Consider the following 137,029-nt stretch of genomic DNA (forward strand, 5'->3'; position numbering starts at 1 on the left):
AGGGTGCACTGGCTTGTAGTGCTAATCCCTGTGATCGCTAGCAGGAGGTGGCGCTGTGATGAGTGTACCCTGTTACAATGATGATCTCGAAAAAGGGAGCAAACTTTGCAGATGACAAAATGATTTAGGAAATTTAAGATTAGATAAAACATGAGGAACTCCAGAAACCTAGGTGAATAGGAAACACAAAAGCAGCTGACTTTCAAAATTAACCAATGCATGGTAACATGAATTGGAAGGAATAATTTAAACTCTTTATACATATGGCTAGGTTCTAACGTAATTGTAACCTCTCAGCAAAAAGACCTAGGCACCACTGCAGAAGAGCAGAGGTTTTTCATTACCTGCATTCCAGCACTGTAAAAAATACAGACATATAATGTTAATATATACAAAGAATGGGGCAGAGAATTATACAGAATAAATGACACCATTCTGTCACATACAGAATTGTGGGTTTACTTTTTTTTTTTTTAAACGAAACTTTTCTTTCCTCTTTCTGAGGTTACATTTATTAGGCTCAAATAGGGATACAAGACAAGGTATCAGTCTCCAAAGTCACATACTCTTCCTCAATAGCTCACCAATATATAACAAATCAAGTGAAAGCAAACTAAATTAAAAGAAAACTAACCCCAATTATTACTACTGTCTGTAAATTCTTCTGTTTCTTTTTATAATTCTTAGAGGGCATCCCATGGGAATTAGGCATCACAGTATCTTTGGGGGCCTGGGCCTTTAGTCCTTTTATACCTCCCAGCAGAATAACAAAGTTCACCTGCTCTGAATGATTGAGATTGAGGCACAGCTGTCTCATTTTCACAGTGAATGGGAGTTTTCCCTTAAAGAAACAACAGAAGCAGAATTGTGCAGCAGAGAAGGTTCCCCCCATGAAAGACAAGCAGAACTGGTTACTATGTTTAACACATACACATAACTGTGAGCTGCTAAATCAGTGAGGTTGATTCTACCTGACTATGAAAAATCAGGAATACATTCTGTTGTGTATATAACACAATAAGTATGTTTATAGCATCCATTGAAGCTTTTTGACTTTTTAAACAAATTAAATACTAAAATATATTTTTTGCTAATCTAATGAAGCTCATGTAAGCCAGGACATTCAAACCAAAAGGCTGATGCTGTTATTAAATTAAATATATTATGCCTTTCTTTTGCCATACAAGGGTATAAATTACAGGTTAGCTTTCACTTTTAATTTCCTGTCTTATAACATATAATGCATGCAGACTAAATTAATAACTATATATGGTTATTTGTTTGGGAAACCAAATATATAATTTAGAGAGAAGCTTGACCACAGAATGTGGATCCATATGCCAGACCTCTGAACTATGGAATGGAAAGACTTCTGTATGAAAATAATGGGACTGTTCAGATAAGAAAGGAGACTATTAAAAAAGGGACTATATACAGATACACAAAACAATGAATGGTACAGAAAAGGGAAATTGGGAACTCCTGTTTATCCTTTTCCTTAATACAAAAAGGCAACACATTTAAAATAAAATACTTGTGTACATATTACATAATTAGCCTATCGAATTTACTGCCACATCACTGAGATCATAAGCAAAGCAGGATTAAAAAAGGATTTAATTTATTTTGATTTCATTTATCTGGAAAATGAGAACATCCAGTTACATCAGATAGAAATATTTCTAAGAATAAAAAGAAGATATATAAATCTTCTTGCTCCAGGTCATATGCTAGCCACTAACTATGGTAGTTAGGATGAGACTTCCTCTGAAGAGGTTAGTCCATAATTGTTCACCTTCAAATGGCTGGTATGGGCTACTATCTAAACTAAGAAGAGAAGGAAGGATGTGGTCTGGTGTCTAGGTTATTAGCCTGCTACTTAGAAGTCCTGGCTGCAGTTCCTTATTCTGCCATAGATTTCCTGAATAACCTTGGGCAAGTTATTTAGGCCCAAATCCTCAAAGGTATTTAAGCACAACTCCTACTGATTTCAATGGAAATTAGGTTAGGACTCTGTGAGACTCTGGGTCTTAGTCTCTTTGGGCCAGATCTCAAATCCCTGATTTCAATGGGAGTTAGGTGTCCAAGTTCCTTTGAGGATCTGGGCCTCTGTGCTGCTGGTCCCCATCTGTAAAATGGGAATAATAGCCCTTCCCTATCTCACAAGGGTAGGAAAAGTGAAAGATTAAAGATAGTGAGGTATTCAGCTACTACGGTAATGAGGGATATATATGTACATACAGAGGTGTACTATTTGTAACCCGGGAAGTGGGTGGACACAAGCCCGCCCACTGCTAAAGGCCCCTCTCCCTGAAGGGGAGGAGTCACTGGACACAGGACACAGCTAAGTGCATGGGACAACTAATGAAAAAAGGAGCGGGCATGGGGGTCACAGGTTTAAACAAAGGGAACCAGAAAGGGACACTGAGCAGAGAACCTTGGACAGCACCCACTGTTCCCGGAAGGTGTCAAGGGAGCAAGCAGATGCTGCCCAGAGGAACTCTGCCCGGATGCGTGAACGGACAGAGGAATGGAAGCAGGCCGCACAATCGCAGAGCGCCCCCCCACCCAACCTCCTCTCCCTGGTCTTGTAGATGGCCACTTTGGCCAGGGCTAGGAGGTGGTTGATGAGGAGGTCCCGCGACTTCGTGGGGCCACGGATGGGGTATGCGTAGATGAACAGGTGCGGGGAGAAGTGCAGCCAGAACCTGAGCAGGAGGTTCTGGAGGAGCCGGAAGAGGGGCTACAGTCTGGAACACTCCAGATACACGTGCGCCAGCGTCTCCCTCATGCCGCAGAAGGGGCAGGTGTTGGGGAGAGGGGTGAACTGCACCAAGTACACGCCCATGCTCACGGCTCCGTGAAGAAGCCACCAACTGATGTCCCCGGCAGGTGAAGAAGACACTGGCCCACCGGGGGTCCTCACCCGCCGCAGGTGGTAGCAGGTCCTGCCATTTGGTGTCAGGGCGGGACACGAGGGCGAGGAAATGGAGGGTGTGGAGCATGAGCATGTACAGATGATCCCTCAGTGCAGTTTGGAAAAGGACTGGCTGCAAGTCGTCCAGCCAGCCCAGTGCGTGGGGAGAGGGTGGCTGGGGGGCCTTGCGGGGCCGGGGCCCGATGGAAAGCGCCGGAGAGCTGGGACTGAAGGGAGGGTGCCGTCTCACAAGACCCGCCTGAGGTAGGCCCGAGCAGCGGGGGGCAAGGATGCCCTCACCTCCTGGAGTACGCACCATGGGGTTCGAAAGGTGGAGAGCCCCATGCGCTGAGCCAGAACGTGGGGATCCACCCAGTCCCCCTGGTCGTAGTCCAGGAGATCTCTGACCCTGGTGACTCCTGCCAGGACTAATCTTCATTGCAACGAGGGGCCTCCACCACCCGCCACCTGCACACAGATTTGCGGGTTGTGTAGCAGGGGCTCCGCGAGGAGGTCCTCCCCCTCCGTGGCCGCAAGGGGCCTGGAGGCCGAGACCAGCCTCCAGGCCCGGAGGAGGTCCTGGTAGAAGACTGGCAGCTTGGAAGACCTCTCAGATGGAGATAAAGGAGCTGCTGTGGCCCATCCTGTCAAACACCTGGTCCAGGGACAGGAAGGCGAATGACAGATGATCCCTACACCTGAGCTCCAAGAGGTCCTGGACCAGGTAGAGATTATCGAAGATGGTACGGCCCAGGACGGTATAGGTCTGGTCGGAGTGGACCATGTCCTGCAGCACGGACCCCAGCCTCAGTGAGATGGCCTTGGCCACGGTTTCACGGTTTTATAGTCCGTGCCGAGGAGCGAGACGTGACACCAGTTCTGAAGGTTGCGGAGGTCCCCCTTCTTGGGCAGCAGGGTGAGCACGGCCCGCCTGCATGAGAGGGGGAACTAGACAGCGGCTAGGTCCGGGCCGAGGACGTCCCAGAACGCGTGGTAGAACTCCATGGTCAGCCAGTCCATGCCCAGGGATTTGTTCGTGGGCATGAGGCGGAGGGCTTCCGAGAACTCTGCTAGAGTGAGAGGCAGCTCCAGTCAGTCCTGGTCGCCCACACTGACTGTGGGAAGTTCATTCGAGAGCACCCTGCAGGCGGCAGCTTCGGTCGGATCCGGGGAGAAGAAGGTAGCGTAGAAGGCCCTGGCCCTTCCGCACATCTCTGCCGGATCCGTGAGGGGAGCGCCAGCCTCCACCAGAAGGCAGGTCACGTGCTTCCGGGCCCCCTTGTTTCTCCAGGGCATAGAAGCAAGGGGGAGGGGGTGCCGGGCTCCAGACTTGCGCTTGCCACGCTTGCCCTGCACGAGCACCCAGCCCTCCGACTTGTGGGCCAGGGACTGCAAACTGCTTGCCTGCCCTGCCCTGCCCTGCCTGATGGCCGGGGACACCAGTCTGCTGTACCAGGCTCACCTGTGGGAAAGCCAGGAGCTATAGGCTGCTTGCCTGCCCTGCCCCGCCCCACCCTGCCTGAGGGCCAGGGGCACCAGATCGCTTGCTAGCCTGCCTGTTGGAAGGCCGGGGCAACAGACCCCATATCAGCCCTGCCCAAATTTTGCAGATTTTGGCTGACATTTTTCAGATTTTGGGTGTTCATCTTTTTGATAAGCTGGAAGCAGAAACCAGGCGATTTTCATGAAAAATTTTGTTTAGTTGACAACCCAATTTTCCACTGAAAAACGGTTTTGAGGGAAATTGTTCAATCAACCCTATTCCTGTTCTGTCATTTACAGATAAGAGTAACACATTGTCTGAGAAATCAGGATCTCCTAAAAGATCCACAAGGTAGTTCACACCCTTTGATTCCAGAAGGAAATCTAAAAATAAGATGCTTGGATTCCCTAGTACCCTTGAAAATTCTTTTTTTATATTAAGAAACTTTTGGCTGTTAGCCCGAGAAAGACAAAGAAAATTCTGGTCTGCTTGGTGTGATGGTGTGTGCAAAGAGGAAAAGATTTCCCCTCCCCCCACTTTCAAATAAACTAATTACCAAAATATTTATATTTGTACAAACAAGTTACAGAACACCATCAATGTTCAGGTGTGCAATTTCAGGCAGCCATTAGCCAACAGAAAATTGTTTTGTCAACACCGCCTTTGTGGGTTAATAATAAAAGCTGCAATTATCTAAACAATTATCTCAACCTAAAAATTGTAATAAAGGATATTATATAGTATTTTTGAAAGTTTAAAAGTTCTAAAGCATTTGTTAGATATTTTGGCTGAAGCTAAATGTAATTCATCACTATTTATCTGAGTGACTTTAAGATATGGCTCTATTCTTAAAAGTGACTATGTAAAAACTTCTTTAGCAGATCTGTCCCTTGTGTATAAAGTAACAAACTACAATCACAGAAGTTTCTAAAAGTTTCTGTGGAATCAGTGCCTCTAAGACAGTGGTCTGGATTATATTCCTTTTTGTACATAAATGCTATGTATTTGTATTTTTATTGGGTATCAACAGAATTGTTCACTAGGTTCCAGCAACTTAAATCAGTGTAAGTCCTTTGTCAGCAGTGGGGTTACACTGGTATCAAGGAGTGTAGGATTTAGTCAGCAGCCTCTACTGGTGATAATACATGGGAAGGAAAGAATACAGCTACTGCTCTGATTCCAGGTCAAAACCCCAGTCCTACAGACACTTATGCATAACAATAATCACACTCATTTCAAGTAGTCGACTCAGGCAAATAAAATTACTCACCTTTATAATGATCTGCAGAACCAGGGCTTAATTAATTTATTTAGTTTCAGTCAAATTTGCTTTTGTGTTCTTTTAAGAAGTGGATTAAACACCATCTTCCTGTCTCCTCTGTGAGCACTGCTTGCTGCCTGTGCTGGATTTTCACTGAAAAGAACAAATAGTTTGGTATCTAGATTATGGGGACCATAACTCTAAATTTTCTGACTATTTGTGATGTTCAAAATCATCTAGAAGATGTCCTATTGCACCTCGGCTTCTCAAAAGTGCCTATCCTAAAATCCCAGACTTAAAGGTATGTCTTCACTGGCAAATTTGCCGCCGTCAGATCGATTTATCCGGAAAAACTGAGTGGAAGTGAAGACCAACTCAATTGATCCAGAAGTTGATTCAATAAAACCACATCCAAAAAAAGTGTAGTGCTGTGTCGACGGGTATGCATTTCCCATCGGCGCAGTGTAGTGGAGACAGCGCACAGAAAAGAATTTAGGAAGTCAACATAAGTTACGCAAGCTACTCTATATAGCTTGTGTAATTCCCACCGACTGCCGCCAAATTTGCCAGTAAGGATAGACCAGGCCTTAATGTGGTATGTATTAGAATAGGTTTTAAGAAAGCTAAATATTAACTTTTTTTCTTTTTAATACCAACCTTTTCCCCTGAGGAGGACCACTGCTTAAAGTTGGAAAGAGTAAGCAGCACATTCTGTCTAGAGGAAGAGTCCCTTAGTGGGAATTATTATTAAGGTATTGTGCATTACAGTATCTTCCTCTGGGAGAGAAGGGAATATTTGCTATAAGTAAGCATCTCTCCTCTGAGACGGTAGGAAGAGAATATTGCTGTGCTTCTGTTAGTCTGTTCCTCTAAGTATGAAGGTATAGTACCCCATTAGTGGAAAAGAGAGCACACTGAGAAACTATACTAGCTATTTTATTTATTGCTATAGTCTCTCATAAGGAACAAAGCCACATGGTACTGGCCACCATACAGAGTACAAAGCTGCCCTGAGGAGTTGTTAAAGTAATGAGGCAGCTGGGTTTTAGCCTAAATTGTCAGGCCATGACCAAAATGTAAAAAGGATACCTGTAATTCTCCACTAATACAACTGCCCTGTGCTCGCAAAGGTGGAGGCTGTAGCATAGCAAGGCTCAAGTGTTTTTATAACTGAGCAGGGTTAGATTGGAGAGCCCCCCCAACCATGCCTGTCTACATTAAATTCCCACAGGTGGAGCTGCACCCATGGAGAACTAGAGGTCCCCTTTCTGCCAGTGTAGGCTTTGTGATTGGCAAGCTCCATGGGACCAGGTGCAAGGAGAGGGGCATGATGGACATAGAGTTGCTACCAAGTTGGGCAGGTTGCCAACTCTGGTTGGACATTTCTGGGAGGTTTCATCACATAACATAGTGGTTGTAAGGGCTGGGCTGCATCATTTACTATGGAGTGAGCTGTTTGCCCTCAGTGGAAAATAAGGACCAGCATATGTCAGATTTTTCATGTGCATGCAAAGTTCATGCTCATTACATAAATAAACAATACTGAAAAATCACTGGTTGTATTGTGAAACTTATTTTTAAAAGAGGGATGGGATATAGGCTAATTCATTTTTAATGCATGTTTAAACAGTTTGTGTGTATATGCTAATTCTGTTTAAAAATAACCAAAGGAAAATAGTAAATCATCACCAAATGACTGATACAGCAAATAGGCATTCATTAGACTTAATAAATAATTTTTTTTTATTGCATTTTCTATATAAAAGTTGGGTCTCCTGTACTTAAGTGCCTTTACTCGTGGTTTCTTTCTTCTTAAACTTGTAATTTCTTGCTGCTTTCAGCAACTCTGGAGACTTTTGACATTCATTAATGTCAGCACAAGACATACTGTAGTGTAACTCTACCTAGCTCTGCTTTCACAATATGTTCACTAATTGGTTCTTTTCTTTCCTCTCAAGTTGAGTCACTAACATGACATTTTTTTCTGCAGTATGCATTTGAGTCTGGAATTGAAAGCATTAAAGATACAAGTTTTAAAATGTGTGGTATTTATTTTTAAACTTCCAGCATCTTTGATCAGTTTTTTGCTCCTTTTGAAATTATTTGTTGTAAAATGCTGTAATCATCATATATCTTATCAAAATCAATCTCAAGGTGAAGAACTTCAGCCAGCTTCTCAGTAGCAAACCATTGCACTTCTTTGTACAGTGAGAGGATTGACATATGTTTGGAAACAAATGTCTTGAAATCATACCATTTCTCAAGGTATGCACTGCATCTAGACAATGCTTTATCTGCTTCCTCCTCAAATTTTCTCCTGTTCTATAGAGATATTATGCAAAATAGCCTGAACTGATGGTCCACAGAAGTTGTCCTCTTTCCTTCTCTTTAGTTTAGAATGAAGACCTTCCGTGACACAATCTAGTTCTATACAGTTGGTATTGTTGTATTCAAACTTCTTGAGTACTTCAAAAAATACTCTCCTCAAGTAAATCTAACAAAGAGATTCCTGATCATTCTCACTGAATACTTCCCATATAATCTTGGCACATTTTTCCCCCTCTGAAATTAAATATGCTTTTAATTTAATTTAAATCAAGGTGACTTAAAAGCCTCCATTTAAATAATTTTTTTAAATAAACATTTATATTTGTATGTCAATTATTTTTAAAGAAAGGTGCATTCTCATTGGTTGATATAAACATTACAACATATTGATTTACAACTAAAAAAAAGGTTTTACACTAGATTTGGTTAATCTTTTTGCTACTATGACATTACCCAGGGTTCAATCTGGACTGTTGCACAGCTGTGTTCCCTCAGTTCTCCAACTTGGGGTGTCTTACACTGCTTTGTTTTGGGAGCAGCCACTCCAGCATGTAAATTACTCCCAGTTATATTGCAGGAGTGATACAGTTAGCCTTTACTGAATTATATTATAGACTGACACCAGCAAATTCCCCATCCTAGATTTGTCCCCAGAAATGTGCATCTTGTACTGCCCAATACCTCCTGGACAATACAAGTTCACAGAGAGTCTGTCATTTCATTAATAGAAAATGATATGCACAAAACTTGTTATCCCAAATTAAGTTTCCCAAACACTTCAGTCCAAACACACACAGTGGTTTAGATAAAACAAGTTTATTAACTAAAAAAAGATAGATTTTAATAATTACAAGTAATGAGGCATAAAAGTCAGAATTGGAAATAAAAGATAAAATGCAACTAATATCTAACTTAACAAGTAAAGTGAATTTAAAGCAAAAGGGTCTCTCTCACCACATGCTTACAGCAGTCTGGCTGGATTCCTTTCAGTTGGGACCCTTCCTCCAGTTCAATTATGCTCCCCTTTCCTCCTCCCCCCCAAACGTTGTTGATGAGATGAGGGGAGAGAGGGGATTTGGGGCCTCTATTTCTCATTTTTATCCTTTTCCTCTTGAGACACATCTCCAGCTGGGCTTCAAGAGAAAAAGTCTGCAGATGGGAACTTCCAGCTCTTTCTTTGCCAACATGTCAGTTTCTCACTCACATCCTTTCCTGCCAAAAAGTGGCTCCTTAACCAGGTGATAGTCCATTTGATTATGTTGACAGCTGGCTGAAGCATCATTTGCCTTTTGACTCTGAGGAACTGGTCTGTGTCTGCTTTTCTGAATTTGGAATATGTTTCAGTAATTTTATACAGCAGAATTTTATAACTGTACACACAATGTAGCCACACATATTTTACCAGGACAATGATGACCAACACATTATGAGTTTTCAAATACCTTACAAGACATGCTTTGTACAAAATCCATTATAGTTTTGTAAAAAGGGTGGACGCTGAGATACAGACTGTCTGCTATCTAGCAGAATACACTGTAATTATATACAATTATTTACACAATTATATAGCTTAATATTTTCAGATTCCTATTAACTAATTGTACATTTCAGTATGTTAGAAAATGGCAAATGATATATTGCTTATTGACTAGATAATTAACTTTTCGTCCACAATTTGTGTCAAGCTGCATTACGATGGTAACTGCAATTTAATTAAACATACGCAGCAAATAAAATTTATTTTTATTAAACAAAACCAGCCTTTAATATAGTGAATGACCTAGTGGGCCATATTTAGAAAGCTTGACCTCAAAAGTTAGGGGGGAAAATCTTTCTTTATATAGAAAAGCAGCCTTTAACTCAAGGTTTTTTGTACATGCTCATGGATGCAGCATATTTTTTATTTAAATATTATAAGAGACTAATAAACTTAGGTCTTAACAAATTTTGTATTAAATTAAAATGAAATCTGAAACAGGTTTATTTTTAAAAAGAAAAAAATATAATTTAAATAACAATTAAAACCCTATTTAAATAAAGAAATATTTTAAAAATTTTATTTTCAAAAAAACATGCATTTTTATCCATGCTGCTTTAATGCAGGCCAGCACTGTAGGACTCATTCTGTTGCAGGCAGAAGGACAGCAATCTTGCTGGCACATGATGTTCCTTATACTCATAAGAACTACCATACTAGGTCAGATCAATGGTCTATCTAGCCAGTACCCTATCTCCCAGAGTAGCCAATACCAGAGCTCCAGGGAAGGGCAGTTTTGGAGAGATCCTGCCCTGTCTTTCCCTCCTGGCATCTGGCAATCAGAGGTCTAGCGTTACCCCAGAGCATGCGGTTGCATCCCTGATCATCTTGACTAATAGGCATTGGTGGACCTATCCTCCATGAATTCATCTAGTTCTCTTTTGAACCCAGTTATACTGTTGGCCTTCACAATATCCCATGGCAATGAGTTTCACAGGTTAACTGTGCATTGTGTGAAAAAGTAATTCCTCTTGTTTATATTAAACCTGCTGCCTATTAATTTCTGTGGGTTTTTGTACTGTGAGGGTAAATAACACTTCTCTGTTCACTTTTTCCAGACCTCCATCATATCCTCCTTTGTAAGATGAACAGCCCCATGGGTGGAGTTTGAGGGGACTTGGGGGGGGGGATTTCTCCCCCCCCCAAATTTATGATGGCTGGGAGCAGGGACCAGCCATGAGGTGGGTGGCTGCAGCCCACCTCCCAGCTGCGTGCCAGGACCAGGCGAGAGAGGGCTGCTGCCACCAGGTTCCCAGCTTTGTGCTGGGACCGGCTGGGAGGTGGCTGGCTGGCTGGGGCAGCCTGGCCAGCCTGGGGCCGGAGTGGGTCGGCAGGCCGGCTGACTACAGGCCAGCCTGAGGGTGCGGAGAACTCACTATACACTTTCCGAATCAGACATCCAGTGTCGGAACTCAAAGTTTTAATAGTTATGAATTACACTGCACTTGCATCCAATCTGACTCAGTCTGTCATTTATTTTATGACTGTCTTTTTCAAAGTTAGAGGCATTATTAGCTACACAGGACCACACACAGTTTATACTAAGGTCACTTTCTTCTCTCATGTTTGAAACATATGCAACAATAACGTCACTTGCCTTGTAGTTGTGGTAAAAATCAAGTAAACCATTTTTAATCCCTTCCATCTTTGAAAAATAAAAGTAATTGGGAAAAACTTCTCATTTCCCCTATTTGAGGCATCTGTTCTGGTTGAGGGGGGAAAAGCGCTAATTTGAGATCATTTAAAGAAAAGTTCCTGTGATTTCAGTGCCAAAACATTCTCAGTAATGCTAGGTGCTTTTGTGTGTTCACAAGACTTGGGATTGTTTGCTTTTCTGCACAATTTCTGAATCTGATAGATGCTTTGGAAGCCATTTGTTACCACAATCTTGATTAAATTAATTTAAATGATTAATCACGCCACGGCGAATTTCTTGTATTTCTATTGCTGTCACTAGACTTTCCTGAAGTGTGTCCTTTTTCGGTTTAAAAAAAAAGGGATGAAATTTGAGGTGTTTGTTTATGATTTTTCACAGCATCTTTGTGTTTTGTACATTCCACAGGAATGGCAATGGCTCTTCTTCCTTCATATTTAATGGAAAATGCTTGATGACACAAAATACATTAAGCCATAAATGCATCAATTTTGCATATCCTGTTTTTATACCCAGACTCCTTACACCAGTTGTCACTGTAAGTACAATAGTACTTTTTCCTTCTCACAAATTGGAACCACAATGTTTTGAAGAGCCATCACCGAATCACCCATTTTGAAAAATGGATCTGTTCCTTTTTAAAGTACAAAATACTGTTACTGCTCACAAACCAGAATTGTTTGATTGCTGTAAGACAGCATTGATTTTACAATAATTACCTAATATAATTCACAGCAGCAGTACAACAATCACTAGGAGGGTGGTGAAGCACTGGAATGGGTTGCCTAGGGAGGTGGTGGAGGTTTTTAAGGTGTGGCTTGACAAAGTTCTTGCTGGCATGATTTAGTTGGGGTTTGTTCTGTTTTGAGCAGCCAGCTGGACTAAATGACCTTCTGAGGTCCATTCCAGCCCTAATAGTCTATGATTTCAAACACCAGCTGGACTACCAATAGGCTTGGCAGAGTTCAATTTTTATTTTTTAATCATTTCCACTTATTTACTTTGAAGCTTTTTATTTTATTTTTAACAATAGAATTGTGGACAGGTGTGGGCAAGGGGGAAGATCAGCCACTATCTAGGACAATGGCTGTTGAGAGTAAAAAAGTTAGAGCTTTGTGACTGTCAAACTACAACTTCTCAGCACCCCGTCAAACGATACAAATTGAACAGCCTTAAATTAAACTGTGATAGGGTCTCAAGCAGCCTTTTTCTTACTTTGCCTAGCTGTGCATGTCCATGACGGAAGGAAACAGATTGTCACCGGGGACGGTGGAAACCCAGACCAACCAAAGGCGGCCAGCTGCAGCCAAGGCGTTTCTCCAGGAACGGAGCACACAAAGGGGACGCTGACCCTGCCCAATCTGGGGCACCCCCGTGGAGCGGGCCCTGGGGCGCGTCTCTGGAGCGCTCGCAGCAGCCTCCCGGAGACCCATCTTGGTGGCTGCGACTCCAGGACCCGGCTGGCGGGCGGCACAGCCAGGATCCCCGCTGCGCGGCTGCCCCGTGTGCGCGCGCGGGTGGGAGCCAGAGCGCGTCATCACAGGGGAGCAAAACCGCCCGGATGCTGCGCGCGCGCTTCCTCCCCGTTTCCTAGCAAGCTCGCGCGGAGCCGGACCTGGGCCAAAAGCACCAACAACGGCTGGCGGCGGACAAAGGGGGGACAAAGGGCGGGGCCGCGGGAAGGGCCAGCGCGCGCGCGGGGAGGTTCCCCCCCCGGCCAACCGCTAGCCCGAGGGCTCCCCCCGCCCCGCGCGCTGCCCGCCCCGCCCACGTCGCTCGGGGAGGAGCCGCGCGCACGACCGACCGAGCGCCCGCCCCGCCCCGTTCTTTGTGCTCTCGGAGTCGGGAGCGCGTCTCGGCTCGGGTCGGTAGCAGCAGCAGCAGCCTCGAGCCTCCGTCGCCCCCGGTCACCATGTCGCTGGGAGTCGGCCCGGAGGCGGGATTCTCCAGCGAGGAGCTGCTGACCCTGCGCTTCCCCCTGCACCGCGCCTGCCGCGACGGCGACCTGCCGGCTCTGTGCGCGCTGCTGCAGCGCTCGCCCCGCTCCGACCTGGCGGCCGAGGACTCCTTCTACGGCTGGACGCCCATCCACTGGGCCGCGCACTTCGGCAAGGTGCGGTGCGGCCCGGCCCGCGGAGGGGGGCGCTGCCCCGCGGGACCCGCACGCTCACGCGGCGCCATCTTGCCGTGCTGGGGGGGCGGGAGGACGGGGGCGCGCCCGGCTCGGCGGGAGTCTCGGTACCGTCCGCAGCCCACCCCTCCCCCGGAGAGAGTAAGGGGCCGGGCTGCGGGAGGCGTTCCCCTCGGCCCCGCGGGGGAAGGTGGGAGGCGGCGGGCTCTCAGGGGGCGGGGCTGGCCCCGTCCCCGGGGGAGAGCCCGCGGTCGCTGTAGCAGGCATCCCCTTCCTTCGCACGGGGCCGGGGAAGGTGACCCGGCAGCCGGCTCTTGCTGAGGGGGTGGGGAAGCGCTGCAGCTCCGGCCGGGCCCGAGCCGCCCCCTCCCCGGAGCTTTTATTGACAGGGGCGGACCCGATTCCGTGGTCCTCGGCCGAGCTTTCGAAAGGTGCCGGGGTCACCGGCAGCTGCTGCGGGAGCCAATAGGGGAAGGGAAAGGAGGGGGGGGGGCAGGTGCTCCTCCCCCTGCGCGCGGGGGCGGGGCGGGGTATTGAGTTACCCGGGAGAACCCGCGGAGCGCCCCCGCCCCGCCCCGCCCCGTAACGGTCCTTCTGGCGCGCGCAGGCTCCACCTGGAGACTTTGTTTTGGTGCCCGAGTTATGACGACCGGCCTTGTGCGTGTCGGCAAGGAGGCGATCCTTGCGTCTGTGCCCGCCCCGGACACTTCTTCCCTACAGCCCTGCCGGGGAGGTGAAAGGAGGCGGTGCCACGGGGTCGAGCCTGGGTCTCCTGGGCCGGTTTCCTATTGTAATTGAGGGCAGAACTTGGCCCCCCACGTGGAGGAAGTGTGGTGGCCCCGAGGGGGTTACAGCTGAAGGTCAACGCTTTTCCTGTCGCCCATCCCTGTTAAGGTTCCATTTTCCCATCTTTTGTGACTTTTCTGTCGGCAGGCCTCATTCTGGCTCTTGTCTTTCTGGTGTTGGAGGGGGAGGGGGAGGGCGAGGGGAGAAGCGTGTGCTTTTAACCATTGCTTTTTATGTCAGGCTATATAAGGTTCTTGTGTGTGTGCACGCATTCTCATTCTCCTGTCAAAGGCGCTCGTAGAGGGAACAACCATACCTTCAAGCTAATGCTAGATACGATAAACAAAGTGCCCATTTTGTGGCCTGTGGCCAGATGTCTTTCTTTAATGAAAATACTAAAGGGAATGCACAAGATTTTCTGATAACTGCAAATATTTGTATACAGTTTTGCATATAGATACGTTTGGATATATCCTGTCAATAACATTTTAGTTCTCATAGATTGCTGCACTTCTAGCAGTGTTGTGTAACAGATCAGAGCCATTAGTCCAATTAAAGCAGGCTAAGCCTTTGAGGGGAGAGGCAAGAGGACAAGCCTACAAAGGGGATAAGCAGGATACCAGTAAAGAAAGAGCCTCAATTTACTTCTCCAAGGGTAGGGGCAGAGTTGGCTCCTTCAGCTTCAGTGAACTGCTTTGCTGTAGCAGAGCCTTGCTGCATCTGATTTATGAAGAGCTTCTGTACAAATTGATGTAGTATATTTCAGTTACAAACCTTTTCTCATATTTGTGCTAGGGGACAATAAAACATGAGGGACACTAAAGAGTAGTTAGTTCCCAAATTTGTGATCTGGTACAAAAGTACCTTGAACACCTTTCATTAGATAAAAATGAATACAGCATGCTGTTGAGAAATTAAACAGCCACTTCCATTGAACTTACAAAACACACACTTATTTTCCTAACCTTCTGTCTTCTTTAGTGGAACATAATCCTAGTTCATAACTGGAGGCTAAAGTAATTGCATTTCTAAACATTGTGGATTTTAAAAATACTAGTTTCTGAAAAAATTAATATACTAGGCCTGACTTTTTTTTCCTATTCCAGCCCCTTTCTGCTTCTCTAGTAGAGCAAAGGCCATACAAGTGACAGATCTTCCCCATGCCAGCTACTGATTTTCCTGACATGGGGCAGTCATGAAGTGGTGCAGATCCAGCTCCTAGGCTACCCTCATCCCTGTGTAGGGGGTGTAGCAGGAATATTATTGTGCTCTGGTCCTCCCTGCCTGGTCGAAGACCCCCTTATGGGTGCCAAAGCTAGTAAGACAAGCTTAGAACAGCTTCCTATGCTGGGATTTGCATAGAAACGTTCCCAGGATTGTTGAGCCCCAGCTTGCTCCTTTGTAGACACACTCTCCCTCCTTCTGCACCAAGCAGGTACTGGGCACAAAAGAGAATCTGCCCCAGTATCTTCATAGACCATAAAAAACCCAACAACAGTAGGTGTTCTCACTAATATCAGTAAACAAGAACTGCCCCCCGCCCCCAAGGAAGCAAACTGAAAAAGCCAGCTTTATTAGAAAGAGATTACATTTTTGGAGGGTTGGGGAGGTAAAGAAACTATGACAAGAATCAGTGTTTATAAATGGAAAATAAAGCCAGTAGGAAGAGAAGTACAGTATTATAGTTTCTAAGAAAGTATTACAAATAAAGAATGAGAAAATCAGAATGGTAAGAAATGTATGATTAGTTGTAATAGTAGGTAACTGTGTCCTGGCATTCATAAGGTCCTCCAGGGCTTATTTGCCAGTATGGCCCTCCATTGGTAGGAGGCTTGGTGTTGAGGTATGTTTGTGAATATAAACCACAATCAATCCCAAGCTGTTCCTTATAACCTTGGATACCTCTGGAACAGTCATTATTTTTTGTATCTTCCCTGAAAACTGAGATATGCTTGTCTCCTGGAATGCTAATGGATTCCTATAAAAACAGCTACATTCAAATTATGGTTAGTATTCAAGAAAATTCTGTCTGGTTCGTTATATCGTGCCCTGAATTATGCTGGGTGCTTTACAGACCTATCAGAAAGGTTAGTATATAAAATAATTTATTATCTAAATAGCCAGCATGCAGATAAGGGTATTTAGGGCAGAAATATATCCCCAAGATAGTGGGTTTTTTAATGCTTTCCTTCTATATTTGCAGGGTTTTTTAATCCTTGACTAATTGGCCACATTTTTTTTCTATGACCGTATCAGCTTGCCTCTTGCTTTTGTAATCCTTGCCTATTTTCTCTAGCTGTTGTTTGACTGTTTTACTTTTCTTGTTTATGATGTAAGGTAAGTAAATTCTGTTCCTCTTTGGGCTGTTACTTAAAAAAATACATAATTCATTCTCCCCTTCCCCTATCTTGTCAGAGAACAGGAGCCCTGGGGCCCTCCCCATCTTCCTCCGATTAACCCTGATTCCCAATCCGTACTGTAGCTATATCGTGCACTTGAAAAATCTTTTATTTTTATTTTTTTAAAGAAACCAAAAAGATGATGACCAAAACCAGTGCTCAGTGTTCGAGTCCATGGGACAAGAATAAGGGAACCTGGTGTTCTGGCCTGTTCCTGACTAGCAGCTACTTCCATTTTCTGATGGCGTTGGGACTCGGAGAAGCAGGTCTCTCAGTCCATGAGGCAGAAGGCCTTGTGTTCTGATTTTTAATGAAGTGCAGCAACTTATCCTCTCTATTAGACTTCTTAAAATTAAAGAAAAGAAATACATTTAAAAAAAAAGAGAACAATTTTAAAATAACCTTGTTTAGTTACAGACTATGAAACCATTCTAGTGTGGGTTACAAATTCACCTTAAATGCTAAAAGGGCACTGGTTCTCCAATTCTATTGCTGTTCTGTGGAGTTGACATTGAGGTTTCCCTGCCTCTTTTCAGACCAGCAATCTATATATAATATGCCAAAAAAAGAAAAATGCTTTGCACTTGGCAGAATAAAGAATTAACATTTTCACAGTAACCTTTAGACATCTTAATCCTTACGTTGCAAAATCTCCTAGTTACTAATGCTGGTTCAACTTCACCTTTGTTTGTAACTTTGGTAGGTAGGCCGCTGGCCGTCACTGGTGTCTTAAGCATCACGTCATTTAACCTTGCTTGGTTATGGTAACCATCAGTGACATTGGGGACCTTGGTGTGTAAATACCAGTATTGGGTAATGGTGGGGAAGTTTTGTAGAGTTCACAAAAAGCATATACAGGTAACTCACCACTACAACTGTATCTCTATTACAGCATCTTTTAAGTTTGTTATCCTTTGATATAACTATCTTAATTATTATTGCAGTTGTTTAAGCACCTATCATTCATTTATTTTTTATCTTTTTGAAGGATACCGTCTCCCATGATGAATGTTAGGGTTTGTGGGAGCTAGGTTCATTAGCACTATAATTATTTGCTCACCCCAAGATACTTTTATTCATAGATTCCAAGGCCAGAAGGGACCATTTTGATCCTCTAGCCTGACCTCCCATAAAACACAGGCTATAGAACTTCCCCAAAATAATTCCTGAGTATATCTTTTAGAAAAACATCCAATCTTGATTTTAAAATTTGTCAGTGATGGAGAATCCACCGTGACCCTCGGTAAATTGTTCCAATGGTTAATTACCTTCATTTAAAAATGTATGTCTTATTTCCACTCTGAATTTGTTTAGTTTCAACTTCTAGCCATTGGATTGTGTTATACCTTTCTCTGCTAGATTGAAGAGCCCATTATTAAATATTTGCTTCTCATGTAGATACTGTAATCATTTCTCCCCTAAACCTTCTCCTTGTTAAACTAAATAGATTGAACTGTTTGAGTCTGTCATTATAAGGCATATTTTTTAATCCTTTAATCATTCTCATGGCTCTTCTCTGAACCCTCTCTGTTGCATGGTGAGTTACCATATTTCCTTTATATCCAATCTTAAATCCACTCTGACTTTTTAAATGCATTTTATTTTCTGTATGCTGTTCATACATTTTCTCAGAAGAGAATGCAGTTAGTTGTCAAAGTCCTCTTAAAATTAAACATATGAGTTCATAAATTACACATTGACTATTGTATTTTAACTTTTTTATTAAACTGGTAGGGACAGTCACTAATGCTACAGCATATTTGCCCAATTACAGTTGAGGGTTAAAAACATTTGGAGTGGTCATATATTTGTTAAAATTTTCAAACTAAGATGTCTAATTTTAGTCATTTGACTTGAAAACTTTGATCTACATACTCTAAACTCTTTAGAGTAAAATTAGCCATACTACAGTGAAGCCTAGTATAAAACAAATGTATGTTTGTACATAAGCTAATTTCCTGGTGATTCCTGTTCCTGAAGGCCAGAAGGTTGGTGCCATTGCATGACACAATTTTCCAACCACTTTTCTCTAAACCAAGATCATCACCTTTGCAATTCTTCCAGCCCCTAATAATCTGACATCTTTTCAAAGCATTCTCAAAATTATTTTACTGTTGAAATATTAAAAATTTCAGCATAGTATGATATGAAAGTGAATGTCAGAATAAAGAGAAAATGCCAAAGAGGTCATATTTGACAGGGCAACCGAAAAACCCAAACCCTTTTGCTATGTTACCAATGACTGCAGTACAGAGATTTTAAATAGAAAGAATTGTAATAATATTTTTCAGCATTTTTTTAAAAAGCTAATAAGCATTTTACTTTCTTTTTATAGTTTGGGTTTCCAAAGCTGCAGGGGAATATTGAAGTAAAATTTCAGTTATCATTCTTTATTGCATACTCCCCACCCTCCTTTCCTTTTAAACTTTCCTGAAAACATTTAAGTTCACAGTAGGCGTTTTTTCTTTTTTTTTAAAAAAAAAGTTAAAGTTCTAGCAAATGCTACTTGATAGTGTCTATTTAATGTTACATTGATAACTTTCCAGATCAGAAACTTAGCAACTTTTCTGACAGAAGCAAACAGAATACAAGTCTAAAGTATAATCAGCTCTAAAGTATCAGGGTTTTTTCCCTATTAAATTAATGGTGTGGGGTTTGTTAAAACTTTTGGCAAGAATTAAATTCCTCTTGGCCACTTCTTTAGTGTCTTAGGCCTGGTCTTCACTGCCATTGACAGAAGATACACAAGTTACATAATGCAGCTTGCGTATCTCCTGTTGACTGACTTACGTTGCCATACCGCGGCATCTCCACTGCGCTGCGTTGATGGGAGATGTCCTCTGGTCAACGCAGCCTTACTCCTTTCAGGACAATGGGGGTGTGAATTAATGGCATCAATCGGAGAGCAGTTCTGGGATCGATTGAGCGAGTCTCCACAGCCCGCTCAATTGATCCTGCTGCATCGATCCCTGTAGCCCCAGCAGTGTAGATGTACCCTGAGAAACCTGGAAGAGGTGGTGAAGCCTCAGTTTATTATTTTGTTAGTCATGTTGCATCAGCCTGATTCCGCTAATGGTCAGTTTAACTGAAATTTTTCCACTTTCTCCTCTAATTTAACCAAGGATACATAAAGTAGTAGGGGTATATTTGATGTATAATAGTTCTAAATTATTTTCCCCTTGTCTATTTAAAGCTGGAGTGTCTAATGCAGTTAGTGAGAGCTGGCGCTACTGTAAATGCCTGTACAACACGTTTTGCCCAAACACCAGCCCATATTGCTGCTTTTGGAGGACATCCTCAGTGCCTGATCTGGTTGATTCAAGCAGGGGCCAACATAAACAAACAGGTATGGATTAATGTTGGGTTTGATGTTTGTTTAGGTTTTAAAAAATGCTCATAGGCCTGGGTTCACAAAGGAACTAGTGCTGTGATGCTGAGCATTGCAGTGCCTAATTCTAGGCACCTAAAAAGTCACAGGGACAATGTTGCAATCCACAATGCTTGAGTTAGGTGCCAGAGCTCTGTACATAATGAATGGGGGGAGAGAGACATCTTCAAATGTGATTTCCAAAAGCTAGCAAGCTAGGCGAGGAGCCACCTAAGCTAGACAGTGGGAGATACTGATGAGAGGTGTGTGCCCTAAACCTGCCCCTTTCATGGAGATATGCACTTAAAGCCAGGTTGCAAGGAGATGCCTATCTTTGATAGTGATTCACCATGATGAGGTGGAGAGGGGGAAGAGTTAGGTCTCTCACCTAGAAGGTGGGAGATCCTGTTCCAGCCCCACTTCTCTAGTGATTCTACTTACTTAGTCAAAGCATCAACAGGAGAGATTGCAGTAGTCTCTTATCGAAATATCACATAGCTCAGGGGTTAGAGCACACTGCTTGGGATTTGAATAGGGGTCTCTCACCTCTTTCTCCCCATCATGCAGAGCGGGGAATTAAACTTGGGATTCCCTCATGTGAGTACTCCAATTAGTTGGCTAAATGTTACATTGTGGGTGTCACCACTGTCTCCTGGATTTTGAATGATACCCAATCCAATAGGGGTCCTCTGAACATGCCAACTGGATCAGGCCCTGAACACAAGATCAGCGGTCACCTGTGTTTTTCCCTGCCTAATTGTGGATTGCTTTGAGGCTTAGGTGAGAGTGAGGTAGCAGTGCACCTGCCTGCAGGCAGAAACATAGGCACGTAGGGAACATTTACAATGAAAACTTACTCACCAAGTGAGTTTAAATGCTTACAGGGTTAGGCAGCAGCTGAGCAGGAGTTTTATGAATTGCAGTAAGGCTAAAAATGGGACTTAAGAACCTAAGTATCTTTGTGGATCTGGACCATAGTCCTTAATGAAGAATAGTTTAGAAAAGTTTTAATTATTTGTATCAAGATAATTGTAGAAAGAATAAGTATCTTTATAAAATGAGATTTATAAAGAAGGCTAACCACTGACAATTGAGTTAAAACTCATTTATTATAACTGACGATTTGAAGAACCCATTTTTCTGATCCACGATTTGAGGTGTGGCTGCTGTTTTCAGTACAACTGTCTTTATCAAGTTTCTGTGGTATTGGGAGCATGATCATAATTCTCATTACAATGCAGCTCTTAAACAGATAACGAACGTAAAAAAATACAACTCTAAGTCAAGCCACCATATCTAATTAAACTATGGAAACCACCAGTCAATCCAACATGATTCAGTCAAAATTCTAACTGGTATTAATAGTAGCTGAGATTATTTTAGGATGTACTTGTTTTCATAATGTTTCTCTTTTGACACTAAAGATCTTACAAAATTCTTCGTTACTTTTGTAACAGTTTAAAGAAAACATGTTTTTCATAATCATAGCATGCGTGGATGAATACATTTTTATCCTGGGCTGGTTAATCTTCATTACTGTATTGCAAAACAGGATTAAGATTTATTTGCAGATGGAGGATGAATTAATATACAGTAATAGGCAATGAATTGTGTGGGTGACTTATATTCTGGAACTTCCTTAACAGTAATAGAGACAAGCACTAATAATTACAGACGTGTACTGTTGTGTCTTCGCAAAAAAAAAAAGGGGGGGTTATTAATGCACAGCAAGCATAATCATAAATCCCTTCGGTGCTGAACAGTGTGCCATGTATATTCTAGCAGCAGTGAAAATATTTATTATAATGCTGTGGAGTGGCCATGAATGCCAAGAGATATATAGATTTTCAAAAAAACTACAGCGCTGGATCACAAATTTTATAATTGCCATGTTGCTTAGGTAAAATGCAGTTACAATAAAATCTTAAAATGAAAGTTAAAATTGTGTGTGACAGTTTTAATATCCAAATTGTCACAATTGTTGAGATGAATGGGGAACTCACTGAGCTCACTTTACTGTGTCTTAGTAGAAGTAAGGACCGGGAGGCTTGCATGAGGGAAAGAGCTTAGTTTTGCATTGAGGAAGGAATGTGTTATGATTGTTTCGATGAGACTCGAATAACTTCCCACACAAGTTATCCCATCATCAGCCTCTGGAGCTGTTGTGCTCAGCAGGAGAAATGTGCATTTTGTCGTCACAAAGGGGGCTTAATTAGACTCTGCTATAACTGAACATGCTCAAACTAAGAACTGAATTTTCAGATTTGCATCTTCATTACTCAACAAGCTTCTCTGCTTGTCTCAGTCTAGCGTGATGAGCCTTCCCTTCTAGTAAAGACAGATTCATAGAAAGGGTCTGAATGAGAAATGCTTTCCTTGCTATTGCTCTGTGCACCTGTTGGCCACTGGAAAAGAAAGGTTGGCTCGTCCTGCTGACCCATATTTAGTAATCTATCCACATTGTATCTAATAAAAAAGAAACTAATGTTGGAGGTAGGGAAAATTAATTAGTTTTCCCTTAAATTTGATCTCAGATGTCCTTCTAAAAGAATAAAGTTTACTTGCTAGTTTTTCAAAATTCAGTTTTGGGTTTTTTTTTAAATTCAGGGATTTTATTCCAATGGCAAGTCAGTTGTGTTTTCCATTCTCATGTAAATCACAACATGCTTGAGTTTTTTCCTCATAATCTAACAAAACAAACAGGTCATCTTCTAGTTAAAAGCAATTGTAAATAATTTCATTGTTCCAAAACAGTTTTTCAAGAGGAGCAAGTGAATAGTCATTACAGTGTAAGTTTTGCTATCTTAAGCACAGGATTTGCTAGTAAACAAATGCTGTAAATAAGCACAATGATCATATTTTCTGTAGTTCCCTTAATTCACTAAATGTTTGTAATTAGAATGGCATTACTACCTCCACCCCTTTCATGGCCTCAGAGGTATTGGAGGAATTTTGTCTGGGACAGCAGGGAAGAAAAATGCCTTGACCCATCTAAGGAATACATCTCTATCCACTCCTCTTAAGACATTCAACCAGGGGGCCTCTGGGCTGACTGGTAGGTCATAAGGCAGTAGCAAAGCATATTGTCTCCTGTGCTCTTAAGGGTTTATAAGCTCCCTCCCAGCCCTGGACACAATTCTGCACTGGAAGAAAAGCTCCCCAGTTCCACTCCTTGGGATGAGAGTTGGACCAGAGCTCTTGGGAGTTGCTGTGGACATCATGCTAGTTGCGTTTTATGAAAAGGAAGGAATTTTCTCTATCTGCCAGATTTGCCTGAGCAGGTCAGTGGGTTTTTTTGCCTTCCTGTCAGCAGCCTGGGGAGCTGGTGGGAAGGTTATGTTGTAAAATTAATTTTTGTTGCAGCTTGGCAGGTGCTTACTGCATATAAGCCTGCAGTAGGGGGTCTAGTTTCCTGATAAATCAGAATTGGAAGCAGATTAGGAGAAGGTATATCTTAAAGAAGATGGAGAATGAGATTGGAGCTCCTAATGATTGGTACAGTGAGGCTACAATACCCTCTTTCCTACTCCCTTAACTCTCAGATGAGAGAGGGTGGTGGGCTCCCAGCAACAGTGCTGGTTAATAGTGTTGGAGGCTGATGACAGCCCTTCACTGAGTGTGGAGCAGATTACACCAGGGGTGATGACCTGCACTGGATAAGTTATTGCTGGATAGTAGCCTAGTTCAACCACATTCTTATTGTCTTGTCTGTTTTCCTGCCGTTTCTGGGGCAGTTGTGGTCTAGCAGATAGAATAGAGTTCTTCTTTGAGTGCATGCTCATGTCCATTCCATGTTAGGTGTGTGTGTACTGCACAGTTGCTGGAGATCTTTTCCCTTGACGGTATCTGTTGGGCCAGCTCTAGCACCCTTTGGTGCTGTGCGCTCATGTGCCGGAATAAGGACCTGGCCAGTCCTGAACCCTCTTAGTTCCTTTTTACCACCTATCATGGTTATTGGAATGACTTCTGGTTTCAGCAAGGTGAACAGTCAGTGGTTTCCGTTATTGTCTAGTTTACTTACCTTCAGTTTTAATTTCTAGTAGTAGTGTATATAGTATTAGTGTATATAATTAGACCCCGTCTTGTAGCTGAGTGGAGCTTTCTTTGCCCTTGCAGTCAGGCATGCTTCAGTCTCTGGCTTCAAACCCTGTGCCTTTTGTGGCAAGCCTATGCCAGTGAGCAATCTACACTCAAGTTGCATGAAGTGTCTGGGGGAAGCTCATGTATAAGAGTGTTGCGAAATCTGCCACAATTTCGAGGTTTGTACAAAAAAAGGACAGGGAGTCTAGAGTAAGTGGCATTTTGATGGAAACTGCACTTAGACCGGCATCAGAACCAAGCTGGTTGGACTCAGCACAGAGCACCTTGGTGTCAGAGCAAAGTGCTCCTCCAGCACTACACGTTTGTCGCCACTGTTTCCCCCTCCCCAGTACTGAGAAAGAAACACAAGAAATAACAGTTGGAGAGGAGACACTCCCCAGTACTGAGAAAGGACAAGCAAGGGTTGTGCAGTGGAGTGTGACCTGCGTCAACCCATTGCTCCACGGTGCCACCTCCCCCTCTCCCCCCCCAGTGGCATCATTGACTCTGCCCTGCTCACAGGTGCCATTCAGTCCATTGCAGGACCATCAACCAGCACCGGGGGGGGGGACATGACACTAGCGGGATCACTGTGCCCTCCATCCTGAATGTCTTTGCAATGGCCAGGGACCTGATGATACTCTCGGTTCTGCTGACCCTGATGGGGCAACTATCAGCACCAAGGAGTGCGTCGAGGCGAAGGGAACATGTTACCCTGAGCTCGTATCCGGTGCCAGGTCCTCCATTACCCTTTGGTCATCGGCAGACTTCCCCACTCTGGCATCAGTCCTCAGAACCTCTGCACCGGCCGACAGAAGCGAGGGGTACTACCCGTCCCATTGTCTCCTCAAGAGGACTCATCCTCAGAGTCGGAGGCGGAGCACTGCACACAAGCAAGAGCTGTCAGCAGTATCCAACCTATATCCCTCCGAATCTAGTGCACCCTACTGGCACTTGGCCCAGAGGACAGTTTCAGTGGCCGTTTTGGAATCTGTGAGGTTTTCCCCCGGTATTGGGACCACCTTCCAGCTGTTCTTAATTGGTGGTGTTGGAGAGAAGGGCTCCTCCACCATGCCCTCTGGCACCCATCTTGGATTCCGGTTCCGAGCCTGGTACCGGCGCTCAGGACGTAGGCCTGCATGATGTAGTAAGTGCAAAAGAAGAGGAAGGCCCTGCACCAGTACAGGCCTCTTCTCCCTCCTTCCCAGATGAAGCAGTCTCAGGACCGAATGACTCCGTGCCACAGGATGACGGTGAGCTCAAGTCTGGTCAAGACCCTATGGCAGACCCAATCCTCTTTGCCTTCTGCCTCAAAGAGAGCAGAGAAAAAGGACTATGTTCCTGCCAAGGGATATGAATACCTGTATTCCCACCATTCTCATGGGTCCCTTGTCACAGCAGCCAACGAGAAGAACAGCAAGGCATAACTCCCAAGCAAAAAGACTTAAAGACGCTAGACGTATTCGGTAAAAGATTTATTCTACGCGTGGATTATGCTTTGTATTTCCAACCATCAGGCAGTGTTTGGGAGGTATGATTTTAACATTTGGGACTCCATGGCAAAGTATAAGGACTTGTTGCCACAGGACTCCAGGCAAGAGTTCTCTGCTCTAATGGAGAAAGGGAAGACAATAGCCAGAGCATCCCTCCAAGCAGTCCTTGACACAGCAGCCTGAACGATGGCTTCAGCTGTGGTCATGAGGAAGTGCTCCTGGCTCCAATCTGCAGGGCTGCCACTTGAGGTCCAGCAGTCCATCCAAGAATCTTCCCTTTGAGTGTACCTTCCTCTTCTCATTTCCATACAATGTCAGCTCTGATACCCAAGTCAAGGCCACCCTGGTCACGACAGACCGGTTTTGCCTCAAACTTCTGGGTCACATGGTCACATGCACTTATGTGGTACTCCGTGCAAGACTATGCCTCCCAGCCCTTTCAAGCTTGGGTGGCCTTGGTGTACTCACCGAACCGTCACCACTTGGACTCTGTGTTCATGGTTCCCGCCGCAGTCCTCACCTCCCTCAGCTTGTGGAGGAATCCCCAATTGGTGCGTGCAGGCATTCCCTTTGTCACCCTCTAACGTTCAGTCTGCCTAATTTCAGATGTGTCCTACCTAGGTTGGGGGGCTCACCTTGAGCACCTCAGGATTCTCAGGGCCTGTGGTTCTAGCGTGAGCTCTCTTTGCGCACAAACATTAGGGAACTCAGAGCAGTCTGCTTAGTATTCCTACTTCAGATCACAGACCAAGTTGTATGAGTGCTCACGGACAACACGGCAGCCATGTTTTACATCAACAGACAGGGAGAAGCGTGTTTGTCTACTCTGTGTCAGGAGGCCATTCACCTGTGGGACTTCTGCATGAATCATTCCATTTACCTTGAAGTTTCTCATCTTCCGGGAGTCTGGAATGCTCTGGCATATCACCTCAGCAATGGTCCCTTTACCCAAAACTAATCAGATCCATTGTCCAGAGGTGAGAGTCTCCCCATGTAGACCCGTTCGCAACCAGGCAGAACAGGAAATGTCAGCACTTTTGTTTGCTATGTGGTTACAGCCTGGGTTCGTGCCCAGATGCCTTCCTACTACCATGATCAGAACTCCTGTTTTGTGTGTTTCTTCCCATTCCTCTGATGCACAAGCTCCTTCTGAAAGTCAAACGAGACAAATCAAGGGTCATCCTTACAGCCTCATATGGCTGTGACAACACTGGTTTGGACCTGACAGTAGTGCTGCCACTCCCAGACCTGATCTTGCAAGATCATGGCGGTTTGCTTCACCTGAGCTCAAAGCAGCAAATTTGAAAACATAAGATGAAATCCTGTTGTAACCAACACCTCTGTCAGGTCTTGTTTCTCCTTGATTTTTTTGGCCACTCTTCCTGTGTTCACCTGTCTCAGCCTGATGGGGACACAACTCGCAGAGATAGGACACCTTTGTCTGTGCCCCTTGACCAAGATTGAGGAGGCTGGAGGTTCCAGAAAAACTTTGTCCTTCAGCACCTCTTCTTAGAGGTTATAGGATTGTCTTCTCTTTGAAGAGGTCAGTGTGATGCTACGCATATAACAGTAATTTTAACAAAAAGATTTATTTAAAATGGAGAATAGAATTAAAACAAACCATACTTAATCTTTTTGTAGACTTTCACTCAGTGCTGGTCAATACTAGGAACTTATATTGATATAGCTACATCTCTCAGGGAGGTCAAAAATCTGCACCCCAGAGAGATGTAGCTATGCCGACCTAACCGCCAGTGTAGACAGTGCTGGTTACTCCCTTTCAGGGAAATGGATTACCTACTCCATTGGCTCTCCCATTGTAGGTAGTGTCTACACTGTAGCACTGCAGCCGTTTTAAGTATAGACATACGCTTCGCATCAATTACTCTAGATAAGGCATTCTCAGATTATTTATAGAGGGGTAAAAAGTGAATAGCTTACATGCCTGGAAAATACTTTCTTCTCTTTGACCACTGTTATCATCATATCAGCCTTGCTTGCTGACCTCAGAGCAGCTTCTTCAGGATCAGTTTCTCAGGTCCCTTTTGGGTCAGTTTGCATGTGCAGGCACATGCTGTCCTGGCATCTGAGATGTTAGTCTATTAACATTGAGAGGTTACATTGACATTTAAAACTCTTTGATCATGAGCCCCTTTAAGTAAAGTCTGTGGTCTTCCCCCCCAGTCACTGGAACTGGGCTTGTTTAGTCCGCAGAAGAGGTTAGGGGGGATTAGATAATGGCCTTCAAGTACCTGAATGGGGACGCCAGGGAGGATGGAACTATGCTGTTCTCTGTGGTGGCAGATGACAGAACAAGGAGCAATGGTCTCAAGTTGCAGTGGGTGAGGTCTAGGTTGGATATTAGGAAAAATGTTTTCATTAGGAGGGTGGTGAAGCACTGGAATGGGTTATCTAGGGAGGTGGTGGAATCTCCATCCTTAGAGGTTTTTAAGGCCTGGCTTGACAAAGCCCTGGCTGGGATGATTTAGTTGGGGTTGGTCCTGCTTTGAGCAGTGGGTTGGACTAGATGAGCTCCTGAGGTTCCTTTCAACCTTAATATTCTATGTTTCTGAATCACCCCTGGAAGCCTCTCAGCCTTTCTGTCTCCAAGGCTGGTATGTCAAAAGCTGTGGTACTTTCTTATGTTAGGGTAAGTAAGGGTAACTCTTGATCTGCATCATTGTTCCTTTCTACAGGAGCAAGTTTATGCCCTCCATCTCAGCTGAACATAGATATGACCTTTGTAAAATTATCCTTACCATGAAACAAACTGTTGACAGACCCTAAATCAGGGATATAAAACATACATCCTACAATCCTGAAGCATCCTGCAAGCTGTCTTTATGTGGCCCACAAGGCAGAACCAGGTAGTGCAGAATCTTGGTTTTCATTTTTAAAAAACTACAGAGATAAGTTTCCAAATGTGAACAGAGTGTAACTGATGCAATGATGTCTGCCTTACTCTGCAGACAGCCTGAATCAATGACTAAGAACTGTTAACACCCTTTCCTTTATTAATTGCATTGGAGTGTCAATTCTAAAACCCAGTGATGATCCTTGCCAGTTAGTTAATGCTGACATTGATCATCTTAACAGATAAAATAGGAGTGGAATGAAGCACAGTGAGGTAGAAATTGGGAGTTGCTGCAGTGCAGAAGATGTAGAGAGGAGAACAGGAGACTCGCAAAGATTGGGAAGGGGAAAAGAAATGAAGGTCAGGAATAGAGATAGCTTAAAGGGAAACATGTTTTCTCACTGACTGATGACTGCAATAGTAAGGCACTGAAAAACCAACCGAACATTTACTTAAGCCCACATCCGTCTCGTGATATCTGAGTACATTTGCAGTGGGAGATCTGTGGCACACTGTGGGAAGCATGTAGTCCTGAATTTATAATGTGGACCCACAGATCATAATCACACACTGAATTCAACCCTCCCCTGCAAGTGACCCTGGCACCCTTGCTGTAGATTACCTGTGAAACTTGTAAAGTTTTTTTTTTTTTTTTTTGGGGGGAGGGGGGAGGCAGTGGGAAGAATTACATATAAAAGAAGATGCATTTTTGCTGTGCTATTTGTATAACAACTATTACAAAGGGGCTCCAATCCTGATTAGGGCCTCTGAGCACTTCTGCAATACTAACAGATAATAAAGATCGCCTCAAAGAAGGAACACTGTAATCACATGACATTTGTTTCCTTATGAGTCATCCAACATAGAGAAACCCAGAACGACCCTCACAATACTGTTAAAGTGGTGGTCACATTCATAACTAGATACTGGATACCTTTACTAACCCACTTCCTTAATTTATATCTAGGAAAAAAACACTGAATGTTTAGAAATAATGTAACTGTTTTTTATCTGACAAAATGTGGTCTGTTTTTGCAGGATTATGTTGGTGAAACTCCTATTCATAAAGCAGCACGATCTGGTAGTATGGATTCCATAAGTGCCCTTGTAGCTCATGGAGCTCAGATAGAGTAAGTGGGGTTTTTTGTTTGGTTGCTGTGTGTCTAGCTAACTAACATAGGATAGAGAACGTAGATACTAATAAAACTGAAAAAAATCAGAACAGCAAACATCTTATTAAGAGAACTTCAGTTAGACATGTTCATTTATTGTAAAGCTTAAGATTCTTAACATGTCTAGTAATAAACAATATTATATAAGTGATATCAGTCAGTGCAATATATGAAACACTGAATGTATATTTGTTGTTAAAACAATATTTATCACACCTCTGTAAAATGCCCCCAAATTTTACATCTTGTCTATTTGTAGGTATCTGTTAAAACACTTTATACATCATTAGTGAATATATTCACAAAAGGGCTAGAGCAGAGTTATTTGCCAAAAAAAGTTTTCACTCACTTAGCCATTAGTATAATAATTTTTGTTAGTATATATTGTGTACTTGCACTGTTAACTTTTTTCTTTAAAGGTTTATGTACTTCAAAAACATTCAGAAAATTTCACAAACTTTTGCAACTTACAGCATGGACAAAATGGATGCAGTTTTCACCTAGACATGTTGAGTATAAGCTCTATGGCTTATAATAATGTAAATACTTTAGCACTTTGTATATAATTAGAACTAGCTTTATTATTTAAATGATAATTAGTGTTTTTTGTATTTTAACTACAATGTGAATCTCTTGAGTTATAAGAAAATAAGAATCAGAGTTAATTTCTTGTTTAACCCTTTGGTTTCCATCTTACTATTTTTTTAATTGTGCATCAATGAAATCTTCCTTAATTTTTTGTTACGGTACCATATAGTGTCCAGAAAGCATTGCTTATAGTTATTAATATTAAGCACAACTGTCTTGCTAGAATAATGGTATTCAATTAAAAATTGTTATGCAAATTCTGAGTAGAAATATGACGTTACTTGAAATCAAACTTAACTTTATAAATCCCCATTTTGAATTGAACACTGGACTGAATTGAAAGTGAATGTTTGAGGCAAACTTGAATTAAAATTTACAGTGGAATTGAGAAAACCTTAATTATCATCATCAATTAGTATGTGACCAGCTGATTTTGTAATTGTCAGAAGTGATAATATTAAGAGGTGTAGAACTTTAGTATAAAGCACTTGAAATAAATAACTTAAGATTCTGGAAGTAAAAGAAACTAATGGTTAGCACTAATAGGGTTTTCCTTATACAAGCAGTACAATTAAGAAAGGCTATTGTAAGTTTTAAATCATGTCACTAATCTTTCCTGCTATTGACATGTAGTGTAGCAAAATATTGTTATACATTTTTGTAGAGGGTATCTAACTTTGGCCAAAACTATTTTTGATCTTTTTAATATAATCTATAATGCAGCGGAAGGACTGCAGATTTATTGCAATTTAATGTAATAGGTTACCAATTTTTTGTATCTTAGGTATTTCATTATTTATATAATGCTGTAGGTATCCATGGTGCTTTATAGACAAGTAACATAACAGATCCTGTCCTGGGGGGATTGTAGTGTAAGGCTTCAGTCTTTCAATCTGATTTGCTTCCATGGATTGTTAGTCTGCATAGAGCCTAACTGAATGCACTAGACTCGACTGTAAACCCAGGGGTCTGTGTCTGTAGATCAGTTTCCAGGATCAGTGCCTTAATTTGACTCATCAGTTACATATGGGGTGAAATCCTGGTCTCAGTAAACTAAATGAGAGTTTTGCCATTAACTTCATTGGGCCAGGATTTCACCCATAGGCATTTAAATTTGAAAACTAGACTAATATTAAGCCATATCCATATTTAAACACCTGAAAGGGGTATTGATTTTAGACCTCCAAGTTTGAATCTGGACCCACAGTCAGTGGCCTCATTGATTATGTAACCTCTTGAAAATGCAGAGTACCTCAAGTACTAAGTTTTTATTCTCATCTATTTTGTGGTTTAAAGTAAAAAACATGGACGTTTCCCACTGTGGAATACTAATTAAGAATTTCACCATGGATATAGTAAATGATTGACTATGTGGGGTTAGAAGTAGTGGTAGTGGTTTGTTTTTTGTTTTTTTAAATACAGAATTAAACACATTGAACCAAATATACTGATCTAAAGCAATTATAAGGTCTTTGATTTTAGTTAACTGTGCCCACAGGTATGGGTAGTAAACTTGGCCCTTTGTTTTAATGGAGATTTGCTCTTCTAATTCTGTCTTTTTTATAAATAAAATTCTTGTTTATTTCTTTATACAGTGTTTTTGTTACTAAAAACTATAGTTGCATGAAGATACAGAGAATACATCTGTGACTGCAGATAGGCAAATATAAAGACACCTGATATAAACAGGTATACAATGTACACTGAATTTCACATTTACTTGTGTTGTATGAGAAGTAACACAAGGATACTAAGACTCTATTGTTTCACTGTGGACTTTCTACTAGTAGTGTAATATTTTCATCAGGGTATCTCTTATTAAAGCCTGATAATTGAAATAGTGCTCTTTTAAAATTGAGTACAAAACCTAACTTGGGCTACCACAGTGTTTGATAACAGTATTCTTATATTATTCATTCAGTTGAATTGGAAGCTAACTAATGTTGACAATAGTTAATTTTATCCTTGCTGGACAAATAATGATAATATTAGTTTGAATAAATTTACCTCCTTGAAGTTTTTCAAGTTTACTTTATTTCCGGCTTTTGATAGTTCATCACGCCAATAAAATAAATACAGTACGTTGCAGTCAAAACTGGACAAAGATTTGCATTAGTTACCTAATTGATGAAAGAAAATATGGATCTCCATTCCTGTGTAAATTTTTAATTGTAAAACAATATTAAGTGTACCCCATTGAAAATAGTTTGACTTTTTTTGGTGGTATTTTGCCTTCTCATTTTAGCTGAAGCATGTTCTGTGCACAGTATGTTCTACAACCATAAAAATGATTGCTTCTAACTATGATATTCATGGACCTTTGAAGAGGGGAAGCAGGTGGCCACAATGTCCTCATATGGGTGAAAAGGTTTGCTGTATCACTGACTTATTAATGTGGATAATACCTTTTACAATAATCTATAATAACTGCTGGATTTTTATTAAAATGGCATAATAGCACAATTTGTCGAAATTGTGCACATCAAAAATGCTGAAACAAGTGTTCACAAAACTTGTAGAAAATACTTCTTGGTGCCAGGTTTTCTTTTGATCTTTTAATATATCTTTTTCAGAAACAAATCATTAGGTAACTTCTAAAAATACATTTTTATTATATTGTACTCATAAAAAGAATACCCAAATATAAATGCTGAATATGCGTTCTTGGAGAAATGGAAAAGAAATACATATCTGATATATCTGCTGTTAACGATCATGTTCATTTAAAATGGTTTCTGGTACTTTGCATCTGTGCATCGCACATCATTCTTTCTTCTTCTTTGTATGAACAGTTCAGACTTCTGCAATTGCCATTTGAGCAATCACACTGTACTACTTCAGTGACTCAGTCTTGAGTTAGATTGATGAAGGAGACCCTCTCTCTGCCAAGTACCAGTGGTTCATTCATCTGTATCCTGCTAAGGAGGCGAGAGAACTCTTGACTTGAGATCATGACATGGTTTGATATATGTTCAGTCAGATGAATGCACTAAGTCTTGCTAAGTGTAGTTGTTTTGCTTAAACTGATAAAAAGGGGAAGAAATTCCACTTTTTTCCATACCATGTTTGTTCTTGAAATATTCAGATACATTGTTCAGGGTTCTTGAATACCAAAATATAAGTGAAAGCTTCATTTGTTTGAGGAAGAATTCTGTAAAGTCTTTTAGAAGAATAGTTTGAATGTCATGCTGGGAAGCTTGGTAGTGATGCACCAGCTCTATTGTCTATGGCAATTAGAGAAAAGTTACAGAGGAAGGAGTGTTTTCCTTCCTGGCATATGATAACTTAATTTAGTCTCCAAGGGAAGATACCGAAGTTCTGGGATAGATATGTCAATGGCCAAAGTCAAAATGAGACCAGTGGCATTTGAACCTCTTAAATCATAATACATCTGTTTCTGTTGGGTGACTGACATACATCATGATGATGCTTTATGCATTCGCTGAAACCTTTGTGTCAGCTAAAGCTGACTTTCTCACCAGAACTGTTGCCTGATTTATTGATTATGTATTAATTCCCAATTAGCATTTGGTGGCTTGGCAGGGTTCTGCTCAAATTATTAGAGTTCTCAATATGATAACAGCCTGGTGTGCACTTACACTTAGGAAGGCCTTTTGACCTTGTAATATTTTTATTAATACCGTTAGCAAGATCACAAACACTCCACCCCAGTAAAGTAGGTAGAGGTTCAGAATGGTCAAGACCTCTGGCATCGGAGCATTCATATACTCATTTTATCCTTTGCAGAGAAACCTGCAGTGTGAGTCAATATCTTCCTTATCTTCATTAGTTACCATCATAACCAGTGGGTGTCGTCATGCTCTTTTCCGAGGCATGCAGGCCAAGATATAGCTGTTATGATGTGTTATGCTGATGCCCACTATGCTTTCATCCCTTTTCCTTATTTGAACTTCCACACCCCTCTACTTCTGGGGCACCCCATTTATCATAGGCTAATTCATTCGTTCTCTTTATACTCATTAACATTTATGTCATTCAGTCATCATAACAACTTGTGGCTAGCACATTGCTGACACCCTTTGTCTGCAAAATCCGAAGAATACTCTAGCCAGTTTTAACTGGTACATTACAAAACATATCCTAAACATTAGCAGTTTAATACACATACTTTAATGCAGCATTCTATCTTATGACAACTTGTGATATAGGGCCAGTTACTGGTTATGAACGTTACTTGCTTATATCAGGTGTTCTTTTAGGCCTGCGGCTTTGTCTGTCTAAGCTAAATATCCTTACAGGCTTGTAGGTCCTTTTTTACAACCAAATTAATGCTTATATTTCACCTCAATATCCAGAATTTATGCTTGGCTACAGAACAAACTGGGAGTACATTTGAGTGAGTAAATTCAGTCCTTTCATTATGTTAATAGCATGGTGTGTTTAGTGCTTCCTCAGTTTATCAGAACTTCTTCACCCTCCTTTATACTAATGATGTAATCTGCTTTAGCAATTTTTTTCCTTTGCAGGCTTTGATTGATTATTCTCATTTGGCTGCTTCCTCCTTTTTCTGAAGTACTGGAACAGTTGTAATGGCATATTCTTTTAGATCTTTTGAGAAACCCTCTGTGAAGCCTCTGTAACCACATTTCTCAGTACATTTTTCTTCAGGTGAATTCTAGTTGGCATTTTAATTATAATCTCTTTTAGGATTTCCTTAGCCCTCATTCATGCTAGTAGATACTTTTCATTTTACCGTCACAGATTTTCTTAATTTTTCCCAAATCTTGTTTTCTAGCACTTGGAGACCACAGTGATGCTTAGATTTCATGCTGACAGATATCTTAGAAGAACCTTAGATAGATAGTATCAAAGGCTAGGTTGTAAGATTTCTATGAGCCAATTCCCCATCAGTTTGGAAAAAAAATAGATTTTCCTTTGGTTTCTTTACTTTAGAATTTAGGAACCTTCTTCACATATAGGTCTATGCTATCCTCTAGCAGATATATGGCATTTCAAGTATGTGAAGTTTTGTTTATTTTTGGTGTCTTAGATTCCTGGTGGTCTGTAGCATGTGCCCTCCGTTGCATTTTTTTTTAATTCTTTGTTTCCTTATCCAAATAATTTAACTACCATGCCTTCATTGTTGAATGGTAGCTTGCTAGTATTAAGTATTCTTGATGTGAAAAGCTTCTCCTACACTACTACTTCTGTAATAGAGTGTACATGGTGGTACTGACACTCTGTATAGAAGAATCATCCTACTAGTTTTGTTATGCCCACTAATCATCATGTCATGTACAAATACTTTTAATTCTTACTGCTTATTTTCCATATGACATTCATTTAAACACTTCTTAGCATGGTGTTTCACATTTATGATAAGCCACTACACAGACCCTTTTCAAGCTTAAAACCAACTTGCAGATACTCAAATTCAATTCCACACCTTCCCTGTGGCAACTAAACCTCTAGGTTACTTAAAAGTATTTTAGGACATTATCAAGAAGAGGCAATCAAAACCAAACTCTGCTTTGTTACAATGTATCTAATCTGAGTATTTATGCTGTGCTGCTCACCATAATATCTGAGCATTTTATAGATTCTAAAGTGTGAATACTAAAGGATCTGGGACTTTCTTTCCATTCCCTCGCATATCAACAATTATTGTAGAAGGCAAGATCAAAGTGGCTTCTACATGTCTGTGTGAAGGCAGTGAGGTTAATTTTGGTTCTGATCTCTTGGTGAGTGTTGCTATGTGGGCCAGTTGCAGAGAAAGCTGGCTCCCAGGCAGGCTTGAGATTTGATTGTTCCTGTTGGTTCAGTGAAAAATGTGTTACTTGAGGTCGTGACCTCAGAGTAAAGTGATCCCTTGGGTGGTTAGGGACAATTTCAAGGAGGGTTTTGATAAGTACCAAAACCTTAAGACTGCTCTGTATTCAGTGTTTTGGTTTTGGTAAGTGGGAGCTGTTGCTTTAAGGTTGGAAGCTTCCTAAGTACAGTACATCACAGTTCACTAAGGCTTGAGGGTCACACATCTGGATAGCTGTATTAAGTCAGAGTCTGAAAGGTGCTTCGCCTCCTTCCCAGCCAAAAGCAGCAGAGGACCTTTTTTCACAGCTGTATTTATTTGGGTATCCAGTAATAGCAAAAAGTCCAGGAAAACAGTTGCCTTCTGATTCTATCAATATAAGAATTGGGTGTCTGTTCTGGTAGTGGCATGCTCTTAAATTTAAATGTAAGGCAGGACAGCAGTAGTTATTGATATTATCAGATACAACAGAGAAATGCTGCCATATGAGAGAGGGTGCTTAAAGTCAAGAAAGAAAAGGAAGTCCTCCGTCCAAACAACAGACATCTCTTTTCCATGCCCTTGTCTAGAACGCCACTGGAAAGGATGCAGGATATTGGCAGCCTAATTGAATTGTTAAATAGTTTCTCATGAACTTCTTGATTAGCTTGTTTAGAAAAGGGGGTTAGATGCTGTGGTAATTTGCAAAGTTTTGTTCCCTTGTGAAGTTTTTTAAGTACTTACTGGATTGATTACTTCAAAGTACAGCTAGTAGGTTTCTCTCTTCAATGATCCTGGCTCTGGCTTGTGTTGTGTTGTGTTTTGGGGATTCTTTGTTGAAGAAATGGACTCTGAGATGGAGGTTATTGGGCTTGTGCTCAGGATGCAGTTCCTCTTCAGATGGACTATTCCGGATGCAGGTGAACTTTTCTGTAAAATAAATTTGATATTTAGTTGCTATAGAAAGTGCTGGTTTCTGGAATCAAGTGGAGACACCTCAGGATGACCAGGAGAAGAACAATTTGAAAATGTTCAATAGGGCATTATTTTAGCAGCTGCTGTGGTGGAGAAATACACTGTTGGCCACGAAAATCAGGTTCAGAGTCTGACTGTTTGTGTTTGTAGGCCTGTGACAATAAGAGAAGGAGTAGAATTTGCTGTATTTGTTCTGCTGATGCTCTCTGCCTGGGTGTAAGATTTTGAACTCATACCAAATTTCACTACAGCCTCTATTGCTTTAATCTCTATAGGTAGTTTTGCCAGTTTTGGTTTTGTCCTATTTTGTCCTATTCAACTCTAAATTTGGTGTTCTCAGTAGTTTTGATGATGATTGAATTTACTCCAGAGAAACAGCTGGCAAAGAAAAACATGAAGCAGTCACACAAACTACAGAAATTTTAAGTCAATTTTGGTTTAAAAAAAAAGGGCTCTGAAAAACCTTGTGTGTGCCTGGATCTTCAATACAGTTTGCAGAAGACAATTGTTGCATAAAAGCCTGACAGATGCTTTATCTCTGACAGAAGCATATCTGCTGATTGCTTGGAGGTGCTTCAGTGGCCACTGTTTGAGAACCATTGCTTTAGCATATTAATACTCATTTCAGAACAGTTCCCTTTTTCTGTCTTTGTATTATGTTGGTAATATGTGGCAGGATTTGGGGATTTTTTGGTTTGGTTTGGTTTTCTTTGAGTTTGTCATGAGAGAGATTTTGCTCATCTAAATCCTGCTCATTAACCTTGCTAGTTTTGAATCCAGAAGGTCTTTTGTCTGCTTAACACATCCAGTCATCTTGTTGCAGAAGGTATTCCAATGCTCTGTGAATCTAAAAATCTTCATCTCCCCACTGTTAGTGGAAATTAGTGGAGCTATCATTCGGTCTGTAATTAACGATCATCTGTCCAGTTTTGCATTGTATGTCTGTTTCTTCGCTTTCACTGAGCATAAAAGTTTCTTTAAGAAGATTACTGACCTACATCAATCCCATCATTTGTTCTACTTCATGTCCTCAATATTTATATTAAATACTTTCCTCAAGCATAACTTATTTTCATATAGATTATTGTCCAAGGGAGTTGCACAGCACGTGCTTCAGGCCATCTGACATGAGAAATTTTCTTGCTTAAACCGTCTATCCACATGTTACCATTGGTCTTCTCTGTGTGTATGGAGCAGTATTGAAGTGATTGTTGCTGAAACAGTTATGCACAACCTGTCCTCTGTGGCATATAAGAGCTCTTTCTTCTGCAGCAGCATTTTTACTACTAAGCTTCTCAGGTTTGTGTTTTGTCTTGATTTTTGAAAACTGTTTGGGGGGTTGTCTTTCCTAAGTGCGTTTGAGACTTAAAAGTATGACTTTCTTGCTATTTAATAGAATAAACACAAGCACACACCCCTTGCAATTTCTGCTTTGATGACACCTCCTTAATACTTCCATTATGGAGATAAGTCTATTTGAATTCCTGTTCTATCTCTAGTAACTGAATAGCTGCAGCAATATACTTACTCTCTTCTGGCTTTGCTAATGTTGATTATCCAGTTTCAGCTTGGTACATTGTATTTGACATAGCAGAAATGGTGGTACTTCACCAGTTGCCTTTGTATCAAGTAAGTATGCTGTTTCGAGGCTGGATTTCTCTCTTACTCTATAACTTCTAGTATTCTTCTGTGACTGTCCTTTGCGGTCAATTTGGTAACTGTGGCTGATGATGTAAAGGTTTTGTTGTGCAGTGCTGCCAACAGTCTGGAAAATGTGCGTTCTCTCTTTTTTTGGTATCTCTCTCTTGTTAGTGGAGAAAATCTTTTCCATTATGCTGCATTGCTTAGGTGAGCAGACTACTTTTTATCTTGTCTTTGAACAATCTTTAGGAAACACTTCTTACGTAATATAGCATATGTAGAAAATCTGTCAATATTTTCTGCTTCTTACAGCTCCATGGTTCCCAAACTACTGTGGCCCTGACATAAATTAATATATGAGAATTGCCTTAGTGGAGTGGTTCTCCACTCATCCTCCTAATACGCTTTATGTTGGGATACGGGGTGAGTCTGAGAATCAGGCCAATGGTTTAAAAATTTTTTTTTAAATTTTCATTAAAATTCAACCTTCATTATACCATGACTGTAGATGTGAAATGAAAACTTGGCACCAACTTCTCATGTCTGTGTGTAGAAGCCCAGCATGTATTTCTACCAAAATGTTTCACAACTTCCCCAGCAAATCACAAATGCCATTAATTAAGAGTGCTTTTCCTTTTCTACTGCCACTATCTGAAAAACATGCATTTAAAAAAATTATTTTGCGACTTCTGTACTTGGACACCAAAGGGTTAAAACATTTGAAGTTTAGTATTTTAAACATTTTGCTTTAGAAACTTTAGTCTAGTATACTGATGTCTGTAGGAAAAGATTTTTCTCACTGTGGGCATATTAGTGTTCTGATCCTTTTTTAATCCTTGTATCTGCTAACTTTTGTATAGGTATAGTACTAATTCATTTGAGATACAGCATATTAAATTTAAAGTATCTGAAGCCATGAGTTGACCAGTAGTTTTTAGCCCATACTATTTAAATTTCATGAAAGAACTTGACAATTAAAATGGCTTCAGGATGAAAGTAATAATGTTTGAAAGCCATAAAGGCTCAGTGTCTCGTTATTGAGGTGGTCACATGGTGATGGCTTAAACACAATGACTAATGTGCTACAGCACTCTATGTATGTTAATGTAACTTTTAATCTTAATGTTGCCTGCAAATATGTGATCCCTTATGATATAAGTTTCCTGTTTATGCACCATTGCCCGTTTAAATCAAACAGAAGATTCTGAAACTGTAAAAACTACACATGTCAATGTTTTACAGCTACGTAATTCGAATTGACTTGATTTTTTCAAGTAATCCTAGAAAGGGGGAGCATTCCATATAGAAACTGCTGAAACTGCCACAGGTGCTTCTCCGAAAACCTTACAGTTGTGGCATTGAATGTTCAGTATCGCTTCCTTTCTGCACACAAGGCATACTGTTGAGGTATTTGTTGCGGTGATTGGTTTTAATGCTAATCTAGGAATTCAGATATAGAATCTATAGATTTGCATGCTTTTGCTTACCCTAATTTACAATATCTACATTTTTATTTGTAAACTAACAATAAGTAAATTGAGATCAGTATTTTTAACAGAAGTATTACATTGATATACAAAAACTGTGCTTTATTTTCCTAGATTGTCACATGGCATTAATAAAGAATTCAATGAGCTGTAGGTGATGTGATGATCGCTCTTTAAAATGATAGTTTCAGGGAATTTTATATATATTTTATATATATATTTTATATATATAGAAAAAAAGTTGGATGATTTTTTTGTAGCAAACGCTGTATTTTCCAAAGCATGTGACATTATAAGTGGAAGATTTCTTGAGGTACATCTTTTAAGACTTCTTACAACTATTAAACTCGCTCTTTCTCCTGAGACAGGAAAAATCTGATCACTTGCAGGAAAGAACTTGATCACAGTTTTCTTTTTAGTAAATTCAGTTGCTCTTCAAAAAGTAGAGGCTTTTACTGTGTCTGTCCTTCTTATAAATCTTTTAAGAATAAATTTTATAAACTGTATTGAAAGATTATTCTTTATAATAATTACAAGAAATGTAGTTAGCCTAAAATTCTTAAAATTTAGCAGATATCTCTTTTGCACTCCAATTCTTTTAACTCTCTTTATACTAAAAGGAAGTAACTTGCAAAGCATGTGTAGGGGTTATTTGCATAATGTGGATTGTATTTTATTATAGAAAATTTTTTAGAGAAAAAATTAATTAGAAATAGGGAACAGAAGAAGCATCATGCTACCTTATGATTCCTGGATTGAAAGCTGACCTCAGGCTTCCACACTCAGTTCCCATTTGGTTAATGAACATACCTTTATTGACTTTAATGACCTGATCCAATTCCCATTCATCAGCATTATCTGGGAGCATTGCAGAAGTGATACCTTTTATTCTAGGTTGTATGCTGCATCATTGTCCCTTTAATAGGTCTCAAATGAATTGTGGCTCTAGAACAGTTGCCAAGATGATGTTGCTTAAGGGAGGAAAATAGAAACTCAGAACAAATGATGAGTGAAAATCACAAACCTTTTTCATACCAAGAGTAGTTATAGTTCTTCAAGTGCTTGCTCATGTTGATTTCAAGTAGCTGTGTGCCCAGTTGCGAGAAGGTTTTTCCCCTAGTGATACCGATCAGGTTGGCTCTGAAGCCCCCTTGAGTTGCGCCTTCATGGCACCATATATTTGGCCCTGCCAACCCCCTACCTCTTCACTTCCTTTTTAGCACTTGTGATGGTTGCTGGAACATCAATCTTCTCTTTCTCTGCAAATGTCTTCCTAGTGATTGTTTGAACTGATACCTGTAAATAGTCATAGTTTGTTAGTTTATAGTTAGTTTAGTTAGATAGGACCCAGGTTATTGGGGTCACGTTCCCATCCCTGGGGCTGGGGGGTATGTCTCGTTCCCCAGCTTTAAACCATGCAGGGCTTGCAAAAAGCCAATGCCCAGGAGCGATTCCCCATACCACTTGTCTAAAGTGTCTTGGGGAGACCCATCAGAGAGCTCTCTATAAGATCTGTAGGGAATTCTGCCCTAGGACAAAGAAGGAGAGGGGTCCGAGATTGAAGCTCATCCTAATGGAGGCTGCTCTCTGGCCACGCTCAGCACAGAGCCACAACCTAGTACATCAACTTTGGTGCGGAATACACTGGCATCTGTAAGAGAGATGGCATGAAGGAAAAACTGTGTCTAGAGACCCTCGGCACCATCACAGATCACCAGCATAGATGGACACCTCACAGATGTGCCACCACTCACAATCCCCTGTACCGCATAAGAAGCAGAGGAAGACAGACAGGGCACTTACCGATGCCCAAAAAACAGGATGTATGGGCTAGAGCGGAGTGCACTCAAGGGCCATACCCTCGGCTGTGGTATCGTTGACTCTGGTCCCAGGAAGGGGTGACTTTAGACTCCCCCGCCAAGGGAGACCCGCGAGAAGGGCCTATAGCTCCTCTCCACGCCAGGGATTTGTGAAACAGCCACAGAGTTGATAGAGAGCACGGCACTGCCATCCCCTCCCAGGCGCAAGCGTGCTCCAGACCACCAGTGCCAAAAAAAGTACAGGGTGCCATCCAGGGGAAAGCTGGCTATGATACTGCCGTCTCTTCAGTGCTGTCGGGATCCACACTGTCCTGGTCCCCGCGAAGCAAGTTGTCAGTCTTTGACTCTCTAAAGCGGAGTCCCAGAGGGCAGCACCAGAGGATTGAGGCTGGTCAGCCCTTCCCCATGTCTTGGCCACCGCATTGGCAAATGCCAGCTCAGTGGCCTTTTTGGATTCCACCAGGCTCAAGGGTCACTCTTGCTCGCCTCCGGGAGCAGACATCACCCGCCTCAATCGAGTGACGTGCTACTGCATGGTACTGGAACCAGCACTGAGCACAACGCCTGAGCATGATGCCAGAACCGGCACCGAGCACGCTAGAACAGTGCTGTGGGACCCTCTGGGAGCAGAAGATCAAGAAACTGCCCCAATCAGAGCATGATCATCTTCATCCCCAGATGAAGCAGTAGCGGGGTCCTCAGTGGACCCAATTGCAGATGACAGCAGGGCTCATCAAGCGCTCTTGAGAAGGGTGGTGCAGAATTTGGGGCTCCAGATTGAGGAGGTCTCTGACAACACAGGTCCTATGGTAGATATTCTAGCCCATGTGGGCCTGTCCAAGGTAGCACTGCCACTGATAAAGACCATTCATGAGGCAACAGAGTCACTGTGGCAGACTCCTGCTTCTCTGCTTCCAACTGCAAAGAGGGTAGAGAGAAAATATTTTGTATCCTCCAAGGACCACGAATACCTGTATACTCCTCCCCCACCACAGTCGCTCGTAATTTCAGCAGCCAATGAGCATGAGAAGCAAGGTCAGCAAGGCCCCACGCCAAAGGCAAAGGATACTAAAAAATTGGACCTCATCAGTAGAAAGGTGTATTCTACTGGGGGCTCCAATTCCGTATCATAAACCAGCAAGCAGTTTTGAGTAGATACAATTTTAACTCTTGGGGGTCTATGTCAAATTTTTCTGAGTTTATACCATCAGATTCCAGGACTGAGTTCATAGACCTAATAGAGGAAGGCAAGGAAGTTGCAAAGGCCTCGCTTCAGGTGGCGCTGGACATAGTGCAAGCTGCAGCTCACACTGTGTCATCGTGTTAACAATGCATTGGAGCTCATGGCTAGAAGCTTCTGGCCTCCCGTACAATGTCCGGTGCTGTTTTCCGAGCAGATGGACTCGAAACTTCACAGCCTTAAGACTCTCAGGCTATTTTAAAGTCCTTAGACTTCCACACTCCAGCGCCACAGAGGAGGCATTTCAGACCTCGCCTTCTACCTCAATTCTACCAATCCCAATCCAGACAGGAGTATAACCATAAAAGGGGCAGGAACTACAGGAGGAGACCCTTTCAGCCTTCTACCAGCCAAGGCCCTGAACCAGGGAGGCAATCCTTCAGTTCCAAACAGAACTTTTGAGGGTGCGCCCGAAGGTGGCATACCAATTCAGGACTCAAATCCTTCACCCCTATTCTTTTCAGACTAGCTATTCTACTTCTACCATGTCACGTCGAATCACTGCGTGCTACATATGGTAGAACCTTCACGGTAGTGCTCCCTTCAGTTCAGTTCCCCTCCCTGTCCCTCTTCAGAGACCCTTCTCACAAGCAACTTCTAATCCAAGAAGTGCAGATGCTCCTAAAGATAGGCACAGTGGAGGAGGTTCCTCAGGAGCTAAGAGGCAAAGGGTTCTACTCTCACTACTTCCTAATCCCAAAAGCCAAAGACAGTCTCAAACCCATTCTGGACCTACGAAACCTCAACAGATTCATGAAGAAGTTGAGGTTCTGCAAGGTCTCTTTGGCTTCCAGTATCATCACAGAGAATCTCTTCATAGATCACATCGTGTGTCAGGACAGGTTATGACTTGGCAAAGACACCAGCCCCAGTGCTGACAGCTCATTCCACAAGGGTGCAGGCATCCTTGGCAGCATTCTTCGCTCAGATCCTGATCCAAGACATTTATAGAGCCATGACGTGGTGGTCTATTCACACCTTTGTGGCACACTGTGGCACAGCAAGTCAGAGATGATGCTGCGTTTGGTAGAGCGGTAGTGCAATCCATAGGTCATTAAACTCTGACCCCTCTTCCTGTGGATCTGCTTGAGAAACACCTACTTGGAATTGACATGAGCAAGCACTGGGGAAAAAAAAAAGCAATTACTAACCTTCTGTAACCGATGTGTTGTTCATGTCCATTCCAAGACCCACCCACCTATTCCTCTGTTGGAGCCAGCTGGCAGGAAGGAACTGAAGAGGTGGGGGGGGGGGGACGACACGGACTGTTAGCAGGGCCATGAAGGCGTGACTCCAGGGGGTTCCATAGCTGACCCTACGGATAACACTAGGGAAAAAACTTCTGGCGACTGTACACACAGCATGCACACACCTACTTGGAATGGACATGAGCAATGCATCTCGAAGAACGGCAGTTATGAAACGTTAGTAACTGTTTTTTCTGAAGATCCAACCTGTAGACACTTTGTTACATGAAGCAAATGGATCAGGTGAAAGAGAAGAAGTCCATTGCTGAATGTTTTCCTTTTCTCTTCAGGAGAAAGTATACAAATATATTTCTCGAAAGTCAGAGGGTTTAAATGTTTAAATTAAAAAACATGCAGAGTTTATGTATAAAACTTTTATACATTGCCAAATAGTTCAAGAAGTGTAAAATGTAAACAGGCAAACATTAGTTATCCAGTTTTATTCATAGTTAGACTATACCGCTCATGGAATTAAATTTCTTGTTTCTTATATTTTTTATATAACCTCTTTATAAGATTTCTCTCTCCCCGGTATTCTTACACTCCAAAGCAAAATGGAAGTATCTGTCTCTACATTAATCCAAGAATCGTGGAATAAAGTCTTTGGGGAAATCAGTGTCCTACTTGAAACACTTCCAATAGAAAGAAGCTAATTCCTGAAACAGATGAGATGCTTTTGAATTGATGCCAGGCATAGCTGTTCTCTAAATGCGGAGTGAATTGACCGGATCATTAAAGATCCACACTCAACCCCATCTAATGTTAACTAAAAGTTCCTTGTCATATTTGCCAATTCAGCTGTTTCTCTCAGTAGGGTAGGTGTGTCAAAAAGGAGTCAGAATTTTCAGAGCTGCCTTTTTAGTTCAGTTTCCATTCTGCTCCTAAAGATGGACTGAGTTCTTCAGAGAAGTCCTCCATTTCTTGTACAGAAAAAAAAGTTGTGTGGATTTTTGTTTTTTAGAGAGGTTTTTTGTGACTAATTAGGCCAGTCTTGGAAAGTTCTTACCTAAAGCAAGTAAACATTTTGATAGGCAACTTAATAAAGATTTTTTTCTCATACATAATACAGTAAAAGGTTGATTATAACTTGTGACTGGACTGGTTAACTTATAGTAGTTTTTCAGGGCTAAATTAGTCCCAATTTTTCTGCTTGACTTTCCATACCCCTTCCCCCCCGCCCTCCACTGCTGGTTACTTCATGTTTGGATCCCTTCTAAAGAAGGTATTACTTTTGTGTTTTCTCATCGTTCCCAAAAATTTCTTGGGTAACTAATTTATCTGAAGGGAAGGCATGTCTTTGTCTACAAGCCCAAGTTCGTTGACTCATAAAAATATAGTACTGGAAAGGACGTTGAGAGGTTATTTAGTCCAGCCTCCTGCACTGAGGCAGCACCAAGTAAATCTGAACTTTCCCTGACAGATGTTTGTCTAACCCAGTGGTTCTCAACCCACAGCCCAATCAGCACACAGCTGTGGCCCATGTGACATCCTCAGGGTAGTATAGGTAGTATATAGTGTGGATGCAGCCCACATAATACACCGAGAGCTGTATATGAGGCTTACAATGGCAGATAGGTAAAGAAACACTGGTCTAACCTGTTCTTAGAAACCTTCAATGACAGGGATTCCCCAACCTCCCTTGCAAGTCTATTCCAGTGCTTAACTATCCTTGTATTTAGAAAGTTTTTCCTAATATCTAACTTAAATCTCCCTTGCTGCAGATTAAAACCCATTACTACTTTTTCCACATTCAGTGGGCATGGAGAACAATTGATCATTGGCTTTTTATAGCAGCCTTAAAATATTTGAAGCTGGTTATCAGGTCCCCCCTCAGTCTTCTTTAGTTCAAACTAAACATGCCCAGTTTTCTTAGCCTGCCCTATGTGGAAAGGCTTTTTAACCTTTTATCATTTTTTTGCTCTCCTATGAACTCTCTCCAGTTTGTCCACATTTTTCCTAAAGTGTGACTCCTGCAACTGAACACAGTACTTCAGCTGAGTAGAGGAGGACATTTACCTCCCACGTCTTACATATGACACTCCTGTTAATAATATTAGCTCCCCTCCAACTTTATTACATTGTTGACTCTGACTCAATTTGTGATCCATTATAACCTCCAGATCTTTTTCAGTAGTACTACTGTCTAGCCAGGTATTCCCCACTTTGAAGCTGAGCCTTTGATTTTTTGTTTGTTCTTCCTAAGCATAGTGCTTTGTACTTGTCTTTATTGAATTTCATCTGATTGATTTCACGCCAGTTCTCCAATTTGTCAAGATCATTTTAAATTCTAATCCTGGACTCTATAAAGTGCTTGCAACCCTTCCCAGCTTGGTGTCACCCGCAGATTTTATAAGCATGCTCTCCATTCTATTATCCAAGTCATTAATGAAGTTATCAAGTAGTACTGGACCCAGGATAGACCCCACTAGATACATCTTTCCAGTCTGACAGTGAACTATTGAGAACTACTCTGAGTACAATCTTTCAAACAGTTGTGCACCCACTTTATAATAATTTCATCTAGACCAAATTTCTCTAGTTTGTTTATAAAACTGTCATGTGGGATTGTGTCAAAAGTCATACTAAAACCAAGAAATCATATCTATAGCTACCCTCCATCCGCTAGGCCAGTAGTCTTGTCAGAAGGAAATTGGGTTGATTTGGTATGATTTGTTCTTGACAAATCCATGTTGACCATTACTTATCCTTTTATCTTCTAGATGCTTAAAAATGCATGTTTAATTATTTGTTCCAGTATTTTTCCAGGTACTGAAATTAGTCTGACTGGTCTATAATTCCTCACATTCCCTTTATTCACCTTTTTAAAGACAGGCACTATGTTTGCCCTTTTCCAGTCGCCTGGAATCTCACTCACCTATCTTCCATGAGCTCTCAGAGGTCCTATTTGGCTTATGTGCCTTCCTTCTTGTTGCTAATATTCATTGTGTTGAGTGTCTGGTCACCATTAAATCTTTTTAGCAAAGAATGAAGCAAAATTAAACAGCTTAGCCTTCTTGATGTCATCTATTGTTAGCTCTCTTTCCCTGCCAAGTATTGGACTTACACTTTCCTTTGTTTCTCTCTTGGTCCTAACTTACTTATAGAACTTCTTCTTATTGCCTTTTATGTCCCTTGCTGGATGTGACTCTTTTTATGCCCGTACATGCTTGCTTATTCTTTTTTACTCCTCCTTAGCAATTTGTCCATGTTTCCACTTTTTGTAGGATTCTTTTGATTTTTCAGGTCATTTAAAGAGTTCTTGATTGGAACCATATTAGCCTGTTACTATTCTTCCTGTCTTTTCTTCACATCAGGATAGTTACTGTTGTGCTTCTAATATTGTCTCTTTGAAAAACCTCAACTCTCCTGAACTTTTTTCCCCTTAGATATTCTTTCCATGGGACCTAGCCTACCAGTTCTTCAAGTTTTAATCTACTTTTTATTTTTTTTTTGTCAATTGTCCTCATTCTACTGCTGGCACTCTTTCTTTTCCTTAGAATCGTGAAATCTAGCATTTCATGATCACTTTTGCCCAAATTGCCTTCCAACTTCAGATTTGCAATTAATACCTTACTGTTAATCTGAATCAACTCTAAAGAGCTGTCCCTCTGGTTGGTTACTTCATCTGAAACAAGAAGTTGTCCCCAATATATTCTGAGAACTTATTGGGCCATTGTGTTTTGCTGTATTACTTTTGCGACAGGTATCAAGTGGATAAAGTCCCCTCTTATTACCAGGTCTTGTGTTTTTGGATATATCTGTTTGTTCTAGCAATCTAGTTCATCCTCTAAACAGCCTTTTGTGAGATTTTTCCGACTGGGTTCTATATTCTGTGTCGTAAAATTGCAAGTACAGCAGTCCGATCTGCTGCTAGCGATTAGCATCTACACAGTGGCAGCGTGTCTTTAATCAGTGTCTTTTGGGCTCTTTTGAAAGAGGCATTAGAGCCCAAGATTCAGGCCTATTAGGGCTTGGTCAAAGCCATGTCTGAAATTTCGTTTTAGAGTTCTGTAATGTTCTAAAAATTTGGGGTGGTAGATTAAGGGAAGCATGAAGTCCAAGAACTCCCTTCCCTGTTGCCCAGAGATTGGCATATATTCTTAAATTTCTTTGCCCTTCAGGGTTTGACCCATGAAAGTATTTTAGAATCTGCATCATTTATAAAAGACTTACTGCTTTTTCAAGCAATTATGGAAGAAAGTGTGAAGTATTCTCTTCATCAGTCAACCAAGCACCTCTGATTGCACTAGGGCTGAGAATCTGACTCACTTTAGAGAAATAATCTTCCTTGTATTCATTAGTACTAGCTTTGGTAAGTCTTCAACTTAGAAACAGTAGCCTCTTTTCTGTTTTTCAGTGAACCAAGACATAGTCACATTCCACAGTCTTGAATTTGCCTTCTATTTCCCAGCCACCTGTACTAATCCAGAAATTGATACAGGTTATTTAGTTACCGTTCAGTGGTAAGAGGCACAGTCCACCTCACTTAATAGTTACAGAAGTATTCAACTTGCCACTCCCCCCCTTTTTTCCCTTCATGTTAGGAGGCTTAGAACTCAGATCTACCCGTATCTGGAAATGTCTTCTGGAGATTTAAATTAGGAGCTCAGATCATAATGACTTAAGGACCAAGTTGTAGCCAGTCCCTTGGACACACAGTGTAAGGAATGGGAAACATACGGTGCAATGAGTTACTTTTGTCCCTCTGCAGAAGTTGGCTATAGTTGCAGTGTTAGTTACTAACATCTCTGAACATCTGCAGCACCACTGGCTAGCCACAGAGGGGAATACATGCTGCAGCCCCTGAAGTTGTGTAATAATGGATGTGCTTGCTGCTAAGGTAGTGCAGACCAGGTCGGCACCAGCCCCCATCCAGGCCAGTGCTTTTAACGCAGTGGTTCTCAACCCATCGCCTGCAGGTCACTTGCGGCCCAATTAGCACACAACTGTGGCCCATGTGACATCCTCAGAGCAATATAGGTAGTATATATATTGTGTGGATGCATCCCACATAACAGATAGAGAGCTGCATATGCAGTCCATAATGGTAAATAGGTTGAGAACCACTGTTTTAAACGCACACTGGAACTCTTAGTTTTTTAATATATAGTGATGCTCTGACTCAGGGCCTTTAGAAGACTGTGAGAATATTGCAATTCACTCTGTACCCAGATTCCTTTCACTGATGGGTGGCATCAGTTTTCCATTGGTCTTTTCCATGACATTACTTGGAAAACTGACTTGGTTGGTTGATGAAGGTTAATTTTGCATCCGTAAGGTGTGTGACCTGTATCCAAACCTGTAATTATATAATCCCTATGTTTCTTTTCTTTCTGTTCCATGCAGATTGCTAGTTGAGCATTTGCAGTCTTTCCATCAATTTGTTTCTATTAGGATTTCATAGTGCTGTGGCCTCTTTATTTGTTGTTTTTTGCTTGTGTCAACAAATTTCCCTTCTAGATAGGGGATTAGGAAAAGATAGCCAAATTTGGTAGGCCCGTTTAGGTTTATTTTGACTAGACTTTCTTATTCTTTGATGGCCTCTCTTGGATTCTTGGAACTCTCTCTGTCAATTCCACTTTGTGTCATCTTCTTTCTTCCCATTACTAGCCTCTTGAAGTAGCAAATTCCCATTTTCCTTATTTAGTTAAGATCTAACTTAACATTCTCAACCTTTTTGCAAGATGTATTTATGAGCTCTTTGGCGCAGCAACCATGTTTTTGTTATGTATTTTTGTACAGTATCTAGCATATCGGGGCCTGTGGGTGCTACTGCAATACTACTAGTAGTAGTCTGATAGCTCTTCCATAGAAGGCAAAGAGTTTGGACCTTCATATTAGGGAGAAACCATTCTTTAAAAAAAATTCTGACTAGTTCTGTTTTCGCCTTCCCACCTGCCACGTTAGGAAATGCTGATGTAGCTCTTCTTAGCATTTTACCCTCCTTTCTTCACTGGTTAGAGCAGTGAAATAGCTCAATAATACTTCTATATGTCAACATTTATCATTGGTATCTGATATATCACTTATTGAAATGAATAGGGCAATCCACATCTCAGAGATGTTGTTTGAAGGTGGCTGCAAACCCATGCAGATGTCCTTGTATTGGTTACATTTGCACCATGTTAAAAGGTTTTCTTCACAGCCATAACAACTAGATTCCCTCTGCCGAACCCCCCCCCCCCTTTTTTTTTTTTTTTTTTTTTTTTTTAATAAAAGCTTAGATTCAGGAGGAAATTTAACAGTCCATCATTTATCTAGTCCTCTGCACACGTGCTCTCTTCCCCTTTCTAGTGAGGCTGGGAAATATGACCCACACTTTAGAAGACACTAACTTACTAACTGGACATGGGTTTCACTTTATCCTGAGCTGGTCAGAGGGAGCTATTGACTTTTGTTCAACAAAAAATATGTTCCTGAAACCTGCATTGTTTGAAGTCTTTCTAATCTTGGGTTTTCTATAGCCCCTATTACATAATATCTGTGCTGCTCAGGTAAATTAGCACAAGTAAGGTTCAAAGTGGATGGTTTGAGTATTATGGTGGAGAAGATGACCTTGATTTCCTTAGTTCAGTGGTATTTCTGGTTGTAGAGAGCAAAGGAAATGAACCAAACTCTGTGCCATCTTCTCTGCCCATCCTTAAAAGTTTTTTTTGAAGCATAGCTATATCCTTCCTGTTAAGGAATTGGTCTAGGTATAATGTTAGTTCTGCTTGTAAAGATTTTTTTACCTCCTTTCTTATCTGTGTGGCAAGCAAACCACAATCTTTTAGGAAACAATCCTAGTTCATAACCTTTCAAATTCCTTAGTCCAGTCTGTGTCAAGGTTTAGGGCTTCCTATTTGGGTCTAATCAGCTGTCCTTTGCAGGTCTTGCTGATTTATTCCTACACCATGCTTGTTAATAGTGAAATAGTAGTTCTGACTAAATTGAAAAGGATATTATTCTATCTGTATATTGCATTGTTATAATTTAGATCCTGTCTATAACTTGCTCAGTTCCTCTGTTTTCATGTATGTGGCAAGAGCAGTTTATTACACTTCAGGGCAACTTCTAGAGGGCCAGTTCAATGGATTAGCTATATTAATCTCCTAAATTATCACTCCTGTTGGTCCCTCTGCTTATTTTCAGGAATTTAAAGTAATAAGCTTCTTATCCAGACTACTAAATCTGAGAAGTAAAGACTCAGTTTTCTGACTGGCTAGTTTTGTTTCCTGGTGTATCTAGTTAAGAAAGATTCATTAGCATCTTCTCTTCCTCCCTCTAATACTGCTGCTGCCAACCCCCTTTGTCTACACTTTTGTTACAGTATTTTCTTATTACGCTTTAATGTTCATATTTCTAAAGACAAGCTTACTGTTGGTTGTCAGACCATTCATATAAATACGTATCAGCAGGAAGGAGCACAGGAAGAGCTCTCTCAATTGAAACTTGCATCTATAACTATTGGTGTCCTATCTGGCTTCACTTAATTCATAATCTTCTTGCTAAATTAAAAACTTAAAAATTCAATGCCAGTTGTCCAGGTTGGAACAATCTTGAGTCAAATAACAGAACAAGTCCCCACCATTTATAATGTCACACACTTTGAAATAAGAAACAGCAAAAAACAAAACAAGCAAAGCATAACTAAACCTAGCTTATATTTTATTGTTAGGAAGACTAGTGATGTTAATTATTGTTGTCTTAGATACCAGAATGCCATAGATAATTTGCTAAGTCATGTTAAGTTTGTTTTGAGGGTGGTTTTTACTCAAGATAAAGAAATAGATTGTCAAAATAAACTGCAGAAGATGATAGCATTCAACATTTAGTTTGAGTCTGAAGTCTGTGTAAAGGTCAGATGCTTCAGACTGTAATTTAGAAATTAAACATTTTGAGAAGTTTAAATAGGAAGATGCTTTTTAAAAGCACATGGTATATTGATTTTATTGAAAAGTTATTGTCTCCCAAAGTTTGCTTAGAAGCCAGATATGTGCAAAGAGCTAAGTTAGTTATAAAACTAAGATTGATAACTAATTCCTTAGTGGAAATTTGCTAAGTTTATGTTCTTTCTCTCTCATCACCTGCAGATAGTTAGTCAGTAAAAGCAGCAGCTGCAGCCAAGTTGGGTTGATGAATGAGTGTAATTCAGTTTCTTTGTATTGTGCAGCTTGAGAAATGCCAGTGGCCTGACAGCAGCAGATCTTGCACATACCCAGGGCTTCCAAGAGTGTGCCCAGTTTCTCTTGAACCTCCAGAACTGTCACCTGAACTGTTTCTTTAGCAATGGCACCTTAAATGGAGGTCCCAGTCCACTCAATGGTGGGACAAGTCGAAAGAGATCCTTTGAAGATATGGAGTCTGCTGGAGTAAAGAAAGCCAGGACTGAAGGTGAGACATCAGAGGTGAAAGTGGGGGAGGCAATATCAGTGCCAACTGAGAGTAAGAGAAGATACTCAGTACTCCAGGCTGGAAATTTATTTTTGACATCCCTAAAAGGGATACATAAATCAAATATAAATAAAATAATTATGAGAACAAGACTGGTGGCCTCCTTAGAGACTTACTTTTGTAGGTTCCAACTCTGAGCAAGTACATGCCTTTTGCAAGTCCCAAAGCCATCTGGACAGGGAGTGACTTGGAGGAAATGTATGCACCCTCAGATGTTGATTCAGTAAAGGATTATGGAGCATCTTTTGGCTTGTTTCTAACTGTCATAAAGATCATATAATCACAGAAATGTAGGGTTATAAGAGACTTGGAGAAGTCATCAACTCCAGACCCCAGTGCTGATGCAGGACCAAGTAAATGTAGACCATCCCTGACAGATGTTTGTCTGGGCCACCGGTTGAGAACCACTGTGTTAATCAGCACACAGCTGTAGCTCAAGTGACATCCTCATGGCCATACAGGTATTATGTATATTATATGGATGGTACCCACATAACAAAGAGCTGCATGTGTGGCCCACAATGGTAAATAGGTTGAGAATCACTGGATCTGTTCTTAAAAATCCTCCAATGATCAGGGTTCCACAAACTCCCTTGGAATCATATTCCAGTGCTTAACTAAAGTTGGAGTCAGAAAGTATTTTCCTAATATCTAATCTAAATCTCCTTTGCAGCAGATTTAGCCCGTTACTATTTATTCTGCTCCAGTAGACATGGAGAACAGTTGATCACCATTCTCTTCATAATCTCCCTTAACATATTTAAAGATTGTTATCAGGTCCCCTTCTCAGTCTTCTTTTCTTAAAGCTAAACGTGCCTGGTTTTCTTACCTTTCCTCATAGGTCAGGTTTTCTAAACCTTTTATCATTTTGTTGCTCTCCTGTGGGCTATCTCCAATTTGTCTGCAACTTTTTCCTAAAGTGTGGCGCTCAGAATTGCACACAGGCCTGCAGCTGAGGCCTCACCAGTGCCAAGTAGAGCAGGACCTCTACCTCACTTATAACACGGGAGGTAATTGTCCAGTTCTGCTCGGCATTGGTGAGGCCTCAGCTGGAGTATTGTCAATTCATAACTATCAATCCATAACAATCATTTGTTTATTCCTCAACTGTTTGCCATTACCTAGTTCTTGCTTAGTGTAATATATGTAATGTTCACTGCCTTCTCAATAGTGTGTCCTTAGTTATATGGCCACCTTAAAGCAGAAGTGGCACCTGAACCTCTTCTGCACTCTGGACCCAGGATATAAATAGCTGCCTTTTTCATCAGTCCCACTCTTTCTTTATGCCATATGCTGCAGTTGGGGACATTTTCCTTTCCCTTTGTGCAGTAGTTAAAAATGACCCAAAAATGCTGAGTAAATAGTTTAATAATTAACTTACGAAAATAGTAAAACTTTGTCTAAGTCATAGATATTAGTGATTCAGTAGGATTCTTACTGGAGCATTACATAAAAGCATAGATTAAAAATATGTGATTCTTGCCATTTCAAATGACTGAAGTGGACATGAGGAATGCTTTTACCTGCTTGAAAGAAGATAGTTTTGCAAAAATCCTGGAGCTCTTGCTGGCCCTTCTCTAAAAGGTCCCCAAAAGACCAGCCAGACCAGCAAGTAGTATTCCAAAAATCTCCTCCTTCAGCCCTAAAGTTGGAAAAGTCTTTGCAAAAAAAGCTTTTTGGCATGAGTCGTGTGTCTATGAAACCTACTTTTGCCACATTTTCCTAGATTCTCAGACAGAAGTCAATCTGTAAAGAAGATAGCCTTTTAGAAACCCTTCAAGAAGTTTCAGAGGCTCAAGTATTGGAGGTTTTGGTGGAAACTGGGGGGTGGCACTTCTCTTGGTTCTATTGGCTTAAAAAATCACTTAGTGCCAAGGTGAGAACAATAGAAAGAAAAGTCCAGCCAGACCCTGGTACAGTTGGCCTTCCCAGATCTTAGTTGTTCTGAAAAAGCAGAAAACATACTTGTATTTGGGCCATTTGCGTTAGTCTCTTGCAGTAAGGCACTCATCTGATGGGAAAAGGCTGTTTACTCTTGGGCAGGTGTGTGAATAGTGCCTAGCTGTCTCAGGTTTGGAGTCCAGATCAATGGGAGGGTCTGTGAAGACAATGGCGAATCCAGTCACCAGGACTTCTGTTTCCTTGCAATGACTAATGACCATAAGAGCTCACCACCTCTGCATGATGCCAGCCATATTTGACCAGCTGGACAACAAAGGACCGAGGAGGAGCCAGGCATGCCTGCCCCGGGAACTTGAACAAAGAGGATAGAGGAAAAGAGTGGGAGCCACGGGTGGATGCTGTTTGGCTGGGGCTCCGGGTAACCAGAATGGACCATGCTGTAAATTTCTTTGCTTTATGCTAAACAAGAATTTTCTACACTGTGTTCTAGACATCTAATAAACCCTACTGTTTTTGCAATGCCTGTTGAGAGTCACTACAGAAGTGGAAGGTTGGGGGTGTATTGCTCTCTTTGATCATACAAGTCTCTCTCATGTGTCCAACTCGGGTGGACTCACTGAAGGGAGCTCACGGTGCGAAGCAGGGGTGCTGGAGGCTCTGAGGTTCGGTCCAAGGAGTGAAGCCAGTGGCTTACCCTAGTAAAAGAGTGAGATCCTAAGGAGATCTAGCATCCTTAAGGGGTCCTCCCAAAACTGTTCCAGAGCACTGGACCCATGGATCTGTGGCAGGTGGTAGCAGAGGATGCCTTCTGAATGCACCAAGAGGGTGGTTGGTTGCTGAATGCATGAGAGGTATTTTGCAATAAGTGAGTAGCAGCAGTAAAACAAAGGTAGTCCAAGGAAACAGCAAGAAAATGGTGTATAACCATCTTCCTAAGAAGAATATTGCAAACCTGTTCAGAGAGCAAGGAGCTCAACAAAGTGCAGCTAATTGCATGGCTGGAGAAGGATGATCAGTCCAAGAGGCAAGTTCCAGCCCCAAATGTGGGTAAAAGAGGGTCCAAGGAAAGCGCCAGAGAGAGCATCCAGGGCAGTAGCAGGGCATCCACAAGACCAGGTTCTCTATCCAGCAGGGGATCTTCATGACATGGCTTCCCATGGACAGATTTGAAGCAGTGATAGTTGGAGTTGAGAACCTCACTGGAGGACCGCGAGACGCAGTGAAAGCATGAACAGGAGATGGAGAAGTGGAGGAGCAAGAGGACCTACAGAGAGGTAAGTGGGGAGATGCCATAGGATTCCAAGTCCGCAGGAAACCTAGATACCAAATTGCTGCCCCAGTTTAAGGAGGGGGGCATGTAGATGCCTACCTCACAGCCTTTGAAAGTGCTTGCGATTTGAACCAGGTTAACTATATGGACCAGCTCCACTGTTTCATCTCCTTACTCAGTCCCAAAATCATAGAGGCTTACAGCCAGATGGATGGACTTGATACTACGGACTATGAACTATTCAAAAAGGCTTTGCTGCTCAAGTTTGAATTGACTATTGATGCATATGGGAAAAGGTTTTGGGGTGTACAAAAGACCTAGGGTGTGACTTCTTTGGAAGCTACCTCCTTGATGGGAGAGAGTATCTTGACAAATGGGGTAATGATTCAGGGGTCACCATGCTGGAGGATTTGTATAACCTGATTGGGTTGGAACAAGGTTTTGAGAGATGTTCTCATAGACTGAAAATGTGGTTAGTGGACAGGAAGCCCAAGGAGTCTCACAGTGCAGGTCAACTGACAGATGAAGGGGTCCTCCCAGGGACTGTTCCAGAGCACAGGACTTTGTATATCTGTGATAGTAGTGCATGCTTAATGCACTGGTTCTAGAGAAGGCAGCTGCTGAAGTTTTATCGGTTGGTGATGTGGAGGGTTGGAGCTGAGAAGATTGATTTCTGCTCCTTCAGCTCCCACTTCCTTAGGAGGTCCAGATTCTGGCACAAGGACTGGCAAAGATCCCAAGTGTCTGATACTGCTGACAGATCTTTAACTTCAACAGTGTTTTTCAGAAAGCAAGTATGGTTTAGGAATTAAATATTTCCTCTGAAGCTTAGACACGGATTTTGGATATCTGTTGTGGGGGGTGTGGGCTTCTTAATCCAAAGACACATGAAATCCTGGAGAAGCTGAAAGTGACTTAATCAACTATTCAGATCTCAGCCATCTATTTATGAGTCAGTTCTGCGTAGAAATCCAAACTGGAAAGTAGCCTTACGCCTTTCAGAGGAGATAGATGAAGAGGACCTTTGCTTCTGGTTCAGGAAGCATTGTTGCCAAGCAGCAATTTGAAGATGAGAGAGATGACCCTGTTCCAGGCTTTATGGAAACAGATCCTTCTATGTGCCTCCCTTTTGAGACAGTTTGTCCTTAGGGTTGTGGGGCTTTGTTTTGCTTTTTCTTTTTTGAAATAAGAAACCATTTTCTTGGGCTGTTGGATCCAGGAAAATATCAAATGTGGGGGTCTGACTTCCAATTCCAGGCTCTCGCTTGCTCACTCGTGCTCTCTCTCTCACACACTCATACGCACACGTACACCTTTTTCTCTTCAAAGTTCCCGTAAGAAACTTACAGGAAGATGTTTTGGCTTTAGTAAAATTTATGAGAAAAGAAAGTGATACCAGATCCTTACAGCAGAATGGGATTTTTTTCCCAGTATTATTTCTTTCCTAAAAGGAAGATTGACTTGCATATTATTCTAGACCTTCCCAAACTGAACAGATGCCTAAGGAAAAATGAAATTCTACATAGTTTCTTCTGGGGAACACAACCTCTTTTCGGTCCTGCTTTGGTTTAGGGCCCTTGCCTACTTGAGCAACTTGATAGGATGAAAGCACAAGTAGTACCACACATTCATGATGCACAATGATCATTACCAATAGATGGTGCTATTCTTTGGGAGAGTGGCATCTCCTAAGGTGTTCATCAAGTCCCTGGCTGTTATCACAGATCATGTGCATCATCAAGGGCGGACAGACTTATCCATACCTAGAGGACTGCCTTATAGAAATTTCGTTTTACCATTGGTTAAGTTATGCCCTAAGGAAGCATCTTCAAGACCTTCTTGGTTTGAGTGAAGAAAAAAAAATTAGACCTTATTCCAGTTAAGATTTTGATTTTCATAGTGTCTATCCTAAATTTCACAAGGGATTTAGCTTCATCTACCTCAGGCCAATTTCACAGAACTCACTAAGGCTGTTTTCTGAGGAAGTTATTGATGACAGACTGCAGTCTTGTAACTCCATTTGCAGGTCTGCAGATAAAACCTTTACAAGGATGAGTAAGTGAAGTGCACAAAAGTATAAACTGTTGAGGTTTGTTAATTTATCCTCCTAAATAGGTGATATATTCTCTGGAAGTATCCACCACTGAGAATCAATCAGGCAGACAAGGTGGTTCTTGGACCTCACCCAAAATTTCCAACAAAGATTGGACCTCTCTGTGGCCTTTGGAGAGACATCCAAAGGTCAAGCTATCTCTATTCAAAAGAGTCTAAATGAATTAAGTGATGCATCCAGTCCTGTTAAGGATTAGGGAATGATGTTCTACTAGAACACCCTAGAGATCACTCTTCAGCAGATACTGTCTATATTGTACCCATGTCAGAAATCTGTAGGACTGCTACTTGGTATTTGGTTTACCGTAACATAAATCACAATTCTCTCACCATTGTAGCAACAGCAGAGGCCTAGTCTACATTTATCCAGGAATTCGGTGGCAGTCAACCAGTGTTATTCAAGCTACACAGAGTAGCTTGCTTAACTCCCATCAACTTCATAACTTCCCTTTAATGCACCATCTCCACTGCACTGCGCCTTTTGAAGAGGTGGTTTGATTTAATCAACTTCCGGATCAATTGAGCGGGTCTTGTCTTCCGCTCAATCAATCTGGATGGATCGATCTGATGTTGGCGAATTTGCTGTCATCAGTGTGTACATAGCCAGAGGCAGTTTGGGGAGCACAGTGCTTCTTCCACTGGCTAATTAGCAAGGCTCGGTGGAGGCAAAGTCAGGAAGGAAAAAAGGCATTGCCTGTCTTCTTTAACTCCTGTTCTGCGACTGTATTGCGTCTACAGAACCACATTGGCTCACCCTCTCTCCCTCCCTCTGCTCTGTTTTTGGAGCCCAGTTACATTTAGGTGCTCCTTAGGCAGAGGGAAATGGGGAGAGCATTGGTGAGGGAAGGCCACCTATACTCTCTGAGGCAAGTAGGCTTGATGTTCTATCCTACAACAGTCACTACTGCCTTCGAAAGGTTCTCTCTGATAGTGTAAAAATCCCTTTCTCCTATAAGGCTTTAAATCTTACATTATGGCTATGTGGAAACAATACTGTTGGAGAATAAGTTGCTTGAGGTAAGTTAAGCCACTCTTTCCCCTTGTGCTCAAATGGCTAAACTACATTCGTTTGACATACACATTCCCTGCACTGTGCAAGCAGGTGCATGCACACACATTAGTCATAATTGTTCTCCAGAATGTAAACTTTTAAGTAAAAGCAAAACTGTCTGTAGTCTTTATCATTCCAAAGAGAACATTCAGAATCTGCACCAAATCTAGCAATGTCTGATTCTGAGCTAGAAATGTTCTCTGAGAAGTATTAATTGCTCTTCACAATTGCTCTGTGCTAACTCTGAAGCCTAATGATGGGTAATTTAAATGTCAACTGTTTCTCTTCTCTTCACTTCACCAGAAAAATCAATCTAATGTACTTGGGTGTGGTGGGCCATCTAATTTCTGTTGAGTCATAATCATAGAGTTTGAGGCTAGAAGGACAACCAAATCATCTAATCTGATCTTCTGTATATGACAGGCCACCTACAGAACCGACACACTAAAAGCCAACAGCCAAAATTAGACTAAAGTATTACAGCACACAGGAGACTAAACTATGTTGTCACTGGCAGAAAATAGGAGGAACCAAGGTATATCAATGCCCGAGGCCCCTGCAATGGCAGGGAATTGATGAAGTGAGATAATCCTGGCAAGCGATCTGCATTCCATGCTGCTGGAGAAGGCAAAAAATCCCAAAGATCACTGCCAGTCTGACCCGGAGGAAAATTCCTTCCCATACCCACATATGGGTCTGATCTCCAGCTGTGGCCATCACACACAAACAACCAGACATCCTAGAATCACAATCACACACAAACAACCAGACATCCTAGAATCACAATCACACACAAAACCCATACATCCTAGAATACATTGGGGGTGAAAATCCCTTCATGATCCCTTTGGATAACTGGCTGAAGCCCTGAAACATGAGTGTTAGGAATATAAGACATAAACTGGAAGAGACTCCGAGGGCTGCCAGACCCTGCCCCCTGCCAAATTCTTCACTCTCTGTTAGTATTTCTTTTAATCCAGAGTCTCTTTCGTGCACCCCTGAGCATTCTTATTTTATAAGCATACAATTAATCTTTCCCCATAAACATTTTTTTCTCATTTTAATAATGAGAATATTTGTTTCACTTTATTTGCTTCGTTATGAGTTTTCAAATGTGCTTTGGAAACTAAATATCACCTTCTTTTTTACCAGCTCATAGCTTTGATGGCTTAATACCAATGATGAATGGAGGAAATGAGGATGATGCTGACAATATGCACGTTGATAAAGAGTTTGCTGTTGTATCAGGTGGGAGTGGACAGTTTCCTGTTAACTACAACAACATTCAAATGGTTGAAGACACCAAACAACAGGAGAGTGGTTCTGTTGGACCAAAAGAGATTGAAATTTACACAGTTTCTGCAATGCAAACTCCCTGTCGTTGCAAGAATCAATATGCATTTTATTTCTAATTTAAATATAAAACATTCTTTATTTCTTGCACACTGTTGTCCAGAGTCTTGAAAACTATTGTATTACTGTAACATTTATTATATTTGGGTTTTTAAGTAGATATTGAAGATTAGCTGTTTCGTAGAACACACTGCAAGGATATAAGGGAGACCTTATTGATAGATCTAATCTAAATAGACATTTACTATGGCTGTTTCACTTTAATTAAAGGCTTACATTTCATGTGCCTTGTTTTTTAGTTACTATGTTTGTAGCTTCAAGGAAAATTGAGGTATTTTAAAAGATTGGTTTAATTGGTACCAGACAAACTTAATTACCCATGTGTACAAAGAGAATATATCCTAATGGTTTATATAGTTCTCGAAACAACGTGTGGTACCGCTTAACTAGTTTCAAACTAGCTCAACGTATGCTAAAAATAATAGTTCAAACCTAACCACTGTGTGTTCATTTATTCAAGCACAGCAATATGACTGTAGAAGTAGTGTTGTGAACAGCTATTGTTTTTGTTTTTTGTGGATAAAAGACGATTGATGCCATGGGATTTTCATTGAGTTGCCATTTGGAACAGTCGTGGAAACCACTGTTTGGATTTTGTTTTCATGAAGACTGACACAATCATTTGTTAATAGTAATGTATATTAATACTTTAACGTTTCAGGGCCGCTTGATCAAGATGCTTTTTAATAGCCCAATAATTTATATAGAGTTACACTGTTTTATGAAAAAGTTATCTTAGGTCAGCTTGACCATCCCCATGGTAGGTAAAGGGAGGAGTTAATATTTTAGTGCATTATTTCATTTTGAAATGAATATTCATGGTTTAAGTCATTTTGCTTGATACCATAGCTCAGATTCACCAAATGATATTAAATAGACATTAAAATATGTAGAGATTACAAAAAAAAACCAACAAAACCCTTTTTCATTAGTGTAAAAGTAGATGAAAACCTCCCATGTTAGTTACCAAATGTTTACATTTACTGAAAAGTAGTTGACTTTCTCTTTCATAAATATTGTATATTGTTATAGGTGCTAATTTTCAACAAATATAAAAATTCTATAATTATCACTAGAGCCATTCACTATCTGCTTTTGAATGTTCATTAATAGAAATGCCATTGGTAATTTCATCCATTTGGGAAAGCTAGCCTAAATTACCAGTTTTAAAACAGTTAGAACTCTCCACTTTTCAGTTAATAAATACTTTATCACATTTTTATTGTACCTCTTCATCACAATATTAGTAGGCATGATATGTTGACTGTTAAGATTTTTTTTTAATCTGACATCTAACAGGATTCTATGGCTAATAAGTTTAGTTAATGTGGTTCTTTTAAGCAGTATAGGGATAAAGCAGAAAACTTCAGTTGCTGCAGTTAGTGTCACAGATAACTCTCTCAGTGCATTCACTTTCTTGGCATTGTGTTGCTGAATATAAAATACCAATGTCATTATGTATATCGGTTTATATTTATGCAAAGAACTGTTGGAGAACCACAACTTTCCACTTCTTCAGTGTAAAACAGTGGTACTCATTAGTTTTCATTCAAACAATGACCCCATGTTTTATAATTTGGCAAGTTTGCAAGAGAATATTTAACTGCCCTAAACTAGAAATAAAACCAATGATACTTTTCTGCACAAAGATTTATGCATTAATATGCACATAAATGTGTGTGCATATGTTCAGAGAGACACAGAAAACAAAATGTAAAATGCTCAAATATCAAGATCTAGAGCTAAAGTCTCTTGGTTTGCCCTGCTTATCATTAGCCATATATAATATACACCCACACACACCCCAATTTTAGGGCAGAACCAGTCATCTATTTTTGTGCTAGTACTTTGAGTACCACTGCAGAAACATACATTTGAAACTTAACTGAAATTAGTTTTACAGAAAAGGTAATTGTAATAATTACTAAAATTCAAATGAGAAATTGCATAAACCAGTCTGTGTTGTACATGCATGTTTTTATTACTGATTTTATGGTCCTGTGCATTCTGCTGTTGCTGTTGTATGGCATTTTGCATGTGGATTGTACAGATGTTTCAAATCTGTCATTAAGGAAAAACATGTAATTTTTCCAGCTTAATATCTTCTCAAGTAAACACTAGTTATACTGAAATACCTGTTCAATATGCCATTTTAGGCAAGATTTTATATTAGCTTCCCCATTGGCATAAGATTATATGTTTGTTTATATTGCCTGCTTCAATGTGTACTGTTACCTGAGATCTGTCACTAAAGAGGAGGCAAAAAACTTAAATTAATCACCACTGCTAAAACTAGTCCATTCAAATTTTTAGTTCTTGCACATACATTCTTTAGCTCCATGTGGGTTTTAAATTTAAGTATAAAAAGATATCTTAACTTTAAAAACTTTTGTCCTATTTCCCAAAATAATATTTGGAATGTTGTCTGTTTTCTTACTCTACACTTGTCACTTAATTTCTTATTTTTCTAAGATTCACATGGTCTTAGATTAGCATAGCTATGTGTATTTACTTTTCTAATTTAGATAGCAGTTATGTTTTTGAAATTGAAATTAGCTTTCAAATTTACTGGTCAAATCAAGTCAGATTACTTTTAAACCACCTATGTTGACATGGGCTATGAAAAATTAGGTATGCCACTCCCCCCCCAAGTTTCCATACATAGATTTTGAAAAACAAAGTGGAGTGCAGTGGAGATGATTTGATGTATTTCCATTGATTCTCAATTTTTGGTGACAGATGTATTTCTTAATGCAGATATGAATAGCAGTAGCTCCGTATTGAATGCATTGACAAATGGATGTACCATCAATGGACATTTGGACTTCGCCATAACACAATTCAATGGAATGGATGCCAGGCATGAAGAATGTTTAACATTAACACCTAATGGAATAACTCCTGGAGTAGCTTCTGCCAATAGGCACAGAATTCACACCAGTAATGGCACTGAAGAGCCAGAAAAAGCCATGAATACTTCTGCCGATATGTGTGGCTCACTGCATCTGAATGGAAGCCCAAGTAGCTTTGTGTCGAACAGGCCCTCGTGGGTTGAAGATCTTGGAGATACTTTGCACTATGGGCATTATCATGGTTTTGGGGATACTGCTGAAAGCATCCCTGAACTTAACAGTGTTGTTGAGCATTCCAATTCTGTTAAAGTGGAACAGAAATACAATAATACTGTCTTAGGCACAATGTATCTTTATCATGGTTCCTAAATCAACATCTTTTTATTTGTCAAATTCATATTACAATTGCTACCAAATGTTTGGGAGGGTAAAAAAAAACCTCACCTAGCATTAATTCTGAAGAATGCAACTATTACTATTTTTACACTTTGTTTATATAAAAAGTAAACCTTTCATTTGACAGCCTTATACAATAGTTCTAATTTGTTGCATGTATGGGGCTTATTTAGTGATACAAGTAGGTGCTGTTACAATGGAATGTTTATTCTTCACTTTTTACTTCGCTTTGTATGGAATGTTGTGATTTTGTACTTAAGTTTTTTTTATTTCCAAGCTAGTGTTCACTGTCTTTCCCTTTTTAAAAAGTGTTTTCCTCTTATTAATATGATATTGAATTTTGTGCAGAAAACAAGTTGTGTGTTTGCATCACTCTTGAAGTAAAAGATTTTCCTTTTTTGTATTTTCTGCTGAAGCTATGGTAGCAATATCAATGCCAGCTATCACTATGCAAGGTTTGAAAAGTGTTGTTCTTAAAGAAGCCTCTCTGACTTACTATTTGTACATTTGTTTAATACAATTGGATGTTCATTTTTACGTTCTATGACAAATGCAGCATTAAAAAAGTTTGAAAATGTTTTCACTGTAGCGTAGCATAGGAATTCTTTTCTTTGTTAGGGCCCTTTGCATTATAGAAGTGGAAAAGCAGCTTACCCATGTTCAGTTGCAAGTGGGGGTGTTTATAGGATTTTTATTTTGCTTCTCTACTTTAAATGTGTGCTTGATATTTTACCATAGCTCACAGCCTGGAGGCATGTTGGCACTGTTTTGCTTTTTATGCAATTTAAAATTACTGCTATTTGTTATAGAAATTCAGATCAAAATATTTGTTTGACTGATTTTGATATACTGTACATATATTTTGTTTGCTTTGTGTTTTTTACAACGGCTTTGAAAATCTAATGCTGTGTATATCTAGCCAGTTAAAATACTCTTAGGGCTATATTCACTGAAAATACATTGTATTTAAAGCTTATTACACAAGTAAAAATTCATACAAATGCTCTGTACAAGCATTAATATAAGATACTAGTTTTGTGATTTGATAAAAGAATGGTGGGAGAATATATTAAACAAGAGAAACCAGTAAGTCCTCTGAACTGCATCATTTTTTTTGTTTTGTTTTGTTCAAAAGGGACCTTTACAAATTGAATTTAAAAAAAAAAACAAACCCTCCATATTGTATCTGGATTTATTTTGTTTGTAAGTGATAACATTCATTAATGATATGAACAAGTGTTTAATAATTTTAAAGTCAAATCTCACTTAAGTATTTAATCCTTCTTAATCCCTGTGTGGAATCTTAGTTTCTTTTCATTGTGTGGAAATATAAAAATGAATATAAATAAGTCATCTTTGACTGAATCTCTTAGCTCTTTGAAAGATACTAGCACGTTTTCTACAGTATGTGTAAAAGCTGTATAAGTCTTGAGTTCCAAAGAAAGATCAAACATGTTGGTGCCGTGGTTCACACTGAAATTGTGTAAATCTCAGTTTTCCCTTAAACATTTTATTAGGAAAAAGGCTGAAAACTCAGTGTTTTCTAATAGAGTTTACAATATCATTTCATTAATCACCATTCTTATATAAAATAGCACAAAGCAAGTTAAAGTGTGATAAGTTAGGTACTAGTTGAGTTACAAAGATAGTGTAAGCAAATGGAGCAGTTAAGCTGTTTTGGCCAACTATATTCACTTAACTGGTGGGGACAAACAAGACCTGAATCTCACCAGATGCAGAACACCTAAAAACTGCAGTAAAGTATTTGTATTACGCCCAAGTCTTAGCTTGCGTTTCACTCCATGACTTTATGTCCCGGAGGCAAGTGTGCTGCCACTTTGGTCAAACTAACATGTCAGACATACTAACATAATGCTTACTTAATAGTAGTTTTTTAAAAAAGTGCTATGTTAGAGTTTTACATATGTTTTGTTTATACTCTTCTGGATAAATCAAAGCTATTAGCAGTTATAGCAGTGTGTTCTCTGGAATTTCCTCCTCAGATTACAACTAAACTTACACACACGTTGCTTGGCCACATTTTAAAGTTTTCAATGGGGTCTTATGTACCCAAGTGAAATATAACTCAAGACTTTAATATTTTCCTGCCAGCTAAGCTTTTAAGGAAATATGTGCTATGTTCAGCTTTCATTCTCTAATACAGGGGTGGGCAAACACTTTGCCCTGAGGGCCACATCTGGGTATAAAAATTGTATGGCAGGCCATTAATGCTCCTGGGCCTACGGGGTGGGAGAAGAGAGCGGCTGCTGCCCTCCGGTGAGGGTGCCACTGGGCCCACCTGCTGTGAGAAGGCTGGGGGGAAAGGGGAGTGGCTTCTGTGCTCCGGCCAGCACGCCACTGGGCCAGGAGGGGGAAGGGATGGGGACAGAAGGGGGGAGTGGCTGCCATGCTCTGGCCAGAGGGCTGCTCGTCCCATGTGGTGGGGAAGGGGTGAGGTTGGGAGGGGAAGTGGCCGCTGCGGCACTGCACAGCTTGTTCCACAACTTTTCTGCTGATCACCTGAATGGAGCTTGCAGACCACTGGTTGAGCTGCAGGGCCTGATGAAAAGTTCAGATGGGCCGTATGCATATTTGCCCATCCCTGCTCTAATAACGTAAACAGGGTTGGGATGGAAAATATTTCTGAGGCAAGGATTATAATTGAGACCAGGGCCCCCACATGGGTGTGGGGAGGGTACACATTACCAGGGCCCGGAGGCCCTGGGGGACCCGGCCAAGGCCGCAGACCCCGTTACCATGAGGAAAGAACATTTCATGGCTTGTGAGATTGTATGGGATATGGGATTGTGGTATGTGTGTGGGGGGGAGCCCGTGTTACCAGTTTGAACTGGGCCCGAAAAAATTATGCTTAGGCCCTGACTGACAGGTAGGGCCCCATAGCCTAGGGTTAGGGCTGGCTCAGGTACAGCTCCCCCTCCTAGGATGAGGGCTAGGGCAGAAAAGGTTTCTGAGGCTTGTGCTAGGGATGGAAAAGATAGGACCTGCCAACATAGGGTTAGGTTAGGGGCATGGAAGGTGTCTGAGGAAAGGGTTTAGTTCTATCTTTGAGTGATTGCTCATATCCATTCCATTATAGGTGTGTGCATGCCACAATGCACGGCTCCCGGAACTTTTTTCCCCTTAGCAGACCCAGTAGGGCCAGCTCTGGTGCCCCCTGGAGTGCCACGCCCATGCTGCAGCACGAGGCACTGCCAGCCCTGCACCCCCTCAGTCTCTTCTTTCCGCCCATGACGGTCGGATGGAACTAGCACTTGCTCTCTGCAAGTGCCATTCCCCTTCTTTTATCTCTTTGTTAATCAAAGTACCTAGTTAGTTTAAGTAGTTAAGTAAAGCAGGGGCAGGCGGATGTCATATTCACTATTCTGTACGGATAAACTGCAGTGGAGGCCATGTCCGGCCTCCTAGCCTGGGTTGGTTTCTGAACCTCGTTATAACTACGATTGATCTCTCCCTGTGTTTCCCAAACCGTGCGGTCTGGGTTTGGAGATGGCATTCGCTAGATGCGAGACGAGCCCTGGCTTGTTACATCAAAGACGTGGCCGTTCCAGAAATTGGCGCAGCTCCTCGCCGCGGGGGGGGGAGTGGGACCAGATGAAAGAATCATCGGTCTCCACCCAGCACATCTCCGTGTGGATCACATCCTGCATCAAGTGCTGCTAGGAGCAAGCGAATGTGCCGTTGCTGGGTGTCATCACAGCGCATTCACCCAGAGCTAAGGCCTCGTCTGCGGCTTTTCTGGAGAGAGTGGCACTGCAGTACAGCTGAAAAGCAGCCGCCTGGTTGTCGGTCCACATCTTCACGTCCCACTAAGCCATCATTCAGCAGGAGAGGGAGGACGTAGGATTCGGCAGAGCCGTGCTGAGGGCAGCTCACTGGTAACTCCTACCCACCTCCGAGGTATGGCTATTTAGTCACCTATATTAGAATGGACATGAGCAATCACTCGAAGATAGAAAACAAGGTTACTTACCAGTAACTTGTTCTTCGAGATGTGTTGCTCATGTCCATTCCACACCCACCCTCCGTCCCCGCTGTCGGAGTTGGCAGAAAGAAGGGACTGAGGGGGTGTAGGGTCGGCAGTGCCTCATATACTGCGGCATGGGCACAGCACTCCAGGGGGCACCAGAGCCAGCCCTATGGGGTCTGCTAAGGGGAAAAAAAGTTCCGGGAACCGTGCACTGTGGCGTGCACTCACCTATAATGGAATGGACACGAGCAACACATCTCGAAGAACAGCAGTTACTGGTAAGTAACCTTGTTTTTCGGGCATTTGGGCCCCCTGGATTTAGGTTAAGACTTGGACAGGGAAGGCCCACAGACCTAGGGTTATAGTTTAGGTAGAAAAGTGGCCTGAGGATGGAGTTAGGTTTTGGGCAGGTAGGGTCTTCCTGCCTAGGGTTAGCGTTGAGACAGGTAAGACACCCCCTCTCCCAGCATGGATTAGGGTGGGAGTATTAAAGGTGTCTGAGGTTATGGTTAAGGCTGTGGATGGTAGAGCCCCCCACACTAGGATTAGGGTTAGGCAGAAAAGGTGTCTGAGGCTAGGGTTAGGGTTGGGACAAGTAGGTCCTCCCAGTTTAGGACTAGGGTTGGGGAAGTAGGGCCCCTATTGTATCATTAGGGTTGAACTGGGTAGGGGCCCCAGCCTAGGGTTAGGATTGGGGCAGGTGAGGCTAAGATTAGGTTGGGGGCAGGTGAAGGTCCTGGTCTATGTTTAGGGATGATGCAGAAAGGTGTCTGAGGGTAGTCTTAGGGTTGGGGCAGGAAAGGTCCCTTCCCTGCCCTCCTAGGGTAGGTTCTGGGCTAGGATTGAGTTGGGGCAGATAAGGCCACCCTGAGCAGGGTTTATGTTTGAGGCAAGTAAGACCCTCCCAGGTCAGGGTTGGGGTAAATGTGATGGGGTGTACAAACCCTATGCTGGGTAACAAAGGGTTAAATGATTATTTTGGGCCCCTGCAGCAAATGCTCCATCGGGTGGAGGATTTAAAAGAAAGAGAAACATCTTATCTGGGTGGCAGAACTGGAACAGAGCAGATTTGCTGTCCACAGCCCCAGCAGTGCAGAGGGAAGTCTCTGACACAGCTGCCCTAAAAGGGCCGTCCCCTGCTTGTGGACCTTGGACACAGGTGAGCCCCTCTTATTTATTTGATTTGGACTTCCCCCAACAGGGGAAAGCCGTGGACTAAACTGACCCGAGCTGACAAGAGGAAGTGGCCCAAGGAGGGCTGCCTTAAGTAGCCTCAGTTGCCAGACCACTGGTAACCCCAAAGGGCCCTAGATCAGAGCTGGGTGGAGTGGGAGGGCCTGGGCTCACCCTCCCCCCGCCCCTTGACCACTAGGCCATGCTTCCCTATCAAATCCTGAGGGAGGACCATTACAGTAGGTAAGGCGTAAGGTTTGGGCTGGGGCAGGTAAGGGTTTCAGGTCTAGGGTTACGATTGCCCCAGAAAAGCTGAAGAGAGAATTGGTGTCAATAATGGTTTTGGGGCTAGTTAGGATGGGTGGCACTTGATTGTTGGTTGGCAAAAATCTAAGTCTAGCACTCACAACCCATTTGTGGTTTGCAGCCTGGTCCTTCACAGCGTGCCCTGAGGCTGGTACTCAGACTCGAGGCTTTACATACAGGCATTACAGTTGGAGCCAGCATGAAGCCCCAGTGTAGGGGTGGGAGTCGTAAGGGTATGTCAACACTGCAGCGTGGAGCAAGCCTCCCAACCCGGGTGGACAGACTCTTGCTAGTGGGGCTTGAGCTCACCTGCTAAAAATGGCGGTGTGGACGTTGCCACTCGAGCAGCAACTCATGCTCTCACACCCACCTCGCCCCCTGGATCTGAGCTCGGATGACTAGCCCGAATCTCTACTGGAGTCGCAATGTCTGCACAGCTACTTCTAGAGCACTAGCTTGAGCTCTGCTAGTGCAAGTCTGTTTGCCCAGGCTGGGAGGCTTGTTCCAAGATGCAGTGTAGGCATAGCCTAAAACACCCCAACCTAGGCTGACGGTTAGGGAAGGGGCTCCCTGGCCTGTGGTTAGGGTTGGAACAGAGCAGGCCTCTTGGGCTGGGGTTAGTGTTTGGGCAGATAAGGCTCCTCTGCCTATGATTATGGTTGGGGCGGATAAGGCTCCATAGCCTAGAAGAACAGCTGGAGCAGAAAATTATTTTCACGCTAGAGACAGGATTGGGGACAGGAGGCTCCTGGGGTTGGGGTTTGGGCAGGTAAATCTCTCCTGCTTAGGTTTAGAGTAGTCCAGGAAATTTCCCTGGACTTGGCTTAGTGCTGGGCTATGTAAATCTCCCCAGCCAAGGATTCAGATTGGATGTTGATAAGGTTCCATAGCTTAGGATAAGGGTTGGAGAAGAAAACGTTGCTCTGACTAAGGCTAAGATTGGGGCTTGGCAGGCTTCTTGGCTGATGTTTAGGTTTCGGCAAGTAAATCACCCCAGTCTAGATTTAGTGTTTTGGCACTTAAGCCAAGAGTTAGAATTGGTAGCAATAAGGCTTCCCAACTAGGGTTGGGGTGAGGTAGGTAAGGCTCCACGGGCCAGGGTTGGAATGTGACTCTGGCAGAGCAGGTGCAGTGTTCTTTGCCTCAGTTTCCCATGTTGTGGTATGAAAGTCCAACGGACACATATTTCTTAATAATAGTATATATACTTAGTTAGTTAGTTTTGTTAGCATTTAGTTTACTCTGTATCGTGGATTTGATGGGAGACACAGCTCCAGGGATGGGGCGTGCCCCGGACCCCAGGATTCAAACCTTGTGCCTTGTGCAAGAAGCCTGTGCCAGTGAATGACCCTCACCAGTGCTGTCTAAAGTGCTTGGGAGAGGCTCACATGTGAGACAAGTGCCAGATCTGTAAAGAGTTCAGACCTCGCGCTAAAATGGAACAAGACATGAGGTTGAGAGCACTTCTAATGGAGTCAGCTCTTACACCAGCCTCTCAGCCAGGTCTTTCAGAAATGGCGCTGACTACCTTGGCATCGGTGTGGCATGCTTTCCTGGTACCGAGTTCCTCCCGGCATCGATCACCATCCCCGGTGCCTAAGTTCTTGCTTCTCCAGGTGTCCGGAAAGGTAGTGCAAGTATTGACAGACAACACAGCTTCAGTGTATTATATCAACAAGCAAGGGGGAGCATGGTCCCCCAAAAGGCCCTCCACCTATGAGATTTTCATGCTATCCACCTAAAGGCTGTACACCTCCCGGGATCAGGAACACATTGGCAGACCATCTCAGTAGGTCCTCTTCCTTTCACCACGAGTGGTCCCTACACCTAGAGGTGGCTAAAATCATCTTCCAGAGGTGGGGAACTCCCCAAGTGGACTTCTTTGCTACCAGACCGAACAGGAAGTGTCATTGCTTCTGTTCCCTACAAGGGCTTGACAGTGGCTCACTTTCCAATGTCTTTCTCTTACCAATTCTCCTCATTCTCAAGATCCTCTAAAAGGTCAAGAGAGACAGAGCATGAGTCATCCTGATAGCTCTGTCATGGCTGCGCTGACACTGGTTCGGGATGTTGCTAGACTTATCGGTGGCCCCTCCTTGGGACCTCTCGACCAGACCTGATCTCACAGGGCCACGGTCGACTGTTACTTCCGAACCTAGTCTCCCTACACCTGACAGCATGGATACTCCATAGCAAAGTCTTGAGGCGTGGGCCTCCTCCACTCAAGTCCAACAAGTCCCGCTAGGAAGCAGGAAACCCTCCACCAGAGCCTCATACTTGGCCAAGTAGAAGCGTTTCACCTGTTGGGCATCCAGATGGAATCTTTCCCTGGATAAATCATCTGTTCAATCCATTTTGAAATATCTGCTCGACTTAAAACAACAGGGTCTGGAGTTATTGATTTAAGGTTCACTTGGCAGCCCTATTGGCTTTTCATCCCCCTATTCACGGTAGATCAGTCTTCTCATGCGAGATGACAGCCAGATTCTTTCAGGGCCTGGAGAGGCTCTTCCTGCCAGTACGAGGCCCCGTCCCTCGGTGGGATCTCAACCTGGTTCTATCAAGGCTCACTGGGCCCCACCTTTGAGCCCCTGGCATCTTGCTCTTTTCTTCACCTATCATGGAAAGTCACCTTCTTGGTAACAGTCACTACAGCAAGACGAGTCTTTGAGTTCAAGGCTCTGACTTGCTGACCCCCTTACATGATGTTCTACAAGGACAAGGTCCAGCTGTGCCCTCTTCCAGCATTCTTGCCAACAGTGATATCGCAAAGTTCATGTCAACCAGGCTATTTTCTTTCCAGTCTTTTTCCCAAATCCCCACAACTCTGCTGAGGAAAGGCGTCTCCATACGCTTGACATCAGGTGAGCTCTGGGTTTCTACAATGACAGGGCTAAGCCTTTCTGCATATCCACACAGATGTTCTTCACAATTGCCAATCGGATGAATGGTCTTCCGGTATTGTCCCAGAGGATTTCATTCTGGATCACCACCTGCATCCGAACCTGCTATGAGCAGGCGGAGGATCACACCTCCAGCTTTGCTGATGGCTCATTCTACAAGAACCCAACCGTCAGCAGTGGCCTTCCTGCCTCAGGTCATGATACAGGGCATCTTCAGAACAGTGACTTGGTCATTGGTACATACCTTTGCAGTCCATTATGCCATTATCCAACAGGCCCAGGCCAACGCGTGCTTTGATAGAGTGGTAGTGCAATTGGCACATCCATGAACTCCTGGCCCATCTCCAGAGGCACTGCTAGTGAATCACCTAATATGGAATAGATGTGAGCAAGCACTCGTAGAAGAAGGAATGGTTACTGACTTTAATAACTGTTGTTCTTCAAGATGTGTTGCTCATGTCCATTCCACACCCCAACCCATCTTCTTTTCCCCTCTGTTGGAGTTCTGGCAAGAAGGAACTGAGAGGGAGGAGACCAGCAGTGCCCTATATACTGGCTCATCTGTGCTCGACACCAGAATGCGCTAAAGCCAGCCAATGGCTATGACTGAAGGACATATCTTTTGGCACCAGTGCATGTGGTGCACACACACCTAATATAGAATGGACATGAGCAACACTTCTCAAAGAACAACAGTTACGAGGATCAGTGGTGTCTTCAGTTCGCTGCGCTGACAGGAAATGCCCTCCAGTCAATGCAGTGTTACTCCACCTGGCAGAGATGGATTAGTAGTGTTGATTTCCAGATCAATTAAGCAGGACTCCACTTCCACTCGATCAATCCAGATAAATCGATCTGATGGCACGAATTTGCCACCGTCAGTATAGACATAGACTCAGGCTATCTTAGTCCTAAAGGACATATAAAGCTTGCTTATTATATTACTTTTACTTTTTGAAAACAAGCTTGTAACTCATTTGTGCATATATGTTTGCTTTACCCTTGTAAATAACTCTCATTTCCTTTTTCTACTTAATAAATCTTTATATAGTTTTTATAGGACTGGCTACATGCATTGTCTTCAGTGTAAGATCAAAGGTAGAACTGACAAAGGTAGATAAGTGACTGGTCTGTTGGGACTGGGAGTAACATGAATATTGTGATTCTTGGTATAAGGAACTAACTGTCACAAAGGTACACTCTTATTATGACCATTACAAACTAACTTCAGACTCTCCAAGCAAAATGGGAACTATTAATAGTGCTTGTGGATGATGTCGGGTATTTATTTATTTGGCATTACTCCCATTATTCCAGATAGGTTGCCTTGGTGACTGTTGTGAATTGGTGTGAATCCAGGACATGGATTCAAATACAAACTTGGAATCTTATCTCTCTCATCCTACTATTGAACACATTGCATAGTGTGTTATATTTTGTAAAAATCAATAATAAAGTCAAGTTACAATAACCGTATACAGCATCAGTAGGACAAAGCAGACAGCACACGCATAACCCAGAGAAACAATTATTTAAATGGTAGTTCCTGAGACAAAGCAACCATCAGTCATTCAGGCAACGAGCTTTTCAAACAGAAAAATACCATATTTTATAAAAAGCATAAAAATCCCAAGATTTTGTTGTGCATAAAAATATATCTGCACAGTTTTAATCAATTATTGCACTATATTTTTAATGTTTAAAATCTGCATTTTAGGCTGAAGTTCTAGTACTGATAAATCATGGTAGTGTCTTCCAGTGACTGAAAGATTAGATACTGTCATACTGGAGCTTGTCATTATTTGCCAGATGGTTATTCACTTTTCATCTTGGAACATCAACCTAAAGACACAGATTGCTTTTGGTGTTAGCTGCCAAGTACAATATTCATATAAAGAATTTACTGTTGCATGTGATGAGAGGAGCATAGCGTTTTTGAATACACAGAGTTATTTTGTAGTGCATGTAAATAGTGCTACATACATTGATAATAATAATTGTCCCTTTGCTTCTGTCATATGGCCCTTTTTAAAAGGGTAAGAAGTACTCTAGCCAAAGTAGTGGATCTAAAATGAAGCACTAGCATCTATGGCAATCAGCATAAATTTCACCCCAAAAGCAACATTAGAGGACATTAAAGGTCCATGAGTTTAAGGGGCAGGGATTGTTGTGACGTTTCCTTGGGACACCCAGAATTGTAAGTCCCCTTGTTAACTTTCTGCCTCAAGAAGAGAGATTTGCTGCTGCTAAATTGTGTGTCAGTTCCCAGGCATTCCAGTCTGTTAGCAAGCCCAACAGACACCTGTAAGGCAAGAAAAGGACTGGCAGAGTCCTGAGGAAACTCTTGGTGCTCTTGGATCCTGAACCACCTTGAAGGGTATCCAGCCCCTGTCCCTGACCACTTGCAGAAAATACCAATTCCATTGTCGCCAAAGAGACAGAATACACACCAGTGTGTTCGCTCAGCAGAGGATGCACACTTCAACAGAGCAGTGCTGAGATGAATTTATAATAAAACAAGAATGAGTTTATTAATAAACGAACAGAGATTGAAGTGATACGAAGCAGAGATAATAGAAACAGAAAATAGTTACAAACAAAAAATAATAATTATCTTGCATTCAAGTGACTAAAAGTTGACAAGTTATAATCCTCACCTAAGATAAGTTTCTTACCCAAAGCTACTTCTCAGTGGCCCCAGCCCATATATTTGGGGATCTACCATTCATTGATGCAAAGAGCGTTGATCTTTGCTCTCTCAATAAGGGATAACCAAGGGGTTCTCACCTTTTCTTCTTATAGTTCAGTAAACCTTTGAAATGTATTCTTTTGAAGCTCCAGATAAAGTACTTCACCCCTGCTGTTTGTGCTCCAGGAGGCTGATGCCATGCTGCCTCCTCCTTTTCCTGATAACTGGTGTTTACCTCCAATGCAAATGACCTGTCTGTTATATCTGGCATCCCTCTACTCAATATGCATTATAGACACAGGCAAACAGTTGATGCAACGTTCCTTTGTCTAGAACAAATTTGTTTATTGATTCTGCCCCCAAAACGTATTTTAGGTACAAATTTCCAGCACGTGGGCACACAACCTTTTACACACCATCCATCCATAAATCACACAGTGATATTAATTACCTGTGTGTCTCCAGCTTTCATTTGATACTACACACAACACTCTTTACAGATAAGTACTGTGATAGCAATGTGTTAGGAGTACGTAGTGAGTGTGTCACTCCTGGTAGGGATTTACAGAATAGTGGGCCCTCTGCCAGCTGGCACTGAGGAGCTCTTAGGGTCACACTTGCCTTAGTACTTTTGGATGGGCCTGCAAAACACTTCTTTACTTAAATGTTACCATCCAGTCCACCATGATCGCACCAATTAATGCACTGGGCCTGTCTCTGAATTCTGAGGATAGCTAATGAAAGGGATTGAATAGAATGGCTTACATCAGCTTGAGAAAACTGATACTTTTCCCTCATGGCTACATATTCTGCTCAAAAAACTCAACTTTTAAAGTTAAAGTGAACAAACCAACAACAAAAAACCCTCTAATGAATATGATGATGAAAACAACCTTTGGAATGTGAACTAAATTAAACTGATGGAGGGATGTCTGCCTACATCTGCAGATAGCCTGGAACTATAGCTCTAAAAGAGATGTGAACTGTAGCTGCGTTAAGTCTAATTTAAATGTCAACATTTTAAACTATTTCATGGCTGATCATAAAATGCAAGAAGCAGGACAAGGGTACTATAATTTAGACACTCCATGAAGGGACAACACAGTGCTGCGTTCATCTGGTCTTGTCTTGACAGGGTCCCTGGTGTCTTGCTATGTGTATCACAGCTGAGGCAAGTGCTGTAGGCACTTCAACTGCTAAGGCACTATGGCCAAGATTTTATAAGGTATTTAGATGTTGCTCTGCTCAGCGTTGCAAGGCCTAAGTGACATAGATTGCAAAGTCCTGTTTTCAAAATTGAATTAGGCCTTAAGATCTAATGGGTCCCAACTCTTTTCAACACCATATTCTGTCCAGGCCTCCAGACACACTGCCCCTGTGACTGACACACACACACAAATACACACCCCTCTGCTGATGTATCAGCAAATTAATCATAATAGTATGAAGGTCCCAAATTACAGTGAGTGACACTTCATTGTGGTGTCACAAGCAACCGGAATTTGGGTTGTGGGAGGAGCTTGGAGCTCTTGACAGTGGCTAGGTCAGGCTGCTGGTGTGCTGAGACCACTGCCTATCATGCTGACCATGTTTCTCATTGGCCACTGCTACTACCAGAATATAATAGAATCATAGAAATGAAGGACTTGCAGGAGCCTCATGTCACTGATCCACCTGATCGGTGCTATGGCTCCAGCTTTGGAACGGTCTCAAGGAGAAACCTTTTAGTGTGACAGACCTCCCTCCCTCCTGGAGTCTTGCTTTTCCTCCACAGTAAGCCAGGTGGCTTCCTTACCTCCTTCGACTGGACTCCTGGGCCTGCAGCAGCCCTGCTTCACACTGAACTCTGTTCAGTGAGTCCAACTAAACCAGACCCCTGATGGAGACATACACTCTTTGGAGATTAATACACCTCACCAAGCATTTCCATTGACATTCTCACAGCGTTGTCAAAACAGTGGGGTTTATTAGTCATCTGGAACACAGCATAGGAAGTCCTTAGGTTACCATAGAGACATGAAGATTAAGGCAGAGTCCATGTTGGGTAGCCCAGTGCCAAGCCAAGCTCAGCTGTAGTGAGCTCCATTGTTCAAGCTCTGTCTCTCTGACCTCCATGGTTAGAACCCCAGGTTAGAACCTCCATCAGCCAACAGTTATCCCTCACCTCATACCCCTCCAGTCCTTTGATCTTGACCTGCTAAGAGGTGAGGGCATCCATAGTTCTCTGGGTCGCTGTTTGCTGGGTCTCACTGTCCAGGTGATTGGATTTGCCATTCTCGTCTCAGAGGCTCCATTGATATGGGGACCAAAATCCAGACAGCTAGGCAACCCCCATGTCTATGTGTCTTCACCTGTCCTGAAAACAAACAACTCCTTTCCACCCCGCAGGTAACAATGCAGCATACAGGGAAAACTGAGGCACACACAGGCTTCATAAAAATATTACCAAAAAGTCCCACTTTGTCACACCTCAGAGGGTCATCTAGTCCAGTGTCCTGCACTGAGGCAGGACTAGGTATTATCTAAACCAGTGTTTCTTAACCTGGGGGTTTAGAGAGGTCGCAAATGCAGAGCTGGTATTGGGGGTGGCAAGAAAGGCAATTGCCTGGAGCCACAGGGGCGCCATGAAACTAAGTTACATGCCTCAGCCCCGTGGGGGTGGGACTCAGGCTTCAGGGGTACAGTAGTTTGGAAAGGTTAAGAACCACTGATCTAAACCATCCCTGACAGGTGTTTGTCTTACCTGTTCTTGAAAACTTCCAGTGATTAGAGATTCCACAACCTGCCTAGGTAATTTGCTCCAGTACTTAACTATATGTTTATAACTATAATATGCATATTATTTAAAGGTAAGCCTTTGCCTTTCATTAATACAGTGAACTCTGTTTTCTACTGCTGGGTATGGCATGGCAAGCCTAAAGGAGCTGACCCCATACAAAGCCTGTAGGTGCATTGGTATTTTCTTTGATGTTGCAAGGAGAAGTAAATTAATCATTTCCTGTACTCCTTGTTATAATACCCAGATATGTGCTATGACAGTGTAGAAAATATATTAGATTGTAGGTTCAGTTCTCTATCCATTTTTGAGATGGTAAGTATGGACACTATTGTAAGAACCTGCAAGGAGGAAAATATTTTATATCTTTTTAATGACATTCCAACACAATGTATTTGTAGAGGCTTTCCAAAATAGAGTATATCTGAGCAGATATCCTTTGAAATTTAGTGTCTTGTATCTTGGCAACAGCTGAGCATTGCAAGTCTGAGAAGCCCAATGAATTGCTGTTTTCCCAGAGTATTTTAACTCCCAGAGTAGCTTTATCTTGCGCACTACAGATCATTAACTAAAAGTCAGAAAAGTCATCTTTTTAAACTTAATTATTTTTTTAAATACTGAAGAAAATTTCAGCTAGAATTTAATAATGGTCCCTAAAGATTTTTTTTAACAAGTTGTAGACTTTCAGCATGTGCTTAATATCAAGTGATGTAGCAGTTACCTGAAGTGCTGCTGTATCTGATTAGTGCTTGATGTGCCTCTCCCAGAAGCCCCCATGTGGTCTGGACCTAAACTCTGATGCTGATTTCTTCAGCAAATTGGAAATTCTTCCACAAGTTAGCATTTTTATTATTTAATTTAACTGTGATAAGGAATAATCTGTATTCTTTGTTACTTATTTTGATATTAAATTACGCTATCTATGTGCAGATTTTCCATTTCCAGTGTGCCACAAAATTTATAATTGCATAATTGTATTGTAACCATTGCTATCGGGTGGGGAGAGGGATGGGAAAGGAGAAACGGGAGATTTTGGCAGTTGGGTCAAAGTGGGTTTGGGATTCTGGCATCCAGAAAGTCCCAGGAACAGTTTGAGAATCTGGAATCCACACTTTTGAGTCTTCTGACAGTGGGTAAGGAGGGGAAGGATTTCATATTCCATCTCTTTCCCTCTCCCTCTTCCCTTGCAAGTACTGTCCGAGGACAGTGTCCCTGGCAGCCCAGCAGGGGTCCACTTCCTGCTACTCTGCTGGATGGGCCCCTGTAACCTCATGGGTCCTGGGGTGACTGCAGCATTGTAGTTACTCCAGTGGCTGTTTTCCCTGCAAAGCCGCAGCAACCATGAAGGTGCCAGCTCCTGTGACCACTTTGATACCAATGCATCATTTGTGTCCAGCGCCTCCAGCTCGCTGCTCATTCTGCATTCAGTCCCCATTCAGCCCTGCTCCAGCAGCAGGGAGAATGGTGCGAAGAGATTCAGATCCCCTTCCCTGGGAGATGAGCCTAACTCCCCTCTACTTCCAGCCTCCAGCAGCCCCACAGGAGGCCATCTGGTGGCTAATATTGTCACCAGGGAGACATACAGGGCGCATGCTTGCCCTGTCCCTTCAATCTCCCTGGTAATGAGATCTCCCCCCACACGATCTTCTTGTTTCCTCTCAGCAGTTCGGCCAGGAGCTGGTGAAGGATATTGCTCTCAATCAGCTCTTAAAAGGGCAGCACAAAGTCTCAACACACCTCAGGAGAGTCTCCCCTCTAGATCCTTTAAAGAAAAGGAGAGATCTCTAACGCTGGGGTACTTTACGCGAGACCCCTCCCACTCATAACTAAACTTCCCAGAATTAAGTATGAATGGGCACCTAACTTCACAGGTGCTTATGTTTTTAAAAAAATGAAACACCCAAAACAAAGCAAGCAAATGAACAAAAACCTTGCAAAGCTGAAGAGCTGTATAATTCTTCCTCACTTCGTTTATGAGGGCATGATTAAGGTGGAGTGAAAATCCTCTAGCAGGACCTTCTTCTTCTTCAAGTGCTTGCTCATGTCCATTCCACTATAGGTGCGTACATGCCTCTGTGCACGGTTACCCGGAACTTTTTCCCTTAGCAGATCCCGTAGGGCCGGCTCCGGCACCCCCTGGAGCCCCGTGCACATGCCACAGTATATGAGGCGCTGCCGGCCCTACGCCCCCTCAGTTCCTTCTTTCCGTCCGTGACGGTTGCTGGAACTAGCCTTGTTCACAGCAAGTACTATTCCCCTTGTTTGGACTTGTTTTGTATTCTGAGTTTAGTTTTAGTTAGTTAAGTGGCTGTTAAGTGTTGTTAAGTTAGTTAGAGATAAGGCAAGTCCCTGCAGAGACTTAGAGCGGCAGGGCTATGCCCCAGTCGCCAGGATTCAAGCCGTGTGACTCCTGCGGGAAGGCCTTCCCGCTCAGCGACCCCTACGACCGCTGCCTTAAGTGCTTGGGAGAAGCCCACAGAAAAGAGAAGTGTAAGATCTTCAGGGCTTTTAAACCGAAGACTCAAAAGGACCGAGAGATCCGGTTGAAAGCCCTGTTGATGGAGGCAGCGCTCCACCCAGCGTCTGAGCCAGCCCGCTCCACATTGGCAATGAGCATGACCTTGATGCAGAGCGCACCCCCAGCACCGGCCTTGACTCAGCACCGCACAACATCGCCAGCACTGAAGAGGAAGAAGCAGCATGCGGAGCACGGACACTCCCCTAAGCTGTCGGTACAGGCAGGGTCGAGTATGGAGATGCACTGGACTTGGCCCATCGAGTCTTCTCCAGCGCCTGCATCTCCAGTCAGGGAGCCTCCCCCAACTCCTGGAAGTGGGAGAGTGCCCCTGCCAACGCCATCGACACCGGAGGCTTTTCAGGTGACAAGAGCCTTGTTGGCCTTGCCTACGCCATCTCCGCGCTCCCCTCCTCCGCCGAGGGAGAAGGGGCCGGTGTCACAGGGGAAACCCACATTGGGTCCCCCTGAATGGCGGTGAAGATCCTCGGTATAGGGTGGAAGATCTCCCGCCGGAAGGTCTCTAAGCGTAGAGCAGAACCGCTCCCCCAGCAGTCACTCCAGATCGGCGTTGCTCTGGCACAGGACGTGGAGTCTCCCTCTTTGCGCCAACATTGATCCCCAGCACTGGAGGCAGCGCATGCCAGGAGGCGGCACCGGTTGAGGTCTGCCAGGTGGTGCTCGGACAGCTCCCGTTCCAGATCCCTGGCACCGAGGAGTTTGCCTGCATCTAGGCGGCACAGGACCCAGTCGCCGTCAGAGGACCCAGCACAGAGGAGTTTGCCCACACCGAGGCGGCACAGAACCCGGTTGCCAATGGAGGACCTGGTACCACACAATCCACGTGGTCTGCACATACGTAGTGAGACTAGCTTGCCTGAGGCTCAGACCGCTTCAGGCATGGTTGGCCTTGGTATAGGTGCCGAGCAGACACCCATTGGACTGGGTGGTCACAGTTCCCCCACCCGTCTTAGCCTCCCTAAACTGGTGGTAGTGATGAAGGGCTTCTGTGAAGGGAACTGGTCCCATTGGTCACCCTAATTTCCGACACATCGGATGTAGGATAGGGAATCCACATCAGCACCAACCTAGGCACTCAGGGGCTCTGGTTGTGGGAGGAGAGGCTCCTGCACATCAACGTGAAGGAGCTGAGGGCCATTCGCCTGGTGTGCAAGGTGTTCCTCCAATTCCTGACAGGCAGAGTGGTGTAGGTGCTGACGGACAACACCGCAGCCATGTTTTACATAAACAGGCAGGGGGGAGCATGCTCCTCGGCCCTTTGTGAGGAAGCTATCTTTCTGTGCGACTTTGCCGTGAGGCACGATTTCCACTTGACAGCCTCTCACCTCCCGGGAGAGAGGAACGATGAGGCAGATCGCTTCAGCAGGTCGTTTCTACCCTGCTACGACTGGTCGCTGCACTCAGTTGTGGCTATGATCTACCAGAAGTGGGGCATTCCCCAACTGGACCTATTCATGTCGGCCTGGAACACGAAGTGTCCAAGGTTCTGCTTGCTCCCAGGTTGCAAGACTAGGTCTATTTCTGACACATTCCTCATGGGTTGGACGGAGGCCCTCATGTATGCGTTCCCGCCCATTCTGTCCCTACCTAAGGTCCTGCTGAAAATAAGGAGGGAAAGGGCGAACTTTATACTCATCGCTGCAGCCTGGCCGAGACAGCACCAGTTCAGCATGCTGCTGGACCTTTCGATCGCCCCACCTCTGGAGCTCCCGAGGCAGCACAACCTTCTATACCACGACCATGGTCTCCTGTTGCAACCCGGACCTGAACTCCCTGCACCTCACGGCCTGGAGGCTCTGTGGCTGACAGAGGGAGAGAGAGCCTGCTCGGTGCAGGTCCAGCAAGTCCTGCTCGACAGCAGGAAATCTTCACACAGGCGTGGAGGCGGTTGACCTGTTGGGTGGAGTCCCGGAGTATTCCACCCAGTCTCTCACCTCTACAGGCGATCCTGGAGTACCTGCTCCAGCTAAAGCTCCAGGGTCTGGCGCTGGCCAGAAGGGTCACCTGGCGGCCATTTCGGCCTTCCATCAGCTGCTAGAGGGGAGATCCCTGTTCTCCCACCCCATGTTGGTCAGGTTCCTCAAGGGGGTGGAGAGGTTTTATCTGCAGGTCCGTGACCCGGTGCCTCCCTGGGATCTCAATCAAGTCCTCTCGAGATTCACTTCAAACCCATGGCTTCATGCCCTCTGCTCCTGCTTTCATGGAAGGTAGCTTTCCTGGTGGCCATCACCTCAGCCAGGAGCGTCTCCAAAATTAGGATCTTGACCTCGGAGCCCCCGTATACAGTATTCTATAAGGATAAGGTCCACCTGAGGCCGCATCTGGCCTTCCTACCCAAAGTGGTTTCCCAATTTCATTGTAACCAAGATATTTTTCTCCCCACGTTTTTTCCCAAACCTCACGGTTCGGAGAAGGAGAGAAGATGGCATTCGCTGGATGTGAGACGAGCCCTGGCCTTCTACATCAAGCATACAAAGCCATTCTGGAGACTGACGCAGCTCTTTGTCACAGTGGCTGACTGGATGAAAGGCTAACCTGTTTCCACCCAGCGCATCTCCTTGTGGATTACATTGTGCATCAAGTTCTGCCACGAGCAGGCGAAGGTGCCGCTTCCGGGAACCATCACAGCACACTCAACCAGAGCTCAAGCCTCATCTACAGCCTTCCTGGAGAGAGTGCCCCTGCAGGATATCTGCAAAGCTGCCACCTGGTCATTGGTGCATACCTCCATGTCCCACTACGCCATCATCCAGCAGGCGAGAGAGGATGCGGGGTTCGGCAGAGCGGTGCTGAGGGCAGCTCACTGATAACTCCTACCCACCTCCAAAGGTATTGCTTGTTAGTCACTATAGTGGAATGGATATGAGCAATCACTCAAAGAAGAAAACAAGGTTACTTACCAGTAACTGATGTTCTTCGAGATGTGTTCCTCATGTCCATTCCACAACCCACCCACCGTCCCCGCTGCCGGATTTGGCAGAAAGAAGGGACTGAGGGGGCATAGGGCCAGTAGTGCCTCATATACTGCGACATGCACATGGGGCTCCAGGGGGCGCTGGTGCTGGAGCTGGCCCTACGGGATCTGCTAAGGGGAAAAAAGTTCTGGGTAACTGTGCACAGAGGTGTGCACACACCTATAGTGGAATGGACATGAGCAACACATCTCGAAGAACATCAGTTACTGGTAAGTAACCTTGTTTTTTACTAAGGATTAAAGGTCTTCATTATTCTGCATAAAGTTAAGCCTGCTATGGCCTCATTAGTGAAGGGCAAAATAATACCAGCTGACAGAGTATTTCTGCCCTACTTACAGACCGGAGAATAAGATGTCTCAGGCTGGATACATTAGTGTCAGCCCTTAGACTATTGGCTGCAGTCTGTTATTGTGGAATTTAGGCTTAGCTGGGGTGCCATTTTTGAGCATGAGCAAAAAAACTAGAACTAAAATACAGCAACAGCAAAAAGAAACACACCACATATAATCTAATTTAAACTAGATCTTGCTAGCAGCTTTCAGGATGGTGCGTCACCTGGCTCTGACTTGCTCTACATTCAAAAACTTCCAAAGATGAATCTTGGGGTGGTGGGGGTCAACTATAGCTCTGCTTGAAGAAACTGGAATTGCAGGCTCACATCTGCTATCCTTCCAAATATTTGTGCCAGTGTGCTCTTGGGGGGAAACAGAGCCCACGCCATTGCTGAGGCTTTAAACATGGGAACAATTCTCTCCCTCCAGCAAGAGATCTGTTGAGATACCTTATCTCCGCATGTGTTCCCTTGAAACTATGGCTGCTCCTGGGTCTGGTGCTAGGAAGAGGCCATTGCCATCTAGGGAGTTGGAAACTAAAGGCTAGGATTCTCTGAAAATCCCACACAGCTCCTAAAGCTCTGTGAAAAAAGCAATGATTTTTGTGGGCAGAGAGATCACCAATCTTAAGGTCTGAAAGGTTCCTATAGGCTCTTCCATCCACATTTTTTCAAAGGCTGTGGAGTAGACATTCTTACCCCAGCTGCCGCAGCCTTTGGTAGAAGGCTGTTATGGAGCAGAGTGCCCCTCTAAGCTGTCCATTCCTGTTCAGTTCCACATGGGTAAATGGATCCCTTCGTCCTCCTGCCCTGTATGATTTATAGCTTTTCACATCTGACTGTGAGGGTTGTTTAACAGGGAGATGACTGAGAAAGGGAAAATTCTGTCTTACATGTGACTTTTCCAGTATTGGCAGCTTTGAGAGATCAAAAATGACGAGGCCGTCCCCTCAAAATAATGAGATTGGCCAAAATATCATGAGATTAAAATCATGCATATATTGCTTTTTTTCAGTCTATCTTTTGATTGTTGAACTCCCTCTGCCCTTCCCTTGTGTGTGACAATTTGTGTTGGTCACTCTCCCAAATGTACTGAATAAGGTGACTTTGGCCGTTGCTGCAGGAGCGCTCACCCTTTATATCTGCCCATTTCCTGCCCCCATCCAGCCCTTCCATCAGTTCAGTCTGCCCAACATCCCCCACCCCAGAGCTCAGCCCTCTGCAGCCTTATCTCTGCTCCTCCTAGTTTTCTTCATCCCCCTCTCCCACACCTGGGGGCTGCAGTGGGGTCCCCTTTCTTCCTTCTCAGGTTGGGGGACAACTCAAGGGTCTCTTAACCCCGTCTTTCCCTTCCCAGGCTGGGTGCTGGCACAGAGGTACCATCCTGTCTGTGTTTCTCAAAGGAGGGAGTCGAGGGGGAGGGGAGCTGTGCTGGGCTTTTTGCTTCCTCCTCCCCAATCCCCTTCTTTGAAGACATAGAGTGGATGCGGGGAGACTCTGCTGGCTTCTGGCAGGGCAGAACTTCAAAAGGGGACTGGAGCTTCTCATGTCATTGTGAGATGGGCTGTAAAACCCGCCATAATCCTATCTCTTGCAAAAAAAAATTGCAAAAGTTGGCAATACTACAGTTCTTTCTAAGACTCTCCATGCCAGACATTCTGAACCTCCTTCAGAGGACTGTATCATGTCCAGGTATTTTTTCTGGCTACTTCTCACTTGTTAAGTAATTTGAAAAGGAAGAGAGTGTTTCTCCAGGAAATCCCTAAACTTTGTGTCCAGGCTGTGCTGCAAATAGCTTGAGTTAAATAGCACTTTTAAACTTTTATATACTTAACTTTCAAAGCTGAAAAATACTATCGTCTGGAATGATCTTTCTGAGTGATGGTTCTAAGCCCAGGCTCAGAGCAAAGGTCTGGTCCATCTCTGGTTGCCATGGAAATGAAGAACACCCCATTGTACAGCCTGTCTGACATTGAGCATCCTTAACTGAAAATTCACAGGTAAAACAGAATTTTCCTTATCTAGCAACAGTGGATTAAGCTTGTTAGGCAGATTTTTCACTGAAGGATTAGCAGTGAAATAATTCACAATGTTGACATTGAAATTGTGATCATTAAATTTCAGATTTAACACACCACTGAAATAAATGGGACAGTTCACAGCTATTGTTCTAGGATGTCCTCAAGCCCTAGAAGAAAACAGTGCATAGAAAAGGTTTTCTATGATTTTATAAAGATGAAAACATTTTTTTTTTAAAGAAAAGTTTAGAATCTGCTACAAAATTATGAGATGATAGATTGTTTAGTAAATGATACAGCTGTGAGACTTCAGAATACATGAGGCCCTACTCTTTTGCTGTCCCCACAATGGCAGCAACCCTGTCCTAATTTTTCCAAGGATGGTCCTAAATTTCTATTCTCTGTCACAGGTCTATCCACTTTCAAGACCCATATGCCCATTTGAGTTCTGGGCAGCTGGGAGAGAAAATATTTTAGTTGCAGTTTTCTCCTGCTTCCAAAAAAAGCCCTTGCTGCTACCAGGAGGAGACAAAGAAAAGAGGGGAGACTCATTCACCTCCATTCATTCGAGTGAACTGTCCTTCCCCTCAGGGGATAGAATTAGGAAAGACAGAGGAGGCAACCAGGGCAGCAGCTGAGGAAAAAATGGAATTTAGGGGGTGATCCTGGGAGGGAAAGTGTGATCCATGAACCTCTGTGTGTCAACTGGCAAAGAAATGTCCTGATTTTAGTGTGCACATTCTGGTTCACCAAAGAATGCTATGTGAGGTCTCAGATGAAAGCCAGAATCACTCTGTTTGTCAATATTGTTGTAAAACATATGTACAGATACTAGGTAAGGAGTTAAGTATGTATGCTGAAAATATACCGAGTTGACAAACAGGTTTTCTGCCAGACAAAAGATGTTTATTCACCTGTCAGTATGAAAATTAAGCACTGTAAGCCACCACCATGTCTATACATCTACATATGGAGTTACCAGAGGGATGTGAGATCAACAGGGCAGCAGCACACCAGAAAAACAACCCATAGGGGGTTATGCTGCCTCTGCATATAGACATTAACTTTGTGGATATAAGGAAAGGCAAGGAACACACCCCTTTATGCTGCACCTGGGAAGTAAATGGGCAGTACCTTTACATTTGTGTAAATAGGATGTTCAGCAGACTTGGTTGAAACACTGCAGAGGATGTTTGGGGTGCCTAAGTTAAGTTTAGTCTCTAGAAGATGTGTTATGGTTTTGTATTATATGTAATCCTTTTGTTTCCATCATCCTTACTCACTATCTCTTGAATCTTTGATGATAAATTTATTGTTGTTTTCACTATAAATATATCTCAGTGCTGTGGTATTAAGCAAAGTGCTGATCCTGAGTTAAATTATATATGATGGCATTGTACACTGTTCTCTTGGGAACAGCAGACATGGTATTCCTGTGTATGTTCAGTGGAGAAGAGGCTGGACACTACAGGGGAAAGCTGCAAAGGGAGTCGGGGACTGAGGTACATCTGTTAATCTGCAAGGCAAAGTAAGGGCTGGCATTGCCCAGAGGTAAGTGCTTGGGTGGCTAACAGGCTGGTGGTGTCTTGGAGCTGACACCCAGCTAAGCACAAGCATGTCTCCCTCATGAGGCAGGCGGGGGAGTAACAAGTGTAGGCCTGGCTTAGCTGACACAAGTAGGCCCCAGTTAAGACATGACATGTCTAAACAAGTAACGCTGAACAAGTCCAAATAAATAATGGATGAAAATGTCATGCTGGATGGATTGGGGGGGGGGCATGTATTATATTATTTAACATCAGTATGCAAAATCATAATAAATCATATGAGATATGCCATGTCGGGTACCTTGGAAAGGCTATAATGTGCTAAGTAAGATAATGATGTTTATGTTCATGTCTTATATGTGTAATGGAAGTTATGGATATGTTTGATATATCTGTATTTCAAATTGTGCTGTGTCTGGGCGGTACCCCAGACAGGACAGCTGCAGAACTAGCCTGCTTAATGGCCCATTAAGGAAATTCACAGGTACAATGGGCCCAAGAGGAGAAGCCAGGGATATACCTCATGAGTCACCAGGACTTACTTATGTGACTCTGGACTCCATCTTATTCCTGTAAAATTCCACAAGCAGCATGGCAAAAGCCAAAGAACATAAAAGGCAGCTGCCCGAGGTCCATTTTGTCTTTACTCTGTCTTTGTCTTCAGTCTTCACCTACCTCTAGATCAACTCATCTACAACTGAACTGAACTTAAGCTGTGAAACAAAGGACAGAGACCCATCCAGGTACTGGATGTAGATCAGAGGGACTATACAAACCTGCAAACTCCACAATTCTATTAGAAACCTGATATGTATGGACTTTCAAATCAATTATATTTGTCTGATTGCTTTAATCCTTTAACATTTCTCTTATAGTTTGTTTCTTTCTTTTTATAATAAACCTTTAGTTTTACTTACTAAAGGATTGGCTGGCAATGTGGTATTTTGGGTAAGATCTAAACTTATATTGATCTGGTACTGTGGCTGACCCTTTGGGGTCAGGAGAAACCTTTTTGGTAAAGAGCATAGAGTTTTAAATAACTGGTCTCTTTACTGGACCTAGTGGCTGACTGGGAGCCAGAGACTGAAATGAAGTGAAGGGGACTGTGTATATTTTATTTTGGCTTCTTGATAACCAGAGTGGGGAATCAGAAGCACTGTTTGTGGCTGGTTGGGAAGTCTGACTTCAGTGTCACCCATCAGTGCTGGGAGAATCTGCTCTCCTTTTATAGCCTGCCTGACCTTGGCATTTTCAGGTGGCTACCCTAGGCACGGACGGGTCATAGAAACAATTAACTATTGTGACTATGTTTATAGTAAAGAGAGGTAGAAACTAACTAAACTAAATATTGTGGTATGTTTATAGTAAACAAAATAGGCAGAAACACCCTGAACTGATAAGCTTGCATTATGCAATCTGCAAAACATCGGTCTATACGCAATCTGCAAAACGACTGGTCTTTACATGAAAGAAGAAAAGATGTTAGTAGCTAGGGAAGATGTATATGAACTGTGTGGATGTGTGACATGGATTGGAATTGTGGTATCACTCTGTAATCTCACTCCCTGCTGCTGGGCCTGGCCAGCACAGGTAAAAAGCTGTAACATGCCACATAAAGTAATCTCAGTGATGAACTGGAGTCAAACTGAGTTTTTTGGATCCCAGAGAAGTTTATGAACTGTTCTTCCAGAACTGGATAAGGTGTTCTGCATAAGCCAAGTGGAAAAGCTCTTGGAGGGAATCCCAACAACAAGGTGACTCACAGTCCAGGGTACCCCAAGAACTCTCACAGTGGCATAGGGAGATGCAATAGGAGAGGGAAGGAAGGAGAGAGGCATCCTTAAAGGTTCCTATGAAATTTAGGGGAGGACGAAGCCCATAGAGGTGTACAGAAATTATTCTTAAAAACCTACAGAATTTAATAAAGAATTATATCCTTTCTGTTGGTCTTTTGTATTCTATAGGATGAGTCAGAAGCTGCTAGTAATGTTCTCTTTGTGGCCTTTTCCATAAGGAACTGTGGTGCATGTTACAACAAAAAGCTTTCCAATAGGGGCATTATAGTATGAATATGCATAGCGTCATGTCTCAGAACTTAGAGAACTCACTTTCAGGACATGTTTGAAGAAGGAAGACAATACACAGGGAGTAAGGATTATAGCATGTATATTGCACTGTTTTGGATCTCTTGTTATGTTCGTGCACAGAAGATGGTGTCAGAAGTCAACTGGCTCCTTCAGGTACGTGAACTCAGAAATTAAGAATATCCTACCAAAAAAAACCCCATAATCATGATGACAGATGGACATGTAAAAGCAAATGTGTTTAGCAACTGGACAGTCTTTACATCACAATGGCAAAACTACCAAATTGCAACAAGGTTGGATAAAAAGGAAAACAAACTCAGAGCAGCTACACTATTAGGTGTAATGGACAAAGGCTGCCACATAGACCATCAGCATCTGCATATGTCAGCAGCAGACTGGGATGACCCATGTAAAAGGCTACGCTTGGTCTACAACTGACTACATCGGTTGGTGTGTGGAAAAAAACGCACCCTGATTGCTGTAGCTATGCCAACACAACCCCCAGTATAGAGGTAGGATACCACTATACTTAAAATGCTACAGTGGCACAGCTGCAACACTATTCTGACAGAAAACGTTCTCCTATCGCTGTAGTTAATCTACTCCCTGAAGGGCGGTAGCTAGGGCAACAAAGGATTCTTCCATTGACCTAGCATAGTCTATGCTGGGGGGTTAGGTTGGGATCACTACATCTCTCAGGGGTGCAAATGTAAGCTTCCAGTGTAGACCAGCCCATAGATACGTCAATGGAAGAGTGCTTTTAATGTTCTAATATTGTTCTGAGAGGCGGTTTCCCACACTGATAAAAAAATCCCTTCTGTTAGTGTAATCTGTCTCTGCACTATGAGGCTGTGCCGACAGTTATCAAACCTTTAATGATGAACTAATTCTTGATAGACTTGTATAGGGATGAAAAATGCAGGCACTCAAATGAGAATGTTTAAAGAACCCACACTAAATCTCCAAAATCTATAGATGTGTGCAAAGATAGTGGAAAAGCTCACAGCCAAATGAAGAGAATAAGTAGGGAAGACAGACTTAATTCACCAAGTAGCACAGTCAAAGCAGGAAAATACATGTAGACCAAAATTAATGCAACAAAAAATGCACAAATACAAACATGTGGAGACAGACAAAATCCAAGTCAAGAAGTGTGGATAAAAACATAAATGCCCCATATATAGGGTCATATGCAATAACTGTGGCATGAGAAATCCATCATGCCAAAGCTTACAGACAAGAAAAACAAAGAGAAAAATATCAAGGAAGCAAGCAGTGATTCAAAGAATGAGATATTGCATGTACATTACATTAATGCAGTGCAAACTAGCAAAAAATATAGGGTTTTATAAAAATATAAAAAAAATATAAAGCTCAGACTAACACCAAATGGAAAGACAAGGCAGTGAAACAGGAAATTGAATGTCAAATAGACAAGGGGGGGCCTCAGAAAATGTGCTAAGGCACATTGTGGGGCATCAGAGAATGTACAAAGAGTTTCAGCATCATGCACACACACAAAAAAAAGCAAAATTACAACCAAGCAAATCCACATGAAAATTATTCAATGGCACAACCATAACACTATGAGAAGACTAAATTACAAGCAGAATACCAAGGAAAAATATCCAGGCTGAAATTTTAGGTAGTACAGACAACACAGCTGCCACTGCTTTCAGCTAAACCAAGTGAATGCATGAACCTAGTGACACTGCACCTGGAAAAAACAATTGATACAATAGAGGCACAAACAAAACAAAAAACAAGCAGACCGTGCGCTGTGGCATCCCTGCAGCAAAGCAAACTGGGACGGCTTCCAGGCATGTTACACCTGGAAATAGATAAAACAATTCTGAGCCAGTACAGCACTTGTCTCACAGAGCACCCATTGCATTAAGAGGAAAAAACCGGCGGCAATTAAGCAAATGAAGAAAGACCCTACAAGCTGGCTTAGCAACATTGCAGGCAAGCTGTACATTAGGATAAACAAAGCGCTAAAAGAGCTCACTATCAAATGTCTATGATTTGGCAAGAGCAACAATATTCTCAGTACTTGATGCCAAAGACTGATATTGGCAAGTGCTACTGGATATGGAAAGTAGCTACCTTACCACATTTTAGACACCAGCAGGTAGGTACAAATGGTTGAGTGCCATTTGGGATCATTCTTTTGACAGAAGACTATCAACACTGCCAGTGAAATGTATTAACAGGGCTTGTTAGGATCAGTGTCATAGTTGATAAAAAGCAATCATGCAATTTCATGCCAGTGAGACAAGGCTTGGGCCATCACTCCTATAAAAAAGGGACAATGGAATAGAGATTATGCCCCAATTGAAAAGGAATGTTTTGTGTTTGTGTGTAAAAAGTTCGACCAGTATGCTCCAGTGTGGGAAACTAGTCAAGTAGAAAGTGGCCAGAAACCACGAGAAAGCATTTTTAAAACGTCATTGCTAGCAGTCTCCAAATGCCTGTAGTGAATGCTACTGAAACTGCAATACTACAAGTTAGATATACACTACAAAAATAGGACTGAGATGTACATAACTGATTTCTTAGCCAGTGCAGCATGAAACATGACAAATGCACAAGAATTTGAGTTCCTAAACCTGAGAGAAATACAGAAAACATCAACCAAGCTATGTGCCAGTTTCAAGGCAAAGATTGAAGAGAATCAGAGAACAAACTATACAAGACAAAAATTTACAAGTGCTCACGTCTCTCATTTGGTCAGGATGGCCAGACACCAGAGGAGAAACCCTGCACTTGCTTCTCAAGGATATTGAAAATATTGAGATGAACTGAGTGTACAAGAGGCACACACAACCTACAGTATTTGTACAGGCATAAATACCTGCCCTTTCCTGGTTACTATGCGGCCAGTCCGCCGTCCAATCTAGTATTCAGTAGCTAAAATAATCTAAAATCAAAATCTAACCTATAAGTAATATTTATTATTCAATTAATTTTAAAATTAAATTAAATTACATGAAAGGACAGTTAAACATAGTCAACAGGTCAATAGTATGAAAACTAAAGCCCATTGATACATTTAAAATATGGAGAATAAATATATCTATATCTAAAGTATATCTAAAATCCACAGGATACACGAAATGAATGTTCGGGTTCACTGTTTAGCGCTAAAAAGAGCCAACATATCCGTCGTAGCATACATAGCAAGTCTGCACACACTTTCTTTAAAACTTTTAAATTTATCAATACCTAAAATTTTTAAAATTTCATCATTTCTTTCACTCCATTTACCTCTCGCCCTAACCACAAATCCAAAGAAGTGGATGATCTTCCCACCAGTGAGCTGCAGCACCTCCTCCTCCAACTCAGAGTAGTATGCCTCCTTCTCAATGTGGGCTGCCTCCACACTGTCAGCGTTGTCTTCCCATCTAATTGTGACATCCACAACGGCTATCACTCCTTCCTTTTCAATAATGAGGTCGGGTTTTCTCAACTTCCCTTCTTTATTATGAAGGTAAGGTTCAATCCAAATTTTACAACCTTTATTTCCTACTTTATCAATTAGTGCTTTAACTATTCTATTATGTCTTTTAATTCTTGCTTCTTTCATTTTTATGCACTGACCAGAGATATGAGGAATTATCTCTTTGACCTTACCACACCATCTACATAACCCTTCCTCCATCTTCCGTCCTCTTGCTAGAGCTTCCCTGTTGGGAAAAACATTCGCTCTCGTTTGCAATGCCGCAATCAGAGAGGAGGACCTGGCCAAGCAAGGATATTTTAAAAACGAATTACTAATACAATCATTTTTAAAATATTTAATACCAATTCCCTGACATCTTAAATTACTCCATTTTAAAAACTCTTCATCTCTCCACGTTTTAGGATTAGCCGTTTTAGCACTATATATTAAAATTTTCTCCACTAAATTTTCCCCAGCATATAAAAACGAGAAATCTATCCAATCATCTTTGGAGACAATATGTCTCCTCCATTTACGAATTAACATGTTTGGAATTTGGGTACTAAATTTTGTAACTGCTAAACCCCCATCTCTAGTTCTAGCATAGAATAGCCCATCAGTTGTACACTGGGAAAGATGTAAAATCTTTTTAAGAGTGTTCCTAACTAAAACATCTAATTCATTTAACATATAAAGTGGCGGCTCGATTAAAAGTAATTCATAAAAAACTCTCGTTAAAATGTAAACTTTTAATATTATCAATTTCTGAGCAGGTTTTAACGGAGCCTTACATAAACTTTCACACCAATCAATTAATTTTTCCTTAGGGGAATTATTAGCCACTCCCACCCATGGATCTATTCTTGCACCTAAATATCTTTCAGACTCACCAGGTTGAATATAATCAATTAATTCATTGCCTAATCCCCATTTATCTTTTGGGTTGATAACATATGTTCCCATGCTTGGGAATATATGAAAGCCCTTTGTCTTTTTAACATTTACTTTTAAACTTGAATTTTTACAAAACTGATTAAGAATTTTTAAATTCTTAACCATCCCCTTATAGGACCTACTTAATATAGCGATATCGTCGGCAAAGGCCAATGAAGATATCTTTCTACCCTGCACTATAAAACCATCTCCTTCATCTTCCAATTTATATAAAAGAGGGTCCATGGCTATATTAAATAAAATAGGGGAGAGCGGGTCACCTTGCTTAACTCCACTCTTAATTAAAATAGGTTCTGTCTTATCCTCACCAACACTAATTTCAGTGTAGCAATCTGTATACAAATCCTTTACAATATCAATAAAATTCTCTGATATCCCAAATCTCTTTAACCCCTTTAAAATGTGACCATGGCCAACCGAATCAAATGCCTTAGCAAGATCAATACAAACAACAGCTATTTCGTCTTTATTTTTCTTGGCCCCTTTAATTAACTTTTCTAAAATCGATATATTTTCCTCACAGCCAGAGGCTGCAATAAAACCTTTTTGTCTGGGGCATAATTTAACAGCTCTTGATAATCTTTTAGCTAAAATTTTTGTATACAACCTAATCCAAATCGAACCAATAGTCAATGGCCTCCAAGATGATATTTTCTTCAACTCTTGTGGATCCTTGACTTTAGGAATTAGGATTGTACGATTGCTTTTAAAACACTCTGGAATCTGTCTATTTAAAAACCAAATATTAAAAATCCTTACTAAAATCCTACTGTCTAAATTATAAATATCCCATAAATCCTTAACCTTAATTCCATCTGGTCCAGGAGCACTACTATTATCAATCTCTCTTAAGGCTTCTCTAATTTCATCAATTGATAAAGGCCAATTTAAAATTTCATTATCTACCACTTCTTTTACCATCCTCTGGTATTCCCATGTCCTTCTCTACCCAAAATTTCTTTATAATAGGTTTCAGTCTCCTTAACTGCTATCTTACATGTCGCTTTATCAGGTTCTCCCATAATGATCCTAGCCAATCTTTTCTTATCTTTTTCAAAGAGGGTTTGATAGAATCTAAATTTAGCTTTTCTCCCAGCATATTTTCTATTTCTATTATATTTATCAGAAGGCTTACCCACTTTTCCTCCTTGTTTCCCATTATCATTCTGTATATTATTTTCTTTATTATTTTCCAAATTCTCTACATCTTCATGAGGAGAGTTCATCAACAATTTACATAATTCTTCAAATAATCCCCAACCTTCTGCTACAGTGGCAGAAGCATTTAATTGCTGTTCAATAAAATCCAGTTTCTCTAAAATACGAGCCCCATTACACCTAACTCCTGTTAAAAACCTATCAATTAAAATTTTATCTTTTAACGGTTTAATTTTCTCACGTGGAGGAATATCTTCTAAAATATCTCCCATCCCGCCCTCTTCCCATAAAACCATAGAATCTTCATCCTTTTTAACCTTATTCTTGGCCAGGTCCCTCCTCTTATCTGATATTTGCTTATTTGTTTTTGTTTTTAATTCACTTTCTATACACTTATTAATATTTCTAGTCCCTGCATATTTTATTTCAAGCTGAATCAATAATTCAATTTCCTCTTCTGTCCATACCCGAGAGCGACTTGTTTTCCCAACCACTCTAGCTTCCTTTCTTTCCTCATTCCTCACCGCAGGATGCCTATGTCTGATGTGTTGACTCCGCCCCGAGCGAGTGTAGAAGGCAGACCCACAGACTGTGCAGGCATACTTCTTCTCTGAGTTATCCACCTCCTTGGGCCTGCACTTGAGGTAGTGGCAAGCTATGTTATGGAACTGTGAATATTTACCACATTTTTTGCAAATAACTCTTATTGAAGTGCTTTTATGTACATTATTTATATGCTTCGCCCATTTACCGAAACTAGCTAAAATTTGTGAACATATAGGGCAATTAAAACAATCTACGGGATATTCTAAATAAAATATTCCCTCTTTAAATGAACTACTCTCTTTAAAACTAGCTGTATTCATAAAATTTGTATTAAAATTATCTCCTAAAATATTTCTTCTATTTTCCATAGAATCATGTAAATTATTAACATTGGTATTATTATTATTAAGATTATTAAATTCTATTAAATATGGATCATCAAAAGAATCTAAATATTTGTCATAAAAGCTAGATTTAGAATCGATTATCTTAAGGTCACTATATAAAACATTCGTAAAAGCCATCGGTAAAAGATTAAAATCTAAAACTTGGCTCTCACTAAAATCCTCTTGTTCCTCCCGAACAACACTCTTCTCTCCAACTCGGAGATTAAAATCATCCATAAAACCAGCTATTCCATCTTTTACTCTATCTATAGCATAAGGAGATAGCATCGGTCCGGCTCTATGAATAATACCCCTAATCAATTTAACACTACTAGCCGGGGCGTCGAAACTAGTAGCGCGGGCGTTTTTAACCCGGTCCAGCGCCAATCCGGTATGAAATAAAATTTCTGTTTTCTCCATAGATTTAAAAGATACTACCCTTCACAGGGGGAGGCTTACCCTTACCAGGGGGAGGCTACCCTTTCCAGGGGGAAACTAACCCGTTACCAGGGGGACTAACCCGTGCCTGGGGGAGGCTAACCCTTACCAGGGGGCAGTTAGGTGTTGGGGCTGCCCTCCCCACCCCCCCACACAGCAGGGGGGGTTCGTCCTCCGCGATCAGCCTGGACTCCGCCAGTTACCGACTCTCACCACGAGGAGGTTGCGGTTGGACTTGCCAATCAGAGGCTTTCCTCAAATGAGGGGTCCCTGCCAGCTTAATGCCGAGCCCTAACGGGAGGGTGGAAGAGAACTCGGACTCTACGGAGAGATACTTTCAGCACGGCTCTCGCCATCTCTCCGGCACCAATTATTCACCCCACCTCACCCTCAGGTTCTTCGGGATGGGACTCAACCCCTCCGACCGTCCGGGCTCAACAACTGAACAGGGTCCAGAGACGCATGAAAAGCCATTAAGAGATCTGATGGCTGATATGGCTGATGTCTACAAGGCATCCAGACTCCCAAACTTATTTGGAGATACGGCCCTAGACAAAAAAAATGTTAAATGTTGGCTGCTGTGTGCCCACTTTCCCTTCTGATTGTGCTGAATGCTGCTATTCAGCCATCCTCACCTGTGGTCTAGGATTTATGTTTGAAATGAGCCATTTTGTATGTTTATAGATGTGCTGTGGGTTCCTCATGAATGCTTATTTCGCTTGTTTGTGTTTCTCCAGTGCTAAAGTCTTATACCACCACCCTTGTGTAAAGGTTGGTATGAACTAGGAAAAACACTTTAGGTAGATTCGCTTGCCTGTGTACATTTTCTTTGTCAGTTTCAAATACTTTGTTATATTTTAAGATTTTTAGAGTTCTCAACAGTTATTTGTTCCCAACTGTTTAATGGTCCTCTGAGGTCTAATAGTTAAGGTAGCTAAAATTTATTTAAAAGATAAAAATATGAATCCATGGGAATGGTATATACGTTCATTCATATTTATCTATTCAATCCAGATCAATCTTTAACAAGTATTGCTATTTTTATAACTGTTATGTTATATATAATATGCAAAAAACCAAGTCTGATACATATAAAAAGGTTAGCGCCACAATTGTGTGCAAAAAAGCACAATCCTTGAAAGGGTTTGTGTTTTAAATGCTCAAGATGAATTCTGCTCAGATTGTTTTGGTTCATTCCATTATTACCAACTTTCAGCACAATGGAGTTACACTTAGGGAGAGTTTAACTAGACACTGATTTTCTTCCCAGCCTGCCACCCCTAGGCTTGGTCTACACTGGCAATGGAGGTAAACGTAACACCGCTTACGTCGATGCCCTAAAGTATGCGTTTCCACTGGCAAGTAAGTTCCTTCGATTTAAAGCACGGTAAAAGTCGACCTAATAAAACCACCTTTGCAAGTGGTATAGCGCTGAATGCAAATTCGACCCATGGGTCGATTCCATGGGTCGAATTTGCATCAGTGCATGCAGAGCGCAACATAAATCGATGCCATTGGCCTCCAGGAGGTATCCCATAATGCCCTGTTGTGACTGCTCTGGACATTCACTCTCTGCTGCACTGTGGCCACATAAACAAAAAATAGCTCCTCCTCTCAAGGCCCGGGAAATTTTGAATTTCCATTTCTGGTTTAGACAGCATGGAGAAAGCTTTGAGGCTGAACTGCTCATGGCGACTACACAGCCCAAACGGACTCCAGCTTGGATTCGACCAGAGATCTTGGATCTCATCGGTCTGTGAGGCGAAGAGTCTGTTCTGGCTCAGTTTCGAGCCAGGAAAAGAAATTTAAATATCTACGAGAAGATATCTCACGGCATGTTGGAGAAGGGGCACAATAGGGATGTGCAGCAGTGCTGCATTAAGATCAAAGAGCTGAGGCAGACTTATCAGAAAAGTAGGGAAGCTAACAGCCATTCTGGCTCCTCGCCCAAAACATGCCACTTTTATGAGGAGCTGCAGGCAATTCTCGGCGGTGACCCTACCACTGTGCCAGCGTGCATCATTGATACCCCCAAAAAGTTCCAGTCCAGGAAGAATGAGGACGAGGAGGATGAGGATGAGGAGAGCAGGGTGCAGGAGAGCAGGATATCCATTCTCCGTGAGAGCCAGGACCTGTTCGTTACTCCAGAGCAGTCCAGCCACTCACAAGACAGCGGGACTAATCGAAATGCAGTGGAAGGCACATCTGGTGAGTGTGTGTGGCAAATCTATTTTTTGCAGTTATGTCCCCAGTCCAGTTTCTTAAAAGGAGTTTTTGTTTTTGAGGGCAGGGTCTTACTGGGTGGTGGCAAACTGCAGTGGAGGATTACTCCCGGAACAGACTATTTATGGGCAGAGGTGTGCTCCAAGAATCCTCTGTGGATATCTCAAGGAAGCCTTCCTATAGGTAATCCGTTAACCTTTGCAGAAGGTTTCTGGGGAGGGCAGACTTATTTCTTCCTCCATGGTAGGACACTTTTCCCCGCCACTCTGCTATTAAATAAGTAGGCATCATTGCGGAACACAGCATAGCAACATAAGGGTCAGACCTGTACCCTGATGCTTGCAGCAAATCTTCCCTTTCCACCTGCGTTACCCTTAGGAGACTGATATCACACATGGTCACCTAGGGAAGATGGCACAAGTTTAAAGTACTCAACCAATACAGTCACTCCATTTATTCCTCTGGCATGGATGGGCTCCCTGGGCACCTCCCCAAGACTATTCCTAGTCCTAGTACTGTTGCAATGGGCATTATGGGTCAGAACACTGGTTGTCCTATGTTTTCTGTGGCTACAATTCACCCACAGTGTCCTCTAATCTGTTCTGCCCACCTCCTCCCAAACTGGTCTTTGGCTTGTTACAGGGGAGCTCGGTGATGGCTCTCCTTGCTGAAGTATGGATTGTGGATTTTAGTGCTAATGAAGCCTCTCTACAACAGATGCAAGGGCCCCTTGCTTACCATGTCTGTAATGCCAGTCCGACCGTTCTGAAATGTACAGAATGGAATGCGGGTCTGGCTTAGCCTTATAAATATGAAGGGGAGTACTTTTAACATTGTAACATTTCCTTTACTACTTTGGATCAACTAACAATGGCAACTTTGTGCTTTGCTTATCTTACAGTAGACACCTTGGCCTTTGGCCCCCCCTTGCCGAACTCCAGCTGAAAGACTTTCTCAGATTAGGAAGCAGAAAAAAAAGCACAGGATGACATGTTTAGCAAAGTAATGAATGCCTCCACGGCTGTTGACACAGAGCTCAGAGCCTGGAGGGATGTCCTTGTCTGAAAGTTTTTTTGGCACAAGAAGGCAGGGGGAGGAAGCACGTTGCATCATGGGAGGACGAAAAGCTTCCCAAAAGCCTCTGCAGTTAGTTGCACTGTGGGATAGCTACCCACGGTGCACTGGTTTGAATGTCGACTCAAGCGTGGCGAGTGAGGACGCAAGAGCCTGGCACAAGAAGCGTGACCTGATCACACTCCTGCAACTTCTAAAATTCGGCAGGTGGAAGTTGATTTAAAGTAAATCAGCTTCAGTCTGCAGTGTAGACATACCCCTAGTCTCTTTCCAAGGCTCTCAAATGTAGTGTTATTAACTTTAAGTTGGTGGTGCGACTGCTCCATTCCAAGTGCTCAGGGGCACATTTTGTATTTTGTTTAATCTTTCCATGTACTTTTATAAATCTTTTGTAACATTGCCATTTTTGTCGGAATCTTATGTTGTTTTCTTTTTGTTTATTCTTTCTACATGGATGAAATGTTTGCCAGACAATAGCTAGCCATGTGCCAGTGTTGGGCAAAAGTGTGTATTTGTAGATATTCTTTGTCATTCCAAAAATGCTTCCTGCTCCCACGCTTTGTCTGTCTGGTCTGTTTAAACTGTATATTCTTCAGGCCAGGGACTGTCACTTATTACGCATTTGGACAGTACCTAGCATAATGGGGCCTTGAACTGACTTGAGGTCTCCAGAAATGATGAAATAAAACAATGATAACAACAAACTGGGAATTATAGTTTATTTTTTTTAAATATAATACAGTTTGGATGTTAGCAGAAAATATAATTCTCAGTTCTGACATCACAACAGAGTCATAAACTCACCACATAGTGAGAAAGCAATAAAGGCAACCAAAAAAAGTCAAAATTATTAACATGAAACTTACACTAAAAGTCTTATCGGGAAGGTTCTGAGAGCATTTTGTAGAGCCAAGCCAAAATAATCAGTCCTGACGATCCACTCCTAAGTGTTGTCAACTGATGGAAAACAAAAGTTTATTTAGGAAAAGAATTAAACTACAACTCAAAGGAAATTTTAGTATTCGCTTACTGCATCTAGATGTGAGAAGTAAGCCACTCCTTACTCTACAGCTTCATCTAGTGGAAAAGAAAAGGCAAATTAATGTAATCCAAGCAGTTTTCAAACCTGTTTAGATCCCATCTTTTAACATGCATTGCCTTGGGCCCGTGTCCGCTCGGGGTAGGCAACCTAATCTGTTCTGAGTTAGATTTTTCAAGCTGCAGTGAATTGGCTCTGAGCACTTCTTTGTAGGTCAATTTTTCTTATCCATTTTCATATGTCACTATATCTCCTCTGCATTTATTTTAGAAATATTCACTGAATACCCCAAGGTGCACAGGGAAAGGAAACATTCAGTATGTAATTGACTTTAAAAGTCAATAACTTTGAGTCAATAACTTGTTTGTTTCCTCTGTACATTCAGACTACTCTGTTGCAGTCCTCTCTAAAGTGGTAACCTCAGAAGAGATTGACAAACTCCTTAATCCTGCACTAAAATTCACACTTCCTGCCTAACTGTCTCTCTACCTTGAGTTCTCTATGTAAACAGGATTTTGTGGTTCAGGGGAACAAACTGAAGTGGGTAGCCGGGCAGATGCATTCTCTTATAAAGTCTTGGGCACTGAACATTCGACACCATGAGAGGAAGCTCGAGCATCCACCAATAGACATAACTTTGAAGAGGGTTCTGTGTGCTTGGTGCTAGAAGCACAAAAAAACCACATATGAGAATGCAAGTGTGAGAGGTTCTCTGATTCTGCACTGTGTGGCCTGATGGATCAGTGCAGGGAGCCGCACTGGAATCCAGTTGACATTCCCCCCCCTGCCATGAAGGAATCTGCTGAGGAACAGGCAGCAGCGGATAGCCCCTAGCAGGCCAGAAGACACCAAAAGAAAAGTTGGGTGCATAGTGCAGCAAAATGGCAAAAATGCTGAATTCTCTGGCACTTTGGAAAAATGCCAAACCCTGTTACCACAGAATAGCAATCATAAAGTTTTCTTTGCAACTTGGAGGACAGGAAACAATTTTTTAAGAGACAACTGAAATTCTGGAGCATGATTCTGCCACAAGAGGTGGATTGCTTGTCTGCAGAATACACGTCTCTGGGCATAATCCAAGCAATCAGAACTGCAAGGGAGAGTTAAGGTGAGGATATTAATTTTATTTATTCTCTCGTCGAGTGATTGCTCATATCCATTCCATTATAGGTGTGTGCGCGCCCTGTGCACAGATTCCCGGAACTTTTTTCCACTTAGCAAGCCCTATAGGGTCGGCTCAGGCGCCCCCTGGAGTACCGCACTCATGCTGCGGTACATAGGGCACCGCCGACCCTGCGGGCCCTCAGTTCCTTCTTTCTGCCTGTGACGGTTGCTGGAATGCTTGCCTCTTGCTGTTGCAAGTAGCCCCACTTCAGCATTTAGCAGTTCTTTGTTCAAGTTGAATTAGTGTTAATTGTAGTGATAGTAAGTAGATAGTTGCCGTTAGGGGCTTGCGGTTGAGCCATGCCTGGCTCCACCGGCTTTAAAGCCTGCACGTTATGCACTAAGGCTTTCCCCGTGAGTGACCCTCACGATTGCTGCCTCCGATGCCACGGAGAGCAACATAGGAAAGGCAGATGTAAGATCTGTAAGGCCCTCAAGCCCCGGACCCAGAAAGAACGGGACTCCCGGCTGAAGGCGACACTGATGGAGTCCGCACTCCGCCCGGACTCCCAACCATCCCGATCTCCAGCGGCACTGAGCGTCTCCTCGGTGCGGAGCGCTCCGCCAGCACTGGCACCGGCACTGAAGTCCTCGGTGCTGAAGAAGAAGAAGCGGGCTGAGGCTGCACGCATGGACTCCCCCCTGCGACTGGTAAAGTAGGGGGTCACCCAGGAGATGCCCCAGCCACGTGCCGTGGAGAGTACTCCGGCATCGGCATCTCCTCGCAGAGATCCTCCCCCGACTCCTGGGGGTGGGGGAACACCTCTGCAAGGGCCGTTGACACTGGAGGAGTTCGCGGCGGCACGCGCCCTCATGGGCATGCCCACGCCTCCGTCCCCCCCTCGGCCGAGGGTGCAGGGACAGGTGTCTCGGGGTAAACCTGCGCTGGGTGCCCCTGGTGGGTGGAGGAGACAGGAGTCGAGGTCTCCCCCCAGACGGTCAAGGAGGGTCGAGAGTGCGGGCTCCCTTCCTAGCTCCGACTCCGAGTCATCGGCACCTGGACACCACGGGCGGTTGAGAGGTACACATGCGAGGCGACGCCACTCCCGTTCTGCCTTGCGCAGGGGTTGCAGCTCCAGCTCTCATATCCCGGTACAGAGCCCGGCCCAGCACCAATCTCCAACCCCGGTGTGCAGTCTGATATGTGGACGGCGCCAGTTGAGATCCCCCACAGATAGTCCATGCCGTCATCAGGCACCGGCAGCCTCGGCACCGGCCGCATCGGCACTGCAGAGCCAATTGCGCTCACGGTCGGCACCGCAGCGACACAGATGGCACCGCTCCCAGTCCCGAGGGGGGAAACGTCGCCGTAAGAGCTTGAGGAGGCGGAGATGAGCATCATCCAGCTCCTCCAGCAGCTCATCCCCCCGACGGCACTGCAGGCGTCGGCACCGGCGGTCGCTCTCTTCATCCTCATTGCGGGGCCGTTCACCACCCAAGAGCCACAAACATAGATCCAGCGGCTCTGGGTCCCAGGGCCGCCACCCTGAGGCGACCAGCAGACACCCATGCCTGCTCCGGCGTGGGCCCAAGGCCCCTGGCAGTGGCCGTACTGGGGGCCCTGGGGTACCCAGGTGGGCCAGGGTACCACCTCTGTCCACTCCTCGGTGGCCCAGCCAGTGCCCTCCCCCGAGTCAACCGGACCAGGGCCACCCCTCTGATCAGGGTTCGGACCCAGAGGAGGGTCCCTCCACAGGGCCCCTCCAGCAGTCCTCCTCCTCATCCCCGGACGATGCGGTGGCCAGGGACCACAGGGCTCCCCTTTATGACTTCAGGGCTCACCAGGACCTTCTTAGAAGGGTGGTGAGCAACCTCAGTCTGGAGCTCAAAGAAATGTCTGAGGAGGAGGACCCTCTCTTTGGGGTGTCTAGGTTGGCAGGGCCGTCAAGAGTTGCCCTACCGGTGCATGACAGGGTCATGAAGTTAGCTAAGGCCGTGTGGCGGACCCCATCCTCAATGGCCCCCACCTCCAAGGGAGCCGAGCGGAAGTACTATGTCCCCAAGGAGGGTTTTGACTTTTTATATACTCACCCTGCCCCGGGGACTTTGGTGGTCGACGCCGCTAACCAGCGAGATTGGCATGGCGGCCAGGGCAACACCCCTAAAGACAAAGAGAGTAAAAAACTGGACCTCTTTGGCCACAAGATGTATTCTACTGTGGCCCTGCAGCTGAGGATCGCAAACCACTAGGCGCTCCTCGGGAGGTATAACCTCAACTGGTGGTCCTCGCTGCAGAGGTTTGCTCCAGTGTTGCCCCCAGACCAAGTGGCGGATTTTGCCACTGTCACCCAAGAGGGCGCTGCGGTGGCGGCAACTGCCTTACAGACTGCCAGTGATGCGGCGGACTCCACCAGCAGGGCCATGGCTACGGTCATCGTCATGCGACACTGCTCCTGGCTCCAGGCGTCAGGGCTATCCTAGGAGGTCCAGCAAGCCATCCAAGACTTACTGTTTGATGGCGCTGTCCTCTTTTCTGATAAAACGGATGGAAAGCTTCATGCCCTAAAGGACTCCCGGGCTACACTGAGGTCCCTAGGGCTTTATACCCCACAGGCCTCGAGGCGTCAGTCTCGGCCTCACGCCCAGAGGCAGCCGCAGCCCCCTCCAATGCTTCCTGGAGCTGCTAGGTACACAGGGGAGCAAACCTCCTAATACTCCACCCAAAGGGATGCAGCATGCTTTCTCTTCCACAGCCAGCCAGATCTGCTCCCTATTGTTCGTAGACGACATGGCCCTCTTTGTCCCAGTTCTTTCCACCCTTGGGGATGTTGGGGAATTTGGTTGTATGTTGTAAATAGTTCATATAGTTCTCCTAGGGCCTGACTAGGCCCGACCCCATTTTGTTTAAAATGGAGTCTGACAAAGGACAGAGACAGTCATGATGCTTGGCAAGGTGCCAGCAGGGCAGGTCTGCCTGGCAACTGGGAAAAAGGCGGGAAGCCTAGGGATTTTGGTGCCGTGTGCAGAGGGTGGTGTGCAAAAGGTTTAGTGCTGTGTGCACAATGCCGAGACGGGAAAATCCCTAGCTGCTGATTGGTCCAGGACTGGAGGGACCAAAAGAAATAAAAGGACACTCAGCCTCCTAGAGGCTGGCTGCCCATCTGAGTGGCAGTGTGGAGAGGGTGCCTTTCATCATCAAAAACTGGACACACCAAGTGAAGATAATCTTTGGACCAAGACGAGAAGCCGCCAACTGCGGACCTGGGACTGAAGCAGATGGAGACCAGACCGTAACCAACGCTCGGTGGTCTGAGCGAAGAACCAACTGTGAGCTCAAAGAGACTTTGGGGGACCAAGGGTTGCTTTATTGGTCAGTGGGACCTGGGGTTCACCCCCATTCATTGTTTCTTGACATTAGTGGTTTTGTTAAGTTGTCACATAATAAATAGTCACCTTTTGTTTTGGGAAACTACTGGAGCAGTATGATCCTTACAATCCATCCACCGGTGATAGATCCAGCAGGGTAAAGTCCTTCAGTATAGAGATCCCCTTTTTAATTCTGTTTTACGTTAACGGGGGGGGGGGAGGGGTGTTGCAAGGAGCAGTCCCCTCAGCTCAGGAGAACACAGGGACAACAGCTGTGGCCATTGTCTGCACTGGGAGCACAGAGGCAGGGTGGGAGAAGGCCTTACGTCTGCTCTCCAAAGCTAGTCACAATCTGGCCTGTAATCTCCATTTCGAAGGTGCTCAGGACATTGTGCTGGAGTACAATGAAAATGTCACCCTCCTGAAATTAGATAAGAGCAACAGATGGGGAAGGAGGTCTGACACAGGAAAAATAAGGACAGGCAAAGGCAGAATAATAGGAGTGAGAAAAGTTATCAATATAGGTTCAATAAACACCTCTGCAGAAGCAAGCTCTACCCATTCTCAGCTATTTGCCACCAGACTCCTGCAGGTTTAGCAATCCACTGAAGTATTTAAATCATCCCACATCAAGGTGAGGATGTCATCTGACAGTCAGTTTTTCGTTGAGTGATGGTCCCTTATGTGGATGGCGTTCTAAGTGCACGTATGCTCCATATGTCTGAGACCAGCAGATTTTTGCTAGCAGTGTCTGTTTGTCCATGCCTGAGCCCTGCGCCTCCTTGTCTTCAGAACTGAGGGCGAACAAGGCGAAGGGATCTGCTCGCCTCGCCGGTTCCTTTGTAGTGCCCATGGTCCAGACAGAGTATCTTCAGCATCTGCAGCATTAACTAGCCTTCTTCTTTTTCTAATCTTCTCCTTCCCCTCTGCGTGGAGCCTTATTCTTCAGTCATTCACATTAGAAAGGAACTGGAGAAGTGGTCAGTCCCCATTGCCCCTTATATTGTTGGTTCATAGCATGAGAAGATGAGGGGCACAGGCACAGACTAACAGACACTGCTAGCAAAAATCTTTGGTCTCATGTGCATGGCTCACATGTGCACCCAGAGTAGAATGCAGACCACACATCTTGAAGAACTCCAGTTACTGTATTTATTTACCATTGTGGCCCGCATATGCAGCTCTCTATATGTTACATGGGCTCTATCCACACAATATACATACTACTTGTACGGCCCTGGGATGTCACATGGGTCACAGCTGTGTGCTGATTGGGTTGCAAGTGGCCCATGAGCCATGGGTTGAGAACCACTGCTCTAGTGTAAGGCGTTACAGTGGTCTTTTTGCAGGGTATCATATAGAATATGGTAGTTTCACTGTTCTCTGACTCCTCTTACATTTCCACAGTACGCTCCCTCCCATGTGCTTTCTTGAGAAACTGCTCCATGAGACTGTTATGTGTTGTAAGTTGGAATGGCATTCTGCCAAGGAGGTAGTTTTGGCTTATGATGATGATTGTGAAGCTGTTTTCATAGTAATTTGCTGTGCTTTCCAGCATGGGAACATGTGGTCCTATACGCACAATCTGGATTTTAGAGTAACAATTTTCTGTAAAGAAGGAAATAATATTTTATTGACAGGGAGATGGACTAAATAATATATGTCATATCCCTGCACCAAGCTATCACACGAGCAAACTACCTCATTATAGTAAAATGTAGAAAACTAAGGCAGTCTCTCATCAAATGTAGAATCAGAGATTACACATGAGAGGTGGCAATTGGGAGGCACAAATTGCAGTCAAAACCCAGAGAGGCGTGCTATGCAATTAACATAACAGAAGCATGATGGAGACAGAATTGCTTTCTGTTCTAAAGTCCAAAATCAGAGAGAGTGTTTCCTAAAGTCATCAGGAATCAGAAAAGATTAAAAAAGCACTAAGAAAAAACTACGTCTAACTCTGTGAGAAAGGAGAGAGCTGGCAGTGATGGCATTGTACTACTTAGCAATCTGCCAGTGGATTAGGTAGTAATGGCATATGGACATCGGGGATAAACCCCTAACACAAAGTGTATCCATATTGGATCACACCTACCTTTGTCAGATACTAAAAAGAAAATTGATTTAGAATCCCAATAAAAATGTGTTTATTGCTATTCCCACCTTTGGAGTGTGGCTGGATCAAAATAATCAGAAACATCTGGAAAGTGCTACAGGGAAACCTTGATTTAGGACCCAGTTCAGCAAGCTACTTAAACAAATGCATAAATCCCAAGAACATATTTATTCATCTTTGTGATGAAACAGAGAAACTACTTAAAGAGAGCCTTTGGGCCCAGCTAACCCCATCTATCTGCAGCCAATGCCAGGCCTGGAGGGGGAAAAAAAGGAGAGAACCTGGCTCAGTTCAGGGCTGACTGGCAAAGAGGCGGGGGCTAGCTGCCTCCTTCCCTGAGAGGAAGGTCACTAGCCTGCCAGCAGAGGCAGCTACCAGCAAGTATTGTCTCCCCAGCCCAGGAAAACTGCAGAAGAGGCCAAAGAGCCTCTGATGACTGAAGCCCAAAGACACTGTGAAGTTTGGTGTCACCAAATGTATGGCTGCCCTGCCTGAAGGAGTCTGGGACCGTGGCAGGACGCTGCCCAGGATCCATGCGAGGGAGCGATGGGAGTAGGGTGACCAGATAGTAAGTGTGAAAAATTAGGATGGGGGTGGGACATTATAGGCACCTATGTAAGACAAAGCCACAAATATTGGGAGTGTCCCTATAAAATCAGGACAGTTGGTCACCCTATATGGGAGGCAAGCCACACCAGTGAATTGGACTTCAAGGGCCATGCCCCAAAATGAAGGGAGGAAGTAGCCCATGGCAGTGAATTTAGACTCCATAATGAGGGCCCCTGTTCAGGGATTGACTCACATGAGGCCCTGGGCTGGGACCTGGTGGAGTAGGAGGGCCTGGGTACCCCTACCACCTCTGCCTAAAAGACTGAGGCACCTAAACCAGGGAAAGAAGGGGCTGGAGGCCAGGTGTGCCAGCCATTAATCTGCCCAGCACTCCACGCACCTTGTTACAATCTTGCTGAACTGGGGCCATAGTTCCCTACCACTTATGAAGGACTGTGCACCTCTGTCCTCCTTCTTAACCCCTTATGAATGTGTGGATGGCTTAGGTGAGTCCTGTATTGTAACTAGCTAGTATGTGTTTATTTTTTTCCCCAGCTTTAAGATTATGAAAATTTAATTAAGCATGTGTGAAAGGTGCAAGAATAGCAGCTCCGGAATCTGAAGTCCTCTCCTTACCCACAGAAGAAAAGAGTATAGGCAGCAGCAGTGCAGTCTCTCACAACTTGCTGCCCGCCTACCCTGGAGAAACCCCCTTCTAGGGGCAAGTAGGTATCTCAGCCTCCATGCCTGCTCAGTCCAACAACTCTAATTCTTTCAGTTGTCCATCTTTCCCATATGTAGTCAAAGCTATATACTCTTATGTATTAGATTTAGTGCTTCAACCAATCACTATGCAAACACAGAGGAGATCAGGATCAGTTGGTTACACATGACAAGAAAGCTTTCCAGTATTATTTAATTATCATGTTTGCTATTGCTGCAATTTAGAATAAATACACTTTAAATCAAACTTAGGTCAGACTCCTGATATCCATCATTCCAACAACTGGGTGGAACAGCTATCAGCACTAAGTAGGATGGAAGGAAAGAGAGCCCAAGGCTTCATGGCTTTCACATATTTCATCTGCTGTATTTTTACAGCTTACAGAAACTATACACAGTGTTTAGTCAATTCAAAGGTAATGAAGACAAAAACTACATTGTAAAACTCAGGGGAGTCTATGATGTGTTTCTAATACCTGGTGTGTAAACTTATTGGAGAGAAAGTTGGAAGTAAATTGAAGACTTGAAAGAAATTAGATTACTTGAGAGGGAACTGTAATTGAAAAAAACGAGAAATGTGTGCACTTGAAATAAATGTATTTACTACCCTGGGATACAGTAATTGAAAAGAAGAGAAACTTGTAGAGCGGAGCATTTGAAATTGACTTGAGTGAGAGGAGAAAGAGAGGTCACTCTGCTGAAATGAATTTCCTGCTTGATTTGTAGTACTAAACTTTGGAAACATACCAATTAACTTGAAGGTTAATTCTCTGCTCTAAGGAATCGGGCATTATGGAGTTAGGATAAGATACCATAGGTTGAGTGGGACCTGTCCATTCAAAATTCCCCAATTGTAAACTCATAGACGCTAAGGTCAGAAAGAAGGGACCAATATGATCACCTAGTCTGATCTCCTGCATAATGCAGCCCACAGAACCTCACCCATAACTTCTGTAATAAACCTCTAACCTATGCCTGAGTTATTAAAGTCTTCAAATTATGGTTTAAAGACTTTGAGGTACAGAGAATTCACCAGCAAGTGAGTCATGCCACATGCTACAACAGAAGGCGAATCCCCGCCACCCCAAGCCTCTGCCAATCTGCTCTGGGGAGAAATTCCTTCCTGACTCCAGTCCTTGGTCAATGCCTTATAACATTTTGTCCAAGATATAACCAGTGCCAACTTTAGATCTAAATTTTTAGGTGGGGTGCTAAAGCTTGATTCTGCTCTATATGTGCTTATTCACAGTCCAGATGTACCTTTAAGTTACAGCCCTGCTTGGGGATGGAACTGGAGTTGCACCAGAGGCAGCTCAGAAAAAGCAGAACTTCTCCCAAGGCTGGCCAGTATGTATCATGAGGGGTGATGATCACTCTTTCCTGCATGGCCGACCAACTCCATTTGCTGGTACATGGAAAGGGCTTATGGGGGGAGGACTCCTCCATCTCATCTGCACTCCCAAGGACAACATAAGGAGAACAGGCTCTCTCTAGTGCAAGGAATGCAAAAGTGCCCTGAATTGCACCAATATGCACAAGGCTTCTAGAGTGCATCTTGCATCTTCAAGGACGCACCACCCTGTGGCCTAAGCTTTTAAAAAGGCCTCTTAATGTCGTGGTGGGGCTGCTGTTATGTAACGCACTTCACTATGGTGTATGGGAGTTCTCCTGACTTCAACGGAACAGGGTCAGTCCCTAGTGAAGGGTACTTTTCAAACTTTCTCCAGTGCTGCACAGTGGCGAGCAATGCTGTCAATGGGCTTTTATGGAGCCCACTCCATGAATGTGTTCAAAACTTAACTCTGCTGCTATTCTGAAAATGACAGTAACATTGGCATTGTGAAGGTTCCATGCTTATTGTGTCTGAAAGATTCCAGGTCAAATGCGCTCGGTTTACAGGTTACAAGCTGTTGTCTTGTGTTTCAGCTGCCAGCCCTGCAAACTTGGCATGAGAATAAAGACTTGAGCTGGGTTCTTTCTGCTCACACATCACTTGTGATGAATATTCTACAGGGTAAATAAGATCTTCAGTGACACCTCTGAAGCCCCATTGCAATCGGTGGGTTTGGATAGGTGTAACTGATCGGCTCTGTAATTGGAACTTTGTAAATGCTTCTGTTGATGATGCACAAAAAGAATAGCATCTTCAACTCACTCCCTCTTACCTGAGTTGGTTCTACAGGGCCAGCAGGAATAAAATGCAATTTTGCAAAGCAAGCAAATGCAAATGAAGTTTAATTTAGTCACAAAAGTTGGGGTGTGGTTTATTCCAAGATTTCACTGCTGTAGAAATCATTCTCTGCTGCAGAACTGTGCTCAAGAATTGCTCAGCTTTCACCTAACAGTTCCTTTTGACATCCAGACTCATTTCTTAGCTCTGAAGAGCCAATACAGCTAACGGGAATAAAAATAGTAAACGTATTTGCCAGTGAAGTCAGCACACATGACTTTGAATATATACAGAGGGCAGATCTGAGTAGGAAGATGCTACTATTTATTTAACACAGTGGCTTCAGAGAATAAAAATACTCCTTCAGCACTGTTATGGCTGAGATGCTGAGTCCTGCTGCTCCTGTTTTGGAGTGCCTCTTACTGAATTGTACGTACACTGGGACACTAGAGTAGCTGGCTTATAAGAATCCTTTGCGTTCCATTATGCAGTGACTGGAAACAGTACAGATTGGGATGAGGGTTTGTTTATTTTGTTTATTTTAACATTTATTTTCTTTTTTAATTGCTCTTGAAATGTTAAAAATGTAAGAAATGTTTTATTGCAAACCACTCTGCCTTTTCTGTGAGGAATATCTTACAAAGAATTAATTTTTTTAGAAATAAAAAGCTACTTCCTGTAAGGAAAAGTGGTTGGTCATCTGCAGTAGTGTAGGCAACACCCATTTATCCTCTGGTAGCTGAGCCAAACAGAGGGTGAGGCTATAAACACAGGAGTTAGTCAGCCCTGTAGACTCAGCACAGGAACTGATGTACCAGGTCCAATAGATGGCTCTGCTGCAAGAGCTGGGTTCCAATCCCTCTACCAATTTGGTTATGGGCTACAGATTTGTTTCACCACCAACTGAGGACCAGTCAACTATTAACGTAAAGCCTGGAATGCTACCAGATGTGTAGACACCAGAGTGTTTGCTGACAAAATTCTGAAGTGTTTGGAAAAGACCTGAGAGTCTGCCATTCTCAAGCTCTGAAGACTCCAGGTGACACATACCACATATTATAGTCACACTATAAAGACGGGAATCATCTCTCAGGAAAGATCACAGTGGAATGCGTGTATATGTGTGTGTGAAAGTATAGAAATGTAAATTATATTGGAGCCTTATATGTAACCTCAACAAGTGGGAAGTCTGTATAAGGGAAACTACTCACCTAACAGCTGTGGAGTGGTTACAGAGTTACTGCTTAAGGCAGTGGCTCTGAACCTTTCCAGACTATTGTACTCCTTTCTGGACTCCAAGTTGTTTTGCGTACCCCTAAGTTTCACCTCACTTAAAAACTACTTGCTTACAAAATCCGATATCAAAATACAAAAATGTCACAGCACACTATTACTGAAAAATTGCTTACTTTCTAATTTTTACTACATAATTATAAAATAAATCAACTTGAATATAAATATTGTACTTACATTTTAGTGTATTGTATATAGACTAGTATAAACAAGTCATTGTCTGTATGAAATTTTAGTTTGTACTGACTTCACCAGTGCTTTTTATGTAGCCTGTTGTAAAACTAGGCAACTAGCTAGATGAGTTGATGTACCCCCTGGAAGACCTCTGCATACCCCCAGGGGTACATGTACCCCTGGTTGAGAACCACTGGCTTAAGGCATGACTTTTTGTTTTTGTGTCCTCACACTACAACAGATTTTATTAAAAAGTTATTTATAGCATTTCAAGTACTACTTTACAATGCGTGCTGTGTTCATTAAATGTTTGCACAAAGCAGGTGCATGATACTCTCTCTGAGGTTGATTGGGAACTATTAACAACTACTTATCAGGTTCTTATTAATGTGTGAAGAGAAGAGAGAACACTTAGCCTTCATTTTGTAGACTTTTGTATTTGTAGAATTGTGTAGACTTGCCCTATGTCTACATTACAGCTTATGTTGGCATAGCTTATGTTGCTCAGGGGGCTGAATAAATCACCCCCCTGAGCAACATAAGTTACACGGACATAAGCACCATGTGGACAGAGCTATGTCAGTGGGAGGGCTTCTCCTGCCAAGATAACTATCCTCGCTCATGGGGCTGGAGTAGTTAAGCCGATGGGAGAACTCTCTCCCATCAGCTTAGAGTGGCTACATTAGAGACCTGACAGCAGCACAGCTGCACTGGTGCAGCTGTGTCGCTGTAAGCTCTCAAGCATAGCCATAGCCTGAGTTGACCTAAGTTAGGTTGATGTACAGCCACAGCTGTATTTACTGTGTTTTTTTTCATGCCCACATTACACCCCCTCTCTCGGTCATGCACGTCCTCGCCAGGAGCCCTTCCACTGACTTAACTGTGTGGGGCAGTGTGGGACACTGACAGCTGGATCCCTGTGGCTGACAGCCCCGTGGTGGGGTGGGGAGGGGCTCCAGCTGCCAGCCCTGTGTGTAGCTGACAGCCAATAGGCAGTGTAAGTAACGTAGTGTCTACATGGACACTGCATCACCCAACTACATTGATCTACGCACGATGTCTCTCACGGAGATGGAGTTATTAAGTCGACGTAGTGGGCGACTTATGTCAGCAGGAGCTACCTTTTAGTGCTGACGCTTGCAGAGTTAGGCTGATGTAAGGCAGCTTACAAACTCTGTAGTGTAGAGCAGGCCTCAAAGAAGAAATAGCTTTACCTGTTTTTCACTTGCCTCAGCCTATATCAACCCTGAGTTGTAAAAGGCTGGAAGAATGCAGCTTCTGTCTTTCCCAGCCTGTTATTATGCTAACTTGAGGATACTGCTGTAAAAATACCACTGACTTCAATGGGAGCAAGATTGGGTCCATAGTGAAGAAGATGCATTATACCTGAAGCAGTATGTTTAGTTCATAGAGAATATTACTCACATGAAGTAAAATTACTTTCTGCCTCCAGCTTCCTCTTAAAATAGTTGTCCTCCATGAGCCCTAAAATCTCTACCCTTCAATCAAGTTATCAACTAAATGGATGACAAAAAATGTGGAAGTAATACATGTGCTAAACTACACCCTTCAGTGCTATGCTTTTTTGATAGGTCCATCCCAGATCCTTTTTGCCTGGTCTATTCAGGCCCCACTCTTGCAAAGAAAACCTTTGAATAGACCCCCTATGCCCACTCAGACAGCAACAAGGTTCTGGCTGTGCAGGACTTCTTGTTTTTCAGGATCAGAGCTTTCACTTGTAAGTTCCTTGGATCTAATAGCACTACACTGACTTATGCCAGCTGAGGACCTTGGCCCCTGCCATCTCTACATATCTGCTACAATCTTGATACTATATAAATTATATTCCAGGCGTGTGTGTGCACGCATTGTTGAAGTAAATTGGAGCCCCGTGTATATTTCCAGAGCCAGAATACAGCAAATGTGTCTTTTCCTTTATAGACTGTTTCTCAAGAAGTCTTCAAAGCTAAAACATCATTGCTGTGTTTTCTATTCATAGCCCAATTGCTAGTAAAACATCTTTTTATTCAGCTACTTGCTACAGCAAACATGATAAAATATACATCCAAATATAAGTTTCAGGTATAAAAATGTACACTGAACTGAGTTCCTGTTACAAGGTTAAGAATATGCTTTAATTCTTTTCAGGACTTTTTACAATGCTGTTTGTGCATTTGGAATACATGAATAGTCCGTTAAAAATGAACTCCTTCTGGACTACTAGAACTAGAAGGTTGTGCCATCTAGCATATGAAAGGTAAGTTTGCCTACATGTGCCTTATGGGCTCTGATTTGACTTTTACCTAGGTACCATATAATATAGTTGCTGTTATCTTTGCTGAGTGAATAGTGGAAAACATTTTGTGTGACTATTCATTCATATTGGAAAATGAATTTAGATTCCTTGGATGTCCATGTCCCTTTAAATTTTGCTTTCTGGGAACATCTGAGGGTCAAGCTTTACCTAATGGGTGTTGAGATTAAAAATTAAAATATCCAAAGTTAACTAATGAAGGGAGAAAAATAAAACATTGTGATCTATGTAACTAACCAACACAACAGACATTTTGGAGTTGGAATACAAAATATTTTCAGAACTGTTTGGAACCTGTTGATGCAGAGAAAAGAAGAAACTAAATTCTTTCATAGTTTTAAATCACAACTTTTCATTTGTGTTTCTTGAACAGTAAAAGGAAATGTGGTTAATAAATTATTCATTAGGAAATATTTGCTGAGGTCTAATAATTAATATCTCGATGAAATGTGACCATATTGCAGCATATTTCCAAATTAGCATTCATCTTAAGAGTCTTTCTAGAGCCACTAGTTCACTCATTACTGATTCTATGTGTATTACATCAATCTTAATAACTGCATGCTTGATTTAAGATTAATACATTTTGGAACATATTGCAGTTAAGATACAATTGATGCCTCATTTGCCACAAGTAACAACATTTCTCTTACGATAAAAGGTTAATTAACCTTTTTTCTTGTGTACTGCCTATTAAATCATTATTATTATTATTATTATTTGCTAAGTGCTGAAAGTATGCTTGGCACTGGTTTGTTGTTTTTTTTTAAAAAAGCACACAGACACAATCCGTGTACTAAGTAACTTATAAATTTGACAGGTAAAACAAATACTGACACAGACTAATTCATCCAGCCTGTAGTAAGTATTTTCATGATAAAAGAGGTACAAGAATTCAGTATAAATTTGACTTTCTTTAGGGGGAAAAAGATGGTTGGGCTGAGAGCCTTACCCACTGTTCCTTTTTGTACTTGCAAAAATTACAATGAATTCTTGTGACATAATAATTTCCAACTGCATATTCTGTCCCATTTTAGAAAACTTGAAAGACACCAGCAATAAAACAGGTTTTAGTGAGAGCTGTATCATGCCACTACTCATTCTTTTTATTTTGAGGAAAGCTTCTTACTCTATATATGAATTTGTAAAAATAAATATACCTATCTTGCTCAATGAATCATAAGGACAGGTGTGTATCTAATGGTTAGAGTGAGGAACTAGTAGACAAGAATTCAAGGTTCCCTTCTTGATTCTCCCATTGATTTGTTCTCTGACCTTGGGCACTTAAGTCCCTTTGTGGATCTGGCCTTAAGCAGTTAAAGCCCAATTTTAGGCACCAGAATGATCCACAAAAGCGCTGTTGCCTAACCCTGTGAGCACTTACACTCACTTGACACCTAAACTTTGCTACCTCTGAGCATGTGCACTGCTACCTCACTCTAGGTGGCCAGATATCTATCTCATGCATAAGCTCCAGTGCAATTCACAACCTGGGGAAAAATAGGTGTACCTCTATCCTGCCTGGGGGGCTTGATTCAGTTAGTGTCTGCAGAGGCCACCTAACCCCACAAAATGGAGGAGGAGCAAGAGAATTCCTTGTAACCTTTAGCCTAGTGGTTAGAGGCTCACCTGGGATGTGGGAGATGCTGGTTCAGTTTCCCCCCTCTGATAAGAAGTGTTTTGAACAGGAATGTTTCACTGCTTAGAGTGCCCTAACTGCTTGGCTATGAGATATTCTTATGTGGGCCTCTCTCAATCTCTTGTTGAAGTTGTTCCACTTTAATTGAATAATTAAATATTAATTGGGCCAGAGAGTGTGAGAACCTCTCTAGTCCAGTGATTAGGACACATACTGACAGGTAATTATTGTAATTATTGGGGCTGCTCAGTGCCGGAGTACACCAAAGCCCTAAGGGTCCAGTAACATGCCAGGTGTACTGTGACTTGGTGGGAAGCACAGCAGGTGCTTCAGCGGCTGGGCCTGGTAGGTGCTAGACTTGGTGAGTCCCAATAGTCGCTGAGACACAGGGCTACAGAAAAGGGTATTTTACTACGACTGGCAGGGAAAGGAAAGGTTGTAAATATACCCTACGTAAGAGGCTTAAACACTCACAGTTGTAGCCCCATCACAGATCCATCGCAGTGGGACACCCCGGTCAAATCCCTCTTCAGGCTAATAGGGGAACTGACGCAAGGTCACCTGCATCCCAGAGATGAAGCTCCCAGGGTTCTAAAGCACCTAACCACCACCTGCCCTGAGTGTGAAGCAGTATTGTCTGTGCCTGCTGTGGATCAGCTCTCTGAAACCAACTGCCAATGGCAACATAATCACTACCTTCCAGGCCCCTGCAGGCATTGCTTGCTCCACACACATAGCGATCAGCACATACTAAGCCTCAGGCCCTCAGAGCATTCCCTGCAGTGTCCAGTCCCTTATCCACCGAACATTCACAGAATTACCAAGCAAGCTATTTATAGTCTACAGGACTAGCCTGCTTGCTTGCACATATATACCTTTCCTTATAGATGTAAGTATTGTTGTTTTATTATACTAGAGTCATAGATTCATATTAACGTTTTATAGCTGTAATTGAAGGTATCTTACAGGCCACATCCTGTATCAAAGCTAAGGCAGTTAGCATACATATGTTCAGGATCTTTGGCCCAAATAAGTAATGATGAGTTAAAGGATAAGACATATATGGTTATACCCTTTAGCCTAGATAAGTCAGAAGGCATCAAGACAGAGGAGCTGCCTCAGTTTATGCCCCAAGTAAACTTCACAGGTATGCCACAAAACCCACAGAAAGAGCCAGAAATAACAAAGGTGAGATAAGCAAACCGTCTGGAATCATCTGGAAAGGATAAGGATATGTCATTAATATGCATGAACCTGCCAGCCTATAGAATACGTGTACCCTAATAATTTGGGGATGAAGAAGCCGGGTTTGGACTTCGAAGGAGGACCCATATTGTTGAGGATATAAAAACAGGCAAACCATGCTACTTGGATGGTGATCGCCAGCAACTCCTTCTTTTAGTTAGTGTTTGTTAGAATCTTTTGTTCTTAGTTTATACTTAGTATTATTTGTAGTCTTAGTCTTAGCCTTATAGCTCTTATCTCTCGAGCATTGCCAAGCTCTCCACCCCTCCACTTGAGTTGAGGAACCGGTCATCTCTATCAACCAGGCCATCAGGGACGGGTGTGAGTATATTAATCCAAACCATACAATATAAATATATATATCACGTGTCTTTAGAATAAGACTATAATCCTACCCATTATCCATTTGATTATTCATTTTCTTTTAATCAGTCATTTGTCTATCATTTTATGATATCTTAATAAAAGCGTATAAAATTATACAGATTCGGTTATCAGTGTGAGCATTCATGTTGAGCACCCCAGCGGTCCCTGTAAAAACTCTTCTGGAGCCTGATTCCAGGACTAGAACCTCATTGGACTAGAACCTCATTATCTTCTGATCAGATCAATTGGAGAGCCTATAACCCCTTTCAAATTACTAAATACCCAGGCAACATATTCCCAAAGAAACAGTACATACCAGCTTGTGAAATTCACCACCTTGCTTAACACAACAGTGTTATACTCCTGTATATGTTTATACTCCTCACACAACATCTGTACATGCATTTCATAATGATACTGATGACCGGTGTGACACTGGCTTTCATTTGAGACCTCACATGCCATTCTTTGAACTAGAATATGCACAGTAGACTCAAGGGATTCCTGTAACCTCTGTGCACCCTGTGTCCTGTGCCAGTGGGCATGAAAAGATTCCTTGGTCCCCTTAGTACCTTTACCACTGCGCTAAAGATTATAAGGGTGACCACCTCCTCTGTTTTGTGTAGAGTTAGGCTCCTGCCTAACTCATTTGTGCAAGGAGTGGGCTAGGCATAGGGGCATGCTCAGGAATTTCAGCTTGAATACTTTTGGAGAGGCACGTCAAACACACAGAAATGAAAGCTTCACATGACCCCAACCACAGATTCCTCAGGACACCTCTGGCAGGGAGGCCCAGCAGCGAGGAGGCAGCAGCTCCCCCTGTCAGCAGCACTCTCTGTGTCCCTGCAGCCCGGGGAGGAAGGAAGCAGCAGGGCAGCTGGCTGCTAGCTGAGCTCCTCCTCCCCCCATCCTTACAGCTGCAGCCTACTGCTGGAGTCTCAGCACTGCTGCCTGCTTTGCAGACCCCCAGCTGAGGTCAGTCAAGGGTGGAGGCAGAGACAACGTGTGAGACTTCAGCAGCAGGGAAGGAAAAGCAGCAGACTTCAGGTTTAGGTGTTGAAGGATGAGAAATTAAGTCAGCAGCCAGCCACTTTCTGTTTCTTCCCTCCCCAGGCTGCAGGGACACATGGTGATTGGGCGGGGGGGCATGCCCCTACTTACCCCACCCTCTTGTGCATGTCCCTGACTACACCTAAGCCACCTGCCCTTAGGAGAGAGGTTGCCAGCTGTGGATTGCAAGCAGAGATAGGAGAAGAACTCTGAGAGGGATGGGGCTTAGGATAGACCCTTCACTGGAATCTCCCATTGATTAGCTAAGGCAGGTCCCCACCTAATCTGCTGTCTTGTGTGGCTCCCAATCTTAGATGCCTATCTCTCCCCATTCATTGTATAGGAAGCCTAGCACCTAACTCAGGCTTTATGGATCCCATTGTTGTTCCAGAGATTTTTCTAGGTGCCTAAAAGTTAGGCATTCCTATGCTCAGGCCTGGTCTACACTGACAATGTAGGTTGATGCAATGCGGCTTCCATCAACCACTTAAAGTACGCGTCTCCACTGGCATGTCAGTTCCACTGACCTAAATGGTGGTAAAATTTGACTTAATAAAACCACTTCCGCAAGTGGCATAGCGCTGAAGATAAATTGTGTGCGTCGAATGAGCATCAGTGTAGGCAGAGCGCAACGTAAATCGACGTCATTGCCTTCCAGGAGGTATCCCATAATGCTCTGTTGTGAGCGCTCTGCACATTCGCACGCTGCTGCACCGAGGCCACGTAAACAGGAAATAGCTCCTCTCCTCAAGCCCCAGGAAATTTTGAATTCCCAATTTCCTGTTAGGTCAGCATGGAGAGAGCTTGCCAGCACAACTGATCATGGCGACTGCGTGGCCCAAACGTGCTCCAGCCTGGAGTCGACCTGAGGTCTTGGATCTCATCGGTCTGTGGGATGAAGAGTCTGTTCTGGCTCAGCTCCAAGCAAGCAAGAGAAATTTAGATATCTACGAGAAGATATCTTGCGGCATGTTGGAGAAGGGGCACAGCAGGAACACGCAGCAGTGTCACGTTAAGATCAAAGAACTGAGGCAGGCATATCAGAAAACTAGGGAAGCTAACAGTCGTTCTGGCTTCTCACTAAAAACATTCTGCTTTTACGAGGAAAAGGTATTCGATTCTCAGAGGAGACCCCACCACTGTGCCACCATGCAGCATTGATACCTGGGGGAATCCAAGGACAGGATGAATGAGGATGAGTCTGTGGACAAGGCAGAGGATGATGAGGAGAACAGGGGGCAAGAGAGTGGGGTATCCCTTTTCCCTGAAAGCCAGGAGCTGTTTGCTACACAGGAGTAGCCCAGCCGGACACAGAAAACCATGACTGACCAGAAAACTGGGGAAGGCACATCTGGTGAGTATGTACTGCAAATTGTATTTCTTAGGTTATATCCCCAGTCCAGAACCTTGCACCAGCAGAAAAAATTGGTGTGTGTGGTGGTGGGGCTGTGCTTCATCGTAGTTGGTGTGCTTAAGCATTGGGTTCACCCTGGGAAAGATTATTTAAGTGGTCATGGATGCTCCGAGAATCCTCCATGGATATCTCTAGGAAGCTTTCATGTAGGCACTCTGCAATCCTTTGCAGAAGGTTTTTGGGAGGGCAGACTTATTTCTCCACTGCACTAGGACCCTTTCCCCCACCACTCTGTTGTTAATTATGCAGGCATCATAGTGGAACACAGCATAGCAGCATAAGGGCCAGGCCTGTAGCCAGATGCTTGCAGCAAATCCTCCCTTTCTGCCTGTGTAACCCTCAGCAGGCTGATATCATTCATGGTTACCTAGGGAAGATGGTGCACGTTTACATTACCTGCCCAAGACAGTTTTTTAAAGTGTGAGTTATTCCACAGCCTAGGATGGTTTCTTGGTTCAGCACAATGTAAGTCCCTAAGCAGGATGTTGTTGCTTTGGACCTTGGGCATCCGGAAAAGGGTACCCATTTTTTTTCCTACAAAGATGGTTAACCCCTACCCACCCCAAACCCTTTCTACTGGCTCTTAAAAGCCTGATTTAGGGAGGGCGATGGGAGCCCAACATCCATGCTGCTCCAGGAAGCATGGACTTGGGCAGCATGGGCACCGGTGATTTCCCTAAAATAGATGCACTAGCCCCTTACCATGACTTGAATGGCACTCCGACCCCTGCAATAGTCAGACAATGGTATGCGGTTGTAGCCTTCCCTTGGGAATGTTCAGAGGAGTTATTTTTACATTGTAACATTGCTTTTTATCCATGAGACAAGTTAACAATTGGTACCTTGTGCTTTGCTTCCCTTAAAAAGAAAATATTAAGGTAGCAGATAGGAGGGCATAGTGCTCCCTAGTGGATTAGGGGACTATTGACACTCGATAGTAAAACCTTTTGAAGGGTATTTGAATTGAAAATTATATCAAGTGGTATTGTAAGTTGAGGGTTTTTTTTTTTTATTTATTGTTGTACAGCCAGGGCCATTTTAAGACCTTCGTAGGCCCTAGGCACGCTTGCCTTCATAGGCCCCTTGACCGAAATAACTAATTTGATTTTAAGCTATTAATAAATAGTTTTTTAAATAAAAATTAAAAATTATATATAAAAATTTTTTTTGTAGGCCTTGAAAGTTTCGTAGGCCCTGGGCACTGTGCCTATTGTGCCTAATAGATAATACGGCCCTGTGTACAGCACAAATATTTATACATACAACATACATACACAATACACCACACATACACAGCTGACCAATCAGAGGGAAACATTGGAAAGGTAAGCTTGTAATTATAAGTACTGGGCTGCAACCAAATTGCTATTCGTTCTTTGGGCCTTTATACACAAACGTAGGGGATAGCATACCTCGGTGAATGGTAGGGTCAAGGGACTGTTAGGCTATTCATTAATGTGAATAGACTTCTAAGTAAAATTCAGGTGGAAAGTAGCTAGAGTTTTGAGTTTAAAAATCCTGGGGAATTTAGGGCAGAATGTCCTGCAGTTTTAATTTCTAATTTGAAAAATAACTAGGCTATTCATTAAAGTGAATGGATATAGGCCACTCATTGAAGTGAGCAGGGTTACAATGCAAGAATGAGGAATATAAGGTAGCGATACTTTAATATTTTATCTCTATTTCTATCTTTTTATGTGCTCGAGCAAAATTCTAATTCTTGGATAGGGAGTTACTGTACGGACTAACAACCTAGGATTAATATTGACAACGGTTAGGACTTGCAATTTTAAAATAATTAGCCTGGAGGAAGGATTAAATAGATGTCAATAGGAACCTAGGATTGGCTTCCCAACCTTATAAGAACCTTATAGTTCTAAAATAATTGGACTAGGGAAGGGATTAGTATAATACAGAAAATAGTCCTGTAATCATAGTGAACACTGCTTAGGCTGATCTGACTAGAAAAAGTCCTATGATCAGGGATCACAGAGGTTGGACACCGAGAACTAAGGTTCTCGGAAGGTCAGACCTGGTCAGAATATCGAAGACACAGTGGATAATTCTATGGTAATAGAGGGTTGACACCAAGGAGGATGCAATGGACCTTTGGAAGTCAGGCTTTAGTTTAAAAAAATTGTAAGTGCTTCAGGGAACACAACTACGCTTTAGCAAATACTTGTGAGACGGTTCAGATCAGGAACATAGCTACGCTTTAGATTGGGGGAAGTTATCTGAACCTATTGCCATTCATTAGTCTGGGTTCATACCTGAACGCAGGGGTCATCATGCTCCAGTGACAGCTAAAAGGCAGGTATAAAGTTAGTTAAGGGTTAACCTGGTTCATAGAATACTGGGAGCAAGTCTTAGGACAAGGTAAGGGCGAATAGTTTCACAGTATTTAGTCTTAATTTGGGAACCTAGGTGTGGACAAACAATTGGGTCATTCATTAAAGTGAACAAGCCCAAGCAATCCATTAAGGTGAGTGGAATGTAATTTGGACTGGTAAGATATAGTTTTAGTTTAGGCTAGTAAGCTATAATTTTATTTTGAAGAGTCTTGTATTGAAAGGTAGAATATTGAGTAACAGAACTGGGTAACCAGTGGTTTAGCAGTTAAAGTCTCAAGAAAAGTGCAGCAGGTAACCTCCAGCTGGAGAGAGCGTCCAGTACTGCTGGTTGGCTTTTATAAGCTTGTAGTAACTAGGCTGTTCATTAAAGTGAACAAATTTAGGCTGCTCATTAAAGTGAGTAAAGTTATAGTGATTGTAATTTGAGCTATTTATTAAAGTAAATAGGTCTAAACCTGCTCATTAAAGCAAGCAAAGAGAATAGGTTTTAGATATAAAAATGTCAGGAAAAGGGAAACAGAGGCATGATAATGCTTCAGGAACAATACCAGGAAATAGCTTAGGAGATTTTGTTCAAAATGTGGGACATGGTCCATGGAAGGAAAATGCATTTGTCGGGCCTAGCGCTTACCAACAATTGTGTGAGCAGTGGGAACAATGGGTTCAGCCAGAGGAGAAAAGAATTTTCTTCGGAAATCCCACTAAGAAAAAGAAGAAGCAAGCTGCTTTACAAGGCAGCAAGCCTTTATATGGCAGCAAGCGTTTTGAATTTAGAAGTAGGAAAATTGGTAGTAGAGATACAAGAATTAAAAGAAGGAAAGGAATCAGAGAAGGAGAAAAATAATAAGGAGTTAGAAAAATAATTGGCTAATTCACAGAAAGAACTGATTAATTTAAAGGTAGAGGCTGAAGTTGTGAGAGCTATGGTGCTGGCTCAGAATACTCAGAGGATTGCCCTACAGGAGGAATTGACCAGTGCAAAAGCAAAAGCTAATGCATTGGAAACCACTGGGTCAACACAGAAAACTCAGATAATAGCTGCACAGAAGGAAGCCAGTAAAGTACAGATGGAACAGGGCAAGTTAAAGCAGGAAATAGCAGAATGGAAACCAAAAGCGTTAGATGAGCAAGCTGTGGTGGAGGCAATGCTCACAAAACTAGGAAAAGACCCCACGACTACCTGTATGGTTTGTCAGTGCCAAACATATGCTCCAAAACGTGAATTGCAATTAAGAAAAGGAGCAGTAATGGCAGTAAAGGGTCAGGAAAAAGAAAGGGGTTGGGATGATGAAATCTCTGAATGGTACAATAAAAAGGAAAGGACCAGCTTCTGGGATGAGAATTCCTCCAGTTTGCACTGTGAAAGGGATAACCCTGAGGAGCTCCTGGAAAGACCTTATGCTAGCAAGCTCATAGATTCCCCAAATAGGAGTACTAGTTGGTTGACTAAGATGGGTGATATGTCTGGGACAACAGGAACAAATGTCCCAGCCATGGGTGCAAAAGAGCTAAAGAAACCCTGCATGTTGGGCTGAGAGGAATCCAAAAGGTTAGAAGATTCCTCAACCCAAGATCAGCAGTTGCTCCAGGGGCAACTGAAGTTTTGGTCTAAGGAGGAGGCTTGGCCTGAAACTGAGAGCTCCATACTACAGGGAAGAGGTGGACTGCAGACCAAAAGGCTGCAGCACATTGGCAATAAGCAATGGCTTAAAACATTAAGGGAGCAAGATTGTTGTTTAATAGAAACTGCCACACAGGTAAGAGTAAATGCAGTTTTAGATTTGCAAAAACAGCAGATTGTAGTTGACCATGCATATTGCCAACAGAAAGCAATTTGCTGACAGGAAGAGCTGCAGGCTATGCAGGAAGTTAATAGTACAGCTCAGGGAAACAGTGCTATGTTGAACCTGGAAAAGGTTGTAAAGTTGAAAGAAAAAACAGGGTTGGTATAGGTTCAGAAAACTTATCTGGACTCTCCTATGGAAGTAATACTAATAGCCTAAAGGGAAAGGAGGTGAAATCTTCCTTTCCAGAAGGGGATTCTGATTTTGTACTAAATTTTTCTAAAGCAGAACAGCGGGTACAAGAAAAACTAAAGTCATGTATGACTTGGAACTTAGTGCAGGAGAATTCTGAGTTGATTCAAGGAGACAAAATAGCATCTAACATAACACAATCTGAAGGAACATTAACTTGACAATTTGGCTTAATAATGGTAACAGCAGTAATGGTAAAAAATTCAGAGTATGTTTTAAATAATATAGGACAAGTTGTGAGTAAAATACAAAAGGGATGGCCACCCCCGAAGAAAAAGTTTAACAAAGTATCAGCGGTAACCTTTTCCAACAATGGTCCACAAAGAAAAGGAAATCAACAAGGAAAACAGAATAAGGGGAAACAAAATAAGGAGAAAGATAGGAAAAAACCCTACCCCCGACAAAGCACCAGATTCATAAGGTATGATTAATAAGGAATGATTAAATAAGGTATGATCCTAGGGATAGGATTAGTGGGCTATCTACCAGAGAATTGCTTCGAAGGTTAACCCAACATGAAAAAAATGTGTCCCTGCAGCCTCAACTTGTCTAAAAGATCAGGCATAGAGAGGCCAAGCACCCCTATCCTCCCAGTATTCAGCAAAAAAACATGCTGACATAGTGGCACATTTAGATCAAGATGAATGGGGGAGACTTGTATATGTAGATTTTAATAAGGGAGCATTCAGACAAAAAAAGCATTCAGACAAAAAAAGGCCTCCCCCTTGTACAAATTATTAAAGAAAAGCAATAACTGGGAATGGGTAATAGAGCAACAAGAAGCCTTAACACAGTTAAAACAGGCATTAGCACAGGTCCCAGCCCTACCTTATCCAAAAGTAGGACAACTCTTTGTGCTCCACCTAGCCACTACTAGCACTGGAATGAGTGCAATCCTTAGTCAGGATCATGGCACGGGCCTACAACCAGTGACTTATGCCTCTAAAAATCTTAATGGAATGGAACAAAGTTGTACTCCATGTGAGAAGGAGGTGTTGGCGTTGGTATGTATAGGCAAATTAAAGAAAAAGGCCATGTACTTAGCCCACTACGGAAGGACCAGTAAGGATAGTTAATAAGGCAACTCCTATAATATATCAGTTAGATATTCGGAAAGGGAAAAGAAAAGTTTCAAAATGGTTCCACTCTTCACAACTGAAAAGGTGGAAAGGAAGATTTAGGGGAGCAACCATTATATAACCCTTTACAAAGAAATAATAGATAAGTAAATTAGAAGTAAGTTAAGTTAAGAAGAGTAATAGTAATGTTTTTTTTACATAGATCTAGGAAGAGGAAAATGTCAGATTGGGTCAAGAAGGTCACGAGCATAGAGGAAGATGAAACGTTACAATTATTGGATTAGGAAATAAATAATTTTCCAGAAATAAATATTGAGGAGTTTCTTAAAGATCTTACATCACCTGAGACGCCTTCAAATTTGATAGAGGAATTCTTGGAGAGTTTACCAGAATTAGAGCAAGGATTGGAGATTATTCAGAGCACAGTAGAATCAACAATGGAAAAGGCTGCACAGACTGAGAACCAGCAGGATACAAAACAAGATAAAATTCAAATCATAACTCCATTATGGAAAGATCAGTTTGACAGACCTATAATAATAATAAGGATAAATTTTAAAAAGGAAAAAATCTTCAATTTTGTCAGATAGATTTGTCAGTGTATTTGCTGTTAACCAGTAGAGATATTTCTGTGCTTCCATATGTTTCTTCAGACTCTATAGAAGTAAAAGGAGTACAGGGCATAAAAAGTGTAATGCCATTAACAGTTCCTCTAACAATAAATGTAGGAAATAGGGTAGTGGAAGGAATACGTTTTGGATTAATGGATCTTGAAGAATATCAATTAGGAATAAAATAGGAATAGACATTCTAAAGGCATTAAAATGTTCAATAGATCTTGATAAGGATGTTCTATGGGAAAAAATATAATGTATTAGAAGGATATCTTTAATAAGAATTAAATAATAAATTAAGATAAATTAGAAAAACTAAGATTATAAGTCTTAAAATAAGTTAAAAATTAGGATAAATGAATCAAGTTAAAATAAGGTAGAGCATTAAAAAGAAATCTTTTTATAGGAAAGAAAAAGGAAAAGGAAAGAAGAATAAAATGGCAGGTGAATGGCTAGATAGTGAGGACAGCGCCTACGAGTCAGAAACGGAACAGGAGGAAGGAAATAACAGGGGAATACTCACCCAATTATTTCTGGATCACTGTCAAAGACTGTTAGCACCAGCAACAATTAACATCATGGATGATCCTGTTGGACTGATGTTTCACGTAAATACAGGATCACTGTATTCAACTGTATTGCTGGAGTAAATTGGATGGATTTGTCAACAGAAGAGCACTATCTGATATCATTAGAGAATGGCCAAGAACAGAATTGTTGTGAGCAGAACTTTAAATATGCAGATTGGGAGAGGTAGCATAATATGTAGATTTGGGATATTAGATTTAGGAATAAGAGGATATTCAATGATAGGTTTAGATATTATTAAGATATTGGATTGTATGATAGATGTGAATGGATTAGTTTAATGGGAATAGTAATTTAAAAAAATAGATAGATTGATAGATAGATAGATAGATTTAACTAGAATAAATAAATAGAAATAAGAAAATAAATAAAATTAATTGTAAAATAAAATTGTTGTTTTTGGAAAAGGAAGGGTCTCTTTGTGTTTATTTTGTTTCAGAACCAGTTGATGGAAGATGCAGTCATATTCATCTTGTTTTTTCTGGGCCTTGGTGTATATGGAATTCTATTATGGTGGTGTGAGTTCAGACAAGTCAGTTCCAGGGCCAATGATCCAGTGAGTTAGATCCTATTTGGATAACAATGTTCCAGCTGGTAGTATTGAGGAATGCGTTTTCTCAATACCCAAACTGAAAAGCACGTCGGTTAATGTAATCCTGGGACCTGTTCAAATTATAGAATTCATGGTACAGAATTATAAGGGTAAAATACTTATTACAGATGATGTCCATAAGTATAATATTCTATTTGATAATCAAGGAAAGAGAATATTGATGTGGCAAAGATCTGATGAGAAAATGCCACAACCTTCAAATTGTAGGTGGAAGTCTGAGGAAACTAAAGGAACCATACTTGGTAAAGTAGCTAGAACAGAGCCTTGGCAGTGTGTATTGTTAGAAGGGTTTAAAATAATTGCACGCTCATTTACTAGAATAGTTGGTGAGGAACCACTCATAGAAACAATACCTAAGTCAGTTAAGAATCAAAATACAGAAACAATGATACAATGGATAAGGCCTAAGAAACCAACTATAGTTAATGGTACTCAAGGATGTGAATTCACAATCCAAGGAAAAGATAAAAATAGAGTCATAGATAGTAACAAAGCTATAACAATCATGATGAGAACTTTAGGAGCTATAGAACAGAGAGATAGTAGTAGACATAACATCTTATCATGCCCATAAATGTTCCATCATTCATGAAGCTCAAGGACAAGGACATTTAGTAACTCATCCTCAGTATCATTTGGCACCAAAATCTTCAATATGTGAATAGAATGTCACAGAAAATAAAGGTAAAATATATGGTAAAATGAGTGGGAGAATGGCAGTGTGCAATTATAGAAAGGCCTAACATGATAGTACGATAGGAGGTATGTCTATATAATTAGGAAAAGAATCTGTATGTGCTGTTGTGGTATAGAATGTTCCAAAACGGAGTCAGAAGAGCAAAGTTACAATGTTTATACAATGGTATCATAATAATATTAATTTAACATCAAGTAAATTACAAATCAAAGACCCACGAGGAGGGGTCAATAAAGTGGATGTATAGTGTAAATCATGAATTGAAATCATATCTAAAAGGCAATTAAAACCACAAATACCATGGTATATACATGTTGTAAATGAGGATGAATGTGAAATAGGATATACAGGTGAAGCTCTATTCCATTACCATTGCAATGCTCAAGTGAACATAACTAGAAGGTGTGGAATGGAGTTTGGGAAATTATAGGTTATAATTTCAGTTATCCTTTTTCTTTTTCCTGGATATCTGAACCAAAATCAATAGAAATTGGTCCATATGTAGTCAAGGAAGATGTCAGGAGACAATTGATAATAGATCCCACTTACACCTTAAAAAAGTAGCGATCAATCTAGCTCCAATCTCTCATATTAGACCCCAATGTCGCAAATATACAGAACCTTTGGTTAAAGGATGGAAGAGATGGCTGGAAATCCAATTTTTCCCAAAAGCCTCAACCAATAGAATGAAGAGAAGTTTGATTGATACAGCTCTGGGAGGAGGAGGAACTGGACTGGGAGTACTGAATAGTGTAGGGGTGGAAATATTAGCTAATAAATTAAATATGATGGGAAAATGTTTGGGAGATCTAGCTAAGCCCCTGACAACAGCTCTAAATGAAATGAGTAACAGTCAGTAGCTAATAATTAGCTGACTTTCTGAATGGGAAAAATAACAAGGAAAAGATCATTTGAATATTTTAGATGCAGTAGAAGTATTGCTAAGGAATGTATCTCTGACATTGGCATGCATCCAAGCACAGGCATGGACAAATGATGTAATAAAAGATATTATAAGAGATGGGATGAGTGGCATTTTACCCCTTGAGATAAAAAGTGCTATGTGGAAATATGTCTCTGACTTTGAAATAAAATTAAATTCATGGTTGAAAACAGTAAATTTCATGTACGATCCTCAAGACAATCAAATAGTTAAATTCGTACTTATGATATCTGATGCCCAGATAGAATGGATATCTCCAGTTATAGCACTTGGGTTGAATATTGACACACGTATAATGAAACCAATTGTATACGGATTCTGGGCAATAAAACAGAATCAAACATGGAAAATAGTAGAACTTGAGGCTTGTACAAAAGAACAAGGGATTGGATATATTTGTAATAATAATGCTATCCAACCTAGTGATATTTGTTTGAACAAAGAAAAAGGAAAATGTTATTATCATCCATCCAACAATTCAATGTTTATGAACATAGGAAAACAATGTGTTTGTATTAGAAGTTGGTGTACAAAATTCAGAGTAAATCATGTATATGACATAATTCATAATCCTTACGAAAATAAGTGTTTGTATAATGTCACCTCTGTAATAGGTGTGATGTTAAATTTACTTTATTGGAAATTGTAAAGGAAGAAATTAAAGACCAATATCAATTGAATGAGCAGATAGACCCAGATTAAATATCAATTTAATTAAGAAATTAACAGAACACCCGGCATTGCAGAAGCAGTTAGTGAGAGCTAATAGAAATGCACAGAATGTTTTAGTTACTGTTCACCACTCTGCCAAGAAAATAAAACAAATAATTGAGAGAGTTAAGGGAATTACTAAACATAGCTGGGGGAGAATATTTTGGGATTATCTCCCACAGCAACTAAGTATTTGAATATAATTCTGCATCCTATTGTGATACTTCTGATATCGCAAATAGTGATGGCTATAATGCTTAACATCTTGATATTTTGGATTAAAAAGAAATTTGAACACCTGAAGCAGGTGCAAAACCTTCAGATAAAAAGATCCTTGTCTGGCACACACCTGAGTGTGACCAATATGAGGACCAAAGGCGAGGAATTGTGCCAGTGTGAAGATATATCGATTTGGTCTCCATCAAAGGAGAGCCTTGAGTCTGAACTGGACAAAAATTGTCAAATCTTTGAGCGCACAGTGTAAAAATGTTGGATTTGTAAATAGGTTTACCACCCAACAAAGAGGGAAATTGTAGCCAAAGATTTCTGTGTTAATTGATTGAATCTGCTAGACAGAATAATCAGATAAAAATAAGTTACAGGAAAACCTCAAAAGGGGTTTAAAATTGAAAACAAGAATACAGTAATTAATTAAACAAATAAAGAGTGGTATCTGGACATCCTGTGATATTTAAACATTGATAAGTTTTAGGAAAAGGATCTTTAGGATAAGAATTAGCAAGTGAATCTGGCATTGGCAATTGGAAAATAGCTCCCCTCTTCATTCACTCCTAGCCCCTCCCCTATCCATTTTGACGTTCTCACTCCTAACGTAACCCCTCCCCTACCTGAAACTACCAGCTCTCTCTCTCTCTCTCTCTATATATATATGTATAGCCACCTGTCAGCTGGCAGTGTGTAGAGAGCTGACCACCTGAGGAGAACAAGGGAGCTGACCTCAGCGGTGAAGGAGCTCTGGGATGGACGAACAAGAAGAAAGACCTTTGCAACGTCTTGAGAACATCTCAGCAGCGGTGAGCATCACCGAAGCAAAGGTGCGCCTGAGGCTTTAGACAACCGGGCTAACTGAGTCCCCGCTCTGTGTCTGAGCCATGGCAATCCTTCCAGTAGGAAGCCGCACAGGTGCCTTTTGGGCTTACAGGCAACCGGGCTAACTGAGTCCCCGCTCTGTGTCTGAGCCTGAGGTAACTCTCTTAGCAATCTTTGGACAGAGCAGAAGGACCTTCCCTGACAAACAGAGGGATGTTTTGATAGTGTTAAGTTATGTAAGTAATTCTTCTTGTATTGTATATGTTCTAGTACCTGAGTCTGCATGTCGTTTTATTTGAATGAGTTTCAGTTTAAAACCCAAGTTTGGATGCTTGTGGTCTGAGTCAATCCTTAGAACGGAGTATCTATGTCTCCCAGGGGTAAACGGACCCTAGAAACCTCTAGTATTAGGTGAACCACCTAATACCTCAGAGAGAGAAGCAACCTTTGAGATAACAACTTGGCCTTCAGCACACCATCGTCTTGCTGGATGTCACATATAGATTTGTAGAAAATTGAGAAGCAGCTCCATTCCTCTCAGGCAATGGCAGCAAAGCAACACATGAGGAGAAAAATCTGTGACCAGCACTGAGTTAAGGACATTGTCAAGAATGGTGGAGAGTGATGCAATGAATGTGTATTAGGTCGGAACATACCATCAGGGTTGCAATGCCAAAGTCCCTTGTGGAAAGAATTCATTGAAGTCAATGGAAATACTGGTCAATGGGGTATTGGTCCATTATTAGATGTAGAATGTTAAAAATCAGTAATAATGCAGAAAAGGCAGAAATATTAAGTATTAGAACATTTCCATTATTAGATGTTTTGTGCAGAAAAGGCAGAAATATTCAATAGACATTTGTATTTGAGAAGAAAACACTTTTTTCATTCCACTAGTATCTCAGGAGGAATTTCATTCATTCATTTCATTCCACTAGTATCTCAGGAGGATATTATACAGCAGCTACTAAAGTTAAACATTTTAAAACCAATAGGTCTGGATAACTTGCATCCAAAAATTTTAAAAGAGCTAGTTAAGGAGTTTGCTGAACCATTAATGCTGATTTTCAAAATATTTTGCAACACCAGGGAAGTCCCAGAAGACTAGAAGAAAACTGTGTGCCAATACTTAAAAAGAGCAAAGGGGGTGACCTGTAATTATAGGCCTGTCAGTCGGACATCAATCCTGGGTGAGAAAATGGAGTGGCTGATATGGGACTTGATTAATAAAGAATTAACAGAGGGTAATATAATTAATGCTAATCAACATAGACAATAGATCCTGTCAAATTAACTTGATTATTTTTTTTGATGAGATTTGGTTGGTAAAGTAATAACATAAGAACGGCCATACTGGGTCCTGGCATCCTGCTTCAAGTATCACAGCTCTGGTGAGTGCTATAGGTTCTATCAGCCCTACCCCATGCTAGGACAGCCTGACCCTGTTATACCCCCTCTCCCCTCAAGTGCCCCAGAATGTCGTACCTGCCCACCACCAAAGCAAAATTCATCCAGTAGATTGGTGACCTGTCTCTGCAGCCCAGGAAGGACCGACACTATGCCCATAGTCTGGTTCTGGCCCTCTTTATCAGAGCTTCAGTTTATTTCTTCACAATAAACATCAGTTCACATATAAACCCATGCTTTTCCCCTGACCCGAGGTCATCTTCAGGAGCCTATCTCATCCCTACAGGTTCCACAGGAGCCAATCTGCTTCCGATAGTTTTCTCCCCTTGACCCAGGAGTTTCCTTATTCTTAACAGCTATTTCCCCAGCTGAGCCAGTTGCTGGCTTTTATAATCACCTGATCAGCCTCAGCCATAGATGACATAGGACCCCACTCATCTTAAAGGGCAATGCTGTGCCCATCACCCTCAAGAGGGTCTCCTTCCTGTACTTCAGGAGAGATGAGAAAGTCTCTAGTTATGTTTACACTAGAAAGTTTTGCCATTGGAACTTCTGTTGATTTACAAATATCGACATTACTATGCCACTAGACTACATGCACGCTTAGTTGCTTTTGCCACTGCTACACATTCTCACCATGAAAGGCTGTATCAGCAGAAGATGTGGTGCAACATAGGTAGGAATCCCAGTGTCCCCCATGACACTGTCCAGATCAATGTTTTATGGGACATTTTTGCAGTTCATTCTGGGGTACCAGTATTTCACTCAGGGAATTATGGGTCAAGTTCCCACAATTCCTTTTCTTCCATCCCATAATTTTTGTGTCATTTTAAAAAAATTCCCACAGTTCCTCATGCCATTCGCTCTCTGCCATCTTGCTGGCAGAAATATGGACCCTGCACAGCTCAGTGGACTTATCGTGTCTGTTTTAGAGGTAGGGCTCACAATTCTTCTGTCCTTGTAGAACTTCAGTGACTACCACAACAAAAGTGGCTGATAGTGCTGTGATGAAGATGAGACAGAACACATAAAGGAAGAGGAACAGATGGTGCAATTAGTACACAAAAATCATTGTTGCAGGCATTCACTGACCAGTGCTGTATTGTGGGCCCAAGAAACGAGCCCAAGTGGGATTGTATTGTGATGCAGATTTGGGGTCATCATCAGTAGCTGCAGAAGGTCACATTCCTGGAATTGTATGCCAAGTTCACTTTAGCCTCCAAGTACTGAGACACCAAAGTGAGAGCTTCTTTGACAGTGGAACAGGGAATGGCAATCACAGTTTCAAAGCCTGTAACTCCAGACTATTGCAATCAGTCGGTGGGTAATCAGTTTGGGGTTGAAAAATCCACAGTGCAGGTGGTTGTCATTCAGGTGTGAAAGGCCTTTAAGAGGGTCCTGCTGCATAGGACTGTGACTCTTGGTGATTTACAGGAAATAGTAGAAGCAGTGGGGTTCCCAGACTGTGATGGGCTGATAGATGGGATGTATATCCCTATTCATTCCCTCCCTCCTCCGCCTTGCCATTCAGTACATAAACATAAATGGGTATTTTTTTTTATTGTTATACAAGTGAAGGTGGATCACCAGGGATGTTTCACTGACATTAACACTGGGTGGTCAGGAAAGGGGCATGATGCTCATATCTTTAGGAATGCAGGAAATTTCCAAAAGCTACAAACAGGGATATTCTTCATGGACCAGCACACTGATGGAGTTGAAATGCCAATAGAAATTCTGTGTGATCTGGCCTACCCCTTGCTTCCTTGGCTCATGAAACCATACATTGGGTACCTAGGCAGCTGTAAGGAAAGATCCAACTACTGGCTGAGCAGGTGTAACAGCTGTTGAATATGCATTTGGTAGACTGAAAAGATGCTGGCGATGCCTCATGAGTAGGCTGTATCTGAGCAAAGCAAATATGTCTGTTGTTGTTGCTGCATATTGTGTATTAAATAATATTTGAGAAGCAAACGGGGAAACATTACCAGCAAGATGCAGGACAAGTGGGTGGAAAGATGATCTGCTGATTTTGAGCAGCCAGATACAAGGACAGTTACAAGAGCCCATCAAGGAGCTGTATAGCTGAGGAAGGCCTTAAAAGTTCACTTTAACAGTGTGCCATAGTATCACAGTGTGCTGCTTTTGTGTACATCTCTTTGAATTTGGCCTGAATATGGATTTTAAATTATTTGTAAACACCTTTTATGAATTTGCTGGGAGGGAATGGGGCTTTGGTCTGTGATAATTCTGTCTGGTGACACCCAATAAATAAACTATGATCTTCAAAAAATGGAATTTTATTGAATGCATATACACAAAGAACAAACTTATTAACGCTGACTAGGCAGACTTTGGATTGCTTGCAAAGGATATTTTTAATTTCCTATGTCCTTTATTTTTATGCTGAGATGTTGGTGTCAGTATCTTTTTATTGCTTGTAATGAGCTGATTTTTAATATGTTAGTGTTTTATGACAGCTGAAATTCTATCTTGATGATAAGCGATGCTGGCTACTAAATGATTCTAATATTCTCTTATTTTATTGCCAGTTCATGTTTTTAAAATAAACTGACCACTTTAAATGTCAGTTCCTTTGTTCTCTGACCATGCAAAAGGGTACTATTTTGAATGATGGAAGGAATTGGGGAGGAGGGTGGTACAGGCATTACAAAGAAAAAAATGCATTTAAAAAATCATGCAACAATGCACCCATCTGTACTTCCTTCCCCTTCCTCTCTGGGCTCATTTCGGTCTTGGTGGGTCTAGCTGCATATCAAAGAGCTCCTGACTCTCTGCAGGGTCTGCATGTCCTTCTGTATCCCAATCCTTCATAAGCTTGTCCTTGCTGGGCATCCCTCCTCCAGGTCTCACAAGGTGTCTACTGGCCCATTGCTGGGGGTGGTGGAGTCCCCACCATGGCGTGGAGCTTATTATAGAAGCTGCAGACCTGGGAGGCAGCCACAGATTTTCTGTCGCCCTCCCTCATCTTCTGGTATGATTGCCACAGATCCTTCATCTTTGCTCATCATTACTTCTTGTCTCTTTTAGCCCATGGTTTGCATCCCGTCTGCAACGTCGACATAGACATTCTTGTTTCTGCAGGGTCCCACAGATAGGTTTGCACAGCTCCTTCTCCCCACAGGAAGAGGAGAGCAAGGACTTCTTTTCTGGTCCAGGCAGGAATACTTTTTAGCTGGACCTCTGTTTCTGTGCTGAGCCATGCATATATGCTCACAGTGAACTAGCAGGAAAAGAAACATTTTCAAAACACGCTCACGATTTTAAAGCTGGGTGTGGAGATGCTTCCAGTGACTGACCATGGTTCAGTGGAGTTCAAAATTATGACTGAAGCATTTATTGTTGCAGGGACAGGGGCATTGCAGGACTGTGGCTGGAGGACTGTATTTACCAGCATAGGTAATGCAGCATCCACTCTGGCATTCTGCAGGCAAAAAAATGTTGACTGAGGAATTGTATTGTCCTGGGATCCTGGGTTTCAGCAGTGGAAAGCCTGGATTTCAACAATGGGAATCAAATTTGGGTGTGGACACATGCAAACCCATGGTGGCAAAAAGCAACTTTGTTGTGCAGACCAGGTTCCTTTCTCTTAAAGATTGCATCTTACATGTCATTTTTGTATTTTAGATTTTGTCTCTTTTGTTAAGGGATTAAAAAAAATAAGAGAGAGAGAGTGCTGACGTCAAGAAAGTGATATCCATTTTTGGCTCAGATATCTGAATGACTAGCTGAGAAAATTCCAGCTGTGTGAAAGTTCATTTAGAAGAATCAATTATATGGAAAACATTTCAGCAGAAAACATTTCTTACTGCTGTCAAATGATGCTATGATCATTCCAAATAGCCATGTTCATGTTCAGATGTTTAAGAAATAATCATAAAAGAACAGCCAAATGTCAGATGTCAAGGGGAACTTTGCTGAAGATCTTCAAAAGCTAAACATAAATCTTCGTCAAATAAATTATCTAATCTATAGAGTCCTTGCCCTATACATTGATTAAAAAAATGGGTTAGCGAAACTGGTGTATATGTTTTCATCCCTCTGTAATGGAAAGAAAGGAAACCACCATGGAATAACTTTCAGTAGAAAAAAATCTTTCTGCCAGACTCCAGCACAATAAACTAGTAAGGATATTATGTTAGATTTCTTTTGATTTACTTCCCTTTACCAAGCTGATCTTGATGAGTGAAGCAATAAGTAAGTGTGTCTCTTATGTCCCACAGATTTATGATCTTTTCTGAATTAAGAGTCAGTATCTGTTTGTGTGGATTTCTACATGAAGTTGTGTGAGAAAATTGAAGAGGGGATTCCTCAGTCTGATCACAGTCCAGGCTGGGGCGGAAAGGGGTGTTTGGCTTCTTACTCAGATAGACCAGTCTGCCTTTACAGCTGCCACAATTACTCCTCCTGACCAAGCAGTTCCTGCTTGCTACATCAGCTTACCCTCACACACTCACTGGGTCTTACCATTGGGAGCCCATTGGAACTTTACTCTTAAATCCATTCCTGTTACAAAGAACATCTGCTTGTCCTTCTCTGCAAAGTTGCTGTGAATTCTCTGAACCCATTTCCAAGGATGACAGGATGCAGGAACAGGCCTGTTGGCACATCTTGCACTGTACAAACAACTCAATATCCCAGTCCAAGTTTGGCTGCCAAAATAGCTTCTGTTCACTGTAATTCTTCTAGTGTGGCTTTCATACAATTCTGCCATCCAGATTGCAAAGATTTAGGTATCATCACATAGACACTCCACAATATACAGTCAGTCTGTGCTCGCAGTTTCTCTTTTTAAATTGTATATGACTTAACTTGTTCATTCAGAACAACCCTCTCCACTTCCATCCTTTGCAAGAGAAGAGGGCAGATATCATTACACTGCAGCCTTTATGCTGCTCCAAGAGTGCAAAGAGCTGCTATAAATGCAAAGTAGCAGCTCCAACCCATTCCTCTCAGCCTTCAGTGTAGAAGGTATCCCTGGAGAGAAGGAGGCATGTCTGGAGTGCCACTGTGCTCTGGCTACTGGGACCAGCTGCTTGGAGCCACAAGCAGCTGAGTGAAAATTAAACAGCCCTGTGCTGCCCCGACTTATGTCAGGGGGCAGGAAGGCTTCTGGCTGGCTTGGGAACAGGGAAAATATTAAAGTGACTTAAAGCCATCTTTGCCTTG

General features: G+C 42.4%; 1 protein-coding gene across 2 annotated transcripts; it reads left to right on the forward strand.

Annotated features, from left to right (window-relative positions):
* Positions 1-12,973: 12,973 nt before the first annotated feature.
* On the forward strand, positions 12,974-64,728 carry ANKRD10 (ankyrin repeat domain 10). 2 transcript variants are annotated; one of them, XM_067563688.1, is made up of 6 exons: positions 12,974-13,293; positions 19,690-19,842; positions 29,329-29,420; positions 52,362-52,582; positions 60,130-60,225; positions 63,148-64,728. In XM_067563688.1, exons 1-6 carry the CDS (start codon positions 13,093-13,095, stop codon positions 63,609-63,611), a joined length of 1,227 nt encoding a protein of 408 aa, XP_067419789.1. In that variant the 5' UTR covers positions 12,974-13,092; the 3' UTR covers positions 63,612-64,728. The 2 variants fall into 2 exon arrangements, with proteins under 2 accessions (XP_067419789.1, XP_067419790.1); XM_067563689.1 differs by lacking the exon at positions 12,974-13,293 and adding an exon at positions 13,810-14,171.
* The last annotated feature ends 72,301 nt before the right edge of the window (positions 64,729-137,029 follow it).

Source organism: Emydura macquarii, unplaced genomic scaffold, assembly GCF_026122565.2.
Source record: "Emydura macquarii macquarii isolate MOO-44397 ecotype Brisbane River unplaced genomic scaffold, CSIRO-AGI_Emac_v2 contig_2531, whole genome shotgun sequence".
In the NCBI taxonomy this organism is placed as follows: Eukaryota; Metazoa; Chordata; order Testudines; family Chelidae; genus Emydura; species Emydura macquarii.

What these genes read in the sequence shown, in the direction of transcription:
- ANKRD10 (XM_067563688.1), top strand. Translation starts at nt 13,093, where the DNA reads ATGTCGCTGGGAGTCGGCCCGGAGGCGGGATTCTCCAGCGAGGAGCTG. An exon ending in GGGCCGCGCACTTCGGCAAG is followed by an intron (nt 13,294 to 19,689) that starts GTGCGGTGCGGC and finishes GTCTATTTAAAG; the next exon opens with CTGGAGTGTCTAATGCAGTT. An exon ending in GGGCCAACATAAACAAACAG is followed by an intron (nt 19,843 to 29,328) that starts GTATGGATTAAT and finishes CTGTTTTTGCAG; the next exon opens with GATTATGTTGGTGAAACTCC.